Below are 144179 nucleotides of genomic sequence, written 5' to 3' on the forward strand. Positions count from 1 at the left end.
TCATAGAATTGGTGCTGTGTTGCCTTGACAAGGAGCACCAGTTTTAACTGTAAGACCGGAACTATTTCCATGTGGTTATACACAGGCAGATTCATTTGAAAAATGTCTCTGCAAAAACAAACAATAATACAGCAGTCTTTTCAGAACTGGGAAACTCAATGCACATGTAGCTTTCACACCTCCCTGTAATCTCTGTCTACAGACAGAAGCACCGTTTTCTGCCCTTGAAAGGGGAGTGAAGTCCTTGTAGATACAGATGTTTTCCTGTGAGTGGGATTAAAACCTTTGCTTTTGGCTCCTTTGTGTAAGAGAGACTGTTGGGCTGGAGTGCATTAGCAAAATCCCTGATTGATTAATGGACTTCCTTGGACTTTATCTGGGGATAGTCTGTGTTGTCAAACTGGTCAGGATTTAGAATTGCATTGGGTACTGGCTATAACGTTGTATTGCAATAGAGTTTAGAGTCCAGGTATTTAATCTCACTGCTGAAACACTCTGTCTTTGGGGGTGCAACAGAAGTGGATACATGTAGCATTCCCTCATCTGTTTTTACCAAGTGCTTTCTTTTTTTGAATAGGGCTTAAATCATCTTAGTGCATTTGTAAAATGTTGCTTCCTTCAGTAGTTTTGTACATTTTTATAAGTATATTCTTCTTTAAAGTAAACCAAAACAAAAACCCCAAAGCAAACAAACAAAAAAAAATCTGTCAGAAAACCAAGCCACCTGTCACCTTTTTATAAACTAATCTGAGATGTTTTTTAGAAATGCTGAACAGGAGGCTAATCAAAGGCTGCTCTGTCAACTTAATGTTTTGAAGCCACTGAACTACCCCTGACCTTTCCTGTAGCTTAACACACATATTCATAGTTTAGTGTTTTTCATGAATGCTTAGTTGGCAGTGAACAGGGCATAGCTTCTAGCAGACACTAGAAAGAGCTAGGAGAGAATAATGTTTCAATTGCTGTAGGCAGCAATGTAGTGCATGCCTGTTCTTGCCTAAAAATATAGAAATGTACCTTTAGAATCAACAAGGCCTGTAAAAACCAGTGAGCTCTGCAATTTTGGAGTTAAGTAGTACGGAAGGCTAAAAGCTGTACCATGCTGCTTCAGTGCAGAAATTTTGCTGTAGAAGACTGTTGATACTTGATTCTCCATCTGGCCTGTGAGTGGTCTCATGCATTAAAGTATGTCTGAAGACATGTCTCGTCTCTTTATCTGGGCATTTGAGGCACGTCACGCAGAACTGAAGTTGTCTTTTGTGGTAACAACATGGTGAAAATGACTTAAAAACACTGGTAACAATTCTTCCACGTATTCCTGTGTGAGATGTACAAAACTGCCAATAAGGTGTATCCATGTGTAGGGAAGACTTTGACTTCAGCTGTCCTTGCACAGTGCTTAAAATGAAAGCTTAGGTCCGTGTGGATTTTTCATTTTACCTGATAGTTGAAATTATATATCTCGATTAAACAACATAACTTGTCACATTTCAATGTAGAGAACTTACATTATAAAAATAATGGTAGTAAATTGCAACTCAGACAACCAAGTTCGTGCTTCTCTTTTCATGTGTGGGAAGTAAGAATCTCCTTGAAATTCTAATTTTGTCACTAGAGGGTGCTAAAAGCCATGAAGTATTTAGGATAGCACTTGTTTTATTTTCCTTTCTTAACTGGTATTGTGTTTTACCATCATGGACATTCTCCTTCCCCCAGAAGCAGAGTTTGTAATGTCCAGTGCTATGTGCATACTCAGTATTTGCATGTTAACATTAAATGAACATTTGTTTCTTCCTAAAAATTAGTATGTTATTTATTTGCAATAGTACCCACTATTGCACACGCACTGTCTAGACCTACACTATTCATCCTTTCACTGGTTGGTGGCAGGTAGGCTCTCTTTAAAACTGGCATCTTCAGTAAATAAAGGGTGCTCTACAGATTCTTAGAATTTTATTTTATTGGGGTTTTTTGAGAGTAGGAAACTCTATGTTGATGAAAAAAGTAAAAACCAGGGTGGGGCTCAGTCTTGGAAAGAGTCTTTTAAAGGTAAGTAAGGGTCTCCTTCAGAAAGATTGCTTATGTGTGTTGGCTTTAAGTGGTACAGTCTCTTTAGATTATGCCTTGTTTTCCATGGCATTGAAATAAGGTGGTACTGGCAAAGGATTTTATAGTAAAAATATATATATATATATAAAGATATATATTTATGCAAATATATATTTGTATATATTTATATATTTTTTTATATATTTATATATAAATATATATATAAATTCCTTTTTCGTTCAGATATGGGGGATTTCATACAGCTATGTATTGCAAACCATAATTTAAACATAATTTTGTAAGTAACCTTGTATTAATCAGTCAGCTGACGTCAGGATAACATCTCATGTGAAGTCTTAATTGTGTACTTGCTGTTAATCCTAATCCATGTACAGGAATGCTTTATCTGCTGAAATGCTGCTGTCCATAGCAGGCAGTGTGGGTAAACCGGTGTCCAAGCAGAGGGAAACTGCAGAGTGAATGCCTGTTCTCTCTTCATTCTGCAGGTCATTCTTGAATCTCGTTATATGGACAGATTAATGTATCTTTTCTTCTCATCTTCTTGGACCATTCCAGGGTCTTAATAAGATTAAGTGGGTAAAATAAGTAATATATCCCGAACCTGTGCGATATGTAGTTTTCCCCAGATACTTCAGTTATTTTGATTTATTAAAATGCTAGTCCAATTATTTCTGAGACTTCAGTTAAGAGTAAACTGTATTTTTGTTGACTCTCTTCACTCGTCACTTTGGTGTCCATTACTTACATTGCCGTGAAAGGAGGACTGCTCCTTTCAAAATGCATATCTGGTGAGACAGCAGTTAAAAAGAAAATATGAGAATCTGCTTTTTTCAGGTCATTGTGTTCTCTGTTAACTGCCCTTATGTGGTAATACCAATTTCCGTAGAAATCCTCTAAATCTAATTTTGACAATGTTAGTTGTAAGAGGTTGTAATAGTTTGCCAGCCAAATAACCAATTCTTCTCAAAGCTTGTTAACTTCTCAAAATGCTTAAATTCTCTTGAATTACGTAGAATCATTAAACAAATACCATGAATGTTTTTTAAAAACTGAGCATGGGAGTCCTGACTTTTTTCATGCCATCCACAATTGTAATCTAAGGTTGTTTCTAGTAGACACTAAACTAACCAGGAAATTCTAGTTTTGAAAGCCTTTTCTGTGGAATAATTCTAGGTCTTTATAAAACTGTACAAATGCTGGGTCTGTGTCTGTGTTAACCATCCATGGATAGGCTTCATGTAAGCATTTCAGTGTTCTAAATTCAGCTTTACAACGCTCTTGATTTTCAATTTGCAAGTGCTTCCTTAAAAGGTAAATTGAAATAATTAAAAACAAACTTCAAATCAGCGAGCAGCTGAATGTACAAGTGCAGTTCCAGCAAAGCTGTTTGAACATCCAGTCATTTTTTGCCTAGTTGAAGACAGACTTAAAGTTTTTGATATGTTTTCTTAACAGTTTTATTTCACCAAATGTTTCTCTGTAACTAAATATATTACTTTACCAGTGGTCACAGTAGATCTTAGCTCTGCCCTGTGTCTTAGCCGTGTCACAGGCATTCAAATAAAACATCAGAAAATGAGTCTTGATAAATATTAACCTTTTCCCTTAAATCTTAAGGGTCTGACTAAAACTAGAATATCAAATTGGTGATATAAGACAGAATTTCAGTAAAGAGGCAAAAGCAGTTTCATTCAGTTATTTGAATCACTGTGTTGCACAGAGATAGTAATTTGCACAGGATCAAATAACTGGGGTGAATCTCTGCATTACTGAGTTTCATTCCCTGCTGCTAAGGGCAGGGCTGTCACAGTGTGTAATTCAAAAATTAGCATTCAAATCAGGTTATGTGAATTTATTTTTTTTTTCCAGCCTTCAGTGAAATGTGGGTATTTCAGGTTTCCTTTCAGCTACTCAACATCTATGAAAACAAAGTAGGGTAACTGACTTTATTACAATGGAGTAGTTTCAGGAATTTTAGCACTTTCTGTAAAAGTAATCTCGCTCTGTGCTAAGGGTAGGGACTATACTAAAAAAAATAACCATAGTAACAATACTGCTTGTCTTTCCTTTGCTGTCAGAAACAAACATGCCCAGGGACTGTTAAATCTTAAAGCAAGATAAGGAATAATTGTTTAGTTAAGGTTAATATAGTTCTGTCCACTTTTTTTCCCCCCAGCTGTGCTGCTGCATGGTGAGTGCAGTTGTGCAGCAAAGGCTTGCTGTGAGATCTAATTTACATAGCAGCATGCCTGTCTGCTTGCTCGGGGTATGGGGCTCCCTCTGCCAGTCCAGTTGTATTCCCCACCCCACACGGTGGTTACAACGTGGCTGATGTCTGATGGATCTCTGCAGAGAGTTGGTGCAGCACGCTGCCTCTGAACAGCACAGCGTTGCTGGCTGTAGTGAGGGAATAATCCATAGCATGTTTTTTGCTGAAATGGCTTAGGAAAAGCGTTATAAACCACCTCGTGTTGCGGAACAGAAAGGCAAGCAAAGAGGCATTATTTTAGAAAGGTGGAGTGAATACAGATGTATTGTTTTCCCCCTTAGGCTTTTCTTCTGTTGTGGGTTTGTTGTATTCGTAGTGCTGTAGCTTAATAAGCCTTTGTTCCACCACACACAAGAACAACGGAGGCACTAGGAGCTGCTTATTTTGTGAACAGCTGTGCTAGATTGTGCCTCAGAGGTGTGAAGCTCAGACAGCTATGAAGGTTACGTCTGGTCTGTTTGATTTAATACAACCCATGCTCCAGCGCCTGCAGTGTCCCAGCTTTCAGTGGAGGAGTGGGCAGTGGAAGATTTATGTGGAAAATTATGAAACATAATGAAAACCTCTTTTGGCTGGAAATGAGGGATTTTGTATCTCTGGCCAAAATATATCACTTAGCTTAAGTGTAAATGTCAACTTTACAATGCTGTGAATTACACCTAGTATTTTCTCCACGTCATGTCTCTAAGATACAAAACTTAGTAAATTATCTTTTTTTTTTGTCTTGAATACCTTCTTTGGGAAATTTTAGTGAAGCTAAATAATGCAAACAAGATCTTTGAGACCAGTCTTTAGAATTAGCCTGTTTCCTGAAAATCGTAGCAAATATATTGATATGTCATCCAACCTAGAACAGCTTTGAACAACTGAATTCCATAAATAAATTACCATATGTGCCGAGTCTTCTTTGTAAAGTGACTAAAACTGGCGATGCCTTAGTCAACAGATCTGCTTCCTTCTGTTCTGAAAAATATATCTGTTTCTGCTATTATGAGCCTCAAAAATATCCCAGAGACAGAGGAGCTAACTAAAACTTTTATTTGAATAAAAGGGAGAGTTCACTAGACAATCCCCAGTGAGGTCTCTCCACTTGATAGAGGTCACAGCATCTTTTATCCCCTTGCCCGAAACCCAGGTCCCTCCGTTTCCCCAGTGGCTGAAGTACTCCAGGGTTACAGGCTTTCTGACACCCCTGCAATGTGTCCCCCATTCCATGGTCATTAGGGAAGAGGTCCCTAGCATTTTCAAAATGGAGGTTTACTGATCCTTTGCTGTTGATAGATCCCCTTGTTTCTGGGCAGACGCACCTTTCTGTGACTGACAACTGAACAACCAGTAACTTGTTGCTTCCCACCACCAAATGCGACCACACTACAGACTTTGCAAGAATACCTATTTATTCCTAAGACTTCTTTGCTTTCACACTCTAAATCTGTTGATTTTTAATGACAAAGATAAGCTTATGCAGTTTGTTAGTACTTAGTTGTTCTGCCTCTGCAGGTCTAAAAGACAGCAGAACTGTGTTTGTTACCAGAGCTGAGAAGCAGTGAAGGGCCACACAAAGTGCCCCTGGGCTCTGCAGCATCTCCTACTGCAAATACAGAAAACTTTTTTTTCTGTATTTTCTGAATTTTTTTTTCTGTAATTGTTGTCACTATAAAATGACATTTGACAGTTTCTGTTAATGTTATGTTCATAATTGTTTTTATTAATTTAATAGGTGCAAAAGTAAAATGTAATCATATGAAATTCCCAAGATTGCCCCTACCACTTCTTTCAATTATAAGGCAGTTTTTGCCACCCTCCAGTCCTCTGCAATTGTAATTCACTTAAGTCAATGCAATATTTTGCTAGCAATAGCCAGCTTTAGACAGAATCCAGTTGAACCTGAAAGGCCAAGTTGTTGGGGCCAATGTGCAGGTTATGTATCCCAGCCTCCACGGTGGTGCCGTGGAGATGCAGTCAGTAGAGCCTGGAGTGTCGCTGGTCTCCTGTGTGAGTAGTTTAGTATGAACAGAAGGCCCATCTTGACTTCCTATTGTATCCTCTTGACCTCTGCCGAGATGTGAGCTCAGGTGCCTATGGGCCCATGTCTAGCTGTAGGTGTCTTAACCCAGACCTCAGTCCCTCTTTTGGTCTTATACAATTGCCTGTAGTGTAATACTTCTTGAAAGTGTTATTTCAGTTTTGGTTGGTTTTTTCTATCATCACATTTTATCACTTCAGTCTGATAATGCTTTTCTTTGTTGTCAGGAAGTAAGCTATGTCAGGCTAATTGAGGCTGAAGGATATTACATGGGTTATGTCAAGCAGATAGAAGTTAGGATGAAGTGTAACATGCCTTTTAAAAATCTTATTATAGGAAATTTGAGTGTACATCTTTATGTAATAAGAACACTGGAGTACTGTATGCATATTTTTTATGATTCTTAATATTGGCTTTATAATTCCCTAGTGATTCTCAATGTTTACAATTCAAATGACTGAGTGCTTTTCACTTCTCTTCATGCAGGGTAGAGAGTGCTGGAAGCATCAGCTTTGTAGGAACTGTTGAGATTAAATCCAAAATGGGGGAAGGGAGGGAAGAAGAACTGTAATTCCCACCAAAAGGTGCTGGCTGACTCCAGTTGACCTTTGATCATTAAAAAACCACTGTGTGTGGAGAGCATTGTAGTTCTGTATTTGTCAGTGGTGTGTGGATGCATTTTCATGCATCATAAAAACCCAGTCTAAGATAGTAATGTCTGCCCCAGATAAAGTAATGTGTGATGCAGAGGTTTAGTAACTTTGGGTTGCAGCTGAGGTTGTCTTGGAAGTTTGAGGGCAAGACTGTGCTGTGCTCTACGTGCCACCTTCAGAAGAGTTCACCTGGAGTTCAGTTCTGAAATGGAAAACTGCCGTGTCTGTTTGCATGTATAGGACTTGGGAGAAGTTCTTTCCACAGAAGCATTTTTCAACAGAGGACTATTATTTTCTTACAGTGGTCTTATTAGTACTACCTTCTCTTGAGTATGAATTTTTGGTATGCAGCTTTCTTATTTGCTTTCAAGGTTTGTCCCAGGCTGCTTGTGTTTTCAGAGTCTCACTTTTAATGGAGCATTGAAGATTAAAGTTAATGATGCAGAGCCCACCTCACTTTGGACAACACAGAGAACACTTCACATGCTTGCATCCTGTTGTAAATTTGCTTAATGGTCTTAAAGAGAATTTGATCACCTCCCAGGAGACACCTGAAGATCAATATTGGGTTTTTCGGTCATACCAGTATCCTAGATTTTGCTTGGTTTCAAATCAGTGCTTTGCATGCATGAGCTGTACAATAGTCTGAGGGCTGCTGGACTTCTGGTGGGAAGACATGACACAGAGGGCAGTAAATTGTATTTCACTGCTGTTGGCTACTCCATGTTACACAGAAAGATGATGGTAAATCAGAGGTTGACATGCTGTGCAGAGAAGCTGCATACATTTCTTGTCTCTTATCCACAGAGAAAAATATAATGTGAGTTTGTATTTCAAATATGGGGAGAAATTGTTGTTCCATATAAAATATTTTTGCTCTCTGTGTTTCCTTATTTACTGTGGTGGTAATAACTGAAGTTGGAATGCAAATGTTGGATTTAGAGCTATGTTTGAAAATTAAAACTTTAGTTGATGTATGTTAATAACTTTTAACTGCTGTAGTTTGTGTTAAAGCTCCATGGATACAGCAGCAAAGGCAAGTTTTGCCTATGCATGTGGTTTAATAAGGGCATTACAGTGCTTGTCCTGAAGCTGTGCCCTGGTTTTAAGCAATATGCCCTTTTGGGGAGCTTTTGTCATCCCACTGGCGATTAATTGCAGCTGGTTCTACATTTTATTTGTGAGAAGCAGTGTATTGGTGGGTGTTTTTTCATAACTAAAACTTGAGTAGATTTTGGAAGGTAAAATCTTTACCAGTGATCCTGCATCATCTGGTATTCGTAAGTATGTGAAATCTGTGGTGTTCTTAGGACAACTGAAGTATTTTAAAAGAAAATTTCATAGCATCATGAAATGGTTTGAGTTGTAAGGGACCTTAAAGATCATCTAGTTCCATCCCCCCTGCCATGGGCAGGGGCACCTTCCACTAGACGAGGTTGCTTACAGCTCCATCCAGCCTGGCCTTGAACACTTCTAGGGATGGGGCATCCATCCAGAATTTCACATACCTGATCAATTTAATTGAAAAATATTGTAAGTTGTAAATAGTAATAAATCACTTAGTATTGATTAAATATTTAAAGCTAGAGAGCTCTGGCTAGCATCAGCATCGAGTTTAGCACTTAAACCCGATAAACACTTGCATCAAGGAAATTGTTTCCTCTTTTGGGATCCCGTAAAAGTCCTCAGGCATGAATTTTCTGCAGTTCAGAAAAAAACCCTCACCAATCTTATGATCTCTTTGCCTTTAATTTATATAATTTTTAAAAACCCTGGTTTGATTCTCCTGCAGTGCTAATGAGACTTCATTTTTTAACTAGAATGTCTTCAGACCTGGTTAGTCATCCAAATTTAAATTTTTCTTTTTCCTTCTGATTCTTTCATCTGAGATCACTCCCGGCAGTATTTGTGAAAGCTTGTGGAAAAATACGGTGACATAAAATGAATATTACACATCAATTCTGAAGTCTGTGAACATTTAAGTCACTAGATATGTTAATAGAGCTTGGAAGCGTGGGCAGTGAAATTACTTTGTGTTGCTTGTAGTGCATTGCTTCACTTAGGCTTAAGTTACAAGCATTTGACAGTACAAGGAGAAGAAAATTTTTCTGCTCCTTAATATTGGAACTCTTAAATAGTCTTATGACATCTTTTGTTCAGTTTCACCGAGGAATTCTCAATATCCTTTTTAATTGGTCCCGAGGGAAGTTTTAGTTGTGAAACCCAAACAGCTGCTGAAAACAGAAGTTTCAACATGCTGTAAGGTTTCTTCTACCTAGTGAATATTGTGTGATGTACTCTCTTTTCTCATGAGGATAAAAAAAGTCTTTTAAGCTGTATACAATTTTTAATAAATATGTAAATGGTAAAGCTAGAATTTAAATGAATATTTGATGGGGCATCACAGCTAAGTAGAGCAGATATGAGTGTTTGACAGTTTATTAGCAAAGTTAGGCTCTTTAGAATATCTCTACTTCTATCCTCATAAGCAAGTGCCAAACACTCTGAAAAGTCTGAGCTAGAAATTAAAGCTCCATCTGTGCAAGTGTTCACAATTAAATAATTATTATCTCTACCAACTAGAGGAGAAAAGCAGCGTAGAAAAGTAATATATCCTCTTCTGGTTCTCAGGAACAAGAGCAAAAGGCTGAAGAAGAAAGAATTAGGATGGAGAACATTCTGAGTGGTAACCCACTGCTGAACCTTACCGGCCCAGCACAGCCTCAGGCAAACTTCAAAGTGAAGAGGAGGTACTGTGCAGTTTGTTTCCTGATACCCGTCCCCTTGCTCCCTCTCTCTATTCAGTCAGAAAATGTTATCACTGCTACTAGTTTTTGTTTCCTTCCTCGGATCTTGTCACAAGCAGTGTAATGTAGGATTGGGATAGTGATGCAGGTAGTGATTGTCTTGCGCCTATTAAAATTAATGAATACCAGCCTTTTTCTCAACACAGTTCTTATTTGCAGGTATTCCAGTTACTGTTGGGTTTATCAAAAATTAGGCCCATCAGATTAAAGGTTTTTTTTCTGCTCTGTTCAAATTGTCATTAATTTCTGTAAAGATAACCTTTAATCTGCTAATACTCACCTTGCTTCTAACTCATGAGTATGTAGGAGATGCCTTAGAATAGAAAAATGTATCTTCTTTTCTGAAAGACTAAAATCTAGTCCTGCTGACTAGTTCTTTAAATAGGAGCATCAAACTCCATTTATGTGTTTTTTGTAAATTGCACCTAATTTTCATACAAACTTACTGAAGTTAAAAACTTTTGTTTTCAGGTGGGATGATGACGTTGTCTTCAAGAATTGTGCCAAGGGGATAGATGAAACAAAAAAGGACAAAAGATTCGTGAATGATACTCTGCGATCAGAATTTCACAAAAAGTTCATGGAAAAATATATCAAGTAGTACAGTTTTATGTGGAGTGGTGCAGAAGGACTTGGAAGGTCATGGTCGTTTCCTCCCTTTCCCTCAGAATTTAAGTCTGAATATTTGGTCATGGATTCCCAAATGATTTTCCAAGATCATCAGCATCTTCACAATTAGTAATTGCTATGTATCTAGAGTTTTTATTTCTGCATTATGTGTTTTCCTTTTCAGTTTTAATTAAACCAGTTTGTGTTTCATGAATGTTTTTATGTTCACGTGTGCTTATTTTTACTGGCCACCTTGTAAATGGTAGAAGAGAGAAGCTGATTTGCAATAAACACTGCTGATCATTTAAATTGCTTTCCAAATTTTGTATTTGTATTTGTAGTGATGGCGTTTCGTAACTTGCACAATGTAGATAAATGTCAGTACTATCAAAGATGGGGACAAGCCGAGTATGGTAAGCAGTGCGAACTGAAAAGAGCTGCACTTGCTTTAGCAAACTAGACTTCCTCTTAATAGCTAGTTAGAAACTTAATCTTCGGGGTTTGTTTCTTCCTACAGTCAAGCGAGTTAAGATTTGGCAGGATAGCTCCAAGTTCTTAGCAGCTTTCCTGCTTTTTGGGCTCTCTTGTCTCAGTACATCTGAAGCAATGCTGTGTAATGCCAAGGGGAGCCTTGAGCAGAGAATGCTCTGTGGAACTATATGTTTTTTTCCCTCCTTAATAAACCACTGCAGTGCTCAATCCCTCAGCCACAACCCCGTGGCCACAAGGTTCAGTCTGTGTGTGTGTCCTTCAGTGGTAATAACAGCGCTGACAGAAACTTGCAAGTGTTCTTATCAAACAAGTGATCTCAAGATACCATAGTACACTTTATTCCTTAAATGTCCATTTTAGCACTTAACTGGACAGTATAAAATATGAATGACTGCAAAAAAAATTTCAACTGTGAAGGGCTTTATTTTTTTCTACTCTTCTGTCATCTTCACTTGCATTTGAAATCTTGGCCAAGTGATGCACTGGATATGAACATAACTTTCAAACCGTAGTAGTTACCTCTCTGCCTAGGGGGTTACAGTGGCAGAACTTGTGTGTTTATGGAAAATTCTAGCCCTTTTCCTTGCCTATGTTATGCTCAGTCAAGTTCATTCTTACAGACACTGTGGTTTAGTATTTTCAAGCTCTTAATTTGAAAACGTATTTGATTTTCTTTTTAAGAGAGTAAATGAGAGAGCACAATGTTTTAGATTTTTGTTGGGCATGGCTCTGGTATCCTGTGAAAGCTTTCCTTAGCTTTAGCTGTATTTGCCACCCTTTCATTAAGCTATGCATAGCGTACTTATGCCAGCAGCTAATACCCATATTTACTTGGAAACGAGATTTTCAGCATGCTTAAGGTCATGTGAGCTTCCACAGCTACCAGAGAAATATGTGTTTGTGTTACTTCTGCTCCCAGCCTCATGATACAAACAATTCTTGGGAGGCAGAAAAATGGGTGTAGTTTGTAATTCTCTTTAAATTAAAGCTACTAAAATCTTGGTGTATAGGCAACATACTTAGAAGGGGGGGTGTTGAAGTTCAGAGCCATACTTATCAGGGTCTGGAGAAGCCAGCTGCTGCCTTAGGTCTGACCTAACAGCATAGTTGTCATGGCAACAGCAAAAAAAATACATCGGTCTTGCAGTATTCCAAGATATAATCACTGTGCTGAAGTGAGCGAGTGAGCGTACAGTTTTATTGGAGGGGGAGTCATAGTTGAAATGCCAGTTCAATACCCTCATGGAAATCATAAGTGCATAATGCCGTCATTTGTGTTCCTGAAGTGACGTAACTTTTCTTGGAGAAAATAATACTTCGGAGAAGTCGGGTGGCTGGGGTTGGATGAGGTCTTCCTCAGGCATGCAGGCAGTTTTCTCCACACCTGCAGGAACATCCCTTTCTTAAACTTCTGTATAACGCATAAGTGTGCTCGATCATTTTTCCCAAAAGCTGGCTCTCCCTCCGTGGTTCTGGTGAAAGAGCCATAGGGACAGTGTAGCTCCGGGCTGCAGCTTCGCTTGCGGTTTTTTGTCGGCATTGTTCTTCAGCTCCACCACAGAATTTGCAGATCCTATCTCTGACCTCCCCCCTCAAAGCTTTTGTATTTTAGCCTCCTGCAGTGTAAGCTGACCCACAATCTGAGAATCAGCAATACACCAACACAATATGATAATAAAGGAGTCTCAAGCCTTATCTCTTGGTGAGTTTTGCATCATTAACTACTGAGTTTTCTTCACCAGTCCTGGAAAATCTAAAGCAGCACTGTGCTTTTTGTTGGGGAACTGCTTTCAGTATGGATACTGTATTGATGCTTAATTTTCTACTGTGTTCCTTCTACTGATCTGAGAAAAAACAAAGCAGATAATTTGTTTTTGTAAAACTGCAGTGTGACTGAGTTCTTAGAAAAAAATTAGACTGATATTCTACACCTCCGCTCCCAGCAGAGGTTTGTTTTTTTTCCAGGAACCCCTGTTCAGTATGACAAATAGCTTTCAACAAGGACAGTGGACCTGGTAAAGGCAGCTTGTTTCAAGAGATGCAGTGAACGAAAGTTAACATTCAGCATGTCAAGGAAGGCAGTATTTTGCAGTTCCTAATGGTCAGGATTGTTTAATCCTGTGTTTTTGTAAGCAACACCTGGACTCACTGTAACTGGCAGCTTGAAACAAAGCCACTTGCTTTATTAACAGTTTTCCCGTTGTTTATGGCTGTCTTTGCAGTAGCAGTGCAACTGAAAACCAGGATCTATTTTCCATAGGGACTAGCAGTTAACTTCTAAGGTTTTTTAAAAAGCTTTGTCTTTGAAAATTGTTCTTGGAATATGTTTTAGAATTCTGAAGGGATTAATAGTATGAGGAATAAAGCTAAATGATAGTCCTGCAGCTGGAAATAATTGTGCTGTGTGTATACAGGGTTCTGAAATGTTTAGCTCTTATTTGTCTTCCTCGAGTAGATGGCTGAATATTACAGGCTTCACATTGCAACCAGCAGAATTATTACCTGCATTTTTCAGGATTCCACATTGTTAAAGGTACCATGTAGGCACACTATGAATGCCTGGAAAGAGTTTTGGAGTTTTTTAATTTAAGAAAAAAAAAAAAAAAGAGCCTTTTTGATGAGTTCCAGTTCCTCTGTTCACTTGTATTTTGTCTGAAGTAAATTCCCAGAGCAGGGGTGATCTCGTGCTGTTTGCCTTTGAGCGCCTCCTGGGCAGCCCAGCTGATGCCTACCTGGTGTCTCCTTTCAGCCGTGCAGGTATCAGTTCCCACTGAGCTGCTGAAATTTCTCTCTACAACTACAAATATCTGAAAGTCTCTTATGCTGGAGGAGAGGTCTGAGCACAAGGTCAAACCATCAAATCGATGTTGCCTTGAAGCGCTTCACTTGAAAGAAGTTCTCTGGGATTCAAGCCTTGAAGGGATGTGCTGATGCTCAGAAGGTGCTTCAGATTCAAGTGTTTATTCATATCTGCAGCTAGGGCTAGTTGGAACTTGGAGCCTGAAGCCTTAATTTTTTTAAGGAAAGTCAGAATCACGTGTAGGGGCTTCTCTGATTTTGTTTCTTTCTCGTTTCTTAGTGCTCTGGGATATGGATTCAGGGAAAGGAAATGCCCACAGAAATGTTTCCATCTGTGCAAATCCTCATTTCATCTCCTGTCAACTTTTGGAATGAAGTTTAGTTAGTTGTTAGTCAAGAACAAAACTTCCCATCTAATTTTGTCATGCTTGTTTGGGTAAAACATTTTGATATGCTTTTTCCAGAGAAATAAAGTCTGTGTTTTGGTGTAAGTTCAGCTACACCTTCCCTGGGAAGGCAGAGTGACACATCATATTTACCAATAAAAGCAAATTCAGCCTTACTACCACACTTTATGTCCCTTAAGATACAGTGCAAGACCATAAATAGGCACACTTGGGAAAGTCATGTTTCCTAAGAAAGGCTTCTTTGAGCTCTCTTTTTGAACTGGGGATAAGCAGAAAGAAAAGTAATGTTTCCAGGGGTGTTCAAGTCACTCATTTGAAATAAATTAAAAAAACCCCACAAAAACCAAACACAGTGAATTCTTATGTTGTTCAATCATAGATACATTTTACCATTGTGCTGCTTCCCTTCTTTGACTGAGGCAATACAGGTTGGCCTTTATGAGTTTCAGGCTGTGTTTTCTTGGCATAAGTGGGCATATCATGGGATGTAATTCAAGAATGACCATGGTATTGTGCCTGCTGGGGAAATAAAATTGAAGATGAAATAGTGACTATGTCTGTTTTTCAAATTGCTTTAGTTCAGAGAGTTGGAATATACCGAAGGGATGTGATAAAAATGTCTGTGCAGTATGTTTTTCTTTCCCCTTTGTAGCATCTGATCAGCAGTTCAGGAGCAGAAGCTTAATATCACCAATCTTCCCAAAATTTGTCATTTCAAGTGGGAAACTGCAGCTTTGGTGATTTAAAAAAAAAAATAAAACACAAAAACCCAAAACTGACTGAGCACAAAATTGCTTGTGTGTGCAAGTGCAGCACTAATGAGAAGAAAGAGTCATCTAGATCTAAACAAATTATGTCTCCTAACCCAAATCCCAGTTTGCCACCAAGCCTGAGAAATACCTTCTGAAGTAGAGGGAAGCAGAACTGTATAGGAGGTGGAAAAATTCAACAGAGAAATCTGATTGCTCTCTGTTAAAATCAGTATCATCTAGATAGGAAAGCTTATTTCTAAACTGTACTAGGGTGTCATTTTAAAGATCACAATGGAAATCTGTTATTTATGGAAACAGATTCAGAGTTCTTGTGAATATTCTTGCTGAATTTGTCCATCTGGTGCAGACCAAAATCACGAAAATGTCGTGGTCCTTCTGAGGACAACTATGATCTTGAACAAAATCAGTTGTCGCCTAATTCACAACCTAGTTTGCAAAGGCTGATAGCCCTGTGTGCTGTTTGCCAGCCCTCAAGCTTAGTGTGTGGTAGTCTTGGTTTCCTCCCTTGCTCTGAAGAGGTACTGCAGCTGGAGGCTGCAGCTGGGGGTTGTCAACATCAGGCAGAGAGTGGAAGAAGTTTGGGTCCTGTTGGGTTTCTGTCTTCTGGTGAAGTGAACTGTCCCTTGCACCTCTGGAAGGATTGTTAAACCAACTTCCCCCATTAAAACCTACTCCTGCTAGCAATACATGGATTCATGACATTTATTACTGCAAGATTGTTTAGGGCAGTGCAGCATTGTGATTTATTTTAGAAGATGAGACTTCACTGGAACTTCTTTCTGGTTTAAAATTTTAGGGCTGAATTCATTTCAGTTGGAGGCACAGATAAGCTGATGGTAATGACAATAAATCATGTTTTCTGAGAGCTTTAGAAATTATTCATAGATGTGGAAATCTATAGCTGTTTTATGCCCACCTCCTCTTTTAATTTATGCTTGCTTTTCAAATACCAGTTTTTTAAAAATGTATGTTCTCTTCTCTCAATGCAGACAGTGAGAGAAGGAATAATTTTAGAAAATTCCAGAGCCAAATAATTAAAAAAGAATAAAAAGCAAATTAAAGTCCTTCTTTATGTAATATCCCTTTCTGCCATTTCTTCCAGTAAAGAATAAAAGCAAGATGGTGCTATGTAGGTGTTAGAATAGGGGATTGTAATCAGGACTCTGGAGTCTATTTCCAGCCACTAACCTAGGATGGTGGCCTGGATTTTATTCCCTCTAGTGGACTTCTGCTGCAGAACTTTTTATATTTGTGGGGTCAGACGTGAAGCTAAGGGGTGAAGCAGTGATTTCAGCCCTGCTCTGAGATGGAATGAAAGCAGGGTTCAGGTTTTTCTCTGCTTCAGTTTGAGTGAATTTACAGGAGTGGCTCAGGCATGTAAACCCTTCTAGTCCCAACCCTGGATCTGAGCAGAGATCAGGGTGCTGGCATCCCAGCTCTTACCAGTTCTGTTCTTGGTGGAAGTGGGTGTACATACCTTTATCCCTGTAGTGCTGGACTATGGGGAACAAGGTAAGGACCCACCTTAGAGCATAAGGTGGTCACAACAGAGATGCAGGAGGTCTGAGGCAGGGGATAGAGAGAGAAGTGCTCAACGTTTGTCCCTTGGGTAAGTTCACATTTTCCAGGTCCGACTCCTGCTGGAGGATGGAGCTTGGGACGTGCCTTTGTCTGCTGAGATGCCTGTTAGCTCAGCTATAGCTGCAGAGGACAAAGATCATGCCTGGATTTAGGCTGAGAATGCCTTTGGCATTAAAATTTTATTAAAATTACACATTGTCTAAGGCAACATTTTTGGTCAATTAGCAGTGATCTGTCTCAGAAACATATTTTTAATTTTACTCTTCCTTTTAATAGACAGCTACTAGCACCTGCTGATTGCAGATGGGAGCATTTATGGATAAAGCCTTTCCTTTCCATAATGCTGGAGCCTGGCTGGCTCCTCTTCAGCATTTGTTGGTTTGGAGTGGATTTGTTATCTAATTTCATCCATTTTTTTCCATGATGTTACTCCTTGCCAAGAATATCAAATCTGAGAACTGGAGCAAGCGTGTTGCAAGGAAATGGAGAAATGCCATGAAGCGCCTTGGTACAAGGGAATGCCAGGAGAAACTTGATAGAAGAGCTGGAGGGTGCTTGGATTGCACTCAGCTGGAGGTGGATGCAGTGCAGAACTAGCAGATGCAGAAAGTTAAAGAAAAAACAATAAAATGATGAAATTAAGTGAAGGAAACAAGGAGATCGGAAGGAGTGTGATGGATGAACAGGAAAGATAAGCAGAGTAACACAAAGAAGCTCTTCCCACTCCTGCAGCGTGGCTTAGCTGCAAAGGTGATAACTCACTAAGTGGGACCAGATGGGCTCCTTTGTCTGCTCTCGACAGCTCAGCAGCACTTATTTCAGCTGCTCCAAAGGATGAGTTTCAGAGTTTCAGATTGTTGCTCTTTTGACAACCAGTTCAGGGGCCTGTCAACAGGTTTTCCAAAGCACTCAGTGTCTTTGAGAAAATGCTGAGCAATGTCCGAGATTGTTGTCAGTTAAGAAGCATCTGAAAGGGAGCTGGAAGCTTTTGAAGCTCTAATTTCTATCCCAGAATGCTCAAAATCCAGTGCTCTGACACATTAATCCTGTGACTGGCATGATTCTGGTTTTATCCCAGTGTTACAGCACTGGCTGTGGTGGAGTTATTCTTGGTCCTTGCTGCAGTAAATGGGAGAGCAAGACCAAGATGTTTCTAAATACTTGGAATTCCTTTTTTTAGTGAAATGTGTTTTCTAAGTGGAAATAACAATAAACCAAAGACTTTTTCTGAGTATCCTGGCCATCCTAAGAGTCAGCCACATCTTGTCCTGCCAAGTGCAGGGAGTCTGGTGAGATGAGCTGCCCCCACCAGCCACAGGGACAGTGAATAACTGTGTCTGAGAGTACCAGCTGCAAATCAGAGGTGACAGGCTGAGCTTAGGAGGGGTGGGTTGCAGCCGAATAGCATCATTATGGACTAACCCAGCAGCTGCTCTTCCTGAGGAAAGAGATTTGTCAGCAACTTGAAAATTCCCTGCGAGTTTTCTTTGCTGATGCAGCAGAAAGAGAGGAGACATGGGGACAGTAGAGTGGGGGCGTGAAGGATGCAGTGGGACCAGCACTGGATCTTCAGCTAAGCCAGCTTCTGCCAGCAGGGGAGTGAGTCCAGGGTTTCTTAAATTCAGCATTCACTAGGACAGAATATAGCTGATTTTTTTAAAGTAATATCCAGGGGAATCAGAAAGTATGAAGATGCTCCCAAGCATTCTCTTCCTTTTTATCGTGATCTGGGAAAGGGGAAAAGGTTGATATCTACAGGTGTTGCCTTGTGGGAGACAATGTGAATTGGTCACCAAGTCTAGAACAATTGCTGTAACAACTAATGCCCATGAACCCAACACAACAAATGCAGCAGGAATGGCTGTTCCAGCTCATACCTATCATCTCCCATATCCTTGACCTCTGGTGTTTCCATGTTGGTATTTTTACAGGCACAGTTGTAGGGGAAAATGAGGAGGAAACATGACACTCTTAATTTTGAGGTTATGAGCTTGTCCATGGAGTCACTGCCAAGCAGAGCACTGGTGTGGCAGGGTAGTGCATCTTGGATGTGACTTGGAGCAATGCTTGCCTTTTTGCATTGGAATTTGGTTGCTGCTATTCCAGGCTGCCAAGTAAACAACAGCCTGATTGTGAGTTGCTTGTTCCTTGATGGAGTTTCTGCCTTTTATAGACCTCTTCAACATTGTAGTTGTCTTTTAAGGCTGTTTTCAGGTTTACAGGGGGGTGGACGAGACTTTCTTGTTTGCCAGGATTATGCTGAAATCTAATCCAGTCCTCTAAAACACTTGTAAGCACTCCCTCACTCATCCCAGTGAATGCAATGTGGAATTTTACAAGTGTGCTCTATTTTCCATCCTGGGGAAGCCCAAGACATGTCCCTCACCAGGACCTCTGTAGTTCCCCAGGAGCGTGACTGCACCACTGGCACGTGAGTGAGTATCAGGTGGAACAAGGCAGCTGCATTACCATGCAAGCTTATGCCTCAGATATAGGAGTGTGGGTCTGGTCCTAGTAGAGTCTCTGGAAACTGCTGGGACACCCATTGTTTTTGGTAGGGCAGCAATGCTGGCTTCACACCTCCTTGGAGATTTACCTTAATGCAGCATTCAAATCCAGTTCCAAGAGCTAACTTTTCCTGAAAGGTAAATGGACTAGAAATAGAAATCCTCTCCTCCCATCTCTGAAAAAAGGTTCAGGCTAATTATAAAACTTCTCGATTGCCCTCAAATGCAAGAACTGTGTGATGGCTGTGTTGTGAAGGAATCAAGGTGTAGAGCAGGAAGCGGAGCTTACAGGCCTGGTGGTTGGTGGTTGTGTTCTCTGCCTGAGGAGCAAATGAAGGTGCCAATGGCAGCTGGCTTACTCGGTGCCAGTAAGGCTGCAAGATGGGTATGGTTTGACTGCAGTGCTGTCGATTGAGTCAGGTCAAACACTTGGACCTCATGATAAGTGGTGTATTGGAGCACTCTGGACAGTGAGCTGCTGTCGGCTCTCGTGGCTCTGCAGTTGGCGCAGGCTGCTTTCACTCTCTCTCCCTGCCTACCAGTACAGCGATAATACAGAGTGATGGAAAGCACTCACAGCTCTGAAAAACTTATTTACACTTGTTCTTGGAGGCAGTAAAAGGGGCAGCAGTTGTGATTTGGATGCAGAATGAGAGTTTCAAATACTGCATCTCTGAGGAAGGAGGACAGCCCCCCCTCAGACATGCCACGTGTGCTCTCCTCTGCTTCTTTTGCGGAGTTTCTTTTGGGGAAGCTAAGCAGCTCTCATGGGGCTGGAGATCTGAAGGCAACACCCAAAAAGGGGGATGTTGAAGGAGAAGAGGAAGTACAGCTGTGCTTCTCACCCCAGAGACCTTCACTTCAGCAAGTGAAGAGCTTTGAGTCATCACTTCAGCATCCAGAGGAGAGACCGATCAAGCCGCTTTCCAGGACACCCTGTACCATAGGGAACACCATTCCCTGGGGATGTACACTGAAGCTCTTCAGCAGCAGTAGAGTGGTGATGGGGAAATCCAGAACACCGCAATCAAGCCTGTAGATCCTGCCTCCTCACCCACTGGGAGAACTCATTCCAACAACTTTAGAGCTGCGGAGTTTGATTTCCCCCAAGTCCATGTGTTTGTTCTTTATTATGCCAACACCTTATTTCTTCTCCAAGTGTTTTCACCCAGGGCTACCCACTGGATGTCCATGAGCCAAAAACTGGTCCCCACAAGGCTTCCACCAATGAGTGGGACTCACCAAGAGGGAGCTGGGGAGAGAAAGCCCATGTGAAAGCCCTTCTCCTCAATATCAGGCACATGGAAGGAGCCCAGTGCTCGTGAAAACACTCTAACATTTTTTTCCTTGCTTTGAAATATTCAGATCCCAAAGCCAAGCCTTGGCCTCACTCGGCTGCATCTTTGCAATCTGTTAATGCTACCCCAGGATGACGTGGAGACCACAGTGAAGACAAAACAACCTCACTTGTCTATCAGTGATATCTCTTGCAAGAGCCTCTTTGTTGTTCCAGACCAGGGAACTCTTCCACATTGCAGGCTGTGAGACACCGCATGACGGGTCAAGGCAAGGCCAGAGATCCCAAGAGAAAGAAATGAAAGCAGTCTCCTTTAATATAAACTACATGTTTCCTTGTCCGTGCTCAATTTACACTCTGCATTTCTGACTCCTCTCTGGCAACCAGTGTTTATTTGGCAGGGGACAGGTCTCATTAGCTACAAAGGGCAACATCAGATTCTTCTGTGCCTTGTTTAAACTGTATTTTTGCTTGTGTTTTCCTTTTAAAATGATTGAGCAAATGACTCAAAAGTGGCAGCACCCTTCCCTCTTTCCACATGCCTCCAACTATTTTAAAAGTTCAAGGAAAAATAAAACATTGAGTCAAGTAAAGCATTTCAACTCACTGATTCAGAAGGGTAAAAGAAAACTCATCTCCAGAAAACAAAAAGAAGTGATCTTTCTGCTTCTGTTGAAACTGCTGGCTGGCATTTATTAAAAAAAAAAATGGTTCATGGTAACACAGACTAATATTTTAATAATATTTATAATAATCTCTGTTTACACAGAAGTCATGTCTTATTTGAAGGTCACTTCTATTAATTCTGTATCTTTTCCAGGAATAGGACCTTCTTTCTTTGGAAAACCAAAAGAAAAGTGCAAAAGCTGTTATTTATATAAGACTGACCTGTTCAAGTACTCAAATGCAGGGCGGCCGAGGGCTGGAGAGGCAGCAACAAGGTAACCATTGCCCCATTGCATTAACCCACGCTCAGTGCTAAACCTTCCTTTTACCTCCACAGGCCAAAGAAATGTTCTTTTTCCAACTAATTTCCTCTCTCTGCTTCTCTTTGATCACACTGTGGAGCCAAGCATCCCGCCTCATACCAGCTAACTGGAAGGAAGATTTACTCTGTTGACTATTGGAAATGATGAGCCATTTTCAGAGCTGGCAGCCCTGGCCTCTCACCCAAGTACCACCACATCTGCCAGAGGCAACTGTCTGCCCCCTCAGACCCCATACCACACCACAGTCCCTCCTTGCCCACAGGAGATGGCTCCATCCCATGGCCTCCTCCCCTGTGCTGGGATGCTCTGGCTCAGCATCCCCATTGGGAAGGCACAGTCTTCCTCCCACACAGCAGTGGCCATACTCCACCTTGGGCTCCAACCTTGAGAACCTTAGTTCAGTCTTTTCAGACTTCAGGAGCCTCCACCACTCCTATTTTTGGCACTGCATTTCCAGAATCACCTTGTGCATTTAGAGCACTGAAAAATGTTCAGTGAAAGTTCATCACAAGTGTCATGTCAGCCAGTGAGCAAGAAATCCCTCTCATGATTATGAGGTGCTTAAATAGTGAGTTGCCCCCATTAACCAAAGGTTCCACAGTGCTGTTCCTCTTCCATCTTCCTCCTCCTGCTCCCATGGTGTCCCCTGTGTGGGCTGGAGTCTTGGCTTCTCCCAAAGCTCCAATCTTCCTTGGCCTCCCACAGCTCCCACAGCCTGTTGCTTTGCACTGGTCCCACTGCAATCCTCACCTCCTCCACTTTGTTGGATCATTTTAATAGCTCAGTCAAATGCCAACATGTGCTGGTGCTCCTGGATTTGGGGAGATGTGTCTTGAGCATATGTCTCCCAGGTCATGTTCAGTACCTGCTTCCCACCATATTTCCTGACCAGGATGGTATGGCTGGACTAGTGCTATGGGATGGATGGATCCTTCCAGCCTAGCTTAGCAGAACCTCATTCATCCCTGGGGGCTGTGTCAGGTGAAGGTGTGTGACTGGGACCACTGGGTAAAGGCCAAGCAGGAGGGAGGCAGGTGCTATGGATGCCCCTGCTCCCAGGCTTGCTCTCTTCTGTAAAGCCATGTCCCCACAACTCAGCACTCAGGCCAGCTCTCCTCTACAGCACTGCTGGGGCTCACAGACATTGTCAGTAGTTTGATGGTGAGAGGTTTTTTATTTTAAGAAGTTTCCACCATAAAGTGAGGGTTGCGCCTTAGCTGGCTGGGTTGGGGTTTTCCTAGCACATAGATGAGGGGGATGGGTGCCTAGGTGGTGGGGTCACAAGCATACGTGGGTGTTTGAGAGTATATTGGGTTTCTGTGGCAAGGTTTTGGTAGTGGGGAGTCTGCAAGGGTGGCTTCTGTGAGAAGCTGCTAGAAGCTTCCAACACATCTGACAGAACCAATGCCAGCCAGCTCCAAGATGGACTTGCTGCTGGCTGAGGCTGAGCCCATCAGCAACAGTGGTAGCAACTCTGGGATAACATATTTAAGAAGGAAAAAAATTTATTGTGCAGAGGCAATTGCAGCCAGAGAAGAGAAGAGGGAGAATAAGTGAGAGAAACAGCCCTGCAGACACCAAGGTCAGTGAAGAAGGAGGGAGACGAGGTAATCCAGGCGCCACAGCAGAGATTCCCCTGCAGAGCTGGCAGGATCTCATGGCTCCATGGAAGGCCAACAGGCAAATAATTTTGTGCTAAAGGTCCAGAGTCTGAGCTTACATCCTCAACCACTTCTTTTTGGGTGTAACATCCATGTAACATCCTAGGTGGGGCTGTTTTAGCTTTTGCACCCAGCTGGTGGTTGGGTAAGTGCCTGCTTCTTTGGTGCAGAGGTACCTACTGCATCCTGGCATGGAGCTATTGGTGGGACAAGATCCCCCAGGCTACACTGGGTATGTGGTAGTGGGGGGACACCAAAGGGTGATGTGGCTGACAGTTAAAAGGAGGGTCTCAACCCTGGAATCTCTCCAGGACCTTCCAGCTCCTCTGCATGGATTATTTTTATGACTTTCTGGATGAAAAATGAAAGGTTTGTGATTTATGCACAGCCTCAGACAAGCTGATGTGCTGATCTCCACTGGTGCTTTGGGCCAGTCTCAAGGACAGCAAGTAAATCCATTGAAGTGGCGGGCTTGTTTCCAGCCTTGCAGGCTGCTCCAATATGTGTAGGTGTGCTAGCAGAAGCCAGGACCAATTTCGTGTCTCCAGGGGGACAGCATGGATTTCAGGGTCTGGCTCTGATCACCTTGCTCCTTGGGGATGACAGGGATCAGCCTCTTCAGGGTGCTGCAGGGCAAAGTCCCTTTGCCGTGGGGAAGTGGAGATTTCTGCTGTGAAAATATTAGATATCATGACACATTTCAGCTCCCTTTTCAATTCTTCTCCAGACAGCATATTGCATTGCCATGTTGCCCATAGCAACTTGATGATCTCAGAGGTCTTTTCCAACCCAGCTGATTTTATGATTCTGTGATCTTCTGGTTGAAAATAAGCAACCTGTGACAAATGCTGGTGGATATGTAAGAATGGTTTATATTATTACCATTACTATTACTATTATTATTACTATTATTATTGCTATTACTATTATTACCACTATTATTTATAACTTTGAGGGCCTTGCAGCAACTGTTTTTGGTTAGGAATGCAGGGATGGGCAATCCAAAACAATATCACCCAGCAGGCACTTCCACAAGCCTCAAGGCACAGCGGCCTGGGGCAAAGGGACCAAGGCCACAGCAAATCTGATTCTCTCTCATTGATTTAACAACTGCTTTTCTTGGCAGGAATGTGGTGGGAAGAAGCCTACGGCATCACTAGGGAGTCCCTTTTCCAAGAAAAAAAATACCTATGTGTCTATGTGTCCAGGGAAGTTGGACAGTGCAGGTTGTCATGCATGCTCAGGCTGTGTGATGTGCTGCCAGTCTCCAGGGATGGTGCTGCTTGAGGAGGTTCCCTCTCACCAGCTCACGACCACTGCTACGTGACACACAAGTCAGAGGTTTTTGGCAGAAGGTGTCTTCAGATGGACTGAGCTGAGCAGAAGTGACTCAAGGCTTTGGATGCCTTGATTCCTGGGTGACCCTGTTACTATACTGTAAGTTTTCATTTCGTGTTTCAGGGATCTTGTCAGAGCCTATGGCTCAATGCTCCAGGTGTGTGGTGGGAGAGGAATCTTCTTGTGAGCTCTGCATCTAGGCCACAGTGAGCTGACAAATAACAATTAAGAACTTGTTTCAGAAGTTGTTTTTGAGGAACAGTGCCTAGTGAGTGGGGCGTGGACTTTGACCTTATAAGCTTTCACTTTTGATCATTTTTCTGTTGTTCTTTAAGCAATTTACTTTGCACTTTGAGGCTGAGGAAGGCTATGACTCATACATGGTTCCCCCTGTCTCCTCCTAGATGTTCAGCAGGCTCAGGCTTCCCAGGGTGGGCTCAGAAGTCATTACATCAATCCGCAGCTTTCTTGGGATTTCTGGTTAGCAGGACGTTTTGCCCCAGTTCCCCCAGAGCCTCCTGGAAGGAGTCTGGGAAAGCACCCTAATGTTCAGGGCACCATCTCCTGCTCTGATGCCCTGGGGCCTGTTGACCCACAGAGGGTGGACACAAGGATCCCAAGGTGTGATTGTTCAAAGCACTTCCATTCCAAAGTAGGAAGGAAAAAGCAATTCCACCTAAACAGCCTTTTGGTGTTTTCATTTTTTTAGGGCTGGTTTCCATCATTTCAGTCCCCCACCCAGGATCCATGCTTGGTTATTTACTGACAGGTCCCCTCCAAACCCCAGGGACATCCTGATCAGGATGGTCCCAGGAGGGAGACCGGGTATTTACAGCTGAAAACACTGGGAGAAAATGTGCTGCCATGGTGTTTTCTCTAAGAGCAGCAAATCCCAGAGGTTTCTCCTGACCCTTCCTACTAGAAACAAGGTGAAGAGATGCTTAAATGAAATGCTGCTGGCTACAGCAGTGGATGCTCCCGACGGTTCTCTGTTGGAGAGCAGTGGCAGGGAAGCAACTCCTGTCACCAGGACCTTCTGGGGCTGCACAGAGCACCACACGGTCCAAGTATGGTGCATTCTCCAGGCCACTGCAGCAGCTTGGGCAGCTCAGCCACACGAGACGCTCAGCAGATACATCGGGATCCAGTACGATGCAGGGTGGTAGCTGGGGGAATGCCTCAAGCCCTTGCAACCTCAAATTTTACTTAGTTCAGCATCTCTGGGCTTTAGTTGCTGCTATGTAACACACATATGACCAAATAAACTGGGGGACACACAGTAGTTCTACACAGGGGGACAGATCCATCCCTGAAGCAGATTACTTCCAACCCTTCTGGAGTGGGCTGGGTTGTGAAATGGGATATCAGAGGAAATGATACCACAGCTGCCAGGCACCCATCCCAAGGGCAGTCTGGTAGTTCAGCATCTCTCCAACGTTCCCTGGTAGAAGGCAAGAGCATCAATCCAGCCCCTGTCCTGCGAGCTGGAAATGCCAAGCTGCCACTTTTAGCGCGCTCTGCATCACTTCACTCAGCCTGCGACCTGTCCAGGTTTAGGCTCATTTTCTGTCAAACATGGATGGGCCATGTTCCCCTCTCTTCATGGCTGTCTCCTGCAAAAGTAGGAGGCTGCTCTTAAACGCTTGATACTCTTGTGAGGGTACTTGGATTTTCCAGGACACCACTGTGTTGGTGGTTCAGCATCATCATCTCCCTTCAGCATTTGAAACAAAGAGATAGATATATAAAAATATATTTTTATATATTATAATATTTATTATAATTATTTTTGTCCTGTTAAACTTCATTGCATTTCTATTATTTTATTCTATAAGTTTGTTCAGTTCCTCCAAAGTGACATATAAATTCTTTTTTTTTGGTGAAAACTTTTATGTGTTTATGTTACCACAAATTCATCAGCACATTATTTTTTGTGCCACTGGCACTGCCAGAAATACTAAATGGTCAAGACTGATCTTTGAGGATCATCAGGAGTTATCTCTGTGCAGCCTGAGTAAACTCTTAGTGAGACAGAGCACTGGTATCTCCCTTGGTTCCTTTGCTACCCATTTCACAGTTTCTTCCCACCAGGTATTTTCTTCTCCATTTTAAGTAAAAATTTCACGAGACACTGTAGAAAAAGGTACTAAAGTCCAGAAAAATGTGACTGAATGCCTTGTCTTTGACTAGAAAAGTCAGTTACTCAGGAAAGCTTGAAGAATTCCCTAGCAAGGATTCCATTTGGCAGGCTTGCTGCAGACAGGCGGAGCTGCAGTTTCCCAGGGCATATTTCTTGCCTTCCTAAAATTACTATTTTCCAGTACCGCTTCTAAACCACTGTAGATTAATTTCAAATATTTGCTGCTGGACTTGCAATTTCATGTTCATTTTGTCTCTGACTCTGGAGTGGAGCTGGTCCAGTTCCTCCAAATTGCACTTTCTTTCCCCCTTAGATGTGGTTGTTTCCATATTCCAGTGTCCATCCATCTTCAGTTTGGCCTGAGATTCAGCATTTTCATTCTTCCCAAAGCCTGACACCAAACAGCCACCTCGTTTGAGGGATGTAGTATTTAGGAGGGATTTAGTATCTTTAGCCACAGCCTGGGCATGCAAAAGCCACGTTTCTTTCTTGGTTTATGATTCAGGAACTTTTTGTTATTTGTTTTAATTTCTTTGGGAAGATCTAGCACAGCTTGACTTTGGCAGTTCTCATGTTACCCCTGCACTGCCTGAACTTTAACATAAACCTCTCTTGGCTGGTTAATCCCTTTTTCTGTCCATTACAGGCTTGTGGTTATTCCTAATATTATTTTTTTTTGTGTGGTAATTTAAGGATTTAGCCTTTCCCCTGAGAGGTCTCTTCTTGCCTGGGATTGCACTCCAGATTAAGTTAGTTGATTTTCCTGATTAATTCCCTTAATTTCTCAAAATTCCCTCTCTGAAAAAGTTAGCAGCAAGCTAACAACTCATTTTTAGTTTAAATTGAAATACCATGGAGGCATTCAATACAAGATATTTTCTATGACAAATTCCTTTGGTTCTTATCAAATGCCCTTAGTTTTTATCAAAGCCAAGCAAAAAAGTCTTCCTTCCTGTTGGATTAATTACACTTCACCAAAGAAACCAGATTGTTGTGTCCAGGAGTAGCCACATCTCATCATTACTAGCAGTGTGATGGGAAATTAAGGTCTTCATTAAACACATCACTCCCACGCTTGACAGTCTCAACTCTATGACAAGACAGAAATCCTTGTCCATACCCACATCTGACCCTAATGATCATAGAATCAAAGAATGGTTTGGGTTGGCAAAGGACCTTAAAGATCATAGGTTTGAAAAGAGCTTTAAGATCGTCAAGCCCACCTGTCAAGCCAGCATCACCACCATGTTCACCATTAAACATGTGTCATGTCTTCAAGTGTCATATCCACATGTCTTTTTAACACTTCTGGGGATGGTGACTCCACCACTTCCCTAGGAAGCCTGTTCCAGTGCTTTACAACTGTTCTTTCTGAACTGAACTTCTTTCTGTAAAGATATTTTCCCTAATATCCAATCTAAACCTCCCTAGGTGCAACTTCAGTCCATTTCCTCTCATCCTGTCACTTGTTACCTGGGAGAAGAGACTGACACCCACCCGGTTTCACCCTTCTTTCAGGTTGTTGTAGAGAGTGATAAGCTTCCTTTTCTCCAGACTAAACACTCCCAGCTCCCTCTGCTGCTCCTCATAAGACTTGTGCTCCAGACCCTTTCCCAGCTCCGCTGCCTTTCTCTGGATATGCTAAAGCACCTCAATATCTTTCTTATAGTAAGAGGCCCAAAACCGAACACAGGATTCGAAGTGCAGCCTCACCAGTGCCGTGTACAGGGGCGGAATCACTGCCCTGGTCCTGCTGGTCACACTATTCCTGAAGGTCAGGATGCCATTGACCTTCTTGACCACCTGGGCACACTGCTGCCTCATGTTCAGCCGCTGTGGACCAGCACTCTCCCAGGTCCTTTTCCATCAGGCAGCTTCCAGCCACTCTTCCCCCAGCCTGTAGCACTGCCTGGGGTTGTTGTGATCCAAGTGCAGGACCCGACACTTAACCTTGTTGAACCTCATACAGCTGGCTTTGGCCCATCGATCCAGCCTGTCCAGATCCTTCTGCTCTGTTGGCTTTCTGGAGATAAGATCAGGTTCATAGACCATCTCTATCCCATGTCTTAAAATCTGTAGGAATGTGCTTTGCCTCCACCACAGCAGGGCTGACTCCCCAGTCCCTTTTCCCAAATATTTGGCTCTCTTTACAGCTAAGGGGCACACTGCTAACTTGAGGCCCAAACAAGTATCAATATGACTGAGAACAATTTGCTTCACAGGTCTGGAAGGAAAGGTTTAGAAAAGACTGGAAGGGTTTGACAGAGATGTTTCACCAGCACGAGGGGGAATGGCTACAGTGCTCACCCCAGGAATGCTGCCCAATAGACAATGCACAGTCATATGTGTTCCTTCCAATTATCCCTCTTTCTATAATGGTCTGCTAAGAGAAACCTTTGACACATACAGCAGCCAGCGGGATAATCCATGCAAATGCCTTTGGTGGTGGGTAGAGACTCCACAGTTCTTCCCTGATGGTCCCCCACAGGGGAGACGTGGAGCTGGTGGGGTGAGGAGGAGATTGCCAAAAGGACTCCCAGCTGCTGGTCAGTGCCCAAGCAGCCCTTGCAATGTCCCACCAACAAATGTCCAGGGCAGCACAACTCTAGAGCTGCTCCTGAGGGAGGCCTCAAAACAGTGTTCCCCTCTCCAGTGAGCGGGGTGTGAGTTCCTGCATTTAAAAAAGTCTCTTTTACTTAGGACTTCAAGCACATTTTTCACATGGGAAAAATTTTGCCACTGGTGAAAGATCCAAGGAGAAAGCCGACATGTACTGGGTGAAGGCTGTCAAGTGCTGAGAAATATTTGCTCTTGAGAGGTGTATGAAATTCCTCTCTAGAACTGAAATGAACCTGGCCTGTTATAGCTGTTTTGGGTCTGAAGAGTTCAACTGGATGATGCAAGGAGGATTTAAAACCCAGAGGCTATGTAATAAAGAGTTTTCAAGTGCAGCCCAGTTCCCAGGAGCACACAATTCCATTTTCTCCACAAAAACTCAAAGACCTGTGCTTAGAGCTTTTTACCTGGAGGGGCCTATATTTGAACTGGCCTGGCCACTGTCAACAGACAATTTTCCTCTAGCATGAATGTGTAGTTCACTGTACAGTCAAATTCTTCACACTCAAACCTTTCTTTTGCCACTTACAAATTTCTTTTTCTCCTTCTTCTTCCTCTTCTTTTTCTCTTCCTAATTTTCTTGTTCCCCACGATTAATTGAATTTTTTATTATGCTTTTTCCTATTACTATTCTTTTTTATTTTCTTATTTTCTTGTTCCAATTCCTATTCTTATTCTTATTTATATTTTTATCATAGGATAAGAGAATGGTTTGGGTTCCAGTGGACCTTTGAAATTCACCTGGTCCAACCCACATGTAATGATGGAGGACATCAACTAGATCAGGTTCCTCCTGGTCTTAATCTTATTTCTCTTGCTCCATCTCTTCCTCTACTATTGCTGTTGCTATAGTTACTATTACTATAAAACTTTTGATATTAGCATCATCATTACAGGCTGGAGTCACCCTTCAGAACAAAATCCATCTGTGATGTATGCTGCACAAACACACGATGTCCGTGACCCCCATCCCAGAGCCTTCCTAGTTTAAGTGGCATGGAAGAGCAGGCAGGACAGGGCAGCAGGGTAAGTGGCTCCCACACTGTTCCAGCACAGAGGCAGAAACCTTGCTGCCATCTTGGTTTTGCCCAGGAGTTGGCACATGGCTGCTGGAGAATGGCACTGGGGACCTGTTGGTGGTAGATGGCGACAGGGACAAAGGATGCTGGTGCAGCCCCAGCAGGGTCAAGTGAGGCTTCAGGGCCCCGCAGGCAGAAGAGCCAGCACACACAGCCATCTGGGTAACACAGTAAGGCACTCATGGCTTATCCATCTAAAAAAAGCCCTGTCATGGGGATAAGGCATTATTTAATGCCTAAGTGAAAGGGCTCTGACTTGTGCACCAGATTTAGGCTTGGGGAACTTGTACAATGATTTCATGTTAAAAGCAAAGGTGCACCAAGCTGGTATGCAGATAATAATAATCATAATAATCAGCAACAAATACAATTATTTACAGCTTGAGACAAGGATTTGGGGCCACCACATATGGCCTCACTGTGCAAGGCACTGTACAAACACCTAGATAAGGGCATTCCCTTCCTACCAGCTGTTCAATCTTAAAACTTAACACTGAAACATGGGGAACTGGTGGCACATGAGAACCTGATTTTCCTGGGCTTTCCCTGCCTGTTTCTGGCAGGGTTGAGTTGGAAAAAGATGTTGGAGGCAGAAGGGTGAGAGGTGGGCAGTAAAAAGTCAGGGGGGGATGCGTGCTGTGAAGATGAAAGCAGGAGCTACAAGAGGGATGCTACAAGAAAGCTTGAGGGACTTTTTAGAAGGGTGTGTAGTGATAGGGCAAAGGGGAGTGGCTTTAACTTAAACTGAAAGACAGTGGGTTTAGGTTGGGTATGAGGAAAATATTCTTTACTATGAGGGTGTTGAGGCACTGGAACAGGTTGCACAATTATGTTGTGGATGCCCCATTCCTGGCAATGTTCAAGGCCAGGTTGGATGGGGCTCTGAGCAACTTGGTCTAGTGGAAAGTGTCCCTGCCATGGCAGGGGAGTTGGAACTAGATGATTTTTAAGGTCTCTTCCAACCCAAACCATTTTATGATTCTATGATGAGCCTGCCAGCTCTGCAGCAGGGCTGATCAGGGCAAGGAGTGGGAATGCATCCCTACAGGGAAACAGGGCATGGATAAGGATGTATCTTTGCAAGAAAACAGGTCGTGGCTGGGGGAGTTTCCCTGCAGAGGAGCAAGGCATGGATGATGATGTGTCCCTGTGGAGGAGCATGGATGGGGACAGGCTGCTCTGCTCACCCATTCTCCCCCGTGGAGGGAGCAGACAGGTTACTGCTGCCCCTGGCATCATGCCCACCCCAGATATGGGTTTGTGCAGGTGGTGCTTCAGTTCTCTAGCTGGCGTCAGTCCCAAACCTGATTAAGGCCAAACCCACACAACATAGGTTCCCTGTGGGGTTGTGGTGAGCATGCCCTATAAATAGACCTCTCTCCAGCCCCTGTGAGAGGTGGCTGGACCCACAGGCTGCCCCATCCCTACATCCTGCTTCACCCAGCAGCAAGGAAGGGAGGGGCTTCCCCATGACAGGGCTCTGTCCGAACCTGGATGATGGGCTGGTTCTGCTCCTTCAACAGTCCTGGGGCAACTCATTTGGGTGCTCCATGGGGTTACCAGGTCCCACCTTTGATGGGCTTGGGATTTAGCATCACAGCAAAGACATGGTGGCCACCAATCCTCCAGTAAGTGCAGGAAGCCACTGGATTTGGGTACTCGGTCTGTCATTTCTGGGTGTGCTATGAATTCAGGTGGAATTCACATAAACTGATTTTTTTTGAGCACCAAATTGCAGTGTGATTTTAAGAGCAAGCCTACCAGAATGGGTTGTCTTAAAAATGCTCTGAATAACCTGCCAAGGGAGAGGACCTCCATCTCCTCACACCTTATGACACCTTTCTCCCTCCTGGGGCTTTCTCCCAGCAGGTTTTCCTACTTGGGTTAACCAAGTCCCAAACCAGGGACTGGCAGACGGATGTCAGATGCCATCACAGTCTCTTGTCCTCATTCTGAGGCCAGCTGTCCTGTAGGAAGCTTCGCATACCTGGAGGGTCACTGGCTGCCCACCCTGCTTCTGCAGGGGCCTGAGGGCACTCCCAGGGCATGCAGGAACGGGGGGAGCTATAAATATGGAGTCAAAGACTCCACCGAGCAGCCAGGAAAGCCACTGGTCAGTTGTGGGTATGATCTCCTGAGAGCTCCATCACTGCCTCATCATGTGGTACCTGGGAAAACAAGACCCCATCCAGCACTGAGTTTTGCCACAGGTCCTCAGCCCCCCACAAGATGGGGGGGCCAACATGGACCTGACTCTCATCTCTTACTACTGCCCTGCTTTGTGTCAAAGTGGAGGTCACTGGAATAGGACCGAGATCTGGGCTACAGCAGGGCCACGCAGGGTTACTCTGGAAAATATGCACACTGATATTTTATTCATCTAAAGCTGAAGTGGTCGGTATGAAAGAAAATAGCTCGTGGTCTTCATACCTTGAGTCAATGAATTCCTGGGCCTTTTATAGCTCAGGAATGCTGGGCACTGGAGGGTGGTTTTACAAGGCTGTGAAACCGCGGCTTAAGGTCTGGATGAACATTAATCACAGCGGGACGACAACAGCTGCTTGTGTTTTACCCGTCTCTCAGGTGGTATCGCACTTTGCACATTGTGCCCTGTTTTACCCATTTGCTTTGGTCAGCAGAGAGGGGGGTTACTACCTTCAGGCTTGTGGGGCCACTGCAATCACCAGTTTTAGTACTGGCATTCAAGGGGTGGGCCCATAACCAGCACGTCGATGCAGTGCCAGCACTGGCTTGGCACCCGCCTCAGGCACTTCCCTGCACTTTGCTTTCCCCCCAGGCTGCTGTTTGAACAATACTCTTGCACTATGGGGAAGAGGGGGAGTGTTTCTCAAATTTCCACAATCTCTGTATAGTAAGAGCTACCAATCTGCAAGAAGAGGGTTTTGGAGTTCATGTGCAGTTGGCCTCCCAAGCCCCCGTCATTGCAGGCTGATGGTTGGGAGGGGCAGCCCAGCACCAACCTCACCAGGTACCACCGATCCACTGCAGCTCTCCCATGCCCATGCTGCCCTCTTTCTGGATGAGCAGCTCGTCTACCACAGGGTATCAAAAAACCTAACTAAGGGTGGTCCAGGAACACAGCACAGTGCTCAGGCCCAGTCCAGATTGTTGGGTTGCATCTAGACCCCAGACTGGGGATTCTGATGACAAGCAGATAGCTGGCAGCATCCTTCCTGCTGGAAACTGATGTCTGCACTTGTACACGTTTCCCTGCAGCATACCCTAAAGTCCTACCCCAAGAGGCATTTAGCAACATGAGGAATCTTTTCCCCAAGAATGCACCTCACTGCTGTTTGTACACTTGCTCCTCTAGGGAGGAGAAAGTTTTGAACATGGTCTTGAAACCAGCACAGAAGAGACATCGCAGCTGCACAGTGCACTGAATCCCAGTGAATACTGGAAAGGTCTCGTCATTTTGGATGGGGCTTGATTTTTGAATGCTTCTAAATGTCAATTTTGTTAATGTTTTTGGCTCTTCTGAGCTCTCTCCCTCTATGTGGCAAGTAAGGAGATCCCTGTCCATTACTTACTTTTGGGATCGTGGATTTTAATTTTAAACAAACTGACTCTGGAATTTGCTTCTTTGCATGTCTATGCCTGAGGTTAATATGCAAAATATACTTAACCTGCAGATTGTGTTACAGTGATATTCTATTTTTGGCTGGAGCATCTGTGGTGAAGACACAACCCAAAAATGGAATAAGCCCCCTCTTTGTCATACCTGAACACAGATGGCCATGAGACTTTTCCCACCCTCTGTTAGTTTCTTTTCTCCCATGACCTTCACAAAAACAAGATAAGCCCCAAATTTTGCTGTCAAATCTCAACAATCACCAAATTTTTGTTCTTGTTGGTAAAGAGCCAGGGCACAACAAATACTTTCAGCTGCCATGTCTTGAAAATGGGGTGATCAGATGGGTCAGGCTGACCTGTGCTCACACGGGGAATATGAGGTGCTGGGATGGGGGTGAAGCAAAACCACTGCTCGAGTTTCTGCAACCCCCCCAGACCTTTGTTGACAACATGTGCAAGGATCTGGGGAGAGGAGGTTGGGACACGCAGAGGAGAACTCATACAAGAGAGATGCCCTTAGTGGCATTCATGCCTTTCATGCCTGCAGCTCCCTGGGATCTGATTCAGGAATTTTCTAATAGATACTTTCAAGTGCATGTGAGAGCCTGCTGAGCAAATCTCCCTTACTCAAAGCTAGACACTTGGGTAACTTTTTCACCCCTCTCCCTATTTATTTCAATTGCATAAACAAACAATATTTCCACCAGGCTGGAGCATTTCCTTTGCCCGCACAACAGCTTCAAATGAGATCTGATCTTTATTCCTTACTGAAGACATTATAGTTATATACTTCAAGAATATCTAGGTCTACAAGGTGTTCAGGTACCTCACTCACACTGACCCAACACCTGTCAAAAAAAGAAGCCCCAGACCCTGAAGAACATACTAAAAAAGTCAGTGGGAGTTCTATGCTTAGCAGGAATGCAGGGCTGAAGCATATTCAGATCTTCACCAAACTGTCTCATTCAGTTTCCAACCTCATTTCCTTCAGGTGAAGATAATCTCACTAAAATCCTACTTTTCTTGCTTGATCAAGATCCCAGTTTGATCTTCTGCTTTGGAGACCCACTGATTTCATGCCCACATACACCCACTGGTGGCACTTGCTGTGGGGCCTTCCATTAACAATGGTGAAAAACAGGAGATGCAACCTTTAAGTCCCCCCGGTATCCTCGCTTTGTCTTAGCACATTGTGTGCAAAGCTTAGAGAATTGTTTTAAAAGGTCTTTCTTCTTGTAGTCTGAATATATTCACACTGGAAAAGTGAGAAAATAAACATGTTTATACATTTATTATATACAATAGTAAGGCACAAGTTTAAACAGCAAAGAATAAGAAATCTTTGGCTGACCAACAATATCAACATTTGCTGGGGGTGACACATAACGTTCTTCATTTCCCCCCCTATGTACAAATAACCCTCCAGCTGTACAACACTGTACACAAACTTCTCTATACAACCAACGACAATAAAAAATGACAGTATTTTACAACTAGTTACCAATGTCACCTGGAATGGCTACAGCACAGTTTCCCAAAACCACAAAATAGTTCAAAGAGCTGGGAAAATCAGCACAAACGGAACTGTACCGCTCTGCTGAGAGGGGCTGACCTATGGCAGTAGTACTCCACACAAGTCCTGCTAGTGCTCAGGCTGGGAGGCAACCTGCTGGGCCTCCAGACCTTCCCTCCAGGAAAACTGACATCTCTTGAGTTCAACACAATTGAGGAGAATGAACCTTTGGGTTATTTAAGCTGTTGCCTACAACAAGAGTTGCCTACACCACAGTATCCAACAGTTTCCTATATGTAACCATGAATCTGGGGCACCATCAATTGTAAACACAGCTTTGGAAACTGGAGGTACTGTGGTCTCCACAAGGAGAAGAAGGAATTCTGTACTCTAGCTGACTTGGAGAATCTGAGCAGAACCACTACCAAACATAACTGAAAGCCTTATCATGCATGCTGATCCAACAGCGTTTCTGCTGGACGCCTCCCTGTCCGCCTGCACACAACTTATTGAACAGTTTCATCAAAAGAAATAATACAACTGGCAATAAAATGCTTAGGGACTTACAAGCACGTGGGTATCCTTATTTCTTGGATAAAAAAATGATGAAATTAAATATTCACCAATACTTTACTTGTATTCCCTTACTTTGTCTTCCTCCCACCCCAGTCCTACCACAGACACTTGAGGAAGGGCCACGGAGGTGGGTCAGCAGTGATTTCACGTGCAGGCCTGGCTTTGATGCAAACAATTACAACGTTTAAATTAACTTTAGGGAAAAAAATAAAATTATCTTACAAGGCATATATTAAGCTGCATAACATCTTCCAAGGGTTTTACACATTTGGTTTCACAATGCAAAGCTGCTAATACTTAAAACACGCAGTTTGCTTGCCCACACAACCTACCTACCTCTACTGCATTTAACAAGTGCAAAAATCAGAAAGAGGGTGACAACAACATGTGTCTAATTCTATGTACACACAAAAATAAGTGCATAGCTTTAACATAGCAGTTTTTTTCTTTAAAAAAGGAAGGTATCAGCCAGGCAGTATTGACCACAAGGCTCTTGCCTGTGCAGGCTTTGAGTTCGCAAGGTCTTCAGTTTTCAGCAAAAGCAGAGTTTAAAATGCCTGGTGTTCTCATGGTCAAGGGCTATGATTTGATACCTACAGGAAGGGGTGATCTTGAGCCAGCCCTGAGCACACGATTACTTCTAGCATCCATCACTCTTCCACTCTAGGCAGCTCCACATTAAATCCCATCACCCTTTTTCCCAAAGCCAAGTTCTTCTTAAAGTCATTATGGTGCACCACAAGGTTCAGGAACTGCAAAGCCAATACAAAAATACCTCACAGAGGAAAATTTCCCTATCAGCATGTGCAATGCACAAAGTGAATGGTATGCCATGATTAACACAGCTGGTGAGTTGACTGCCTTACAGTCAGTCACCACCTCTTACTAAATTCAGAGACAAAGCTGAAAATGAGAAATATTCCATCCTAGGTAAAATAAGGTGAAAAGAAACCTCACCTCAGCCCAGAAAATACATGATGCTCACATACCGCTTTGCAGTTAAAGCCTTCCTGGCCTGATTTCACACCTTTTAATGCCCAGTCCCACATCAGCTTGAACAGCAGGTTTGTATGGTCAAGAAAAGTAGGATTTGGCTGTAGGCATTGAAAATAAGGAAAAATCTTGTTCTTATCACAAGCACACTGATTCCTCTAATACTATGAACCAGTGCACATTAAGAGGCATCTTCTGATCTCATGGACTTAACACCTCTGAAAACACAACCATGCAGCCCCCCTCTGAAGGAACTCTGTAGTGCACAGCCCTTTAGGGAGCTGTTGGAATCCTCCCTTAACTTTCCCTCCTGAAACCTTCCTATGGTTACAACAGGGATTGCTTCAGCACGCTCCCCCCCCCCACACATTTATCCTCCATGAGAATTCCAGCCAACAACTGCTCCTACCAAAAAAAGAAGTCTCAGCAAGCTCTGAGGTTGCAAGACACGAATATTTGCACTGTAAATTCAGCTACAAGAGCAACACTTGTCCAGCCAGGAAAGAGGCACCTGACCTGCCTGCCCAGGAAAACCATACCACGCCACTTCAAACAAATACTTACAAGAACCTGCCGTGTACACCTACAGACCAATTATTCACAAAAACTAGGCAGTGAAATTTTTGAGACTTTGAAACTTATTGAGAAATGCATTGATACTGAGGAAGATGCGAGTTTTTCCTGCGTTACTCAGAAACTCCCTCTGGCCTCAAAGGAGACAGGATTTCACTCCCTGTCCTGGCTGCAGAGAGGTAGGAAAACAGAGCGGCAGTGTGCAACCAGTCTTTAACTTCACTACTTTCTCTTTATGCCAGAAAACCCAGTTTCTTTTTGCCTCAATGATCCTCTTCTCACACCATCTTCCATTTTCAATGCCCCTCTCTGTTTAGAAAATCCCAGACATTCATTTCATCGCTCCTCTTCAGCGCTCTTGACTTCTCGCCTGGTCCAAAGTCTACACATAACAGACTCAAGCTTCATTTTGGGCAAAAACTTTATCTTCCTTCAAACTGTAAGGGTTAGTTTTCAAGGTTGGCACACTGAGGACCATCTTGGACCTGGCTGTACACACACAAAACCCCAGAGACGCTGTCCTCTGCTCAGATGAGGACTTCCATCATGTCCTGATCTGGAAACTCAGGCTTGTGGAGCAAGCTACTCACTCTGCCTTTGCTGTCAGGCAGCTTCGTGTGGCTGGAGCTCTCTGAAATGGAAAGAAGGGAAAGTTGGTCTTCAGCTCAAATTCAACAGCAAGTTGTTCAAAGTAAGTATCAACCCATTTTTGGGGAAGCAAAGGTGGGGCATGTCCTAACTGTACGTCCTACATCCTGAAACCCAATTTGTTCAGGACACTGAGAATATGTAATGTTTAATTCCCTGCACAATGAGAGCAGGTGTGTCAGTGTACACAGACCTCAAGGGCAGGCACAAAGATGGTATTTAAGAGACACAGACCAAAGTACCTCTTTAATTAAAATCATAGAATGGTCTGGGTTGGAAGGAACCTTAAAGATCATCTAGTTCAGTGACAGTCAGCCCTCTAATGATACATGGCATGTTTTTAGATCAAAAGCTTGCTTTTCAGAGGAGATGAATGTGTAGGAAATGGGTATTTTCAAAATAACATGCACAAAAGAAATATCTCCTTCATTAGGGCAGCAAACTAGCAGTTTCCACCTTTCAAAAATAATTAAAATTTTATTTTTTTATCCTCCCTAAAACAAGATCTCCACTTTCTCCATACTATTCCCTCCAGCTTCCCTTTAAAAATTAGGGAGAAAATGGTACTTTCACTAACTATGATTTAGTTGAAAAAAAAGAGAAGAGTCTGAGTATGTGAGCAGGTGTGGAGTGTTTTCAAGGCGTGAAACTCGGCAATTTTATATCTGGCAGCATGAATAATTGCATTTGCTGCAAACTGCCTGCCACAGGTGAGTGGAGCTTTACAGAAGCTGTTGAGCATGAAGCTCTGCAAAGCCAGACTGGGCAGCCTTGGAAAGTTCTCTCTATACAATTTTAGTTTCCCTGGAGAAACCTCCACTCCGCCTAACAAACTGTAATAGCATCACACACATACACACACCATCAATACTAGGGTGTCTCTGGGGATCTGCTGACAGCCTGGGGGGTGCTGACATTTTGCACTGACATGGGGATCTGGCAGAGCTCACCCAGCTTCTCGCAGGTCACTCGTGTCCCCGGGGCCCGTGGAGCTGGGCTGTGTGACGGGGTGGTACCCAGCCGTCCCCGCCCGGGGAAGGAGGCAGTGCCGGGCCAGAAGAGCTCGGCAGCTTTGTCCGTCTGGGTGCTGCTGTCTTTGCTGGCTGTCTTCGCGTGGGAGGCTGCCGGCACTGGGACAGGCATGCACGACAAGGAGGGCAGAGGAGGAGGCAGTGAGGGGCCTGGTGGGTGGTCGTGGTGCTCCTTCCCCAAGAGCAGCCCTGAAAACACATAAAGGTCAGTCACATGCTGGCTCAAATGCCAGTGCTGTCCCTTTGCCCCACCCCTTAGCTACAAGGTGCTGGTCTGGGTATGTCTCCAGGCCCTTAGCTTGGATTAGCTTTTACCCTTGATGCTATCTGTTGCTCTTTTTTCTAACATACATATAGTACTTCCCTACAAATAGCTTTTTGAAAGTAGGTTCCCCTTCCTGTGTTCCCTTCTGCACACTCATCCCAGTGGCACTTACTCCTGGCACATCCTTGCACACCTCCACACACCGATCCTATGCAGCCCCAAACCACAGGCAGTCCTGCACTCATTTTCCCATTTAGCTGCCACATCATGCAGTCCTACACACACGGATGCTCACCCTCTTGATTGACTTTAATCAGACTTTTTTTTAATAGCCCAAACTTGTTATTTACTCCCAAAAAGTTGTAAACATTATGTTTTTGTATTTGGGAGGACTTCTTTCAACTCTGGCTTTCTATTCTCAATGCAGAATTATTTAATATGATTAAAAGTATAATTAAGATACAATGCAAGGTTTAAAACTGACTAATTTTTTACATAAGCACAAGGACACACGTTCTACCATGGAAAGTAATCTGGAAACGAGCTGTCAGGGCAATGCGTGCCAAGGCACTTTTGCTAAGTTCAAGCAGAAGGATCAGGATGAAGAGATGGATGAGCCAAAACTTAAACAAAAGCTGAACTCGCCTATGCTTCCCTTCCAGAGCTTCTCTTCCTTCCTCTCCTCAGCTATCTGGTTGCTGGTGAGCGAGGTCTGGCGTGAATGCACCCCCGTAGCAGCGGCGATGGAGGGGACAGACCGAGCTGGTCGCAGGCTGGCACTGTCAGCTTTCCCTGGATCTTTTCGTGACCGTTGCTGAAGGACCTTGATCATGGCATCCTTCTCAATTATTTTGGCATGGAGATTCTTTATTCTGGCAAAATATGAACGCTCTGCTTACAGGAATGGAAAAGGCATTTATATGAGTAAGGCTCCACACCCTGGGGCAGCAGGGAGGTCCCAAGGTACATGCCCTGCTGCTCTGTTCCATCTGCTTTTGAGCTACTTGGACAAGGTAGCTCCCAGCAGTTCCTACAAGGATAACTATGCACTTCGAAACAGACAGTATTTCTAACTATTAAGGCAAAACTTTTCTGCAAGGTTAACTGAACCCATCTATGCTGTTGCTTTATCAATGCTCCAGCAGGAGCAATGAGGGCAGTATCCTAAATGGGCTGCAGGTTGCTACCACAGTTGTCAGCTGGAGTAAAGGCCTGCTGAAGTGAGGGGAAAGGTTCCCTTTGATTTATCTAACAGCTGGGCTGGGCTCTTGCTTCTCCCTCACTGCTGCAGAAACAATCAGCACGTGGTGTGCAGAGCCGAGCAAAGCTCACTACTTCTCTCATACAGACCCTGAAGACTCAAATCACTCAAAAACGGGATTATTTGAGACTTTTCTCCAGGAATGATTAGCACCAAATCATACTGAAAGACTACAAAACTATATTTAAAAAAACTGCCGTAAGCTATGATAGTCAGATGACTATAGCTTGACCGTGCTGTACAATATATAGTACAATGCATCTGCATAGCTTTTGTGCAGCAGTGGAAGCTAAAATGCCACTTTGGAACACCTGTATATACAAAGGAGACAGATAGTAACTTCATGTTGGCATTAGTTTTCATAATCAGATGTCTAATTTGCAATGAAAACACAAGATGCTAATCTATCTTTAATTAAGTCAATGGCAAAACTCCACTACTTCCCTGGAAGCAGGATTATCTTACATCTGTGAGTGGAAAACAAAAACCAAACTCAGTAAAAACAATCACTGACATTTTCCACAAGCAACAAATACACCTTTTTTATTAAAGTGTCTGCAGACTTGTGTTTTTGTGGGGAAGCCAACACTGAAGAAACAACCTGAATGTGGAAAACTGAGTGTATCTAGAAAGAGCAATAAGCAGGCAAGGAGCGAAGAGCAAGGCAAAGGAATGCCCTCATGTTGCTGATTACATACAAGTGGGATTACAACTTCAGCTTTTATGGCCAGATGTTCCTGCTTCCAGAGGGGGATTTTCACAGAGATTAAACAAGCACTCAGTTGCCTTATATGCCAACCTACTTTTAATTGTAGAACAGCCTCTGTTTGGTAAGAATGTCAGTTTTGTCACAGGAAGTTAGGAAGGAAGTTATCTAACGACAACAATCCTTTAATCCCTGCTTTAACGCTGAAGAGCAAAACTAAGTCAACGTAAAGCTAAGCCCATCCTTTCCAGGCATGCAAGAAGAAACATAAGGGCATCCTGGTTTATCCGAACCCAGCCCAAACACCACAACAAGCAGGTATGGCACAAGGTCCCCTTACGTGTACTCCATGTCCTGGCAGCGCCGGTTGGCTTGCACGATCTCCTCCTCCTCCTGCCAGCCCCGCATCTCCAACGCCATCTCGCCGTAGCTGCCACTGCGTGAGTGGCTTGGGGCCGAGGCATCCCTGGCAAAGAGGGTCACCACAGTGAGTCAGGCTCCTGAGACTGTGAGGGTGGCTTTTGCAAGTGAGATTGGCACTTGCAAAGAAAACCCCAAACCCACGTTCAAAGAGCAAGCTAGCGATGGTTGCCTGTCAAGTGGAGAGCTATCTGGCATTGGGTCATCCTGCTGCAGGCTACTCTTGGCTTGGGTTTGGTCATTAATGCCATTAACTTAACTGGGTTGAAGGAAGAGAGAGCATGCTGAAATCATGGGTGACCCATGCAGGGCTAACAACCATCCTGAGGGACACGGTCAGACATCAGAGAGACTCACTCACTGGGTCCCAAGTCAGCAAGACTACGCTGCAAACTAGCAACAAAGCTCTACACTTTGCCAGTTGAAAAAAAGCATGGGAATTGCTATCTAAACTGAAGTGCAAAAGGAAAGGACCATCCTGAGTCATGCATTTAAAACTTATTTCAAAGGAAAAACTCTTTTTAGGATAATTTCTGAGGATTTGGTTTCTAAGAAACTGGGGGTAGAAGTTAATTATTCCATCCTCCTGATCATTGGAAAGTCTCACTGCCTTTTGTGCTTTTGGGCACCATGCTTTGACACAGACAAACTGGAGACAGGTAGTCCAGACAAATGCAATGTGAATGGGAAAGGGTTTACACTAGGACATGTCAGGAACGGCTGAAGGAAGTAAGTTCAGACCAGGGAAGATACAAGAAGGAATATCTGTTTTCTACTATTTACAGGGCTGTTTGAACATCAACAGTGATCTGTTTGTCATCGTGTACACCTGGGAAGGACAAGAATCAATGGAGGTTATTTGCAGTATAGAAGTTTAGCTTAGTTATCAGGAAAACCATTTTAGTTTGAAGATTAATGAAGCAGTGAAAGAGGGGATTTAGGCCACAAAATTTCCCTCATAACAGGTTAAACAACTGCATTGCAGGCCGTGGAACGGATGCAGCCATATAACCAACAGTCCCTTCTCACTCCATTGATGTGTTGGGAGGAGCTGGCTTACCTGTCCTGTGTAATTTGGCACCCTGAGACTTTGCCATTGAGGCTATTGCTTGAATCAGGTGCTTAGACCTGATAAACTTTTGGACCTAGTCAGAAGAATAAATCCTGCCTTAACCAAATATTGTATCTCACTGGCATGATACCACAGAGAGGTGCATTAACCCTGGTGGCGCAATTCAGCAGGGAAAGGCAAGCAACATCCAGCCTTAAGAAAATATCCATGTATTGTTTCCCCATGCTTTCCATGGTGAAGAGAGCTGCCTGCTTACAGCAAAGTCATCTTACCTCTCCGTTGCAGCTGTGGCTGCAGCATTCATGGCAAAGTGCCGGATTGTACTCTCCTCCAGGTACTTCTGCTCCCACTTGGTCATGTCAGCTTCCAGGGCCAGGATCCTCTCCTCCTTCTCCCGCACCAGCTCCATCAGGGCTGGGGCATTGTGCTCCGGGAGGCTGCTTGCCTGGTAGCTGCCCTGCCTCTGCCATTGGAAAGAGCAACAGACATTCATCCCCTGCCAAGCATGGAAGTTGCTAACCTGTTTTTCCCCAGTTCCATGGAGCATGCAAAGACATCCCCATGTCTTTTGACTGGGGCAGGTGGAAACCCCAGGCTAAACCCCTTAGCCCGCAGGAGAACAGGAAAGTTGACCATATGTGCAACCCCAGCACATGGCTCCCCAGACCATGCTGACAGGCTGCTCCCTGGATCTGCAGGGATTTATGGAATACCCCACACCAAGAAAAAAACAGGAAAAGAAGCTGGTTGGAAAAAGAAGCAATGAAGCTTTGAAAGATATTTTTCTTGCTGCGACTTCATCCCATGGCTGAGCAGCGCTCACTATGGACAGTCAGTTACTACTTATATATAAAAGCTGAAAGAAAGCAACATGTAACCCATTTACAACAGCAGCTGGGAAAATACCCCAGACATGCATTTACACCAGCCTCTTCTGGCACGTTAGTTCGCATGTGCCCTCAAGAGATGCTTTCTGCGGTGTAGCAGCTAAGTTTCTGATCACAGGCACTGTGGAGTGGCTCCTATGGGATGCTGACAAGTAGCAGTGGCTGAGTAACTCTTTGCACCTACGCTGAAAGGAAAGCGCTTACCCAGGTAGGATTTATCCCACCCAGTTACAGCACTTAATTAAGTCACCTAAGCAGCGTGGGTGGCTGCCCTGAGCTCCTCTCACTGCAGAGAGAGAGTGGAGGAAGATGGAGATTAGGTCCTCAGCTCAGCAGAGGGATGAGCACATGCCAAGGGGAAAGGTGTGAAGCTCTGGGAGAACTCAGCAGAAATAAATGAACTTTTAAATAAAAAATACAAGAGATTTGTTACACTGCATGGTGCACAGTATTGTGCTAAAATGGAAATGGTGTCTCAGGAGCGCTGGTTTCTCATCCATGCTACATCATGAATGTGCACCGGTGGAGCTGTACCATCACACTGCACTGAGGGCTGCAGCAACCATTTCCGTTTTCCAGCCTACATTTCCTTCTTCTAGACACTTATCTCCTGCTTACAAGAAACTAGAGATACTAGGGAAAGGCTGCAGCCTTTGCCTCTGGTGCAGTAACAATCTGTTTGGAAGGTGCTTTCTGGAAATGCAATATGGAATGGCCCTTGGGAGCAACGGCTGTGACTCTGCTCCTGCAAAAATATTGTCAAATCTCTAGCAGAAAGGTAATATTTTAGAAGCATGGTCCTGGTCTACAAATGGCAACTTGGGACATCATGGATGCCTGTTGTCTTCTGAGTCAAAAGCTCTGCCAGCCCTGCGTGCTCAGCCTCAAAGGGATTGTTTTTTGGGTCCAACTCTTTCATCAGTGATAATGAAGATTTGCCATTTGGACTCAGCTACCAGCAAGCCAGGGATAGAATATATTCTGCCTCAGTGTCTCCTTGTATCTCTTCTGCTGTCTCCACTAAAAGTGAGGAAAAAAATCACCTTTTTTTCTCTGCAATGAGAACATGTCTCAGTGGCTATAATTTTAATAGCTCAGAGAAGATAGCTCTGAAGCAAAAAGCTGGGGTATTTTTATGCCACATGATTCATTGCAGCATTGTGGCTCATAAACGAAAAGTATAAATAACAATAGTAAAAAAAACCCCAAAGTCCCCTCAAAGCTGACAGGTGAGATAAGAAGTTAGAGTATCTTTCCTCTTAAAACTTACTAGACAGAATGGGTACAGGCATTTGAGAGCTGTGTCAACCCAAAATCCAAATGCTAGTTACAATGCCAAAAAAAATTAAAAATTAAGGAATCTGTAAGTTACAGAGGAATTTTCTGCCAAAATGAACAGATGTAGCCTGAACTCCCAAGACAAGGACTTCAGCAACAGTCCATCCCAAGTTACTTTATGTATCAACTTGTCTCCATATTCCAGCCTTTCTTAGTTCTGGTATTATCTTTACTTGAATTTTAATTGTATGTTTCTCAAGTGTTCTTTCATCTACACCAGCATTAGCATGTCATACCCCAAGTAATTCCTTTGTTAAATTGGAGGAAAGCTGGCTAAGGGGGAACTGAGAAGTCCCATTGGAACAAGACTTGAACAGCAAGCCCATGGTGGACAGGGCAAGAAAGACTTAAGACACTTAGATGGCAGCATGGAAGAGTCGAGATGAATGAGAAGGGTCTCCAGGGACCCGCAGTGAGAGCAGAAGGGTTCTGGAGGGATCTGCCCTGCCCTGGGGCTGCTAGCAAGAAGGGGATGCTCTCAGGTCTGGCCATCTGATGACTCTGCAAACCACTGACACTCACTGTAGAGCTATTTCCCAACCCCATCCTGTCGGCAGGATCAGCCCCTCTGTTTTCTGGCAGCATAAGGTCTGTGTAACAGCTGCTTTGGTTTCCACTAATGCCTTATAAATAAGGAAAGGTTATAGCAGCAGATGCCTGCGATGACAGATATGAGTGAGCCCTTCAGAATTGCAAGAGCATCATGCTTTGCTTATGTTGCTGGTTCTTCCCCAAGTTGTAGTTTGATACATTTAGCACATCTGCTCGCTCTCCTCCTGAGCCAGTGCCCATGTATTTGGTACTCAGTGTGGGCTGCAGCCTGACAATTCTTCCTGCAACCTCCTTATGCTTTTTTTATTTTCCTTTTCACAGGTGACTGGAATTTGGGACTTAGGGATGGAGGAGTTATAACAAAGGAATGATTGTGCATAAAATACAAGCATAACACTACCCCTCTAAGGACACAGGGCTGCCAAAAACCAATGGGGCATACAGAGAGATGCAAATCTACACTTATAGCCCATTCTGGACTGGACTGATAAATAAATTTATTGTCTGAAGATTATACCATTTGCCTCCAGATCTGTCATGGACTGAGGTTTCTGTGAACCACATACATCAAGCTTTGCACAGAACAAACATGGCCCAAGGTCCTGCTCCTACCAAATCCCACATCACCCCACCTTGCTTTTTCAATGAAAGACCAGCCAAAATCTGTGGGCTAACTCTCACACCCACGTGTACTGCACCTTTCCTCTCCTTCTTCTGTGGGGAGCTGATTTTGCACAATATGTCATTGCTGGAGAGAAACCTGGAAGGATGTTTTCCCTATGCAAGGGTAGAGCCCTGCCTGCCCTTGGGCAGGGGAACCAGGACCTCTCAGCCCTGCAGCAGGCAGGGCTCGGCCGTGTCCAGGAGCCCCACAGCAGAGCTGCCCCATCCTCTGCTGAAGATCAGGAGTAAGAATCATAGAGTGGTTGGGGTTGGAAGATCAAAGATCTTCTAAATCCGGTCCCTTCATCATGGGCAGGCAAAACTTCACGAGATCAAGTGTCTCAAAGCCCCATGCAACATGATCTTGAACACTTTGATCCACAACTCCATCCAAAGGAATGGTTTGGGAGGAAAGCCCAACAACCTGAACCCAAAAGCAAGGTGGCAGCTAGCAGGCCTGCAAGTGACCATCCCTCTTTAAAACCAACATCGAAGGCCCTGTGCTGGGGTACTGCACAGACCACCCCGTCCTCACCTGCTGCATCCTCAGTGAGTCCAGCTCCCGCTCCAGGCGTGTGCGCAGCCGCCGCTCCATCTGCTCCCTCTTCTCGCAGGCTGCCTGCAGCTGTGTCAGCGCCTGCTGCAGCTTTTCCACCTTCTCCACATAGGCCTGTTTCCTGCGCAGCTGTGGGGTACAGGGGGTCAGCAGTGCTGGAGGGCCCTGCACCCCCACCCTGGGCTGCTGGGACCCCTGTGCACTTGCAGGCACGCACTGGGCTCAAGCCATTTGCTTCTGAGAATTTCCCTAGGGGAAGCATGGTGCCTTTTTGACGAATGGGGAATATGCACAGCAGGCATTGCTGGGGCAGTGCTACCCCTTTAGGAGGGAATGCTGCCCAGACCTTTCAACCACTGGGAATCTGTTAACCATGAACCCCCCTGGCCATTTGTAAGCAAGAGATATCACATTGGTGGATACTCTTTGGGCAAACACAGAGGTTGGACCCAGTTAAGAGAAATCCTGGTGGGTTTAACTGACTGGTGACACTTGGCACATTGCCTGCGTCTGAACAGAGAGGGGTTTCTTTTCAGTTCTGCATATTTGTTCAACACATGTGGAACAAACAGAGTGCCAGCAGTCAGAAGTGCTCCATCTCCTCTACCCTGCTCACAGTCTTGTCCATACTGATCTGTAGATGTCCTGGCAGCTGAAGCTGGGCCCTTGTTACATATATAATGCAATTACTGAAGGAGTAAACATGACACAAGGATTTTCCAATATAGGGTTTTACAGCCAGAGATTGCTCAAGAAGCATACCCCAAAAGAGGTATGAATTTCTCTTCTGCCACCCTAAATCCATCCATGTCACAGGTGAAGTGAAATACAGGCTTGTTCGCAGCAAAAGCAAAGCTTGGCCTAAACAAACCTCACCAGGCAGAGCCAACAACTGGCAGTGTGACCTCTCTAGCTCTGTTGCAATCCAGGCTAATGCTTACAGCTCCCTGGGCGTTCCATGAAAATTAATGAGATTATAATCCCCCCTAGTCTCTGGCAGCAGCATGAAGACTGAATTCCTCAGGAGCTCACGACTTGGCAAGACAGACACAGCAGTGGCTTCTTGCTGAATGTGCAATTTTGGCAGTAGGAAGGTGTTTGTGTCGCCTCCCAGCTGCACCAGCAGGGATTGGAGGGGGGTAGGGAGCTCCTCAGTGTCCCTCATCTGCTCTCCCATGTCCTGCCAGAAGCTGCAGGGTCCATCTGTATCACAGCAGCCACAATTTGGCTTTGGAGCAGCCCTCTGAGCCCCAGGGTTCACACAGTCGCACATGAGTGCACCTCTGCCCATGTGGGTGAAGTGATGCTCATGTGTCCTCTGCTTTCGAAAACAATTTTGTAGGAGATAGGCAACAAGACAGTTCTCACATTCATAAATTTACAGGGAGATTTTTGAGCCAATTCTTGACTTTTCTATCCTGCATGTAGATTTATAAACAAAACAATCACCCATGCATTAAAAAAATTAAGTACAAAATGTTGCTATTTGAATTAATGGGTTGTCAGTGAAGTGTGTATCCATAAGGAAGGAGGGACTACAATCAGAGATATGTGATACTAAGCTCTAACACCTCACAGACAGACAGACTCCAACAAAAAAAAGTTGGATGGCACCTGGAGAGGTACCAGTCCATCTTCCTGCTGCAAGGCAGGATCAACTGTACCTAAAACCTGGCACATGTCTATACAATCAGTTTACAAAACCCCCCAGGGGTAGGGACTCCACAACCTATCCCGCCAGAAAACTTTTACCCTAATGCCTAATCTGGATTTCTCTTATGCAATTTAAGCAAATTACTTCTTGTTCTGTTTCCAAACTGTGATCTGCTAGAGCGAGAAGCATTTAATTAAACAATTCTCTTATTCACAAGGTCAGCAAACTTGCCTGAACAGTGCCCTTGTCCCAGGGATTAGAAAAATCAAGATGAAGAGTTAAGGCTAAAAAGGGATGATCCAAGCAAATAAATCTGAGTAAACATGAGTAGGTCTTGGAAAAATATCTACACTAGAAATGTGACTCCAGTTTGAGCAATAGAATTCTATAGTACGAGATTTGAGTGAAAGACTCTTACAGAGATGGAGAACCCACTATCACCTAAATAGGTTGTTTCACTGTTCATTACTCTAACTCTTTATTTCAAGCCTGATTTGCTCAGCTGCAGCCCCCAAACACTGCATCTCATTATTTCTTTTTATGTAGTTATATAGCAAAGTTTAATCTCTCTGGGCCGGCCCCGGAACGCACGTGCGACGGCGCGGCCCGGCCCCGGGCGCTGCCCCGGGCGCTGGGCCTGGCCCTGGGCGCAGAAAAGAGCAAGAAAATGGGAGCTTCGCCTGTGCAGACAGTGCCATCGTGGGAGATGAGAGGGGAGCCCCGGAACACACAGAAGAGAAGGACAACTCTAAACCCGGGCAGATGGAGCTCGTCAGCCCTGTAAGGCCATCCATCTAAGAGAAGGTCACTCTAAACAAACCTATGTCCTGAGGACCTCGCTGCCACCGTCCAAGCTCGCTCGGCCCTGGCAGATGAACCTCAGGATTAAAGGGTGGGCTCAGTTCAGCGCACACTGTGTCTCACCTAAAAATCCATTGCGCAGGCTCGAAGGCCTTACCCGCATTTGCAAAGCCCTGTATCACCAGCGCGCTTGTAACGAATGTGGGTGGAGACCTTTCCTGGATCTTCGTTCATGAAGACTGGCCATGATGATTAATCTGTCTGACAGCAACCCCTTCTTCATCCATCCCTGGATGGATGAAGAGAGAGCAGTGGATATTGTCTACCTCGATTCCAGCAAGGCCTTTGACGCTGTCTCTCACAATATCCTCAGAGGTAAACTCGGGAAGTGTGGACTGGATGAGTGGACAGTGATGTGGATTGAGAACTGGCTGAAAGGCAGATCCCAGAGGGTCATAATTAGTGGCACAAAGTCTGTTTGGAGACCTGTCAGTAGTGCTGTCCTCCAGGGTTCAATATTGGGCCCAGTATTGTTTAACTTATTCATCAGTGACTTGGATGAAGGGGCTGATGCCTCCTCAGCAAGTTCACTGACAACACAAAGCTGGGAGGAGTGGCCAATACCCCAGAGGTCTCTGTAGCCCTTCAGAAGGACCTCGACAGGTTGGAGAGATGGTCGAAGAATGGTCTGAAATACGACAAAGGCAAATACAGGGTCCTGCATCTGGGGAAGAATAACTCCATGCACCAGCAGTCTGGGGACTGAGCTGCTGGAAAGCAGCTCTGTGGAGAAGCACCTGGGGGTCCTGGTGGACAACTAGTTGTCCATGAGCCAGCTGTGTGTCCTTGTGCCAAGACAGTCAATGGAATCCGGGGATGCATTAAGAAGAGCATTGCCTGCAGGTAGAGGGAGGTGATCCTGCCCCTCTACTCAGCCCTGGTGAGGCACATCTGGAGCACTATGTCCAGTTCTGGGCTCCTCAGTACAAGAGAGACATGGAGCTCTTGGAGCAGGTCCAGTGGAAGGCTACAAAGATGATTAAGGGACTGGAGCATCTCTCTTACAAGAAATAGCTGAGGGAGCTGGAGCTGTTCAGCCTCAAGAAGAGACAACTGCGAGTGGACCTCATCAATGTGGGGGTTATGAGGATGGAGCCAGGCTCTTCTTGGTGCCAAGCCATAGGAGAAGAGGCAGTAGGCAGAAACTGATGCACAGGAAGTTCCAGCTGAATATGAGAAGAACGTCTTTACTGTGAGGGTCACTGTGCTTTGGAGCAGATTGCCCAGAGAGGTTGTGGAGTCTCCTCACTGGAGATACTTAAGAACCTTCTGGAGGAAATCCTGTGCCATGCGTTCTATGATGACCCTGCTTGTGCAGGGAAGTTGGACCAGATGACCTTCCGTGGTCCCTTTTAACCTTATCCATTCTGTGATTCATGCTCATGTGCATGGACTGGAGCTCAACCACCTCTTCACTTTAATTGTTCACAGCAAAGAACAGTTTCTGGGCCCCAAATAAATTCTACAGCTGTTTTCTGAACCCTCTCCAATTATCCAGTCTTCTATCCAAAGCATGGACCAGAAAACACAATTCCACCAGCAGTCTCCTAAATGACATGTGGCATTAATGCCACCTACATATTTTTTAATTAAATCCTTCTACTAGCAGGCACTCAGGATAATGCAGATGTACACAGTACACTGTCTTATCTTAATTCAACTTAGCAGCTACTGCTTATTTCTCAAGGCTTGATCTATAAAGCTGTTAAACTTAATTACATTCTGGTGATAGAAGAAATCTGTGTGGATTTACCAAGCAGTGCATGAGCTAGAGCTCTGTTAACAATAAGTCATTGGATTTGAGTGATTTTGTGTTTCCTTCAATATATTCCCAATTATAGTAAAAATCCCTGGTTTAACTTGAAGGTTTAACACTACAGCTATATCTGCTGCATGTGTCAAATTATGACCCAGAAACACTGGAGACTGTTGAAAAGTTGCTCTGATTTAGCTATGAAACAGGGCAAAAACAAGGGAAAGGGAGCACAGGCACCTGGGCACATGCCAGCAGCCTCAGATTAACTGCACTTCACCCAAGCTGCCTGATACTGCCTTGAACAATTAAAACACGGCAGCTGGGCTAAAATTCATTTGGACTCCCCTTAGAATGAAAAAAGCAATTAAAAACTATCAGGTCATAGAATCATAGAATCATAGAATCATAGAATCGATTGGGTTGGAAAAGACCTCCGAGATCATCGAGTCCCACCCTTGGTCCAAATCCAGTCCATTTACTAGATCATGGCACTCAGTGCCACGTCCAATCTGCGTTTAAAAATCTCCAGGGATGGTGAATCCACCACCTCTCTGGGCAGCCCATTCCAATGCCTGATTACTCTCTCTGTAAAGAATTTTCTCCGGATATCCAACTTAAATTTCCCTGGCGGAGCTTAAGCCCGTGCCCCCTTGTCCTATTGCTGAGTGCCTGAGAGAAGAGACCAACCCCCACCTGGCTAGAACTTCCCTTCAGGTAGTTATAGACGGTGATGAGGTCACCTCTGAGCCGCCTCTTCTCCAGGCTAAACAACCCCAGCTCCCTCAGCCTCTCCCCATAGGACTTATGCTCCAGTCCCTTCACCAGCCTTGTTGCTCTTCTCTGGACCCGCTCCAGCACCTCAATATCCTTCCTGAACTGAGGGGCCCAGAACTGAACACAATAGTCAAGGTGTGGCCTCACCAACGCAGAGTACAGGGGAAGGATCACTCCCCTGCTCCTGCTGGCCACGCTATTTTTGATACAGGACAAGATCCCATTGGCCTTCTTGGCCACCTGGGCACACTGTTGGCTCATGTTGAGCTTCCTGTCAATTAGTACCCCCAGGTCCCTTTCTGCCTGGCTGCTTTCCAGCCACTCTGTGCCCAACACAGACCCCTGGGGAACACCACTGGTGACCGGCCGCCAGCTGGATGCAGCTCCATTCACCAGCACTCTCTGGGCCCGACCCTCCAGCCAGCTCCTAATCCAGGAGAGGGTATACTTGTCCAAGCCATGGGCTACCAGCTTTTCCAGGAGTATATTATGGGAGACAGTGTCAAAGGCCTTGCTGAAGTCTAGATAGACCACATCCACAGCCTTCCCCTCATCCACCAGGTGGGGCACCTGATCGTAAAAAGAGATCAGGTTGGTCAGACAGGACCTGCCCCTCCTAAACCCGTGCTGGCTGGGTCTAATCCCTTGTCCATCCTGAAGGTGCTGTGTGATTGCACTCAGGATGAGGTCAACATGGGTTTGTCCAGGCTGAGGGCTCTGTCAGACAAACTCTGGCAAATACTGTTGCGTCACTTTCATATATGTCACCTCTAAGATCTATCATGTCCCGGGCAGGAGGTTACCCCCTCTGTAACACCTACAGTGCCCCAGGGAGGAAGTTACCACCTCCATAACATCTGCCACGCCCTGGCAGGAGGTTAGGAGCTCTCTAGAGGGGAAGCTTTAATCTCTCTTCAGCTCTTCCAGTCCACAATCCAGGATCCAGCAGAGGCACATTTATGTTGGATGACTAGATTAAAACCCGGCTACTGCCAAGCTCTCAGAGACAGAGCCCTAAGGCTGCAAACATATTTACTACAACCCAGCAGGCACGAGGTAGATTCTTGCACCACCTGCATGGGAATCGGCATTTATGCTTCTGCCTTCACTAGTGTGTACTCAGCAAGTCAATGTTACCTGCCAACACAACACTGACAGTCTATGGAGCAGACAGGAGCTAAATGTATTTCTTCCCATCCTCTGCATGATGTCATGGCTGTAGGAGCATGTGTTGCCACCTAAAACATTCCCTTATTCAGCCACTTTGTAATGAAATGCAAATAGAAAACCTCAAGTTGCCTTTAAGCCAAACAGTGTCAAGTGAATCATGTACAGATTAAAGGTATGCTGCCTCCTGCAGCTGCCCCAAAGGGACTGCCCCAAATACACCAGGGCAGTGAGCAGACTTTAATCTAACTAACAAAGGAGCAGTTAAACTTAATGTGATCCTCTTCTTGCTGCTGAATGTATCCACTGGAGGAAAAGGAGTTTTTAAAGTGTTTCTAAATAGGAAGTCAGAATGGTCTAATGATCAGGTACAAAAAGACAATGCCTTCAGCACTTACATATAGTACCATAAACCTTCCAGACTCAAATTAACCATTAGTTAGCCTAACAGGAGGTCTGTCTGCTGGATACCCTGATAGGAAACATTCAAATATCACTGAGGTCAATTCACCCCTTATCTTTCCAAGACAAACAACAGCACCTAAGTTACTTGCACGAGTTTGAGAAAAGCTTTCCCTTCTCCTCACAAGACCTCTTGCATCCATGCACTCAGCAGGGTCCTGTGGATTCCCCTTCTGGCCAACCCTGGGGAAGGTGCAGGTGGAAAATGAGGCTCTAAAGCAGAACAGACCTGCCCAAGATTGTGCCAACAGTTTGTGCCAAAGCCTGAACCTCTATCAAATCTGCAAGGGTAGAGGTTCACCACTGGCCTTTCCCTCACCAGTGACCTGCCCACTCAGATGGTAAAGATTATGTTTCTTTTACTTCCCATAAAACAGTCTCCCTCTTTGTTGGTCCCAGTGACAGACATTTTAGAGCCAAAAAGGCCTGCTTTGACAGTCTTGCCTGGTCTGCTAGAATGCATAGACTTTGAACTAGGTACTAAATCCATACTTCCTGACTGAAGGTCCTTAAGGAATACAATAAATTGAGATATGGTATGATAGGTTCTCTTCAGTTCTCAAATAAAACCTCTAGCTCTCTGTACCTCTAAATCCTGGTCAGTCTGCCCTCAGCCAGATCTTTTAAGATGTAAAGCTACCAAGCCCCGCACTGCTGTGTTGCTGTGCGCATCTCAAAAGCCTCCTGGTATTCTTTGGAGAGAAATGGGATGCACCAACATCACATGTCTGTATCACAGTTCCAGGTCAGTTTTTTAATTAGCTTTTTCTGTTAAGTTGTACCATTACCTCAGCTATCAATTAACTAAATGAGTTTGGTCTTGCTCCTGGTTACATGTTGAAGGCTCTGCTCTGGAAACATCTATGGTTGTGGTCTCCTTTGCTTGCTTGTTTGTCTCAGTATTGTGTAACTATGCATTTTCTCTATAAGAGCGCCAATTCAAGCGAAACAGGAAGACCTACCACACTGTGGCTAGAAGAGAATCAAGACTTGGATGGAGAAAAGCCTAACTGCAAGCCACATCTATCCTCAGAGCACAGAAATGTTGTCCATGCCTCACCTCCTCTTCCAGTTTGATGACCTTGGCTTGAGCATTGTTTAGGGCCTGGTCAAGGATTTCAATGTGCCTCCGCTGGTCCTCATTGGCAGAACGCACAGCTGCCAGCTCCATCTCCAACTTTTCCTTCTCCTTCAAGTGCTCTTTGTCTGAAAGAAAGACAAGAACAAGAGCCACTCCATAAGGACAGCTCACAGGCCCAAGATCACATACCAGAGGTAAGCTGCCACCTTCCTAGAAAAGCAAAAATTACGTGAAGCAGCAGCGAGTAGGGCCATTACAACACAAAGCTGAGACACAGCGGGCAAGGAGCTTCTACTGCCAGGGCTCGGCCCCTCAGTGCCCAGCCCTACATGACAACCAGCAGCAGAGACGAGTGGCAGCTTGGGCTGCATCTGCACTAGCAGAGCTTGTGGACGTGAGCACCGCCTCACAGCTTTCCATTCTGCTGAACTGCTAGCACGTTGCCCAGCAAATTTTGGCTTGCACCAACTACTCCTTTCCCATACAACACCCAAGCCCTGCCTGAGAATAGCCTACGTCACGGGCTGCTTGCAGCTGTCAGCTTGGATGCTGCTGCCCTTCTGCAATGGGCAAGAAACCTCAGACCCATGGACGTGGGTTGTGCTGTGCCTGGTCCTTTTTATTTGCAAAGACAGAGATCACGACATACAGAAAATGTGGAAAAGCCAAATAATAAACAGCAATCTGTGCTGGACAGCCTGAAAATGTAAAGAGGGGAAAGCAATAAGGAAGAGTAAGATAGAAGGCATCTGTAAAGGCTTTCTCTAGGCATGCAGAGAAACGGAGGCTGTGGGAGACATTTCAGCTCCACAGGGGCCTGGGGTAACTTTCCAGACCAGCATGACCTAAGGATCCAGTGATCAGTGCTCCTGTCCTACTAAACACCTTAACACATCACAAGCAAGACTTGTGCCGAAAAATCATCCCTTTTTTGGGTAAGATTTAAAACTGTGTTAAAAAAACACAACTGGCTAAATTCAGTCAGCTTTGCTCACATCATTTTCTTCAGCAACAAACTGCAGGCCCACCATTGACTTCGCTGGCAAGTTGCCTGGGGAAATGTTTGGCTCCATCTGCTTCTGCCCTGACAGTGCTGAGAAGCCATTTCAGGGAACATGAGTGTCACAGGCCAATCACTGGATCCCCCATGTCAGAACGTAAACAGTTAATAACTGGAGCAAGCAGGGGATCAAGGTTTCATTCAGGGAAATATGAGATTTCAAAATCTGGCCTTCATTCTTAATGACAACAAAAATAGAGCACTTGGAAAGCTTCCAGGAACGAAAATTTCCTCCAAAAATTAATTTGGCATCAATTAAACATTGTTTTGATTTTTGACTTTTAAAACACAGCATTACAGAATTTATTATTTTTTAACTGAAATGAAAAGTTTCTCCTAAAACACTGAAATGTGGAAAATCTGCCCTAAACATCTAGCCTATCCCATCCAAATGTGAGCACTCAAGCTGGAAGCCCCAAGCAGGGTCAGAAAATGTCACATGGCCAAAACCAGTCAATTTCAGACCTGAACTACCCTCAGCAAGGCCACATTCTTCCTTAATGTCAGGTGGGATGAGAAGAGATTTAATTTCCACACCATCAGAAGGTGTCTGTAGCAAGGGCAGATATATATGAGCTGAGCCATGTGGAACAAGGCAAAAGCCACCCAGCCATCTTCCCATTTATCCTTAAAGGAGGAATTCAGCACCTCATAACAAGAAACCCTGACAGCAACACCGGCATGCTGGTCACTGCAGAGCCCACAAGCAAAGCCCGGTGTGCTGCACACACCACATCACTGACTGCCACCATGGGCTGTCTTGGTAAGACGTGGCCTTAATCTTCCCTTGTTGGCAAGGAATTTTATATTGGACATGCAGACCTCTTCCTTCAATGCAAATACATTTACTTCAATTGGATTGACCAGAAGAAACATTATTATCTATTGTGCAAAAGTGTACATGTGGGCAAATTAACCAGGAGCTAATGTGAGGGTGAGGAAGCTGGAAGATGAATGCTATTTCAGCCCTATGGCACTTCACCATCTCGTGCTGGGATCACACGTGCTCTGCTCCAGATCTGAAACCCATATTTCATATTACAAATGGGGATAACACATAGCAAAACAGGACTTGGGATCTTCACTTTCAACTTCCTTTCAGGGAACTTGAAGCACTCAGCCTGCCCTGCTGCATTATGCTTTCTATCCCCCCAAAGGAGGAAAATAATGCTGTACACAAAATAACCACCACTAGAAAGTTGGCAAGAAAAATTTCCTGAACAGTTCCCAACACTTCTCCATGTCAGCTTCAGCCTGCAAAATGCTAGGGGTACATTTTATAAATGCGTTACTTGCATTAATTTTTAGTGAAGAAGGAACTTGGCTGAACATACCTTAGGTTCTCTTCAAGTGCATACAAGGTATCCTTAAAGTCTAAAAATACTGGTTTACTGCACTACCCTTGCATACACGATTTTAACTAAAGGACTCCAGTTAATAACTGTTTCTATATTCTAGTAGGTCACTGCCACATCCCATTACAGAACAGTTCCCAAATGGCTTCTCTGCTGCAGTTCACAGTTGTAATCTTGCAGTTTTCCACCCACTGCCTCTGCCTGTTGTACCTCCACACACTGTGGACATCTATGTTCTGGCTGCATAGAAGAAAGGAGATTAAGCAAGAAGCCTGCTTCAGTGCTTCTCAAGTAGGCTTTCTGAGTTGTCTAGCTGGGTAGGTACACCAAAAGTAGATAAGTCTTGACCCTGCTTTGTAGCAGAAACATTAGATAAAAAGATGCACTCAGTCTGTGTCATCTCTTCCCTATACTCAGATGTGAACTCCAGCTTATTACACATTATATCCGAATATCAACTTATTTGACCAATTTAATGACCATCTCAATACATCCAAAGCTGCCTTTCTCCTTGCTGTGATGTTGCAGAGAGGTAACATGGACATACTTTAAAGACAGTCCTTGTTCATACAAAATGACCACTGTTGGCAGCAGAAAATATATCAAGTTATGGTAGCCAGAGAGTAATTGGGCTGCAGGAGATTTGCTGAAAACAAGACTGGCTCCCATACCACATCCCTTGTGGCACTTCCAATAATTTCTCTTATGCAGGTTTGCATTTTCCAATGGTGGCTCTTCACTTAAGAGCTGCTAATTCCACAGATGCTTTCTGGTGACCGTGCCATTCCTCAGTGAAACCTGAGGGATTTATTTAGCCTTTTGTCAGCCTTGCAACTCCTGACTAGCGCCAGGTCACCAGGTCCAGACATTGAGGTTTCCCTCCAGAGGAGCACCAAAGCCACTGTCTGCCAATCTGTCCACCTGTCCCTCTGCCCAAGCCTCACTCAGCTCTCTGCAGCTGTGGTTTGAAGCTGACTATGCCGGGACAAGGGAGGCCTGGAGTAGAAACACAGATTATTTCCTGATTATTTCCTGTCTTAATACCAAATGGCACTTAGTCTGTCCAAAACCCCACTTTAAAAAACATCTGTTGTGGGCATTTTCTTTGGCTGGATACATTCAATGGGAATATTTATTTGCCTAGGATATTTGAGATAGAGATAGATACACAAGTTCATAGCACATGAACTGAACATTCCCATGGAGCATGAGGCTCTATCAACACACTGCCAAAACTATCCATGCACCCCCACTAACGGGTGAAGAGCCATGTGGATGGGCATAGACCTCAATCTGTCTCAGACACCCGAAAAAAACAGACCCTCCAAGGATCCCTGCTCCCAGAGTCCAGAAATCCCACAAAACCACACAAAATTCTCAGATTTCACCAAAACATATTTTCCCATGATATGCTATATCATAAGCTTTCTCTCTGCCCTATACCCTTGAAACCATCTTCAATCTTCCTGTCCCTCCCTTCCCACAGAATCTCTCAGGCTCCTCCTTCCAGTCTCTTCTCTTGCCTGTATTGGCATATATGCCTTCATCAGTTGTTGCTTCATGTCTTTCCTTAAAATAAACTTTTTCCCTGACAAAACATCACATAATTATCAGGAAACTAATATGGTGTGAGTTCTCTCCTACCCAGATACAACAGTAGCATTTTTCTTAGGCACAAATGCCTAGCACTGAATACTTCCAGGCACATGGCCTGGCTTCGCCTATTACTATTATAAAGAATAAGATTTTTTGTGTCACCTCCAGTCTCCATCTCAGAGCTCACAACTTCTCTGCACTGTTGCATTGCTAATCGAGAGCTCTGCGAGGAACTGAGAAATGATCCTTGCACATCCTGCTTTGCCAGACTTGTTTTTCAGGGATTTTTTCCTATTGCTGGAGTTTTACCACATAAAACTTCGTTTTCAGCATTACCAACCTCAAGAATTTTATCTTTCCTTCTTCAATTCATCATGAGAGTGGCTTAAAAATTATAACTCTTAGAAACCTGTCAATGTTGGAGTTTTCTTGTATAACTTAGGTTATACATAGGGACTACAAATATGCTTTTGCTTCCTAATGAAAATTAAGATTTGCATTTACGTACCTGTCTTAATAAGGTGTGACCCTTAGGAAAAAACCAAAAAAATCAGTTTCATGACAATTTTTTTTCTCTTCTTCTAAAAATGGCTATTTTAATCTCAGTAGACAAGTGTACACATGGCAGATAAAACTCAGTTTTCCAACTCTCCGTTTTCTGCCTGTGTATCCCATTAAAAGATATGAGGAGAGTACAAACTGTGCTTGTGAAAACTCCCATCTTGGCAGTGAGGTGCAACCCAACCTCAGTCATGGTCTGCTCCTGGGGAAGACTCACAATCACTCACAATCATCAGCATATAAATGTAGTCAGCAACAGAGGACTTCAAGAAAAACTTTTTAGGGACTCTCAGAAGGGTGTTTTAGGCAGACACCCTGGTATCAAGGTCATTTCTGTGAGAGTCCCAGCAGCCCACAGAACACAACTGAAGAGAACTTGCTTTACACATGCCCATTTTTCTATTCTCGGAAGCACTCTGCATTGCATTGCTAACATTTAGCTCTCTGGCCTAGCCAGGAGACACTCCAAGCATCCAGACTGTCTTATGTGATAGGATCTGGAGAGCTATATTTGTTTGTAAGCTGTGAATTGACTGCAGTAATACACTGAGTGCACAGCGCAAAGTTTCACTGCTATTTATTTACCAGCAGAAGCACAGAGCATGTTTATGTACTGGAAAGTAACTCGAATTGAGTCCATCTTGGAGATTTAACTCCCCCCTGTAGCCAACAGTATATAGGAACACTACCAGGCTGTCTCTATAAGAAGAGAGAAGATCCCAGTTTCCAATTTCCACTGTGTAGCTTATCCCATTTGAACTCTTCCCAAGGATGACAAGACTTACACAGCAATGCTACTTCCTTAACAGATCATCCCCTTGGATTCACAGCAGTATCTACACATCCTTATGCCATCTGCTAATATGGCAAAGCTAACATGTCATGGAAAAGATCACCAGATTCTCTTCTGGTTTGTGCACACATGAACCAAATGATCAGCTGTGCTGGCATCATTGCTGCCGATGGGAGCCAGGAGAAGGCTCTCCAACACTTGAAAGGCTGGTGGTGAAGCATTTTGACTAGTATCAAACACTGTACTGCTAATGGAGATGGATGTTCTGCGCTACAGTAGCGGCTTATCTTCCAAGGAAGCTCTTGGTGTGATAAATAAAACAGGTTTAGTTGTATGCAGCATTGAGCTTCAACAGGATTTTAGCTTACAAGATACTGCACAGCTCTCAGGCGATCAAGCACTTCTGGATGTGTGCTAAAGATGGTCAGGATACAAAAGAAGTCACACACTGCCACACAGCATCCAGCTGCTTGGGTTTTGGGTTGGATGATCTCACACACATCAGTGCGTGGCACGGAAATCTGCAGCACTGTGCCCAGTCATTATGGAAGCCTAAAATTTGTTGGGAACAGATGCTTTCATAGCAGTAGAAGTTGTAAGGTCTTTGTCTCTTCAGTCCTTTGTGAAAGGTATGGTCCAGCTCTGCTCCTTCTCCTGCTGGTTAAACCATGGCACTGATAACTAGTCAGTAGAGGCTGCTCTGGGCTTTTCCCAGCCAAGAGAAGAATTTCGCTTCTCCTAGAAGCAAGCATCTCTAGAGATGACCCTGCAAGCAACACTTCACAATTTCAGATAAATATTTCTCAAAAATAAGCTAAGTTGTGTTACCATTAACTCACACTGCTTCGTTCTGATGCTCAGAGAGAAAAAAACCCCTACCTACATAATCCAGTCTGCAGCTGAAATAAGAGTATGTGATGAATTAGCTGAGTAAAACCAAGCCACAAGCACAATAACAATTAATAGCTAAGTATTTACCTCCACTTCACCATGTGTATGCTTATAAATACACACATATACATATATGCACCTTCCAAACAGATAGGCACAGTACTCACTCTGAGTGGCATAAAGGCCCTCTGTTGCCTTATCCTCCTGCCCATCAAAGTCTCTGCTGGCTAGCTGCCTATTGGCTGTCTCCAGTCGTTCTGCAAAAAAACAGGAAATACTTTAAGTATAAATATATGTATATAAAATTGTAGGCCAACCAAGAAAATAAGACGCGTGCCAGCAGAGCAGTATAAATAGACTCTCTGAAGGAGGACATTAAAATGGAGGCTGACACATACATAAAAGATGAAGCCTTTGACCTCTTCCATGAAGCTGTGTCGTTCAGATTTACAGAAACTGGGGGAAAAGCCTCTGCCATTCACAGCTGACATGTCCAGGCAGTTCATCTCTCACACTGTCCAAAATGCAACAAGGCATCTGCAATCTGAATTAACCAGCTTTGCAAGGGGATGGGTGCTTTCCTGCAGTGAAGAGCTGCCCCTGGTGCCTCCTGAGGGAATGCAGCCCCCACCCCATTAATGCCAATCCTTGGGGATGCCCACAGGAAAGGAGGAGTTTTTTGCAGCCAGGGATAGTTTCCTGGGAAGTTTCCAGGGAAGATCCTGCCTTCAGATTCTTCCCTTCTCCAAAAAGACCATCTTGCACCATTGCAAAAAGGTAAGTCAGTTTGCAGAAGGCATCTCACTGCATGAGCAGGTACCAAAGTACCCCATCAGGAACCTGGATTGGCAATAACCATCCAACATACACTCCACCTCCTTCCTCAAAAAGATACACCCTCAATATTATGTTTTTAACACAAAAAAGAGATGGCCTTTGATACTCGCTACTGGTCTGGGAAGGCACTGAACTTGGAGATTTATGGGTAGCACACCACTGTTCTACATTGCAATTTGCTCTTCAGCTCATTAGATCTGGACAGGACATTGTGACTGGTGGCCTTGCTCTTAAACCCATATTTGCAAATGCTGAACACAAAGGCACAATCAGGAACTGACTCTCATATTTTGCCAGGCTTTTTTGCCACTAGGGGGGTGACAGCAGTTTTGTCTTATGCCAAGGGGCAGGGCCTTATTTCTCATTACATTTATCTAAATAGTGTGTGAAGTCACTGTTTTAAAGCCTGCTGCTCTGGAGCTAGTAAGTGAAACACCACGTCAACCAGAGGAAAAAAACCACACAAGCAACTGTAACGTACCACGGAGATCCCTGTTGAAGTCATGAAGTCTCCTAATTTCTCCTTCAAGTTTGTTTCTCATTGCTTTGTCCAGAGACTCCCTTTTAGTGGTGGTCTTGACCAAGCCCTCGTAAGCTTCTGAAATCCTCTGAATCTCTATTTCAAACTGAAAAGAGAGAGAGGTCCTGTTAAAGCCCTGCAGGAATGTGTTCTGCCCCAAGGTTTGTCCAGCGTGTTTCGATGAGACGTGGGGGTACAGGCCAAGTGTCACACCAGGCACCAACTCTTCAAATGACCCATTTCCCTGGCAGAGGATGGTGTGAAGCCCCAATGACGCTGGAGGCTCCTGCAGTAGGGACCCCTGCAAATGGCCTGAGGGGCAGCTCACCATGCCACAACACCCCATTGGACTTGATGGAACTGTTTGGTTGTTTTTCCTCTATGACCGAGGTGGTTGCTTTAATGGCATCCAAGAGGAAAAACAAAGGAAATGGTGTATTTGTGTGGGCTGTATGCTCTCTGAGAAAGGGTTGTAGGCAGCAACATTTATTATTCTGCCAGGTCCCTGATACAAAACTTATCTCTAAGCTGTGTATGCCACCAGAAGATGTCAAGCTCAGCTGTGACCTCACATCAGTTTTAAACTATTGTGGTCCATTTCTTTCCATCCTTGACTGAAGACTGTGTCATACAAGAAGAAACTCTCTATAACAGACTGAACCAATTGTTTTGGTTTTTCAGTCTTCTTAACTTCATCTCCTCTAAATCTGGCAAACTGCAGGCAGGGTATGCAGAGGAAGCCCTTAGCAGTGAAGTTGCATCTTAAGACCTGAGCCAAAAAGGCTGACAGGAGATTAGTCCTGGGCAGAGTTTTGCTGTCCAGCTTAATCCATTCAACTAATTTTTTTAATAAGATAATGTCATGTTAAGTGATACAGTTTTGGTAAAATCTTTGCTGCAGGAATGATCAACATTGATGTGGGAATCTGCTCCTGCATGCCTGGCCCTTGTGTTTGTGGAGAAAAGCTTGATAATGTGCACAGGCTGGAAACCACAAGATATATATAGCCTCCCACATACCTTTCTAAATCTGGCACTTTTTTGGCCTCTTGAATCACGGCTGGGACAGATTCATGATTTTTGAAGCCAGGGTGCGAGCTCATCTCCACTTGCTGTGGTGTTAGGTCCCTCTCATTAAGCTTTAGGTGTGATTTGCCAGGGATGCTGCAGCTGTCACCCCACTGTCTGCGTTGGAACCTGCAGCCAGACTCCAGAAGCTTGGACTTGCACTTTGCATGATGCTGGGGCCACTCTGCCTGGATACGGCCCATGGGCAGGCAGCACCTCCAAACCACACACCAAGGAGAGCCTGGCAGAGCCACGATGGTGAAACCAGGTTATCTTCCCCAATTTCTACTTTCAGCTCACTCACGAGCACAAAAGCTGAAGCAAGTGGGAAGGTTCAAACTGGACATGAGAAAGCATTTCTTTACTGAGAGGGTGGTCAAACCCTGGAACAAGCTTCATAGAGAGATAGGTGATGCCCCAAGCCTGTCAGAGTTTACAAGGCATTTGAACAGTGCCCTTAACAACATGCTTTAACTTGGCTTGCCCTGATTTGGTCAGGCAGTTGGACTAGATGACTACTGTAGGTTTCTTCCAACTGAAACAGTCTATTCTGGCCTATGAGTATGATCTACAATTAAAAGCCTATCTCATGTGAATTTTCCATAATCAAAGCACTTTCCCAAATTGTTAACTACATGATCCCAATAAGACATCATGCTCAGCTGGGTGCCCTGACACTCGTCAGTTCCCATGCCTCCACTCTCCAAGGTGAGCCACTATATGCAGGAAAAGATGCCTGCTCCCGAGAGCTCCTACCACAGCAAAGCAGACTTGCCAGCACAGCAGTGGGTTTCCGCAGCCCAGCAGTCTGGCCCAACACTGCTGGTTACCACAAGGGCTCTGCTACGCCCTCTATATGCTGTTATTTCCCAAAACACATCACCATGCAAGTCTCCTGCAGCCCCAAAGGCAAAAACTTACTGTACGAAAAGAAAGAACCTCCGTCAGCACTGAATAAAATTAAAGGAGAGCAGAACAACAGCCACAAATTGTGTCGGTGTTTCTCAACAGTCTGGGATTTCCTTCTCCTTCTTTTATGGAGAAAAAAACAGTTCAGCCTCTTCTCTGCCTGGTAGCTCCTGGAGCGGACCCACTCAAACAACCCACACACATGGCATGGGGAAGAGCCAGCCCAGCCTGGCAATTAAACTTCAGCAAGATAACACCTCTCAGAAAAGGGAAAATAATACTTTGCTTTTGAAGAAAAAAAAAGCTCAAAATAAAATGTGCACAACTCCTCTTCCAACTCCTTTTACGTAAGAAAACCAGGCAACTTGTCAAACAGCACAAGGATCAATCACCACCTTGTACCTCTCTGCAAAAAAGTCTGTTCACACACAACTGAGAATATAACAAACCTCAGGGCTGATCTGCTCGTCCAAATGCCCAGGGAGCCCTACAAGTCAAGTTGATTTTCTCTAATTTCTTCTATTCTGTTATGAATAAAAGTGATAGGAAGGTGGTCCTACCAAGAATAAAACTGTTATGCACAGACAAACAAGAATTACTTCTCCTGACCCTTCACCTTCCAACAAGAGGGAAGAGTTTTCACACCCAAGGTATGTAATTTAACTCAATCACATTTTCAGAGGTGATGTTCAGCTGAAACTGTGGGAACAGAGGAGCGCCTGCCCTGTCCTTGTGTTCAAACACAGAAAAAACAGCATAGGAGGGATACCATGCGTTAAGGATTTGGTTTCCTGAAGAAAGAATGCACTTGAGTATGTGTTTCACTTTAATACTTCGCTTACATTCCCCCAGAGTCAATGGGACTCAAGTCCATGCTCTGTTGACTGAAGTGAGACTTCAGCCTGTGCTTGAATACCTTTCTGTTGGTGTCTGATGCAATCGCCTTGCAGTGCATCCAAGATAAAGAGAGAGTTATTTCCAAGAGTGAAAAAGAAAATTGGAATATTTATAGGGCATTGCACTCAAATACCTTTTACTGAACAACGCAGCTTTTGTAAAATTAATAGCTGGAATATTTCTTTTTGCCCGCAAAGGCCACAGGGAAGTTAGCATTAAAGTCTTTGCAGATGTCTTCACAAATAGTTAATGCTGCTGCAAAAAATTTTCAGCTAAGTTTAGGAAAGTCTGTGAATAAACCCAACTCATCTTGTTGCAGAGGAGAAGGCAGAAAAGACAGTAGCTACAAAACAAATGGTCTTTTTTCTAACCCGTTTGACCAGATTGTCACAGATTTTTTCCCCAAGTTGAGGGTGGGACATGGTCTCTCAGAGATGCCTCTTCTCCTGTGAAGGGTGTCTCCAAGAACACCCTGATCTGCACACCATAGAAAAAAATTGAGCTCCTATTTAGATTCCTAAATTCAGTGAGAAAAGACCTGCAGTCTAAGCTCCTTGGTGTATAAGTGGTGGGAAAATAGAAATAAAGTAGCAGTGTAGGATCCTAAATAAATTATTTGGTCTGAACCCTTGGGACCCAAAGCCAGCAGACCTGGGGAGCATCTCTGCTTTGCCTTTAGTGAGTCTCAGTTTTAAGCAACTTCTACTTTTTTGATTTGACTCTTCATCTTCTCACCCCAGGCAGTGCTCAAGATATTGCCCTTTTCCACTGAAAAAACCTGCATGCATACAGAAAAGAGGGTGCAGGATCTCTTAAAAAAGGGGTTTTGAGCAAAATCTTTACCAAATGGTCTTTCAGGTAAGGGGGCAGTGCTTTTAAAACCAGCATGTTCAAAGATGGACGTCTAACATCAGTTCTTAAAGACCCACCCAAAGAGCAGTAAGTGAAAGCCTCTAAGACAACGCAGTTAATGCATTTCCAAATAACGAGCAAGCCCATCGATGGCTGCTACACTTCCAAAGGGCATAGAGGACCACACAAGCTTATTGTGGTGGACAAGACTGCTTGGGACAGATGTGCATGTGCTCTTGAAATGGTCCTCTCTTTCAGCTCTAACACCTGTGCAGACGGTGCAGGACCCAGCTGCAACAGAAGCAGATTCTGCCTGTGGGAGACCTCCAGGAAAAGCTTCAGTGAGACCAGCACGGAAGGATGGAAGGGAAAATACCCAGTTGAGAGATATCTGATGAGTTGCCCTGTTTTGCAAGTCAGGGGAGCCCATAAGCCACAGGATTACAGTTCTGGGAGACCACCATGGAGAGGCAACAGTTATAGATGGCCACTGGTGCATCCCCATTGCAGTGACACAACTATGAAGAACACCTTGGGGAACCCAAAGACATCAAGATGGTTGTTCTGCCCAGGCCCCATCCCCACCTCTCCACGTACCTTCTGCAGCTTGTCTGCCTTCTCATAGTAGCCCTCCAGCTCCTGACGCAGCACGTGGTTCTCCTCGGAGAGCATCTCTACCATCTGCTGTGCCCGCTCCACTATGGCAAAGGCGTCAGGTGTCAGCTGCTGGCCCGGCAGTGTCGGAGTCTGGGCAGCAGCAGGGGCCGGAAGCGGGGGCAAGGAGCCTGGGAGCAGAGGGCCTGCAGTGGCCTGCGAGGACATGGGGCTGTGCTGCTGGGCTGGTGGCGGCGGAAAGGGTGGCTGGCATTGTCGGCTGCGGGAAAGCACACACGGACGAGGTGTTAGAGCCGCACGCCCTCGAAATGCGTGCAGCAGCTTTCACCTAATGATTGCACAGTTTATTAATAGTGTTGTAACTGTGTGGTCATGATTATGGTCTTCAGTCATTCCTAAATACCAACAATCACAGCAGGGACTGGGTAAATTGTCTCCTCGCCTGCCCTTGACAGTGACGTACACATCTGGCATGAACAGACAAAGGAAGCACTGACTCTAAAACAGCATTTTTGCCTAGGTGCACAGCTAATACTTCAGCAGCAGCCAGCCTCTTCCTGCCTCCCCTTGCCACAAACGACACTGCTGAGAAGCATAAGCCGGCAGGCTTGAAGGAAACACATGGGATGCATTACTCACCCTTCAAACACCACTCCCTGCCTGGAGCAAGCCCAGCTGATTGGCCAAGCTTCGAGGCAAAAGGAAGTGATGTGAGTGACACAGCGTCCCTGAGTGGCTCTAGTAAGCGGCAAAGGGAAGGGCTGGTGGGGAGCTGCTGGAGCCACAACTCTGGTCAATCACGGTGAGCCACAAAACCAGTCTTCCAGTGGAAGACCTCATTGTGTCACTCCCTAAGAGCATCCATCACTCACCAGGCTCATATCAGAGAAGAATAAGAAGTGAGCTGGTGGCAGATCTGCTTGTGACCAAGGATTGTTGATGGGGGAGGGCTCTTTAATCCACCAGAGTCACAATTTGCAATGTCTGGGGCATAACTTAGGAGGATCTCTTAGCAGTGAGGGTAACCCCGCAGCTGGTGGCCAGGTGGAATGGGAGTCACTCCCTTCTGTCCCACATGCCAGCTGTGTAAGCTCAAGAAGGGAGACGACCCCTATTTCAAAAGAAGAAAATTTAGGCAGGGCACAGCTCAAAGCTTGTCTGCTCGAGCAGACATCTCCATCCATTGCACAGGCAGTCTCAGAGCCTCGGCCAGGGTAAGCAGTCCCATGCAGAATCTCACTGTGCACAGGCTGAGCCACTCCTCAGCCCAGAGGCCAAAGCTGTGAAATTTCTACACTGCACTGGTTTAAGAGACTCAGCCCAGACCATGTGGACCATCGGTGTCAGAGTCCAGTTTGGCTAGAAAATATGCTGCTGGACCCCACCTGAAGTCTGCAATCAAACACATTCTGTAACCTGTATTTTAGCTTAACCACAAGCTATTAGGCTGTAGATATCATTACCTTTATTTCTGTACCCTACACAAAGTACAAGACATACTGAACAGATGTATTTACCCCACCTGGCCTCAAAGATCCATGAATGCTATTTCTTTGACAGACAATTTTGTGCTATATTCATACATAGTAATTATGGTTACTTGTCTTCAGCACCTACACAGCTTCTTGAAACAGGGCTTTCAAAACCTCTCAGTAACCCACCACTACCTTCAACTGCAGTAGAACAAGCTAAAAAGTGAAGGCAATTTTAAAGTCCTTCCCTAAAAGTGAATAGCGCTGCTTGTCTCCACCAAGCCACACAATGGCAAAGAAAGCCAGCAATTTAGTCTTATCTTCTGTCCAAACTAGAGTGAAAGCAAATGAGGCTCTGCAGGCTCCCAGACACAACACACACACAGCCCCATGCTCCCATCCCAGCTTTGCCCAATGCATCACCTGTGGCACTGAAAGGTATTGAAATGGAGTAAAGAGCGTACATATGCACACTGCTAACCTGCCCAGAAGCACAGAGCAGTGCCCTCAGGAAGAAGATTCCATCCAAGCTTCCTGCAGCCAGCATTGAGGAAGCCTGTGCTAAGCTCACTCTGGCCTTGGGATGGCTTTTACTTGCACACCACAGACATTCCCTAAGGCTGTGTCTCTCCTGGTAAATTAAATATCCATGGAGGCAGCTCAAGAGCACAGGAGACGCCATTCCCCCTGGGCACCTCCCAGGGCCAGAAGGGTTTGCTCTCAGCCCCAGGAATACCAGTTCTCCAGCAGAGGTGCAGGCTAATAACTAAGGAGCTACATGTCTACTAAAAGTGGATAAAACTTTCACAAAGACAGGAAGTCAAGGAGGTGCTGTATGACACTTCACAACAAAACACACAGAAATTCATGGAATCACAAAATGGTCTGGGTTGGAAGGCATCTTTAAAAATCGTCTAGTCCAACACCCCTGCCATAGGCTGGGGCACCTTCCACTACAACAGGTTGTTCTAAGCCCTATCCAACCTGGCACTGGACACTTCCCATGCTGGGGCATCCACAATTTCTCTGGGCAAACTGTTCCTGTGCTTCATTACCCTCAGCATAAAAAATTTCTTCCTTTTATCTAATGCAAATCTACCCTCTTTCAGTTTAGAACCATTGCCCTTTACCCTGTCACTACAGGCCTTGGTAGAAAGTCTCTCTCCAGCTTTCTTATAAGCCCCCTCTAAGTATTGGAAAGCTGTAGTAAGATCTCCCTGGAGCCTTCTCTTCTCCAGGCTGAACAAACCAACTCTCAGTCTGTCTTCATAGGAGAGGTGCTCCAGCCCTCTGATCATCTCTCTGGCCTCCTCTGGACCTGCTCCCATGGGTCTATCTTATACTGGGGACTCCAGAGCTGGACGCAGTACTCCAGGTGTGGTCCCACGAGAGCAGAGTAGAGGGGGAGAGTGGTCTCCTTCCAGTTACTAGCCATACCATGACACAACTGGCTTTCTGGGCTGCAAGTGCACATTCCTGGCTCCTGTCTAATTTTTCATCCCCAAGTCCTCTGCAGGGCTGCTCTTTATCCCCTTGTTTCCTAGTCTACTGATGATGCGTTTTCCCTGCCCCAGATGGAGTTCCTTGCACTTGGCCTTGCTGAACTTCACGAGGTTCGCACAGGCCCACTTCTGAAGCCTCTCCTGGTCCCTCTGGATGGCATCTCTTCCCTCTAGCAGTTCAACCGGCTGCAAAAGGCCTTCCCCTTCAAGGCCCTAGTCTCAAGGTACCCCCAGAGCCTCCAGCTTAATCCACCAGCAATGGATTAAGATACCTCTCCCTGCTCATCTCCTTTTGAAGTTTACTGCCTCTCCAGCCTCATCACTTCTGCCTGCTGCTGAGACCTTGCAGCAGGATGCCCTGGGGGTCACACAGACCTGGAAGGCCTGTTTTACCTTCCTTAGACCAAAATCATGTCTCCTGGCAGTGCTTGGAGACCTGAGGCCATGCAAGCCAGTAAGCCCATGCAGCCTTGTGCCAACCCTCTCTGCAAATCACTAGGACAGCCCACCATAGCTCTCACACCAACCCCACAGTACCCCTTTCCTTCTGATGCTCCAGCATGTGAAACATGGCAAGGGACATCATGCCTGTCGTGGGACTTCCATATTTTTTTGCTCAAAAATCTGAACAGTAAATGACATCACGAGTGAGGGATGTCACTCACAACACGAAAGATGCTCCACAAGCAAATGTGAATACAACCAAGCACGCAGCACCTCCTCAACACTGCTGACAGCCAGTCTGCACTCACGCGTTTTACCATAGCAATTAATCCAGATCAGCGTGAGTTTGTTTGTCTTTACCAAAAGATTTCAAGCAAGAAAAAGCTTGGCTGTTGCACCCTACTAAGACACAGATTTGCTGCAGGTAAATATTTGCTCACTTCTTTATGGGAATAGCGGAGACCAATAGAATTGAATTGAACTCTGAATCTAAAATAGTAGAGATATCAATTTTTCTTTTTCATTATGAAGCAGAGCAATCTTTGTTCATCGATACACCCTTTAGACCCTTGCAGGAGCTCTTCACATGGCACTCTTGGGAAATCTCAACCTTTCATCAATTTAACATTTTTTCATCACTTTAGTCTGTCTAGCTTTACACTACAGAGGAAGGAAAGATCCCAGGGATCTCCATTTTCTTGAACTGCAAATGACTTCTTGAGCTACTAAAGATTTACACCCTGTAGTAGCAGCCAGCCACCAAAGTCTCAGCAGTCACAGCCGGGATTCTCCAAAGTGTTTTCCAACTTGGAAACTGAACAGGTACAATCAGCTTTATGCCTTTTGAAGCATGACTGTTCAACATAATTAACATGTTTCTTACTTTCCTTTTACTTGTTTAATCTGTCTCAATTTAGTTCTGACTTAACCAACTGCAAAATCTCTGAGTATATATGCAATAAAATCAACACAGCAATTCACATTAACAAATCAACATTTGTAAAAATAGGAGTGTTGTAACATCAGCTTAGTTCCCATCCAACTTCTCATGTAAAGCTCCAAAGAAACGCAGCAATGAGGATTATCCTGAGCTCCTTCGGGCTTAGTAAAGAATGACATTCTCAAAATGCTTCCACTGTATTTTAAATGTTGATCTTATTCGGCATTACAGCACGTTAGAATCTTTCAGCCAAACACATTCTCATCAAAACTCATCCTTCTTAAAAGCATGAAACTGTGGAACATTATGAGTTTTGGATATCTCTGCAACACCTCAGCTACATTTCTATTAAAAACATTTTTTTTGGTTGACATTATTATAGTAGGGTCCCTGAATGCTTCTGCAATGCAATGTAAAGAAGAAAAAAAATAAGGAAACCAGCTTTTTGAAAAGGGAGCACAAGCAGGCAGTGAGGCTTTCAAGGGCTACTGTGCTGAGGTCACCAGGCTCTCTCTCCTTTCAGGAATGTATAGCTTGCAACATATATATAACTATGCTACCTATAGCTTGCAATACAGCATCTTCAGCAAAATACTTCACCATGGACCTCACCTTCATAAGAAATTCCTCAGATTTTGACGCCACCCAAGACCCCAAATTTAGGTATGGTCTTAATACACCTCTTATACTGGAAAACCCGGGAGCAAGAATGACCAACATAGAAGAATTTGGGGGGAATGTGTAGCTGTATGTAGGAATAAGAAACCCCAAAATGAAAAGTAATTATAAAGTCCACTTGTTGCTGATGGTCAGGAAGTCATAAATACAGAAGAGCTGCTGTTCAATAAAGCCAGGCAGTATAAGGAATAAAATGAAAATGCCTGTGAATATTCTGGAAAGGAAATCCACCTCTGCCCTGCTACAGGTACAGTGAAGCTCTCCTCTACGCAGGGAGGGAGAGGGGTCAGTGGAGAAAGGACTTTGTTTCCAACATACCATGGTATTTACATTCATAATTAAAATGCCCTCCTCTAACCTATTTAGCTCATCTTTCTCTGGATGCTCTGCCTTCCTTTGCCTCTAGGGCAGACTGGTCTATTTCATCTCTCAAAGACTCTCCCAAGGAACTTTATCTCCTAACATGCATCTACTGGGGATGCTCTGGCTGAGTCAGCGAAAAGAAAGAGGCGTTTCTGGGGTGCAGTTTTCAGAAACTGCCTTAGGCTTTTACCCTACAACGCAAGTAAAAAAGTGTGTGAAAGGTGCTTATTCCTGCCCATTGACTGGAAGCATTCAGTCTGTATACTAACCTCAGACTCAGGTGTCTGCCTGACTTCACTATGACTTTTGCAGTCATGAAGCAGACTTCAAATGCTATTCTTTCTCACTGAGAATAACATAGAGGAAGCTGTTATCACCATGCAGGAAAAAGACAGGATCCTGGGAAAGTCACTAAGCCCAGTCTGATGGTCATAGCGCAAGGAAACACAATTACAGACCCATCATTAAATGCTGCTACAACTCAAAATGGGATAACATTTGCCATAGCTCAGACATGGCCCTCATGGTATATTCTCTGGCTTATGGAACCAGCAATAGTTGCAGCACCTTGTAAATGCAAAGGTTTATTTCAGAAACCATTTTGCAGACATGGATTCACATCTTCTGAATTAACTGTTTTGTTAGTGACATTTGTTAGTGCTGGAAAGATTTGGCCCAGCTTCTTTGGGGCAATTACATAAAGATTTGCAGGGCAAAATGATCGTCTGAAAAGACATGCTGTATTAAACACATCCTCCATAGTTAAGAGAGGAACAGGATACTGTATTTCCTCACAGAGATTCAAATCCAGAACAGATTCTCTTTCTAAACCCAGCTGATTTTCAGCAAAAGAAAAGCCCTGCACAACTAGAGGAAACAAATGGGATAATAACAGAGAAGGATAAGGAGGAATGACATGGACATCACCCAGGCTGTGGGAATAGCTCCATTTCTTTTTCCTTTATTTTAATGTAAGGCATATTAGAACAGGAGAGGACACAAAACAAAGCTCTTCTGCAGGGCTGCCAGCATCCATGTCAGCTGGAAGTGCAGCCTCCAACCCACGCTCATGCTTGGGCTATCCTCGCAGAGAAACGCCAGCACAAGTCAGCTTGGGTGTGACATCCCTCGGCTCGGCCACGCTGCCAGCTCGCCCGCCTGCCTGGGGTGTCTCAGGGTAAGAAAGGGAGCTCCTTGTAGTCCTGTCAGCAGCCACAGACATGTGGTTGAATTAGTAAATATCAACAGGTTGTCTGAAAACAGCAGGAGTATGTGTGGGGGGGCTAAACACAAATAACCAGAGAAGCCGCAGACTATTCCAGCAGTTAAATATAGGCTTCTACATCCTGGCAGGGTGGAATTTTATGAGGCACATAAAGAAATGGGATGTATTTAAAAACAGCACAGATTTATTCTTTTCATTGATTCTGCATGGTGTCTTTTAAAATGCATGGATTAAATCAGAATTAAAAGCTGCCTGCATGATTGTCTTCTGCATGTAGCCACAAATGAAGCCCCCTCAGTAAGCAGTGGTATTTCCAGTTCAAGGCTTCATTTGCATTATACACGCTTTTTATTAATTAGTGAAGAGAAAGAAATCATTCAGGATAAAAGACATCAGGGCCACTGGGATCAGTGAAGAGGATTCATTGCACCAAGTGATCTGGATCACTGCTTAAGCAGGACACAGAGAAACAATATGGACTTAAGCAGGTCTAAGTTCATCCACCCAGGAAAAAATACAGCAAGCTACAGTAAAAGGGTGGGAAATACTATCCTGGGCTGTGACAACCCTCACATGCCTGACCGGATAACAAGCTATATGGGAAGATCCTGGGGTGCCAACAGCAAGTGTTAATGAGCTACACAAACAAGGAACATTGAGTCGCATCGCAGAGGTGTTATTACATCTGATTAGCCTCTGGTCCAGCTGGTACTGAAACAGTGTTCAGGTTGGCTTTCCACAATGAAAAAAGGGGTTTTGACAACGGTGAAATAAGTACAGGACTCCAGGCTCCATCTGTTAAATGTATTAAAGGACTGATAACACAGGGTTCCTTGCTGTATCTGACAAAGATATTGCAAAATCCCTGGTAACTAGAAAATACAGACTGAAAATAAGATGCAGATCTATGCCAGAGATGGCAATTAGTTAGTGGAACAAGTCTATAAAGGCCGTGATGAATTCTCCAGACAGAGAGTGTTATAATCACCAGGACTGAATGTTTCACAAACTGGAATTAATTCACGGCATTGTGCAAAAGACTAACTTAGATTAGTTCCAAGCCCATTTACCTAACAAGCTGTAACTTTCTGAACATGCACCTAAGGAAAGATTGCAAAGACACTATTAAGGAATAGCTGCACATCTAGGAAAGGAAAGGTTTTGTAAAGATTATTACACTTGGCCAACTTAAAGCATTCAGAAATTGTGAGTCAAGGCCCCAGTCATCAAGTAACTGGCCTAAAAATATTGGTATTTTAAAAGGAAAAATATTGGTTCATTTTTATTTGCCTTCTGGCTATTTTGTCTTTTGAGCTTCAAGGTTAAAGCTCTGCTCTGCAATTGTGATGTCCATAAAGTAGAAGTCACTAAATCTAATTTATATAAATGCTGAGATTACTGCAGCATCATATGACTTTGGAAGTTCTTCAGGAAAACACCCTTTAGAATAAATTTCAAGATTTCATCCTGATGATTATAAAGGCAATGTTTCCTTTAAAACCAGTCACAGCAAAAAAACCAATGCCAAGCCAAAAAAGGAAATTAAGCAGCACCTACGGTTATCCCATCTCCTTCGACAGTTCCCTGTCAGTGTTTGCCCATTTCCAGCCACATTTCCTTTGTCAAAGAAGGACTTGGGGGGACCCTATAGGTCTTTTCCATCCCTGGTATCTGTGAGTGCTTCTTCTGGATCAATGCAGCTCTATGCTTCTCTCCTCTCTTTCCTGGAAGGCAGAAGCCTTTCGCATGGTCCCTGTCCAGAAGATGTCAGAAAGGATGGGCTGAGGAACTGATACGATCAAGACAGAGGAATGGAGATACTGGGATACATGAGATTCCCACCTGACCATGGGCAAAGCTGTTTCCATTAGCTTCTTTCCCAGGCCCCCTTGATGAGCTGAAAACTGGAATTTCACACCTCACTTGCCCTATAAGGAAAAAACAACCCCCACCCCTTCAGTTAACCTTATGAAACCACGTAGTCCCCTACCTCGACATTTTCTATCAAGGTTTTCCATCCCAGCCAGGTGGCTGACAGGGAGTCTCCCCAGAGCACAGGTAATGGAGGAAGCAGTGAGCAAGGGCAGAGCCACAGGAAGGTCTGCGTTAGGGAGCAACCCAGCAGTACAACACAACCCCCATCCCTTCTCCAGCAAGCGCTCAGGGGCTGCCACCCAGCAAGTCCTCTAGTAGAGACTGATTTCCCTGGATGTCCCAAGGTTAACCTGTCTTTATCCTCTCCAAAGAGGAATATTTGGAGCAGAGATCACTTTGTGAAATTGCATTTTAACCATCCCAGACCTGGGCAAGCCCATCCTGTGATGGAGCCTGACATGCGCACAGGGATGAACTGGAGCACAGCTGCTGCAGATGGAGAAATGACAAGTGATGAATGGCAAACAGGGATTACAATTGCTTCCTAAAAGCTTATGTCAGCCAAATCTTCCTGGGTAACAGGACCACAGCGGGAATCCTGCAGACCATCGGGCCAATTATGAGCTGGGATAAGCACAGAAGAAACCAAACCAGTTCATACTGATTGCAAACAAGTCCAGGTAATGTCAGCAACGAATATTTCAGCGCACCCAAGCAACAGGGAAGGTTGACATCCCTGTGTCAAAAAATATAGAAAGAAGCCTAAGATGAGGATGAAGACCACCACTCTGCTGAGAACCAGAGGCTTGCTGTCTGATATCTGCACAGCCAGATTTCCCCCCAGTCACTAACACTGTGCAAAGCAAGGCCTCAAGATACAGTCTGCAAATGAGCAACTGTCCTGCTCGTGCCTCACGGGCAGCCAGCAGGAACACATATGCAGGAAACATCCCCCAAAAATCCAGGCACCATGTGAAAGGAGCCAAGACGGACCCGAAAATACCCACCTGCACATTAGGACCCGAACTGCCTTAAAGAAAGCATGTAAGAGACCATACACCTTAGAACAAACCTAACTTTGATGAAACAACCCCCACCATGCCAACCTCCTAACCTACATCTGTAAAAGCATGCTGGAGTAGCCAGTAGGAATAAATGCAGAACGAGAGGTATTAAGGCCTTTGCTGAGTTGCAAAAAAGATACCACTAAATATTGTTTTAATAAGTCTGCAAAACTCAGCAGCTCCCCTCTGCCACGCTGCCAGTCCTCTGCTGCACAGCATATCCTTGCTGCATAGCATATCCCCACTGGTGCCTCTGCACCTGACTGAAGGGATATTTCTCCACCATCATGCAAAGAAAACAGCACACAGGGGTAGCAGGCATCCTCTCTGCAGTGTGATTTGGGAGTTAAACTGTGCTGGCTTATCAAGAATGAGCAGTGACAACCATCATGAGCTAGTGAATTACTCCCCATAGCTGCTGGGGTGATCCTGCAGCACCTTGGCAAAGGCTGAGGACTGGCATGGAAGACAGCACTGAAATCAAAGGTTTTCTCAGCATTAACGTTGCTGATCAGGCACCGGGGAAAGGCTCTGGAAGTGGCCACAAAGGGTTTCCCACTTGACATCACAGCTGTTCCAAGTTAGCTGAAGCAGTGTATGTAGCACCTGGGTCTGCTCACTTATATGGACTCAGCAGAACAGACTCTGTGACTATTGAATCAGCATTTTCCAAGAGTGATAAAAATACCCAAATAAGTTCATTTTCAGCGGGGATGAATCTGCACAGTGGTGGAGATGTTTGTTGGTACCGCAAACGGCTGCAGGAAAGTATGGCCCCTGTTGCCCTCACATTTGTATAGCTCTTTCTTTGCATAAACAGACATTTTTGCTGAGGTCTTAAAAGTACTGTCTTGCTCTTAAAAAATTGCATAAACTCTGCACATGTTTGATTTGGGAATCAAAACACATGTGTAGCTGAAGGAAGACCAGTGATGCTCAGTGCAGGCACTCCACTTGTTACAGCCACCCTGCAACAGTCACCAAAGCCATGCTCTGAGTTCCTCTCTGTCTTGACACAAAGCCTGTCACTTCTGCAAACATGGAAAGGCAGAGCATTCCCTCCTGCATTTCATGCCTTACACATTTTGGAAAGGAAGAGCCAAGTCAGCTGCACCACTTTTTCTATGCGCCTGTGCTGTGGTAAATTTACTGCGTGCAACTTAAGGTGATGCCAACAAAATCTTTGGAGATTCTGGGGTCAGAAAGACCCAATGAGGCAGCTTGCAACATGAAAACTACTCACATTCACACCAAACAACTCCAGCTTTCCAAATCCAGCAAAGTAACTGTCCAGGAGGTCAAAGACACAGCGATGAGACAGAGAAACACTTGCATTCAGGTACTGCAAGGCAAAGGAGCCCTTAATGCACGGGCTCGCCTCTGAAGGCAGGACCTGCATTGCTTGCAGGGATCAGCACACAGCCAGCAAACGCTCTGGATTATTTTTAATGCGCTTGGAATAAACCCATGCTCACGGGGAGGCCTGGCATGAGGGGCCCAGTACTGTGAAAGCCCCACGTGAGCTCTGTGGGAAGATTTAAGTAGGGTGTAAGTGGCATATAAGCTTTATAGAGCCATCTGGGAGATGTAGGTGCCTCCACCAGCCAGCCCTGCCAGCCCGGCCATGGGATGTTATGTCCCCACCACAGGGTGTGATGTCCACACCACACGGTCTCCACCATGGCTTTGTTTACACAAAGCCCAAGACCCACACATGCTGGCTCCCCCAGCAAGGGCAGGACCAGTTGCCCCTGCAGACCCCCCCACGATGGGCATTACCTGCTGACCCCGTACTCTGGGGGAGGCTGGTAGCGGACCAGGGCCAGCTCTGCCCGGGCAGGCTGGGGGTTGGCATAGGCGGCCTTGAGGACGTCCTGTGTCGGCTGCTCGCCATAGAAGAGCCCGTGCTCCTGTGCCTTGCTGCCCGGAGCTGCTGCCTTGGCTTTGTAGGGGTACTCGGGCGGTGGGCCACGTGGGTCTGTGCCCTTGCCAGGTGGTGGGGCTGCCTTGAAGCCCTTCCCGCCTCCCGGGGCTGGAGGGTGCTGCTTAGCCCCATTCCTCTCCAGTGAGAGCTGCATGATCCTTTCGCTCAGCGAGCGGACGTGGCCCTGCTTCAGCTCCTTCAGTGCCTCATCCTTATGAGCCTGCCCGCTGTTGGCCCGGTTCACTGTCGGCCTCCCCTCTGTCCTGGACTTCTGGCTGGAGGAGCCATAAAAACCTGGGGTGGCAGTGGTGGCCGGCTGCGGGGGCTGGCCACGGAAAAATTGAGACTGAGCCTTGGCTTCCTCATAAGTGGGGAGCTCCTCGGTGCCGTGCGGGGGCTGCGGGGCCCGGGGCTGCTTCTCCATCGCAGCACCGTCCCCCTGGTGCTCCTGCCCCTGTGGTTCCTGCCGCCCTGATGGCTGGACCATTGGCAGGTCTTCGGGAGCAAGGTTTTCTGCGGAGGAGAGAGTGCTGGCAGTGCTGTTGGAGGGGCCAGTGCTGCCCGTCGCCTGGTGCTGTATGGCCAGCAGGTTCATGTTCTCGCTGGGGTTGCCATACCTCAGCCGCTCCTGGATCAGGCGCTGCAGGACGGTGCCGGCTGCCACCTCCTCTGCCCCTCGCATCTCCGTCTCTGGGACCCGGCGGAAGCTGGGTGGACGCAGGGTGCAGAGGGTCTCCTCGGCTGGGCAGGGAGAGAGAGGTTGCCATTAGCTCTGCTGCCCAGGAGTCCAATACCCCCACTCTTTCTTACCTGCTGCCTCCCATGGCTGTGACTCCGTCCCAGATGCACTTCAAGGCCAGTGCCCTGACAGCAGAGGGGGCATGGTTGGAAGCCACCAAAGGAGGCAGGGCCCTCCTCCCTGCTCATCCCCCCAGTCCTAGACCCTAATTCTGTTTGCAGTGAACCCTAAAAATATATTCCAGTCCCCTCCTTGCCCTCCCTTCCATAATATTCCATGCATCCCATATCCAGAGCTCTGAACTCCCTTCCAAGTCAACAAGGGACAGGCCATGTCATAGGGAAATTTGGTATTTTCTAAAATACACATGATAGGATAGGACAGGACAGCATAGGATAAGATAGTTCAATTGGAAGTGACCTACAATGATCATCTCATCCCACTGCCTGACAATTCAAGACTGACCAAAAGTTAAAGCATTTTATTAATGGCATTTTCCAAATCTCTCTTTAAACTCTGACAGGCTTGGGGCATCGACTGCCTCTCTTGGAAGCCTGTTCCAGTGGAACAGGAGATACCCAGAGATGCCTTGCATAGCTTAGAGAGGCAGCCTGTACGCCAATACTAAACAAGATGCTGTATTTTTGATGACCAAAGGCATACATGTACTGCATGCCATAATAAAATAAACCGTAAAATGTGTCACAGAAAAACTGTGAAATGGCACGGAAAATAAAAGGGTCCTAGCAGTCTAAATAAAGAATAATCTGTGCTTTGGCATCTTCCTCTAAAACTGCCATTTCCCTTCTGGCTGATAATGCTGTTTCTAAGGGAGTCAATACTAACTGTTGTAATTTTGCTGGGTCAGCACAAGGAAGACGTTATGATCGTAGATGTAACACCAGCATTTTCAAAAGAGCAGCTGCAAAACCCTAACACAAGCTACTGAAGTAATTCAGAGCCAATGGCACCATCTTTGCACTACATACACAGTGGAGCTTGCCTAGAGCTAAGCATCTAGAACCATTTGGACAACACTCTCAGGCACATGGTGTGATTCTTGCGTAGGGCCAGGAGTTGGACTCAATGATCCTGACGGGTCTTTTCCAACTCAGCATATCCTATGATTCTATGACATAGCCATGGCTGAGAGGTTTGAAATCCCTGCCTCCTGGAGCCCTCCTTCCACTCCCATCTCAAAAGTGCCATAAGGTATCTGCCCGAGCAATGTCTGAGCCCAGAGGGATGTTCCTGAAAGACTCCAGTTCAGACAAAAGTGAGAATAAACTCAGCTCCAGACAGAGTCCTCCAATGGCCCTAGGCATGAGGAGGTGCTGTTTCCAGTTCAGTTTTTTGAGATCATTCTTGGTAACTTTCTCTCTCCTGCTGTTTCCAATCCTCAGAGGAGTTCATCAGAAGGACTTACATTTGGGTTTTGGCATTTGAAAGTAGTTAAAAAACAAATTTTCTCTTGAGGTCAGGTATATTTCCCTGAGGTTTCACCAGTTACTGCACATGCTGTGGGATAAACGACATGCAACCCAGAGGCCAGAGGGAAAGAAAAGCCTTTGACTTGTAACAACGAGAATAGGTCATTGCCACTAACAATTCTGTGGCAAAGCCTTAAAGATGATTGTGGGGCTGAAGAAGGAGAGAAGATTCCCAGACTGCTTCATTCCATGCCTGTCCTACAAGATACACCTCTCCTGCTTTCCCTGAAACAACATTATCTGCCTGCCAGCCTGACTCACTGGGGTTGCAGCCCAGTCACCAGCTTTCAGAGGGTCTGTCAGCTCCTTGGAATGGTGTTTGAGCCAGGAAGATACACACATCTCCATCTACCTCTGTGCTCAACAGCCAAGTATCCATTTGCTTTATGTATCCCTGCAGTTACAGCAAACTCTTACTGCTTTATTCATGTTATGACAGCACACAGCAGCCTCACCACACTGGACATTTTTGCAGAAAGGCAATAATGTCTCCCTAACATACCAGAAAGCTTACAGTCTAGGTTGTTAGGCAATGCCTGAGACAAGCCTGAGGAAAGTGGATAAAGCCAACATCACGCGGTCAAGGCAGCTCTTTATAATACATCAGGATTTCCCCTCCTGTGTTAGTCATGTCAGCATCCTGGGAGATGGACTTTAATTGCCTCTGAGGTCCAAAGGGATCGACCACAGTGAGCTTTCAACAGGGTGCCTGCGGTCCTGCTCCATCAGCAAAAGAGCCGTGGACATTGGTCCAGCTGTGCAGTGAAGAGCAGCCATGCCCTGAAGGACCAGCGGAAATGCTGCACCTCCACAAGCACAGGTGACAAGTTATGATGGGTCATAACACTCTAGTCAAAGGTAACTCCTCTTTGACTCTACCAAGGATTAGAAGCTGGCCTTCAACTCCATAAATGTTATTTGTAAATGGTCTAAACTGCTCAATTTATGCTTTGGGAAGTAAATGCAGTGGGTTCATACAGAAGTGTGGCCACGCACTTACCAGCTTTTTCTTTGGCACTGATCACTTCAGCTGCTAGCGGAGAAACGTCATGCCTGCCAGCAAACAACTGGTGATCCTGGTAAAGAAAGCCAGCGTCTTCCAGTACCTGGACGGGGCTGGTAGGCTTGTAACAAACAGATGTGGAGCCTGTAAGAAAAACAAATGGGATGTCAGTAAAGAAACCACTTGAATGATAAAATATGAAGCCACGACTTATGACAGAAATCCAAAAAAATTTTCTTGAGCATGGCTAGGGGTGGCGAAACCCTTCTGAGGCCATTGAGCAAATCAAGTTTTCTGTCCTCACCTCCCAGATAACACATTAGCTCTGAGGAACAAGAGGCAAACACCAAGTCATCGGTGCTGTTTCATGCACCAAACCAGCCTAGTCTTCAAGGTACAAAGCAGGGCTTATATGAGCTAACAGTGATAAGTCACAAGCTCACAAATCAAGGCATGTCCCCAGAACATGAGGCCAAGAGAGCCAGCGTAAAACTGAAAGAGGGAGTGGGTAAAAAGAAGGAAAGGTGAGGACACAGTCACACATTCAATAGGGCTAAAGTCTGCGAAAGGCTTTACCACAAAATCTGCTCATGAGTAATAGTTCAGCAATACAGAAAATTGCTGAGACATAAAATACAACCAGTGCTATCAAGGGAGAGAGTTTATAAATCACTTTGTCCAGATGTTCTTAATAAGGTAAGCAGCGGATGTAGCTGGAGGGTCATGGGAATTCGTCTGGCAGACCAACTGCACAGGAGCTGCATGCCCCAGCTCCAGCATCCCACAGACATTGATGGCTGGACTGTGCTGGTTTTGGTTGGGATAGAGTTAACCTTCTTCTCAGTAGCTAGTGTGGGGCTGTGTTTTGGATTTGTGCTGGAAACAGTGTTGATAACAGAGGGATGTTTTAGTTACTGCTGAGCACTGCTTACATAGAGTCAAGGCCTTTTCTGCTCCTCACTCCACCCCACCAGCAAGGAGTCTGGGGGTGTACAAGGAGTTGGGAGGGGACGCAGCTGGGACAGCTGACCCCAGTTGATCACAGGGATATTCCAGACCATATGGCATCACAGTCAGCAATAAAAAGCTGTGGAAGAAGAAGGAAGGGGGGCACTTTCAGAGTGATGGTGTTTGTCTTTCCAAGTCAGTGTTATGCATCATGGAGCATTCCTGTCCCGGGGATGGCTTAACACCTGCCTGCCCAAGGAAAGACATGAATTAATTCCTTGTTTTGCTCTGCTTGTGCATGTGGCTTTTGCTTTACTTATTAAACTGCCTTTATCTCAACCCACAAGTTTTCTCACTTATACCCTTCCAATTCTCTCCCCCATCCCACCAGGGAGGAGCGAGCAAGTGGCTGCATGGGGCTTGGTTGCTACTGAGTCACTACAGTGCCCCAGCCCCTTCACAATCAGTGAGCAAGAACAAGCCCTCCTGGCAAGGAACAAGGCTCATCCTAAATCTGTTCTCAGGGCTACTCTCCAGTGTGCTTGTTTTAACAAGTTGATACAAAATGCATCACAGCAGTGTTAAGCCAGGAATGACATTGGCTTGACCTCATAATTTATGCCACAAATGACATTGGCACAACCCTACAATTCAAGAAAGACACAGACAGACCGGACAGGGTCCAAAGGAGAGCCACAAAGAGGGCTGTTGAACCTGTCTTATGAGGAGAGGCTGAAGGAGTTAGGTCCTTCCTCCCTAGAGGAGAAGCCTAGAGGGAAGCCCTCATCACAGTGTTCCCGTATTTAAAGGGGACTACAGATAGGACAGAGGCTCTCTCTTCACAAAAAGCCACATGGAGAAGACAAGGGGCAACAGGTACAAGTTGCACTATGAGATGTTTTATCTTGCCATAAGAATGAAATTCTTTACAGTGAAAATAATCATTCACTGAACAACCTCCCCAGGGATGTGGCAGACTCTCCATCACTGGAGGTTTTCCAGATGCGACTGGACATTGTCCTGGACAATCTCATCTAAGCTGTTCCCTTTCCTCAAAAGGTTAGACCAGATGATCTGCTGAGGTCCCTTTCAATCTGGGCCGTTTTATGATTCTATGATTTTTCACTTTCTACTTATTTTTTCTGAGCATTCCCTCGTTTTTGTAAAGAGAAAGTTCTTTGAGGTTCAAATCTCGCAGATGAGCATCTCCTGACCCCAAGAACCTGGCACAGCAGGGATACAGCAAAATCACTTTCCATTTACCCACTGATTGTCATAGGTTTAGATGAAGGGAATGGCCACTGATCTCTGGCATGGCCACTGCCACTGCCAAGGGACTTGCCTGAGCAGGAGGTGGAGTGCTCAAAGTGGCACCAGCAAAGCATCCATCTGTCCCAATGGGGCATCTGTCCACCCCTGTGGGGCAGGAAGCCCACAGACACGGAGACCTGCAGCACCCTACTCTTTAGGAAAAGCAATTGGTCATGAATGACCTGGATTTATTAATCCTGACTGCTTGCTTTGCGCTCAGCTAACTGCATGCTCACTGGCATATATGACGCAGGGAAGCTGCTTTGCTCCCCTCCTTACATACAGGTCATCGCTAACTCCATGCAACTGCATGGAGCAAGGCAGCAGGAGGGTCATGAGGGGGTAGGATCCAGCCTGTCTTTTCTACAAGCATGAAGACATTATTTTCTTCTGTGCCTAGAGGAGAGGAAATAGGCATTTCTGCGAAATGTTAATGAATTCATCACTTTACCATTCATATTATGCATGAATGTTTATGGCAGTTATCTATATTTAGAGAGCAAGAGGGAAAGACTGCTTGCTTGAATAGATCTAAGCCGAATATGTTTGTGAAAACAAGCATGGTAGACTGGTCTGGAAATTGCGCTGATGCTGACACAGACTCAAGAAAAATCTCAAGAACCCTAATTTCCAAAATTATTGGCCTATTCTGGTAGAGAATAGGATTAAAGACATCCTTCATTGCTTCTCCACATACAGTCCTGCACTGGAACTTGAAATCCTGGATGAAACAAGCGAGTTTTGAACCTGAGCCTGTTTTATGAATAAAAAATAGACTGAGGTGAAACAAAGAAAATCTGCACACCCAAGGAAGATGAGCAGCTTCAAGCATTACAGGCAACCTGAACAGCCTGCAGATACTGGCTTGGCCTCACCACTCACCGAACAGAATTCAAAAGAAATAAACTGTTAGTAAAACTGTATGCTCGCCTTCTGCATTTCAAGTCCGCAGGCACCCTTGAGTCATGGCTTCAAATTTTCCGAGATGGAGAACAAAGACATGCTTTTTCTATAATAAGAGCAGAAATTCTCACCTAAACTGGTCTAAACTGTCTTTGGCTGTCGTGGCAAAGCAATATTCTACCAAAATCAGGACAGGTAAATTCCAGCATTTGCCAAACTGATCAGTTTCTGATCTCTGTTATATCAGAATCAAAATCAAGTAGCTTGAACCCAGCCAAAAACTATCGCACTTTGCTGTACCCATGTTGTTTTATCATCATAAAATGATGTCATGATGTTTTATGATGTTAAAAATGATGTAACAATATTTTATGTTCATTCACAGTAGGTTTTAATAAAATGTCAGATGTAACTGGCAAAGAAATGCAGATTTTGTGTAACACAGAAAATAGTCGCCAAAAGATCAGTCCTTGGCACACAGCCACAATCCAGATCATGAGCAATAAGGTACCACTTGCAAGTTTAGTGAAGCCTCGTGAGCCATTTGGAGCACGGAAAAAACCTTTTTTCTTTCCCCCCTTGGTGTCACTGAAGCCTCCCAAATCCCAGCTCCCCTCTCTGAAGGGAAAGGCTTTGCTACACCCAGCTCTATACAGGATGCAAGGTGCCCGTCCCATGCTCAGGCACTTGTTCCTTCCCCAAACGTCCTCATTCCTTTACAATGCTCCCCAAAAGAGCAATTTTCATCCCTATAACTGATTCCTGGTGCCAGACCAGTGGTGTCCAGCAGTCATGAGTAAGCAGCCGGTTGAGGGCAACCTAGAATGAAGACCATCATCACTCCAAGGACATGTCCCTGGGGAATGGCTTTCTACCCATATCTAGTCCAAATATCCTAAGACACAAATCACAGCTGCTGCCCCGTGTTTTGTGACTGCCACTACCAAAAAGAACTGGCCTCATCATGTCTGTAGGTGCCTGCAGGCAGCTGCCAGCTGTGCTGTGCCCTCTTCCTCTCCCCTCCCAAAGCCAGCCCAGTGCCCCACAGCCCCAGCATGCCAGGACGCAATCCAGTCCATAGACATCACGTCTTCAACTGCCATATATCCAGTGTTCCTTATAGCTAGCTCTGTAAGACATGACCACATCTCTGGCCTAGTTCAGTCCTTTCTAAATTGGGTAGCTGCTCCAGGCCTTCACTTCTGCATCTCTACCAACTCTCCTACATCTAAGTGACTGCCTGACACCAATTCATTTGTTTTCTTTTCCTTTTTCTTTTAGATAAGCATGCATTACACTGTACAGAAGCAGACATATTATCCTGGAGGTTACTGCATAGCAGTAGAATTCATCTGAAGATTCAGAACTATTTAAATGAATCAGTCGCTCAGATTAACACCAGACAGTCAGCCAGGACCCAGAGACAGAGGAGCAACACTTAACCATTTCCCGTTTCTGATGTGGTTTCAGTCTGGTTTTGAAAAGGATCTAAAGCAAAACCTCATAGGAAGTTCACTGCTGTGACATTAGAGGAAAGCCATGTTTTTAAAGCAATAACAGCATCTCAAGAAACAGATTTATAAAACAGTCAGATAAGATGGTTTTCTTACAGCCAAACTGTACTACTACTCTCGTCTTCAGTAAAACACCAAAAGATGCCCATCGTGCAAAGACAGTTTGCTGCTATTTAGAGGCAACACCTCAAGGCAGAGCCCAGGTAATGAGTTTCTGCATTTTACCCCACTGCCCACCCAGGTACCATACTGTGGCTGCCTGTAGCACAGCCCATGCTGCCAGCACGTATGGCTCCTTCTCTGCCACATAAAGCCACCCAGCCAAACAAAACCAGAGTTGTGCTCCAAAAAATCCTCTTTCAAGCGGTTCAAAAAAGACTGAGGTATTTCAAACACCATCCAAAGCAATCATCTGAAATTAAAAAGTAAGGCAGCTTTGCACTTTCCTATAAACCCTGCCACAGTTTGTAAGGGAAGTCCAAAAATGACAGAACAAAAATTACATCGTTTCCAAGCCCACATCTGTCCTTCTGTCTCATAGCCAAGCCAAAAAAAGTATAACTACTTTATTCCACATTTAAAATATTTTCTATTCCCTGTTGCCACATAAAAATCTCAGGTCAACAAAGGAAGATAATTATTTCAGGAAAACAACAAAAGGACAGTCAAAGCATTGCAGGGTTCCAGAGGCTGCATGAAGGCTGTGCCATGAATTGCCAAGGATGGACCCATCAGTCCCTCCAGTGGGTCACAGGGACCTTGTCGAAGTTGGACACCCCATCCTGGCCCAGGAACCTTACTCCCAAGCATTGGCCCAGTCTTAAGAGCAGGGATTGCCATACCTCAGCCACACAGCCATGCCACTCTCCCAAGGCTAGGAGGAAGATCTGAGTTTCCTTTAGCATGGAAAAAAATTACTCATGTGTCCCACTTCTTGGTTTAGGTAAAAAAATTGGACTTCTAACAACATCACAAGGGATGTTCTTGGTACTTTCAGCAGCTCTCCTTCAGTAGTGCTGCGACTCCTTTGCATCCCCAGCTCCGATGAAGTGCAGAGACTCAGGCAGCCACTGGTGATTGTTTTGCATCAGCAGGTCCCCAGTCAATGCACAAGTTTTCTAGGTCAGTTCTGGGGCCGACGGTCGTTTCTGGGGTGGCTAATTCATTCTCACACCCCAAAATTCTTCTTGTGAACCTCACATCTGCTGCAGGGCTCCCAAGCCCTGAGAGGACTAAAAAGCATCACTAATATTATTTTCACAGGAGCAGAGCAACATCTTGCAGGATGGAACTCCAACACATATAATGTACACCAGATGTGAGTGAACAGCACCTCTCATTTCCCACATGAAAGCCGGGAGAAGCTGTAACCCTGTGCCTGGCAGGATTCACCAGACCAAGCTCCCCCTCCGCAGCTCACCAACCCGGGGAAAGAAATCTTCATCCCAGTATTGGCTCCAGGATCCACATTGTGCTATTCCCTTGCTCAAGAAGAGTTCCTGGAGTCTACCATCCTGGGTACTGTCATTTCACTCTCCAGAAAGTACATCATCCAAGAAAGCACTAGAAAGACTAATAAGAACAGGCAATGGAGGCAGCCAAGCCCCACCTCTCCCAAGGAATCGTGCTAACGCATCCAAATTTAACTGCCTACAAGGATGAACACTTTTCATGAAGCTTCAGCCTCACGTGCTTATTTTCATATGTGCTTCCCCTCAGCAAAAACCAAAGCAGACAAGAAAAAAGGCTACGAGAGAAGCAAAGCAACCTTGCAAGCAGCTCCCAAACCTGGCATGAGATCAGATAGATAAAGGAAAGCATGGAGCCAAGTCTGCCTGCCCGGGAGATCCTCTTGGATGCCCGCACTTCTCCGCCCTCCCAATGGAAAGCAGGTGCGTGGGCGTGTGGGGGCAAACAGTGCCTATCATTGCTCTTTCATCTCAGACGGTTACAGATTTTATAACGTCAGAACAACCCGCTGGATTTTCCCCCATCTCAGGCTCATCCCAGAGAGGCAGGATGCAGGCAGAGTATTAACATCACACTTCCAGGCACCAAACAGTTATCTGGGCATTAACCCGAAAGAGGAAGGGATGCATATTCCTTAGGCAGCCACGCTAGGCTTTGCACAAATATGTGCATTTTTAAGGTCTCTATGTATTATAAGCTACAAATTTGCCTTTGCAGCTGTAACATTGAGTCTACTATATGCAGCCAGCCTAAATTTATTCAAAGAATTGAATCAATAATTGAAACTTCTGCTTTGATCAAAGTTGCCAGTGGCACAATGACGACTCATGTCAGTGTTGCTGCTCTGAGATAAAAGGGTAAGTACTACAGAGAGTTGAAAGCAAGGGAAGAAACTGTCAGTAAAAGAGTGAAATACAAAGGCTGAAATGGAGCTCACAAGTGAGACAACGCTTCTGCTACAGCCGCACCACTTGTCAGCACAACGACTGTCTGCAGACATTTTCACTACACCATAAATTCTGATTTCCAAGCAATAAAAAAACCTCCAAGATAAAAATTCATCATGTAAATTCTTAGAGAAGAAATTTTTTCTTCCACTGGGGGGAAAAAAATCATCAATCAGCTAAAACATACAGAGAAGACACTTGCAGAGCAGGAGTTTAAGCTATGATTAACTTTGCTGTACTTACTGCCTTGAAAACCGATCATGCTACAGAAAAGCATTGGCATGATCCGTGTCACTTGGACATTTAAGCCCTTCCATTAATTAACCAGAAGTGAAATAGGACCTAGGACTGGGGATCATTCAGTCTAGTTCCTTGTTACTTCGAGCAACTACATTATAAAACTCCTTATTTGAATTGAATAAACAGCATCTCAAAGAAGAGGAATTTTTTTCAGCCCATTTAGAGGAGGTTTCAGGATCTCTCTTCCTCAGACACACACAAATATTCCTCTTGCTTCCCACTTGCAGTCACTGACATTGCTCTTTATCCATCTATTTTTTTTGCCAGTGGTGTCCTTTAGGTTAAATAGCTTTCTCCCTGAGTCATTCCCACAAACTTGCAGTGTACAAAGGAGCCTGGGATAAGGACAGAACAAAAATAGTACAAAGACTGTACAGTACTCTCTAACTGAAAAGGCAGACATTGAACTCTATAGTATGGATCTTCAGATTTCTAGAGTTTTTCCATTTTTTTTAACACAAGCAACAAACCATCAGCTAAGGATCCACATTCATCTGATCCGTGTGAAGAATTGCTTGTGATAACCCTACACTGAGTGGAGTCTCTACACTATCCTTAAGTGTCAAAACTTAAGGCAAAAAGAAATTATACCTTCTTCCCACCCAATACACATTACGAGTCTTCCCTTAATAAATCATTACATGCAATGTGTACACAGCAACTTTTAAAATGCAGAAATTTAATAAAGGTGTTATACGTAGAAATACTAACAAGATAATTGCCTTTAGTTCTTGCTCCCAGGTGGCTCAGCTCAGATTTAGAATAGGGAAAATCACAGTAACAGCCAATGACGTGAAGTCATCATCTCAAAAATGGCCCCAAAACAGTGGACATTGCAGGCAGGGGGGACACATCCCAGGTGACAGGACATGTCACTGGCAGGGACTCTCTGTCCATCCCAGGTAGCCATCACGGGGAGGAATATCCCCTGAGAAGTGCCTCCCTGCTTCTGAGGGACGCAGCAGTCCAGACCAGGTTCTAGGGGAAACCTGGATGCCTCCTGCCCTCCATGCAGTTTGGGGGACCCACATGTCATACCCTAGCCCAGCAGAGACTTAATTGAAATATCTGCTCACAACATACCAAATAAAGTGGGAGAACAGAGGCATAACAGTTTTTTAATTACTTCAGTTACTTCAGGTCTTAAATAGAGACTGAATTGCAGTAAAAGCATTTTAATTCATTAAATCATTCATTAAATGAAATTAACAACGGCATTATTTTCCAGCCTGAGACTTGATCACTGGAGTTACCATTGTGCTAGCCAAATTGGTCAGAGCAGATGAATCCCAAGTATTGCTCAATTATTTAATCCCACGCTGCGTTTTCCTGAGATGTGGCATCCCCCTGTAGAACACCACCCTCCTCAGCAGGTGCTGCCTTGACCCATGCTGGCCATTCCTGCCTGGCTCGCACAAGAATGACACACTACAACTCCAAGATGTGGCACAGACACTCGTCCAGAAAGGCACAGTCACACACCGTGGTGGGACGTATCCAAGCTAGACAAGGCCACCGAGAGCCAGAAAATGCTGCAGGACCTTCTGCCACTCACGGGATACACCTTACTGTGTGGCAAAATTCTGTTCTCACATGTGCTGATCCAAATCCGGAGGACCTTCACCAGCTTCTACAGATTTACTCCAAATTTACACTTGCAGAAGCATCTTGCCTACTGAAAAAGTCACTAGAAGGACAAAAAAAGAAAATATGTAACATTTTAATAGAAAAATTGCCCTAAGATTTTTTTTTTTAATAGAGGTTATGTTGTTCTTGTTACTATTACTTTTGTTTTCTATCTACTTCCATCTATTTCTACTTCTGCCCTGAGTGAAAGGCAGGCTGCTCCATTTAAAAATTCAGGACACAAATGGGAACCAGATTACATCTATCTCAAAGCTGCCAAAAAGCAATTGCTGTATGAAACCGAAAATCCTCCTGGGATTTTTCTCAAATCCGCAAAATATTCCTGAGCACTAAAGTTTCCACTGGGACTATTACATTAGCAGATATTCTGTGTGTGAAAACCCAAGTATGCAGCCGTTCTTCTAATGGTTTCCAGGACAAGGAAGCTGTGCAAGGCACACACTTTCACCTTAGTACGAAATATCATTTATACCAGATCTAGCCTTTAAAGTGAGTTATACACCTATCAGTGAGAAAAGAAGGTACTATGGACTCAGGCTTTCGTTTCCTGAGGAAAGCTGCAATGGTCAGTAGTAACATCCCTGCATAATCCTGAAATTCTGCATGCATACAAAGTGCAGTTTTGCCTGAATCCCCTGGGGTTGCTGCTGGGACCCCTACAAACCCTCTTCAGTGTCTCCTCACTGGAAAAACGCAAAGCTTTAGCTCTCTGCTGGTGTTTCCTCACAAAGCAGCTCTTGCACGGAGCACCAGAGCTGTATCTGTGCACCCAACCCTCAATCCAGGATGCAAATGTGCAGAGGGTTTGGTCCAGATCGCTGGGGGGGCGGGGGCAGGACTCAGGAACTGCCCCCATGCTTGTCCACAAGGTCACAGGTGGAAATAAAAAGTAAATGAGAGCAACCACCAATCCTGCAGATATTCGGGCTTTGGAGAAACAACACTTGCCACTTTGGGTTGAAGCTGCCCTCCTCCAGCAGCTGATCGCTTTCCAAAAGAAGTAGGAAAACAAAGTTCCCCATGCCAAATGCTGGCAGACATCAGGACTGAGGAGGATGGACATGCAGGTGATGGGGGGGAGGGTCCCACTGGCCCCACACAGCCTTGGGAAACTGGGAGGCCTAGCCCCAGCAACGCTGTGGGGCACATATCTCCCTATTTAACAACCTAAAACCAGCTTCCCCGAATTCACCCCCTCACACCGCTGTTCCAGTCAGGGCTGAAGATGAGGAAGGCTGGGCAGGACATGGGGTGGCAGGGCCACAGCTCTTGCCCACCCAATATTCCCTGCCCTCACCACTCCAACATTTCTCAATAAGGTATTTACAGGACCCTTTAAAGAGCTTTTCTAGCCATTAGCAATATATATGCAAAAATCTATATTATATATAAACATGTATAAAAATAGAAATAAACATAAATATATATAGTGGTCTATTTTTTATTTATATATATGTAGCCATATATGACTACATATATAAATATATAAAATACATAAATATATATCCACATATATTTTATATATTTTTAATATATATATAACTTTGTATCTCCATGTACACCTGTGAGCAGGAATGGTGCTGCCAGCTAGCTGTACCCTGGAAAAATCATGGGACTCATGTTTACAGCCACCCTTCTCTCAGGAAGCTTTTAGGCTTATTTTTATACATAAAAAGACAAAACCTGAGCTCGGTGGATGCTTGAGAAGGGTCTTGCAGACCCCCAGCCACTAGGTCCCGGTCTCAGGCAGCAGCTGCCCACGGCTCTTGGGATGCTCACACAGCACCAGGAAAGAGAAAAATAACCCCTCTTTCCATCCAAAGAGGAAAAAGCCCAAGCAGTGACCTTCCTGTACTTAAAACTATGAATCACAAAACTTGGCAGAAAGATTCGGGCTAAATTCACGTGGGTTTTTTTTCTTTCAATGCTGCTTTTTTTTTTTAGCCGAAGTTTAGCTTTGCTCGCTGCATGGGTAGGAAGGTTAAGTATAAAAAAGTTCCCTCGCACCATCCCCCTACAACAACGTGAGAAAACGCTCCTCCGGCGTGGAAGGCCCCTCCTGCGTGTCTCCTGTGGCCGGCGCTGCCGCCCCACGCTCCCGCGGACCCAGCAGGACGGGACGGTGCCGGTCTCCTCGGTGGGTGCTCCCGGCTGGGACAGGCGGTGACAGCCCGGCGCTGGGGACCCACGGAGACGGCGCGATCGCTCCTGCAGGAACGGCAGCAGCCGCTCCGGGTGCCGCTGGAAACATTCCCCGCGGTCCCGGCCGGCGCTTCGCTCTTCCCGGGAGCGCCGGGCCGGCGGAGCCTCGGCGCGTTCAGGATATCCTGCGGACACCCCACTCTGACGAGGGCTGCTCGCCCCGCGCCGCTCTGCCTTCTCGGAGCGGGGAAAATTCACGGGAGTGCCCAGGGAGGACTCCGGGAGCGGAGGAGCAGGAGCGGCTGCGGCCGCCGGGCTGGAGGCTCGGCCCTAACAGTGCGGCGGGGCGGGGAACGACGGGCTCGGCCCCGCTCCCGCACCGCCTGGGGTTTCCACGCATCCCGGGGGCAGCGAGGTGCGCTGGGTCCAGAAGCCGACTGAGGGCTGCCCAGGCCTTCCCGCATCCTCCCGGGGAGCGGCGGGGCAGGGCACCGCGCACGGGCGGGTATGAGAAGGGACATCTCGCACTGGCACTCCCGCACCGCCGGCGTGCTCCCCGGCACACACGTGGACGCGGGCACACGCACCCCCCACGCACCCAAGTCCGCACGGACACCCATGTGTGCGAGCATGCACGCGCGGACACGTACTTGTGCGCTGACACACGGACACGTACATGGACAGACACACGGACACCACCGCCCTTCCCCGGCGTTACCTCCGGCTCCGCGCCCCGCCGCCCCCGGCAGCACCGCGGCCATCCGCGCCGCTCCCCGCCGCCCCCGGGCGCGCTCCGCCGGCCGCCGCGGGCCGGGCCGGGGCGGGGACAGGCGGGGGCGGGCACAGCCGAAGGGGCGGGCTCGGGGGCGGCCTCGGGGGCGGCCTGGGCACTCCCGGGGCGGGGCGGGGCGGCTGCTCACACTCGTCCGGGCAGTGACCACTCTTGCCGGCTCTCCGGGACGGGCAGTGGGGCAGGCGCGCTTGCAGAGAGCTCCGGTCCTCAGGCTGGGCCAAGAGCTCTCTGCTGGAGCCTCGCAGCCCCAGACGAGCCACTGAAGACACCTGAGTGCGCCCGGGGTGAGCTTGTGTGGCAGCACGGCCGCCCCGCCTTATGCCTGGTGATGCTCGAGACCTAAATCCCGTCCTCGGTACCACCACAGGCTCCCTGGTCCCTCGCGGGGCAGTTGATGGGGGTTACCCCAGGCAAGTGAATCAACCCTGGGCATCCTCCTCGTCTCCCAGGACTTCAGTTGCTCCCTGTGCCTGGAGGAGTGACTGGGCTGTATATCACTGGGGCAGTACCCCCTTCCTAAACCAACCCTGCATTCCTGGGCACAGTCCTTTCCCCTGCTGCCCACTTGCTCCATCACACATGTTCACATGAGCGGCGGGTGCACATCTCCTTCAGTGTCAAAGGATTTACAGCTGATGCCAAACACAAGCACTCCGATAATGGGGACACAGGACATTTGACAGCTCAAGGTGTCTTTGTGGTTTGGCATACCAGCTCCACAGGATAAGTGTTCATTAGGGCTGGAGCAAGCCACTGCTCTGCCTCCTCAGACCACTCCAGCCTTACTGCCAAGGGTCTGATGCGGGGAACATGGAGGGAGAGCTCTTTGGGTGTTGGCACTACACTTTGTTCCCACCCCTGCAGCCGTGTGGGCACAGACTGGGTTGGGCACTCCCGCCACACCCTTTTCCCAGCACTGTCTCACAGGGTAGGCATCTTTTTGGACAGGACGCTCCTTGCGTTTCCCCATCTCAGTGCGTCAACTTCCTTCAGCCCAGCAAGATGCCCAGTGATCCCAGAATTATCCATTCAATTTGTACTTCTTTCTCCCAAGGACTGATGGTGGCTTCTGCCCCCTAAATATTGTGCCAAAGGGATAAAAGCAGGTAGAAAGAAATGCAGCAACAGGCTGAAGAAGAACACATGAAGTACCGCTACAGCCCTGCAAATAGGCACAGCAGGACAGGAGCTGGCCCAACGCCGTAACCACAGGGCTGGATAGATGCAGAGAGGACTCCCAGCAGCTCCAGGCACTGGGAGAGTGCTATGAATCACAACAATCTGAGGCATTGCTTTTTTGAATCGCAAAACCCAGCTTTGCTCAGAGTTTGCCTTTTGCTTAGGTGCAAGACGTGGGAAAGCTACAGTATATGGGAAACAGGTAACGGAGGAAAAAACATTGATGATGAAATCAGGTTCCTCAGTACCCACATCAGTGCATCTCCATGGAAGCAGTTCCCCCAGAACAATGTTTCAGGTGTGAGCTGAGCACCCTAAGATGTGCCCCTCCCTCCATGCTGGCACGCCAAAGTGAGGTGCTGATCTGGTGCTGTCCCTGTGGGTGTCTCTGAAACTGAGGCATCTATTATCTGTCTCCCTGAGGTCACCTACTACAGGCTGGGGTTACACTTAAGCAGGGGACCAGTGAATTGCAAATATGCTGCTGTTTGCAGGGAGGGGGTAAGGGGAACCATTGCATCCTTGACCTATTCAGGGGAAAAACTACAGACTAGTAGTGCTTAGGGTACCAGACTTGGATGAGAGAGGGATGTTCTGTTTCCCTTGTCACCTGCAGATGCCCTGCATATTTGAGAGTAAGTTAAGCCCAAATTCAGGTTTTTGAATGCCTAAATTCTCTGCAAAAACCTAATGATAATTAGACATCTCCTCTGTCTCCTGGAGGAATTTGCCTTGGATTTTTTAGATTGTATAGCTGACCTCTCCTAAATTCCCAAGAGATACATGTTGCTTAGAGACACAGGTGAACCATGAACCAGCTCAGCTTTTACTGAAAGTGAAATTTTGCCCTTGGCTTGTCAGGTGCCTGTTCACAGCGGTGGATGAAATGGGATGACACAGCTGCTGTCTGAGCCCCGTTCAAAGTAGCAATTCAAGCACTACTTTTTGTCATGTTCCAACTTTATCATTAGACTGGGCAAAATGGGACACATTATTTTGGTTATTCTGCTTCCCAGTCTCTGTCATGGGGGACTGGGGACAATCTGGCTGTACTGCCTTTGGCCAAGTAGATCCAGCCTGTTCAAGGGCTTATTTTGTTTCTCATACTGGCCTCAGAGTCTGTACTCCCCTTTCACCTGCTACTGCATGGTGATCAGAGGTGATTTCAATGCTAGAGAAACAAAAATATCAAGAAGAAGGATTATCTGCTGTCTTGTCTTTCAGTAGCATTGCAAGGTCCTGGTGAGCCATGCTGTTACATTTCCAAGGAAAAGATCATTTTTTTTCCTGCTGAAGAACAAGCGTAATTTCAATTTTCTCCCACATTATTCATTTCCTGGTGTGTATTTCCACATGATTTTCAAAATCCTTTTTCCTGCTCAACTCCATTTTGATTTGATAAACTCGTAAGTGGCCACAAAGGACAACAGGCTGGAGAGGGAGTTCTCTAATCTCTTGTGATTTGATACATCTGATAACATCTGGAGAGCTGTGTCAGCCTAGGAGGCCAAGGCAACCACCACTCATGCTTCTCTCCTTTGCAGCTCCATTATTTTAATATATTTTTGTATTAATTTATTAATTTGCTTATTTATTTATATATTAAAATATATTGTTTCCCCAATTTGGGAATAGCTCCACTATTTTGATATTTCCTCATCTGTTTGTTTGTTTGATGTGGTTCTTCTAATAAATTTGGGAAAGGAAAGAAATTAAATCTTCCACCCTTTTTGATTCTAACCTGCTCAGCCAGTGCCAGGTGCCACCACAAATCCAGTTGTCAGGTCAGCAGAGTGGAGCTGACAGTACCATCTCTTTTCACTGCCTCCTCCCTGCTTCTCCCTAGTAGCTATGGATCCGGGAGACACACATCATCCATGCATCCCATGTCTGTTATATTCTGCCTTGGAAAATAAACTCCTCTCATGGATTTCCCAAGCATTTCAGTGAGCTGAATGGGAAGGGAGAAGCATTTCCAGGTGCCACTATAGCTCTGCCATTAGCAGCCCCCTGGATCACTCAGCATCCCTACACCAACCCAAACACCTGCTGACTGGGGATCTCTCAGTAGTTGCTACTGACAGACTCGGGGCCGGATCCCTGAGGCCCTGCAGAAGGGATGTGCCCATCCCAAACCACGAGTGCATTCGGGTATTGATGCTTGTTACATTTGCAGCCAACCATGCATGTAATCCCACAGATTCCTAATGCTGCAAGCAAACAAATAATTGTCCTGCTCTGCCTGACACTGCGGCAACCCCAAATGCCTGCACACAATTCCACTTCTTGCTGTCACTGCTGCTTTTAACGATGGCTGATGGCCCCGTTAACACCGCTGCTGGGAGGGCACAAATAACTGCCCTGTGATGTTGAGACCACAGCAAGAGCTGAATCAAGAAATACACTGCACAGAAACTTTTACCCAGGTAAATTTAGTAAATAAAAGGCACAAAGCTTTGACAAGAAAGATGCCCTTACCCTTATCTCACGTGGAAAATACCCTATCTCTTCTTAGTAGTCATAGGCTTCACCTGCCCCTCAGAGACGCATCTCCCACCCTCACCATCCCTGAAGCATCTCTAACTACTGAGCAGAGGCAGATCTTCTTGCAGCACTGGAGCAGCATTTTCTAAACCACATCTGCAGAAGGTTTTTAAGTAATTTGAAACCTGGAAGCCAGTGAACTTGGTTTGGGGAGCCCCAAAGAAACACATCCTAGTAAATTATTAGCCACTGTTAAGATTTCTACAATAACAACAACTATGTATATTTATCAGATCTCCTCTGATACACGTTTCACAGGTAGCATTGTATTTGAAGGCAGCAGAAATATATTCACATCTGTTTTTCCAGTTCTGCCAAAGAGCTTTCATTTTTCTCTAATAACTTGACCTCTTTGGTTTCCTGGCAGAAGACAGCTAAGCAGAGCACTCGCTCTCTGGATTCTCTCCAATATGGGATGAGGTCAGGACAACAAAGAAAAAGAAACAGCTGGATGGCTACAAAGCAGTGGGAACAAACAGGGCGGGACCAGGGCTTTCTCTTTCCTTCCCTTTTTATTTATCCAATGGGATTTCATTTCTGGGTGTATTTATTCCCCAGGCACACAGTATCACCAAAGCAGTGTTTCCTGCAAGCTGCTATTGTGGGGAGCCTCCTCCAGCAGGCTCACCGTGCTGAGGGTGAACATATAAGTAGCACAGCCAGCTAATCCCTCCTCTGGTCGGCTGCCGGGAAATGTGAGGCGCAGGTCCTAGGGGTTCCCACTGAGATATTGCATCTCCTACACAAGCATTTTCATCTCGATTTTGGCAGGGTGAGGTTCATGCCCTCCCCTCCCACTTTATTATTTCAATTAATCACATTCTCATTACTCTACCCAAGGCTTTCTGGGCTGGGGGCCTTCACCTTGCATTTTTCAATCATTCTTTCTTTTTTCTGATATTCGGTCAAATCATCTTAAAACAGCAAGCAGAAAAATTGCCAGCGGTGTGGGAAGGAGGTGAAAAAGAGGGGAGGGATGAGGGAATGGAAGATGGGGAGAAGACATGCCAAGCACGGGAGAGAGACAGAAAAGCAGTCTGCACATGTTCCCCTCTTGGGAGAGTTTTTCTCTCCCTGACATCACTTTATCCACAGTCAGAAATTCCACCTCAGGATTTGCCAAGGAGACAACACAGCATTTCTCTGCTGGGCCACAGAGCAAGTGTGAAATGTTCTGTTTTAATGATTCACAGAAAAAAAGGAACACAACAGTCACCATCTGATTCATATCTTCTGAAATCCAGCAGCCAAAGCTGTGGGAAAGGAGAGACAAATGAAAAAAGGAAAGGAAGAGAAGGTGTGGGTTTGTACGTTTTTTTCTTCTTGTTGGACACTGTGGACCCAAGGAAATACAAGAAGGACCACGTTGGACTATTGCAAAGTTTAAGAGCTCCTAGTGTCCTCTGTCTGATGTGGCCTCCAGTAGATGACTGCAGAGAAAATACAAGGAACATTGCAAGTGCTATTTCCTCTAGTACATGATCCCGTTTCCTTTCCTGAGCCAGACATTTTAGCCACATCATCAAATCTGAGAGCCCTTCATAGACCTTTCTTCTGAAATGTTTTCTAATCACTTTTTGAGCCCATTCATACTTTTGGCATCCTAGACATTCTGTGGTGGCGAGCTGCACAATGGAATTTTGCACTGTATGAAAATGTACTTCCTTTGGGTTGTTTCAAGCCTTTCCTTATTCCACAGAATCTTGGACTGGTTCAGGTCAGAAGGGGCCTCTGGAGGTCCTCTGGTCTAACCCCCTTGCTCAAGCAAGGCCACCTGGAGCCTGCTTCCCAGGACTATGTCCAGGCGGCTTTGGAATATCTCCAAGAATGGAGAGTCCACAACCTCCCTGGGCAACCCCTGCCAGTGCTTGGTCACCCTTACAGTAAAAAAGTGTTTCCTGATGTTCAAAGGGAACATGCTGTGTTTCTGTTTGTGCTCTTTGCCTCTGGTCCTAGCACTGGACACCATGGAAAAGAGTCTGATCCTGACCTCTTTACAACCTCCCTAAAAGTTATTTATAGACATTGATGAGACCCCTCAGAGCCATCCCTTCTCTATGCTGATGAGACCCTGATCTTTCAGCCTTTTCCAAGAGGAGGGGTGTCCCAGTCCCCTCACCATCCTTGTGGCTCTTTGCTAAACTATCTCCACTATGCCCATATCTCTCCTGCACTTATTTACTTCTATGCTATTCATATATCTTGTACTTCTACTGTATCTTCCTTCAAGTACCTCTTTTCTGCAACATCCAGTTGTAGTTTATTCAGTGTCTGTTTTGGAGAAGCTGCTCTCTCCCTCAGTCCCCTTTGCCTCCCTACCTGGTACTTCTCCAGGTAACCTCAGAAATGTGCTCACTGCTCAAGGTACAGGTGAACCATGCACTGACTTACACAGCAGCAGCAGACCACAGAGAAGTTTCCAAAGGTTGGGCAGGGCAAGCCAATCTTTAAGACAAGGACAGAAAGAAGAGTTAAGAAGTGATTTCTCAGTCATTGTTAATTCTGTCGTTGGAAGTTTCAGAATTACCAAAATTTTTTGCAAACATGTAGAAAAGGAGAGTATGAATAACATCCTGCACAGATTCAGCAAGAACAGAGCTAGACAGACTCATCTGATCATCTGCAATGAGGTGATAAACCTTGCAGATGAGCAAGAAGGTGCAGATGCTGTACATGTTGATGTGTAAGTAAGGCTTGTGATACTGTGTCATATGGTATCACTATAAGCAAGAGAGGAACACCTGGACTACAACAAAATATGAAAAGATGGGTGCATGACTGGTCAAAACTTTTCTGAGAGGTTAGTTACCCACGTTAGGATGTGACACAAAAGCCCTGTCATGAATCTGGTCCCGATCAGCATTTCCATAAAGGACACAAAATCCAAGCACATCGTTTTACATTTGCAGGGTGTAGCAAGCTGGGAGAAGCTACCAGAAAGCTGGACGCAGGACTAGAGGTCAAGGAAGACATGAGCAGGAAAAAGGGATACAATTCACTGATCCTCCATTGGATTCCCTTTCAGTCCCTCCAAAATAGGCAAGAAACCCTCAGTATGACCCGTGGAAGGCCTTTTCTCTGCTTACTCCTGCCTTTGGCTTAAATTACAGAAATCTATTTGGACACTGAGGAAACGCTTTCAGTGCAGTGAAACACTGGGGTGGCTTGCCTGGGAAGGCTGCTAAGACAGGGACACATTGGTCTTCCACACAAGGTGATGAATGAACAAGAGGCACTAGCCCTGCCTTCAGGCATGAGGGGAGTGTAGCTGTCTTCCTGAAGTCTTGCTCAGACCTGCCTTTCTGTGATTTTTATCCCGATGATCCTTTCTTACAATATTGATGTTTTGTCTCCAGATGTTGTTATTATAATACTCCTTTATTCTCTGCTCCTTTGCTCCTGTTGCTCAGATGGCTGGTTTGACCAAGGGTGAGTATTTTTGACCTGGTATTCTCTGACTACACAATCATTTCAACACAGCATAAATCCAAGCTGCTACTAGGGTGGTATTGTCCTCTTCCCCTCCAAAATGTGCTTGCTCTTACTGCCTGGCTTGCCTGGCACCACAGACCAGTCAGCTGTGCCTGACTTGGGTCAGGGAGACTGATCCAGCTGAAAACTCACCAGCTGGGAGGGAGGCAAGTGGAGAGATCAGTTTTCCATTACTTGTTCTGCTATCTCACATCCTTTATCTGTCTTGTCTACCTTGGATGGAGCAATTACATCTTGTGCTATGTTTGGAAAGCAGAGTGGAAATGTAAGGTGATACAAACACTGGTTTGAATAATCTTTTCCAGATTGAGGGATATCTAAATTGCTGAGCAGAGGAAAAGTGGTGTCCAAGGAGATCCTCCTGCCCCTCAGATGGGAGCAGGGCTGTGCAGAAGCCCTGGGAGATGCCAATCACCACCTCAGAAGGCAATAGATCATACTGCATGGCACAGACTATTTCGCTGTTAACACAAGGAGGATGCCAGCAACCAGTTGTCCCATGTGTCAGCCCTGATCCCCACCCCTCCAGGGTCCTGCCCCTTGACCAGGGATCATCTCATTTTGTACATCTAAATCATCTGTCTAGCTGCTACTGCATTTATTTGCTACTCAACTAAAATCAACCAAATCTTGATATTTGGGAGAGGGAACTTTTTCTTTGTCACTAAATATGTTTGCTAAGACCTGGAGGGTTTGTTAAGGTTAGGAGAAATGAACACATGTCACTGAGGAAAGGGACTGTTCAAGGGGTAAGACAAGGAAGATCGAGAGAAAAAAAGGAGCTGGTGTAAGTTCTGTCACAGAAAATGCATTTTAAAGTTACTTGACTTGTTTTAACCACAGTCGGGTAATGAATGAGGTGCCCAAGGGAAGGCTCTTGGCTTTATTCCCATTCCCTGTAAAGACACTCCTCTGGGTGAATGCATGTCAGAGCAGTCTCTATCCTGACACCAAGTGGAGAGAGTTCACACAGACTCCTTTAAAATACCATCAAGTGTATGGAACTGCCAGTTAGGACAACACAGGATGTGCCACCATTCTAGCACCAGCGAGGCATCATGTGGTTTTTGTATTTATAGGATTTTCTTTCAAGAATCTGTCTCCTAGCAGCAGAAATAGACATTGGAGATAGTTATACATGACAAAAATCACTCTCTGGGCTCTTGCAGTTTTACCCTCCTATCCCAAGTTTCCACCAGCATCATATGTGGTGAGCATCCCAGTGGGTGCATGTGGATCATCTTTACTGGGGACAAAGTGGGTTTCAAGAGTGGTAGGGAAGTCACAGTATCACAGATGGGTTGAGGTTAGCAGGGACCTCTGGAGTTCATCTGATCCAACCCCCTGATCAAGCAGGGCCGCCTAGACCCCGTTTCCCAGGTCCATGTCCAGGCAGCTTTGGAATATCTCCAAGTATGGAGAATTCACTGCCCTGAAAGTGAAGCAGAAGGTGTCTTTTCTTTGGGAGGAAGTGCTAGTGCTTGGTCACGTTATGATGATGGACATTGTGGTGTGCCACAGTGGTCCCACCAGGCTGCTCCATCTCTAGCCTTACCAATTTTCTCAGGAGGGCCTGGGGGCTTGTCTGGTTATGGACTACTCAGTACAAGAGAGACATGGAGCTCCTGGAGCAGGTCCATTTGAGGGCTATGAAGAGGACTAAGAATCTGGGATATCTCTCTTACAAGGACTGGCTGAAGGAGCTGGACCTGTTCAGCCTCAAGAAGAATGATGGGGGAACCTCACTGATGTCTAGAATTATCTGAAGGGAGAGTATCAAGAGGATGGAACCAGGCTCTTTTCAGTGGTGCCAAGCAATAGGACTAGAGACAATGGGTGGAAACTATGTACAGAAAGTTCCACCTGAATATGAGGAAGATCCTCTTTACTGTGCTGGTGACTGAGCATGGAACAGACTGCCCAGAGAGGTTGTGGAGTCTCCCTCCCTGAAGATATTCCATTCCATCTATATGCAATCCTGTGCAATTGACTGTTCTTGAGCAGGAAGGTTGGACTAGATGACCCCACTCTGATCCTTTCCAACCTTACACATTCTGTGGTTCTGTGACTTTGCCCTTTCCTTGCACATCAGAATTCCAGGGCTGAGTGGCCAGAAGCCATCCTTCAGAAGCTTCCCATCCTGCAGTTCAAGTCCTCACCCCCACCTTACCTCAAACACCTGTAACATATCCTGAAAAATCTCTTGACTTTGGCCCTGGAATTAGATGGAGATCACTGCCAGGTGGGGTTCCACCATGGATTCAGCTCTGAAGCCTTCAGCTTCCCTTGCCCATCTGAGGTTGTTTTCTCCCTGAATGTCTTACTCTTCACTCTTGCTTTGCACACCTCTACTTCTGCCTCCTGGGGTTAAAAAAATCCCTCATCATTTTGCAAGGTGCCAGAAAGTCACAGAAGCTCCAGTGCCAGCTATGGGCTAAGCTCAAACCCCCAGGAAAGAAGCAACACCATCCTATAGTGCTCTGCATCAGAAAGGTGAGAGCTTTTTTCCTAGGGGAAGAAACCCTGCATCAATTTAATGCAGAAAGGTATTAAACATATCTAGCATTGAGCTGTTCCATCCCTCTGACGGATGGCATTCAAAAGCAACACAGAAAGGAGGCACCAGTGCTGATAAATTTATGCAGCAAAAAGTATTCAGCAGCTACCCTGTTTAAGTCATCTTTTAATTACTCAACATAGAAAAAAACAGGGAGAGGAAAATGTATCATGTATGGACTTACCCAGCTGATCCAGAGCAAAGAGGGCTGGAGCACCTTCGGAGAGCTCATTGTCTGAGGGAAGAAGAACAAATGCTCAGAAAGGTCAGCTGAGAGATAGATGGGGAGAGCTGGGGTGAAAACACTGTTTTAATCACACTGCAGATAAGCTCAGCCTGCTTCCAGTTACCCTGACAGCTTCCATGTATGTGTTGCGGGTTTTCTTTTAAATCTGTTATTGAAAAACCGCAGAATCAGGTCAAGACAGAGGCTTGTCAGGATGAACCCTTATGCCCTTTCTAGCATCACTGAAGAGCAAGAGCTCTTCACTCCCCCCTCTACCCTCACTGGGATCCCCAGCAGTGCTCCTCTTTTTGCCATGCCGCAGCTCTCTGCTCCCTTTCTCTAGTTCATCTGGCACTCAGAGCATGGCCAGGAGCATCCTGCCCACAGCAAAGCTTTCCTGCGTGCTACGGTCTACTCCAACAACAGCAGCTGGAGCAGGTTTAACCAGCAGGTGCAGGAAAATGCCCTGGCCAGAATTTTTCAGAGGCTGAGCAAACCCTTGAGTCATCTGATAATAGCACTGCTGTAACTCAGTGCCTGTGGCAGGTTAGACCACAGGCTCTGAAAAGCCTTGAGCTGGTGACATTTCTCACCAAAAGCTTGTACAAGATTATTTTGGATCCCAAGACCAATCCCATAATGAGCCTACTCATTCTTGTCTGCTCTCAGCTGCAGAGAACAGCACACACTGATCTCTCACTGCCAGAAAGATCTGTAGCCACAGAGGAATATGTGGCCAAGTATAGAATGCCATTTGTGCCTTGGAGTTGGTGGGAAATTTGTTATTTTCAAACATTTCTTTCCATGTGAAAAATTATGCTAAATTGCAAAAACTCAATGCAAATTAAAAAAAAATAAAAATTGCAGAGGGTGGGGTCTTTTGATTTTTGAGGGGGTTGATGTTTCGGGGTTTTTTTCTACTTTATGGCTCATGACATTTTTTCAATGTATGGACCAGATTTAAAAACCTTTTGGTCTGGAATCTGTGGACCCCTATGTTCCTAGGGGTTCCAGGAGAATGTTTAAGAAGGAAAGGTGCATATACCATACAGCAATGCATACTTAAGAGTTCTTGCCCCATGCTATAAAATGCTCATAGGCCCACCAGTTAGAAAAAGCTGTAAGCCACTAGTTTAGGAAAGCAATGGGCTGCATACACCAACAGCCAATGTATATCCAACAGGTAATGTATATCTATCTGTTTTGGATTTTTATAAACTCCTGGTGACAGTGACTCTGCCATCGTCTGCCTTTACACACACAAGGACAGTGTAATTCTGCATTCAACAGGTATTTAACCACTACATCTATAAACAGTAACACAGACCACGCACATAGCAAAGATTTATAAGAAATAACAGAAGCAGAGATTGTTCTAATGGGGAAAAAGGGTGGACTGCAGTGGACTGTGCTGGTCCCTTGCGAGCACCCTGCATAGGGTACCTGCAGAAGCAGAAGATGTGCTATCATAAGGTTGCTGCCCAGTGGTGCTTGTCTGGGGGAAATTGAACCCAGGACTCAACCGCATAAATCTACTTTATGGGTTCAAATGCATAAAGCTACTTTTCTAATTCAGTTCTCGTGGAAAAGGAGACGATGCCACATCTTGGATGATCCCTTTCCCCTTCCCCCAGCATCTGGGCTATCAGCAGGAAGCCAAAGGAAACAGATGGAGATAAGCAAGCATTTTGCCAAAGCAAAATGTTTCCGTTCCCAAGGTGCTGCCATCTGGAAGTCTGTGGTTATTTTGGTTTTAGTCCGGGGCACAACACATTCCAGACAAAAAAAAGGAGCTTTGCCCATGGAGGGGCAGTTTGTGCTGGCCCAAGGGACGGGGACCTCTGGTGATAAAAATGAACTGGGGCTAAGCAGGGAGCATTTCTGGCTGCTCCTGCCAAATGTTCAAACAGGGATTAAAAAGCAAATAAAAGCAGCTGGCTGGAAATTAGGTAGAAAGTAATCAGTAGAGGAAATAGGTCTGCTGGCTACTTCCCATTGTATCTGCCCCGAAGAGCTTTCCTAAGACTGGCAGTTTCTGGAGAGCAATAAACCCTAACCTTGAGCTTGGAGGTCTTGTGCCATGCTGAGGTGAGCTGAAATCTTGAATGGTCCTGCAGAGGAAGCACCAGTTAGGACAGCCCTCAGTCCCCTTGTCACTGCTGGGACAGCGTGTATCCCCGCAGCCATCCTAAATTGTCCCACACAAATATGACTAAAGAGAGAAGAGAGCATTTTATCAGCTCTCCTGTCACTCTTCCCCAACCACAGTCGTCTACAGTCCTGCTTGTGGAGAGTGAGGGTGGTCACATCCAGCACAAGAGGCATATTAACTTGCCAAAAGATGGATGATGGGACCTTTTTTTTTTTTTTTTTTCTGGTAAATGGCCACTCCAGAAAAGGAAAACAAGCCACAGATCAAGTGCCTGTGTCAATGTGACTGGACCAGAGGTTTCCCACTTTCATACCTAGTACTGCCTTGCTCTGGACATAGCCCAGCAAAACCTCTGGGACCATTGGAAGCACAGTGCATGGTAGCAGCACATTGAGAAGGCTCTCAGCACTGTCACCGGGTGGATTAAAAATCAGCAATTATATCCTACCTCCTTTCACACTGGAAAAGGGGTGGATCCCACCATGAGACAACCAGTTTGTTTCATCCAGCTTCCAGTTTTCACCAAGGTCCATCTCTGATCCACAGCACCACAGATCTGCTTGCAAGGCCTCCTGCTGCTCTCTCTGGGGAATAACCAGAAAATACTCTGAGTGTCTGTCATGCTGCTAGACCATGGTCAGCTGTGAGAACCTTACCTCAACAGAGGAAAATGTCAATATTACAGGAAAAAAAGAAAATTAATAAAAAAATTTGAGAAAAAATCCACGTGCCTCACAGGGAACTCTTGAATCAAGGAGTAGCTGACTGCCAACCCTCAACTTATCACCTTGACAAGTCTCCCTGCTGTGTCAGAAGGCCAACAATGATTGGACCTCTTGAATTTTCTCTTATTGGTCTGACCAACACTTAGAAATTCCTAATCCATTATGATACTTGCAGGGATGGGGGTTTATTTCTGAGCAGGGTGATGTTTCATGAGGGCATCCATCGGGGATATGGGTCTTGGCTTTACATGCCCAGCCGTCAGGTCCTGACCAGCAAAGGGAGTGAGCAGGAGTGGTGGTCCTTGCTCCCACATCCCAGCCCCTCCGTGGACAGGAGTTGCAGGCTGGGAGTTATGATCAGTTACGCATTACAAGCCAGTGCTACTGCTGGCCATTGGCTCTCACAGCTGCCCCAACCCTGGAGTGGTGCTGTGAGCTATTAGGGAGCAATGGAGATTATTGAGCAGTTTAAGCTGGAGCTCCCTACCCTAAAACATTCCTTTCTGGTGTAGATACTGAATTATTTTCCCAACTATCAGTCATTCAGTGCAACCTACAGGTTTGCTGCACTTGGGAATCCACATGGAGACATTTTTCCTCCCTTAACTCTTTGGACCTGTGCATCTGGGAAATCCCAGATGTGAGAAGAGACTGGGAAAATAACTCATTGAGAACAGCCCTGCAGAAAAGGACTTGGGGGTTCTCCTGGATTAAAATCTGGACATGAGCCAACAGTGTGTGCTTGTAGCCCAGCAAGAAAACTGCATCCTGGGCTGCAACAGAAGCAGTGTGACCAGCAGGTTGAGGGAGGTGATTCTGCCCCTCTATGCTGCCCTCATGAGACCCCAACCAGAGTGTGTGCTCTGTTCTGCTGTGTTCTGCTCTGGGGTCCTTGGCAGAAGAAAGATGTGGATCTGTTGGAGAGCGCCCATGCTAGAGCATCTCATTTATGAAGACAGACTGAAAGACCTGGGGTTGTTCAGCCTGGAGAACAAAAGGCTCTGGAGACACCTCATTGCAGCCTTCCTGTACCAAAAAGAGGCTTATAAAAAAAAGAGTGACTTTTTACCTGGGCAGATGGTGATAGGCCAACAGAGAATGGTTTTAAACTAAAAGAGGAGAGATTTGGATTGGATGTTAGGGAGAAACTCTTTACTCACAGAGTAGTGAGGCACTAGCAGAGGTTGCCCACAGAAGCTTTGGCTGCCCATCCCTGGAAGTGTTCAAGGCCTGGATGGGGTCCTGAGCAACCTGATCTAGTGAGTGGCATCCCTGCTCATGGCAGTGGGGTTGGAACTGGATGATCTTTAAGATACTTTCCAACCCAAGCCTTTCTATGTTTCTATGGTTCTATGATCCCTGCTGGGGTAAGCACACAGGGGCATTTAATGCATCCCTGGATCTTCAGGATTACATGGATCTGGGAGGCAAGAGCGTCCTTTCAGCATCAGGAAGAACACAATGGTGTTGGGATGCAACAACAGGTTACTATAAAACACTTCTGCCTCTGTGATAAGATATGAAAAGGAGGTTGCAACAAGGACTTTCCCTGGCACTATCTGAAGCAAACCAAGACCCCAAATGGCACCAATAGAGCTGCTTTCATGGTGAGGTGAGTCCACCACACTAGCAGCCAGTCATCTCAGCCTCTGATCTTCTTCATCACCTGTTCTAGGAATTATTTTGTAATTTAATGCTGTCACCCTAATTCAAGGCACTCCTGGGAGGGACGGGCAGATATTGATGAAGGGACACCATCACACGAGCACCATCTCCTTGGCAAATGAGGCAAAGAAAGAGATGCACTGGGGCCCTATCTCCACAAGGAAGCAAAGCATGGCTGAGCCATGCCACTGCATTTCCCAAGCACTGATACCTCCTAGCTACAACCCTGTTGGGGGGAGATGCTGCACCTGGTGGGGTGGGGGGAAGAGCCTGCAGGAAGGGACAGCAGCCCCACATGGACAGATTGCCCCAATGGCTCCCGGTACGGCACAGCCCAAGCCCTGCCTCAGCCCATTGCCAACTCCCACCAGCGTGAACCATGACTGTGCCAGTGCTTCCCTGGTTGGCCAGACCTACAACAGGTCATTTCATACAGTCTCTTGCTCAACACCTTAATTAAGCAGAATTAAATACTTGTCTGTATGTGTTTGCTGAGCAGCAAGCAGGACAGGTCACTACGTGTGCAGACAGAGCTGGACTGGAGTTTTTTTGATGTAGTAAATTCACCTGAAGTGCAATTAAGAGGTACTGAGACTCCAGGCAAATTCGAGGTGGATATATAATTAGTTTTAGCTGAAAGAGAATAAAAAGAATTCTGAGAAGAGCAGCAAGGCTCCATTTTGACATTTAAAAAATAAAACTTTTTTTTGTAGTTCTTTCAAATGCCATTTTTGGTTTGAAAGTGACCTAGTTTGCTTTTTTTTTCTTTTTCTTCTATTTTTTTAAGTTATGAAAAGCAGTAAATAATCTCAAACCAGAATGTCTCATGCAATGCTTTTGAAAAGAAATCGAAGAAGAAAAGAAACATTCTCCTTCAGGGGGTGACCCAAACCAAAAAGTATTTTCAATTTTTCCCTTCAGCCATTGAAATGAAAAACCTATTATTTGTACAGTTACACTACTGAAAAGCATCTCATCAATGTGTACTGCTGGCAATTTCTTCTTTTTACCTGCCAAGGGAGGGATTTTCTGAGAATTCAATATAAGAGAGAAAGAAGTAAAGGGCAATTTAACAACGTAGCATAGAAGAAAAAATGGCTTTTCCATATCTACTCCTTTCTCTGAAAGAATGAAAAAGCAGACCTACAGACCTCAGCTCTCTGCCTGCTGTCCCACTCTGCTCAGAACCATATAGACATGAAACTCTGTAGACACAAGTCCTGAGCTCCCGTCACACAGAAAATTATTTGCAAATGTAAAACCTTCCGACTTCACTGACACATAAGGTCCAACCAATATTAGAGAAAGCAAAGGTCAAAATTTTTGGGGGGCAGTAACACCGGCAATGAGAAACACCTAAAAGACCATAAACCTCGGTTGTTGTTGTTGTTTTGGGGCATCCATCACTTCATTTCACAGCAGAGCCTGGTGCCAGCAGAGCCTGGTGGTGTCAGGTCTTCATAGCCAGCATCACAGGATCAGGGATGGGTTTGTGGTCCCTGTCTCACCACAGAGCATCCATCGTGCCCACCCTCTGCTGTGGCTGCCCAACAGGATGGGATGGGAGGCAAAGGGATGGGTATAAACACGGAACAGGGCCCACTAGCTGCATTGACGTTCATGCAATAGACCTCTCAGTAAAATGCAGAACTGAAGAAGGATGCATCACCACTCAATGTGGTGTCTCACAAGGGGCTGGGACATGAGCAGCTCCAGCTGCTTGAAGGGCTTGGCCTTGCTGCATTCGATAATCAACACCTGTTATCTCCGTCTTTCAAAAAGAAGAAAAGTCAAATGTGAGATTTTGACAAAAGGTTCTCAGTCTCCTCCTAAGGCAAGGGGAGCTCATTTTACACACCTACAGCTTCCATCGGTCCTCTGAGGAAAAACAAGGTGAGAAAAAACTCACATTCCTGCTCTATGTCATATCATGATACAATATAGAAAGAAAAAAAGGGGGCTGAATGAGTTAAGACCCCTTTCACTCCACAGTTTTTACTATACCTAAATAACACCCATGCAGATAACAAAGCACTGTCCATTTTCAATCTAACCTGCAAATCTCTTCCAAACCACAGAAAAAAATTGCATAATATTGTAATGACCATTTCAGCAAAGTTTTACAAGCCCTCTAATCTGACAGAAGTGGCTGTCGGAGCACAAACCCCAGTTAAGCTCCTTTGCTGCAGCATTTCCATTTCAAGACAGTCTGCCATGCAGCTCCTCTGGACACTCACCAGCTGCACAGGGAAATTTTTTTTTAATACCATAAACTGCAGAATTCACATGGCCAGAACAGCAGGAAAATAAAAGGTAATCACCTGAGACTAACACAGACAGACAAGACATTAAAGTGTCAAACCCTCAATGCTACAGCACGCAGGGGCTTGATCTGGAGGACAAGTAAAGGCTGGCAGTGTTTGCACAAGCACTGCCCTCAAAATTGGCTTCATCCACGTGGCTCACCAAAATCAGGTGAGTTGAGTGGTGCTGAGTGGTGTTGCAGATGCTGTACGAAGGATATCCCATTTCTTCGAGTTATCGTTTCTCCTTGCATATGGCTCAACTGCAGAGATTTAATGGCATCCACCTGCTTGACTGGGGGTAAAATTCAGTGGCATCTTCCAGAAGACACAGACTCAGCTACTTCTCCTCTTCTCCATGAGGAACAAAGTAGGGCACAGTTTCACAAGATGCTCAGTCCAGTCTGATCCAGACATTGCTAGAGCTGGTGACCAGCTGGAGGTGGTGATCACTTAGGGCTGGTGATACTTACACACCACCTCGCTGGTCTGAGCCCTCTGAGTAGTACACTGGAGCCCTTTGCACTCAGTGATTTATTTGTTTAGATGAACAACCTTTCCAACCCCTTGTAGCACCTAGGAAGAGATCATATATAAACCCTTCTGAGCAGAATCTGTCCTGAGCGAGCCTGGCATTGTGGGGTGTACACAGCTGGCTCCTGGGACCATGGCAGCCCCAAGCAACACCACCACATTGCTTGGTGGCCAGGCCAGGGCAAGTGACTGCAGAGCCACCATCAGCCTGTTCCAGTCTGGTGTAAGATTGAGCATTGGCAGGGACTGTGACAAGAAAAAAGGCTACACAACAGCTGAGGTGGTCACAAGCCACAGAAGGTCTGGCAGATGGGCAGCAGGGAGGACACTGAGGAGAGTGGGTTTGGGTATCAGTTTGGTGAGGAGGCTGGGACAGGAGAAAAAAATCTGTTTCTGTTCATGTTGCAAACCCTATGGTGGGGACTGGCATTGCTAGTGTGTTCTCCAGCAAGAGAGGGCACTGACCCTAACCTGTGCCTCTGAGCAATTTGTGAGGTTTGGAATGGATACTAACCACACCAAAGGGACAAGGTGGGCAGCCAAGGCAGGACTGAGGCTGAGAGAGGAAGCAGGGACTGAAGAAAAGAGCTTTGTCCAGCTAGAGGAGAGGGAGAGAGCTTGGCCAGACTGCCGGAGAAGGACTGGGGCAACAGCCTTTCAATAGCCATATGTGGGATGAAATGCTACCAGAGAGATCACTTTCCCTGGGATGTTCCCAGTACCCTGCAATAATACAGGGACAGCAACACAGCCTTCTTCTCATCAGGCACGAGCTGGGAATGTCCATCCCCGCAGTCACCAAAGTGATATAGATGTTCTTATGGCACCTACACAATGATCCACATTCTTCCTACTCACAATGAGTCCAGAGAAGTCAAAGTATCCCCTGACCCACAGTTTTGCTCAGTGTAAAACCTTTGTGTCAAAAAGGCTGTGCATGCCAAACATGGGAGCAGTGTTGAGAGGAAGTCACATCACCTGGGCAAGCAGCAGCTGCTCTTGAGCAGGTACGGCTGCCCTGGGAAGGCATTGCCTTCCTGCAGCTGCTCATCTGCCCGAGGGCAACAAGAGCGGGAATGAGAAGGTCTGACAAGCTTTACAGAGCTCAGCAGGGCAGGATCAGGCCTTTGAGGGGACATTACAAATTCATTTAATCTGGAGCACAATGATCACAGCAAAAGGCACAGTGATAAACTGCTTCCCTCATACCCCAGACCTCAGCCTGATGGCTGCCTTTAATCACTCACAGCTGTTCTTTATGCCTTGGTTGTGCTCCCCTTTAATTAGCCCAAAAGGTGACTAATGAACTATTTGTTAAAGTCATCAATCAAAAAGCTCTATTTGTAGTTAGTCTGAAAGACCGGGTTTTTTTAAAGCATCAAGTTTCAACCAACTGGCACAGAGCATGATCACAAGCTAATTACATGATCTCATGGCAGTTATCTCGAACTAATACATCATTAATCTGATTTTACAACAGCTAAAGGAGAAGCCCAGAGTCAAGAAGCACTTGAAGGCTCCACAGTCCCCAGGACCGGAGCCCTTTTTATAAAATCTGTGGGTTTACACACAGCGGGCACATGTCAGGGCAAACTGTAAGTTGTATTGCTCCCCTTGCCCTGACAAACAAAAACATTTAGGATCTGGGAAATACATAATCTCCTCCAAAGGTAGATTTCCCCAAAGCATAGTCACTGTCCCCCTGCCTTGGTTCAGGCCTATAAGGATGACCAGAGCAGGAAGGGGCTCGGAGTCAGAATCCCAGCATTGCTCAGGAACCCCAAGGCATTTTTTATAAGCTTTCTGTTTGACAAAGCCCTTTCGAAGGACTTGTCCCAGTCTGGTCTCAAGGGGTAAGTGGGTAGTTTCAGATCACCTGCAGTGCTGGGGATGGGTGCTAGAAGCTCCTCTCTATTCTCTATATCTTTTTGGATATAAAGGTAGGAGGCAAATCAATAAATACATTCCTATTTACATGTCATGATTTACTTTTACTAGCTCATCGCTAGCTAGGAACAACCATCTACACACATAACCAGGAACCAGACAAAATCTTGAAAACCTTGGAAAATAATATCTTTCATTTCAGCCAAGCCCTTTCTCTCACCCCTGAGCAAGTGTACCCCCTGAAATGGTCCCAAAGGAGTTCACAAAACTTGTCCCAGCCATCCCACAGGTATGGCAGGATCCCAGGGTCTACCTTGCAGTGCTCCAGGACCACTGCTCTGATTACAAAGCACAGGAGGTGCTGGGTGTGCATATCTACACAGATTTGGGGTGGGTTTAAGATGCTCCAAGTCACCACATGGAATAAAATTTCTCCTTCTTATTTCTCTGGTTTTCTTCCAAAATCAGTGAATTGAATTGCAACTCAACAATTCAAACATTAAAGTGCTTGAAGCGAAGCCTGTGTCTCCCTTTGTGTCTATTGCAGAGCTGGCTGTACTAAACTAATAGCTCCAAACACCACCACACCTCAGCTGTGCCAGTTATCTTCACAAGCAATTAGCTGCCAGATTATTTTAGCCATAACAATCACTTATCTACTTAAGAGAGAATAATTTCTCTGTGCTGTTCCCATGACCTCTCAGAAAATACACAACTGCCTTTTTTTTGCAGTCCTAAGAGAAAATGTTCCTCTTCCAGCCTCAGTTCAGACAAGATCTTTAAAGAAATAGTAAAGTAGAAATGGTAAATCTTACCTGACAAAACACCCGTGATTTCTCTGGTGACAAAAAGTGTCTGTGCCTCGGTGCTGCAAGACCAAAGCTTTCCTGGGAAATATTTGTCCTCTGTTGGGTAAGAGCTCCACAAAAACTATGCAGCCATTGCCTGGACTTGCTTTGGTTTGGGCAGGTAAGTTACGGGAATTCAGCTGCTCCTGTGTGTTCAAAGAGCTTCAAAATGCTGTACACCACCTATCGCATTATGGTTCCCACAAGTATGCAAGGTATGCATCTGTCTTCCTGAGTCACGTAATTATCTTTGGGAAAGTAGCCTGCAGAAGAACGGCAGAGGGAAAAACCCCCAAGCAGCCATATAAATCCCTCAATGGTCATCAGTAGCCCTGCAAGAAGATGTCCTCTAACAGAGGCATTGCTAATCCCTATGTCCCCAATGCCAAGCTAGCAGAGATGCTAGGCTGTCCACTTCCTGCCTTCCTCGGCAGTTTGCAGCACCACATGCAAGAAGTATCAAGGAGAAGGAGCAGCACAGTCTCAAAAGCAACCACAGCACTGGAAGAGTCAATCCAAAGTTCATTGTGCTGCACAGGTTATGGGGTGGCCTCTAGCCAGGAGGAAATGTAGGGTGAAATAGTCCCTGATGACTGCTGTTAATGAAGACTGAGTCATCGGTGACACAGAATGAAAAAATGATGTGATGCAGCAGTGTCTGGGCTAGTTACATCTTGATAAGGATGATGGGTGTCTTCCTGGGTTTTCTGTTGAGTCAGAAGCACCTGGGGAAAGTGATACCAGGAAAGGAATATCTGCCATGATCAAATGCCACCTCAGGCAGTCTCAGAAGGGGAATAAATAACATGAGAGAATGGAATACCACGTAGGTGAGTTTTCCAAAGAAGGCCCTTGTACTAAGCATAAGGAAGGAAATAAGGCCAAAAATGAAGAGCAAACAGTGAAGGAAGCCTTGATTACACCACCTCACAAGGAAAAGCATGGTCTTAGCATGGTGAGAATGGCTCCAGCAGATGTTCATCTTCTGCAATGTTTTTTCAGAGTTGCCAGTTTTCCCAGATGACTCACAACAAGGACATCTCAGAAGTAAAGTTCTAAATCCTACATGACAGCAGCAAGCCCACTTGAGCGTAGGCAGCCACGCAGTTCTGGCAGATGTGAACAGATCTTGGTTTTTGCTCTATCTCCTGAAAGACCAGCTCCATTTATCATCTCTCCTGGTGACTTATGGTACTCAGGAAATTATTTCAAAATTTTGAGCTCAGCTGTTAAGTACTTCCAGCTACCTGGTTAGACAGAAAACCTCACACCTGGGAGTCAAACAGCTCCCATTCCCAGGGCCAAGAGGGCTTCAAGCACCGATGTGCACTGAATGACAAAGAGAAATGTGCTGTGCAGCATTTGAGCCAACTCTGGGGCTTGGTTTTATCACCCTACTCCAGCTTTGGCCAGCACTACTTAATGCCTCCGTCAGTATCTGGTGAGGGAAGGTTGGGATGCTGCCAGGCATGAGGTGGATTGCAGTCTGCCTGTGTATTCAGGAAGCCAGCAGGTCCAGGAGCAGCAGATATCAGCTGGGTTAACAAAGACCATCAGATGTCCTGCATTCCTATACCTCCTCTAAAAGCATATCTCAGCTCTGGCCACGAAGGAAAAAGCATTCAAACTCTTACCAAGAGGCATTTTGGGTACTGCCAGCATGCTGTGGCAGCAGACAATTTGTGGAGCAGTGAAAGATTCTGGCTGTGCTGCCACCTGTGCACAGGTGAGGAGCTGAGAGGAGCCCTGGCTGTGCTGGTATGTCCCAAGGCCATCCTCACATCCAGGCTCACTCACTGCAGCTGCAAAGCAGCAAGAGCAGCCCTGGCAGTGTCAAAGCTCTCCCACCAAGCCTCTGAGGTGCTGGTGCACTAAGCTGCATCCTGAGGATGGGGATGCCACAAGGCTTCAACTCCATAGTGAGAGAAACTTGGAGAAACCACTCTGCTTGGGCAGAAGTCAACTGATGGACATCTGTGTAGTGGAGACTTTGGGTTAGGCTTGTTTTTTCAAAAAAATTCCTACATAGTCGGCTTGCAATTACAGTAACACCAAGTCCTGATGGCTTTTGCAGGCCTGCTGACTCGGGGCATGCACTTACCCTCCTTCCAGCATGTCTGTGCAGGGCTGTGGTCACCCCACCATGGCACAGGCTCATCTGCTCCTGCACAAACATCCCAGGGAGCCAAAACTTCCTTCAGAAAGGTAAGCAGCTGACGCCACATAATTCACGGTGCTCCATGGCTCTTATGCTGTGAGTCACGAGCTTCCCAGCAGATTTACAGCCAGTGGCACCGATCTGCCTCAAAGACAAATGGAGTGGATATTTTCAGCCCAAGCAAAGCTCCCAGGTGAGTCAAGGCGAGGCAAAGATGAGCAGTCATTCTCCAGTGTTGTATCTGCTGCAGAAGGGTTTACCCACAAAAGGGGTGCCTTTTCTCTCTTCCTGTCCTGTTCTGTGGACAGGGGATGGTGCTGGATATCAGCAGTCTCCTGCTCTTTCTCCAGCCACATCACCTGAACTTGGCACCTGGTGCCCATGTAAAAACTCCCATCCCTCACACCTCGTCCTGCTCACCAGTGCTTCTGAACTGATGGGGGAAAGGTCTTCAGAACAGGGTCTGTCTTCTGCTACACATCTGCCCAGATGCAAACACAGAACCCCCCCCAAAAGAGTGGAACAAATGGAAACAGATGAGAGAGGCCATCCCACTGTTGCTGGCAAATTCTATCTGAAAACAGATACTTTTTCCTAGGAAAACCTTTCTGGGCTTCACCTCACAGGGCAGCTCACAGATGAGGCTGGGAGATTGCCCATATCCTGAACACTGGTGGGCTCCTGCACTGCTGCTTCTTGAATAGCAGCAGAGTCTCTTGGCTGAGGGCTGGTTTGTCTCCTGTCCCCATGCCCAGACCATGCCATGCATATAATGCTATTTCATTCAGAAATACTGCTGGGTTATCTTTGCCAAGACAGGAAGAGAAGGATGACTGGTGGTAGGAAGGAGATAAGTTCCAGGCCAACCTCAGGTAGCAGAGAGTCTGAGGTTACTTGTGGGGCAGGCAGAGATGGGCAGCACTTGTGTTACTCAGTGGTGGGAGTCAGAGAGGAGTTCTGTCTCACTGATACCCTGATGGACAACACAGCCATAATCAGTGTCATTTTCTCCCTGGTGAAGGACAGGGCAGGCTGAGGAAATTTCTTTGCTCCAAAACACAAGTACGTCCTTCAATGCAATGGAGGCTCATGCAGGATCTCTGCTGGCAGGTGTGAAACACTTAAACTTCTCGTTTAAGCTGCAGTATTTTTCAGAAGACTGAATTAGACATAAAATATTTACAGCTCTCTCTTCAGAGAAAGCTGCTTTTGGGGCTGTCATTCTGTGGTAAACAAAATCAGAGCTCTGAAAGGAAAAATATAGAGGGAATCCAACAGCATCTCAATGAATCGCTTTCCCAGGATCAGACAAGAGCAGAAAAGGGGTCGGTAAGGTGGTGGTGATACTGGTGACTGTGGGAAGAATTAATGACCAAATCACACCTCAGTGGCCTGTGTAAATGATGCCTTATCCTTCCTTCCTTATCTGACTTCTTGTAGGGGTTATGGCATCCCACACTTGGTCTGGCTCCTAATTTTTCCTCTTTCAGTTCAGGGCTGCTTTGGAACCTTTGCTTCCTGCAGCTTCCTGTGTCTCACCCATGTGCAGCCCTGATCTCCCCCAGCCCCATATTTTTCCATTCAAGGGCAAACCCATGCTCAATTCCAGCTCATCCAGCACCTGCATGCCTCTCCTGGCTGCAGGAGCCCAACACTGGACACCCCAATCCCAGCTCTGTCAGTGAAAGATGCTGGCTTTCGGGAGGTGCTGGTGTGGAGGCCCTGGGTCCTGGCTGATTGTCTAGCTGGCCTCATGGTACACTTTTTGGGACAGACACACAGATGGATGTTCACTGATGGTTTCACATAGGTGAAAGAGGAAAAATCAAGTCTCGCTTTGGTGGGCTGGAATATTTAAAAAGCAGACCAAATGGGACCCCAATATAACAGTAAGTTGCAAGCTTGCTCACTTCTACCACATTAAATAAAATGTGAAAGTCTTTCTGTGGTGGTGGGGAGAAGAGAAAAAAATCTCTTTTGTCTCCTTACACCCAAGAGTCTGGTGCTGATTTATGAGGGTGCGATCTCTGCCTTTGGAGTCAATCATGGCACAGGCACCTAACATCTTCCAGTGGGATCAAAGAAATGCGGCCACCAACTGTTTTCTCCTGATTTTCTCCTGGCTGCCTGCCCTTCTCCCCAGACTGTGCAGTGGGATGCTGTGGTCACCTTCCACCCCACATCCTCTTCAGGTCTCTCCTCTAGTTGCAGAAGGACCTGGATGCATCCAGGGCTCAGCCCCACCTGATTCAGGGTCCCCTCTGCCCACTGGCACAGGTGAGCCAGGACTGCTCACTGGGCATGAGGATGGCGCAATTATAACCCCCACCACTAATCACACTGAGCAAGGGTTTGGCCAACAGTCTTAGGTACAGCATGGTGGTGGCTCAGTCCCTATCACCAAGCCCCTGCCTCATTCTATTTAGTTCTTGTGAAAAACTGGAGAAGATCTTGGTTTTGTTCCACATCACAACAAACTCAAAAGCTGAAACTTCTAAATAGCTCACAAAAGGGAAATGCCATTTTCCAGCCAGGTCTACTTGCTGCTTAGGAAAAAAATCCTGTTGCCACTGGAAAAATATCAACATTGCAGTAGCATTTGTTCCAGCTGTCATCTCCTTTCCTTTCACATTACTACTTGAGTATTTGTTAGACTTGCATTTTGCAGCAGTAATGAGGTTCTGGGTTGTGCATGTTACTTAAACTCTCATTAAGGAAGCAAAGTAACAACTATCCACCCCATGGCCTGATGATTCACAAGAGACTCTGATGAACACACTGATACTGTGTAACCAATATGAACTATTGGTGAGGAACAACCATAAACATTGTCTGCTCAGGTCAATTATGGAAGAACAGTGCCTAATAGGATGTGTCCAGCTGCATCCTGGAGACTAAGACACCAAGTGACTTAATCATCCCCTGAGGTAGTGTTACTTTCACATGCATATTACTGAAAAATTCATTAGCAATCCAACAGTGGTGGTAGAAATTCTCAAATGGAAACAGCTTCAGGTTTGGGGCAAAGAGAGACCTTGTCAAGTCAATGATGTTCTCCCTGTTGACTTTAAGAGATGATGGACCAAAGTAAGTGGATGGGAATAGCTCTTTCTTTTTACTATATGGTACACAGCAATTGCCCTACACTTCTTAATAACCAAGAAGACACCTCCATTAGCACTGACATGTTTGTGATGTTGCCAATAAACTAAAAAAGCTTCCTGTGGCTTTACCAGGCACTTCACTCTAACAGTCAGTCCTACCCACGTTGGTCACTATAATTCTCTAATCAGAAATATTGTAGACATGAACTCTTTTCAGAGAGCTGTTTAGGGTTTTCTTTTGCTACCACTCTTAAATGAAGAATAAACTTTAAATTCTATTAAATATATTAATTTTTGCCTGACTCCCTCTCCCTCAAAGAAAGAAATTGCTCTCATGCCTTTTTCTGTTCTTTCTGCAACCCATATGCTGGAAGCATTCTTGGTAGGTCTGAGCAAATTGGAGGTATTTTCTTCTAGGGTATGGATCAATTCCATGGCTCTTCTCCAAAAGATGGTGTGACAGAGGCTGCCCTTTCCCTTTTCCTTCCTTCCAGTAGCCACTTAACTCAAGCTCCCCCCAAGAAATTACGGCAGTCCTTGTTTCCCTCCATATCTCAGCCTTGTCTCTCTCCAACAAGCAGACAGGGCCCCTTGCAAGCCCACCTTCTCCTCCCCTTCAGTGGGGACACTGAACCACATTGAATGTACAGCTTGAGTTATCTGCAACACCAAGATTTAGGCTTTTTCTTCAAGATTTTTTCATGAAGGATGAAACTTTACATACATGCTGTGTATGGAGACTGAAGGAAACCAAATCTACCTCTTTTCCCCCATGGGCAAGCTGTAACATCTTATTCTTGGCTGTCTGTGGCTTGGGCCATGCCAGTGGGGTTTCCACTGCTATTTTTTTCCCAGGCACTGTAGCCTGCACATGTCTCTGAAGTTTTCCAAAGGGCTGTCATTTGTGTCCACAGTGGCCAGGACCCACAGAGGCCGCAGGGATGCTCCCTGCCCATGGAAGAGGCTTGTTGACCCAACACTTGCACACATGGGGGTCAGCAGCAGCTCCTGCAGCCTCTATGCCCACCCCACGGCCTTCCAATTGCCAGAGGAATCAATATTTCCCTGGAAAATATCAACTGATCTCTTTTTTTTAACTTGTTCCTCATTTCAGGAATGTACTATTTTCAACAAAACTTTTGCCAGGAAAAGTTTCTTAGGCTGGAATTTTTAGTTCATGTGTGGAAAAGCCACCTGGGAGGCAGCAGCAATCAGCACCTTAACCCTTTGGTTATGATCTTAAATTCTAAGTCTTTTTCTAGCAAAATCAATAAATTAAAAAATACAAAGATGAGATTTGGTCCTCCTGTGAAGTTGAGGGGAACAAAAGCTACATAAAGCTAGAAGTGTTTTTTCCTAGCCATAGCATGGACTGTTTTACTCCTGGGGGAAGTTCTCCACGCATTTTCCATGATTTGCATGTCCAAGGCCAGGATTGCACCATCCAGCCTCTCTGCCGCTCAGCTCTGGGAGACGAGAAGGGCTCCAGGCTCCAGCGGATGTTTAACAGCTTGCGGTCAAACTGAAATGCAGAGGTGATGGATGTTCTATGCTAACTTGTCTCAGCCCTTCTGTCCATCCACATTCTGCCTAGGCAGCAAAACACCACACATGGCTATGACTGCTTTTCCCTACCGGCGCCGAGTGAGTCCATCCTCACAAATGAAAATGCACCACTGAAACACCTTCAGGACAAAACTCCTGTTCCTCACAGCTTGTCCTTACCAGTTCTTCTGAACTGGTGGGGGAAAGGTCTTCTGTTAAACATCTGCCCAGCTGCAAGCACTGCACTCCCCCCAAAAAGCAGACAAATGGAGAAAGAGGGTCGCATTAGGCAATGGGATGAAAAAGGCCAGCCCACTGTGGTTGGCATATTCTGTCTGAAAACAGACACTTTTTCCTAGCAAAGCCTTTCTGGACTTCACTTCATGGGGCAGCTCAAGGAGGAGATGGATGGGAGCTAGTCCTTACCCTGAGCACTGGTGGGGTGCTGCACTGCTGCCTCTTGGGCATAGGAAGAGAAGGAGAGGGACAGATGAGAAGCTGCAGGGGGTGGGGAGGGGGGGAAGGGTTGCCACCTTTCCAGTGCTTTTGTGAAATGAGCTCTTTATTTCCCTTGTTTTCCTTTACCTGGCACCCAAAATGAAACTGTTACCTCCAGCCCCATCCAACATTTTGTTTTGAACAGAACTTTCTATTCTTTACTTTGTCATTTTACTGACAAAACCACCACTACCAAAAAGTAACATCGATTTAGATACCTATCAGAGTGTGTTTCCTTTCCTCCCTCAATTTGTTGGTTCAGCAGCAAAACCAAACACAGCCATCCCCATGCCTGCTCTCTGGCCACCACTGAATCAATAAATAACAGCACTCCATTTCCAGCTTACCTTGAGAGGTCTCTTCTTGCACTGGCAGTTGTATCCAGCTCTCCTGCTGTGAGTCTTCCCATCCCCAGCATCTCCTTACCCCCAACTATGGGGCTGATCCACCTGCACAGGAAAGGCTCAGGAGACCCTGTTACAAAACTGGACATTGGGACCCATCACTTGGGACAGGATTAAAATCTATGTGGTGGTGGAGTTATTCCTGGCTCACGATGGCATGTGTGGGCACAGGACTTGGTGCAGGGAGCTAACATGAGCCTTTGACATCACTGGTTAAATTTAGGGAATTAGCACAGATCTAAAATGCTCTGGAGGGAAGCTAGTGCTAAGCTGACAGGAGAGAGACAACATCCTGCAACCACCTCTCACCCAAGCACAGGGTACGGGATGGAGCCAGGAGTTTCTGCACCAGTTCCACTGCTATGTTGCATCGCCCCTTCAAAAATAACCCCCCATCAAGGTACACTGTGCTTTGCTGCAGAACAGAAGCAGACACCCTACCTGGGCATGCCCATGACGTGGCCAAAGGGACCCATCCTGAAATCCCACAGCCCCATGGAGCTGCTTGTCCTTGCTCTCCTAGCCCAGGTGGAAGGCTGTGGGGTGACAGAGAAGCCCCCTACATGGTGATAATGTGGGAGGGGAAGTAACTCGAAACAGGTCCCAGTTCATGAACTCCCCAACAGCCTTGTGCAGCTGTCACGTTCCCCCCCTGGGGGTGCTGCAGCTCCCCCTGGCCAGACCAGCCCTGACAGGAAAGCACCTCCAAAGAAAAGGAAGGTAGAAAAGTCACAAAAGAGGCAGCTCCCTCCAACAGATGAAGAGAAAATTCTAAAATCCAAGAGGAGTCTCTGAATCCCAAGTCTGTCTGAAGTTTGTAGAGATGGGTGGAAGATGTAGCTGTGTAATTGCAATGCCAGTTGGTTTTGGCAGCCTCGGTCCTTACAGAGGATGGCTTCTGCAGTTTATGGTGTACTTCATGGACACTACTTTTCTCTTGATTCTTTGCTGATTCTTGCAAAGCCCTCTCTAATCTCTGTTTGAAGAACATCCCAGGAAGCTGTTGCAATAATACCTTTGAATTTTCACGACTTTTGTATGGAGACCATGAGACACCCAAGTGTGACATGATGAGAAGCAGCTCTCTGTTTCTGAGTGTACCATCTTGCACGAGCAACTGCCTTGTTTTGCTGCAGTCCTGTGGCACCTAAATAATGGACACTGGGGTATTTTGGGTGCGAGGAAAGAACCATCTGTTTGCTTTCCTGAAGCAGTAGCTCTGCAGCCACCAAACAGCTAGTGAAATAGCAGTCACAGGAAGCACCTAATTCCAAGCCAGACTATGAGAAAGAAGAGAACCCTTGATTGCTTTCTCAGTACTTGTCCCTAGCCCGTGGTAAGAGCAAAAGGCAGTGGAGCTGAGCAGGCTGATGGCCCTCAAGTCCAGCCTCTTGTTTCTGACATTAATGATGCCTAAGAGTACGCTAATATAATCTGTAGAGTTTACTGTAGTATAATGAAATTTTCTTCAGCTTTTAATGAAATTTATTGGATATGTGGAAGGACTGCTGACAGCATTTCCAAATTTCTCTGTCTTGAGGAAAATCTTCACCATAGCTTCAGCCTGTGAAGCTGCTCCATGCCTTTGGGATGTGGGAGGTTCAAGTCCAGGGTGTTCCCTCCACAGCAAATCCCACATGGGCCCTTATTAGCACTGCACAGGAGAATAGTATGCTCATTGCATCAGGAGGGTGATGTGTTTCTCATAATTCTGGAATAATTTTCATTGCAAAATTCAAATATTTTTCAATTTAAATTTAAATATTTACTCTTGGGGTATAAACACCCGACATCTTCAAGAATCAGGTACCATCACTTTCATTTTCTTTCCAGCATTGCCACTTGTGCATCTAGACATTAATTTACCTGTTTCACAACCACTTTTCACTTTATGTCATCTCCCACACTTTCAAAGTCTGTGATCGCTGAGGACATTTGGTGTAATTTGACTTTCCAGCTAACAAGAAAGACGCAGTATGTTTCTCAGATCAGTCATTCTTCTGCCCTCTTTTGTTCTCCCTTTGATTAATGTGTCTTCTTTGATGCTGCTCAGGGACACGTTACAAGCACTTTCATCTTCCCACATCCCAGAGAAGTCACTGCAGGTCATCAACGATTTCCACCAACCCAATTATCTCTGCTGAAGGGTACCTGGTTCTAGCTCACAGCTTTCATGTCCAAATGCTTGAACATAATGAGCTCAGTGGTGATTACTGTGGATCCAAGCATGCCTTGTGAAGAACTATGGTGGTTATTTACATAAAGAGTACTTATTATGTTATTCTAGAACCAGAAGATGCTGGAGCAGAATTCCTGGGTCATCATACTCAATTGCTGTCTGCCACAAGGAATCACATCATAAGATTGTGCTAAACCAACCGAGGTACATTTCACAGCTAGTTACATCCTCTGTATCTCTTTTTACTCTTAGAAGGATGTTTTCACCTTCTGATGGTCAAGAACATTCTTCTAATTTCCAGTCTAGATACATTCATCGGTGATTTATGTCCATTTGTTCTCAAGCCTATGTTCTCTTTTAGTTTAAATAGTTCAGTTCTCTCCCCTTTTCTAACCCAGGAATCTATTTTTAAAAGAGAAATTGTAACCAGCATATACAGCACTGAGTTGTTTTATACATTTTGACTGGTATATATAGGCCCCTTAAGGCTCCAACATGCAAACATTCATCTGCTTAATTTTATTCTAGCATGTAGGCCTATTAAAATTAAAGAGACTACTCAGAAATAAACGAAACATAACTTTGCAAGAAAGTTGTATAATTAGCTGCATCTATGTGTGTTCTGCATCCAAAAATATGTTCTTCTTTTCAAAAGTATCATGTTATGTATTTGCTGTCAGTAGACATGAATATTCTTTAATTTGTCTTCTTTCCTTATGAAATTACAGAGCGCTATGACAACTTAATACAATTACTTAGGTTTAAAAGATGTCATACGCATATCTGAAGCTGTAGTGCTGTCTCACTAATATTTTGTTAAGAGTAATACAAAAGCAAACCCAGAACACTTCCAATCCAGCAAAACTCTTCATCCAGCAAGATGTTGAGTGTGAAGCACTCTTTCATTTCTTGTTGCTATTTATGGATTTTGCACACAATTTAATAATGAAAAGCTAGGAAAACTTTGGCCAAGTTAACACCACATTACCCATGAAAGTAGAGCATACACCATTTTTACCTACACATGGGTTAGCATGTAGCTAACAAAAATGTATTTATTGAGTGATAAGGCAACCAGCACTCCCCACCAGCTACACCTACACAGTACCTGGGCACAAAACTGAATTATTGTGCCACATTCCAATGAAACTTCTGGTAGAGAAATATCTGTTTCAGATAAAACTGCTTTACTGTTTTACCAACATAAATTCCAAAATCTGGAGTGCACAAGTACAGACAGCCTGTAGTAACTGTAAATATGAATTATTCATGGTGCAGCATGTCAGCTTCTCCTCCCATCCACCAGCCCAGTGGTTTCAGTGAGAAAATTAGTTTGTCTCGTGCAATCATACTGATTTCTTTGCTCTTCTAACTTGTATGCTGGAGCAAAAAGTGCTGAGCTTCAGCAGGTCCTTCCATGCTAGTCCATTTGAATTCTCTCTATGTATATGTATATAAAGAAATCTCTATCATTGTCTCTGTCTCTCCACCCTCCAAGAGCTAGACAGCCAGCTCCTAGGTAGACACCTTAGCTCAGGTGTCAGTCCTGTGAAGTTGTATCAAATGTCCACTGCTGCACAAATACCCTGATTGGACAGTGTTTGAAGTCCCATCCGCAGGGACTACTCTGGGAGTCACACTCATTATTTTTTCCAAGATCAAAGAACTTGTGGGATTTTATTTGCTTGGCACATATATAAGTCAGCTTTGAGCTCACCTCCTTTGGGCTCACCAGCTTTGGGCACTTCTGTCCAGCGCTTTTAGCAGTGCAAATGCAACTACTGAATCAACCCTAGGCTCTCCACCTGCTAGCAAACCCTTGCATTTCTAGCTCATAAAATAGTCTCTGTACATGAGCATTTCCAAAGGATGATTCAGCCAAGTAGCCTACCAGCTCTCCTAAAATGTCTCCCACCAGAGGTGCCCATCCTCCTCCACTGATGACAAAGAAACCCTGAAGCAACTACTTCAGGCTTGGATATCTGATTTCTGAGTGTCCTAAAGACAGGAGATGATTGCCACCCAAAATACATTTACAATTGCAGGCTGCTTTCAAAGCTTTCTAATCGGGAAGAGTTACAAAGATGAGGTTAGGTTCACCTGTTTTAAGCTCTAAAACTCATCCCACGAGAATGGAGGAGCCTGTTTTCAGGCTTAATGACACTAATCAATGTCAGATTAATGACACTAAATTCCTGACTTAGGATGATTTGATTCACCTCAAAAGCTGCATCCCTCTCTCATGTCACTGACACCAGTAGAGACGAGCCATAGCTGGGAGAAGGCAGCCACCCCCTGCAGTTCCTGTGTTCCAAGGGGGCTGGAGCTGGGGCACCTACAGTCAGTTTTGGTTTGTATTTCTTATGTTTAAAGGTTGTGATCTTCAAAATTCTTTCAATGTCTTAAACTTTAGGTGAGTTTCCATTCCAATGCCCAGTGACATACTTGCAAAACTAAATTAGACATGATCCTCCCGTGCCTGCTAGTTGAGGCGTGCTGATGAGCTATGAAGGTTTACCCAGGAAGAGATGGTGTTCTGCAAACTGTGATTTCTCCTGGGATTTTTAGATGCTCTATGGTTTCCCTTTGGGTGTTTCCTCAGTCTGTTTCTGCTGCTGGTGTCTTCAGGTAGACTGATGTGTCAGCGAGCATGTCACAGAGATGCTCCATGTGGTAGCTGCATCTACACAAGGAAGCAGCCAGCTCCAGAGAAATGCTTCCCTCTAGAGTGGCATAATAGAAAAACAATGTTCCTTTGCCTACCATTAAACCAAAAATATCATATTTCGATTGAGTCACCCACAAACCTCTAGGAAAACAAGTAGGAGACTATGGCTATTCTCTGGACTGCAATTAGCAGGTGATTTTAATAAACCTGAAGTCATCGAATCATGGAATCACAGAATGGTTTGAATTCAAAGGGACCTTAAAGATAATCTAGTGCCAACCCCACTGCCATGGGAAGGGACACCTTTCTCTACACCAGATTTCTCAGGGTCCCATCCAACCTGGCCTTGAACACTTCCAGGGATGGAGCATCCTCAACTTCTCTGGGCAACCTGTGCCAGAACCTTAACACACTCAGCATAAAAAATGTCTTCCTTACATTCAATCTAAACCTACTCTCTGTCAGTTAAAATCCATTCCCCTTTGTTCTATCACTATCTATCTACCCATGTAAAAAGTGGTCTGCTAATGATGGATCAGGTGGAAGACAGAATTTCTTTCCATAGCATAGTCATGTTTCTGTCTCTCTCTTACACACACACACACACATACACATACGCACACACTTGCACATGCATTTTGTTGTCTTTTTGCATTCTCCAATTCTTTCTCTTTAGCACTTTACAGTGGTTTCAGTTCCAGTTCAACGACAAGTCACACTTTCTCTGCTTCAGAGTTGATTTTTGCTTTACAGCTCCACGACTGCAGGGACCGTACTGTTTTTTCCCAAGACGTTACTTTGGAGCTTCAAACAAGACCTGCAGTTTTGTAGCTCATCTGCAAAAGATAACTTCCTCCAGAGAAACTGCGTGGCTGAGTGCCCTGCTTTGAGCACATCTTCCTGCATCTTCAACCAGGACCTGCAGGCAGATGTTCTCAGCTACTTGAACCAAAACAGGTCAAATTGGCAAAGCTTTACTATTTGACCCCCAAGTTACATGGTAGCCATTTTTGTCAGAGGTATGCACACCCAGGGTTGTGCTACTTTAATTAAACCAGTGTCATCTCACTCATCTCATGGCTGGGCTTCACGAACGAAGATTTGGGAAGGCTCTATCCACATTTGCTACAGGCACGCTGGTGGCTTATGAGGCCAATACGTGACAGACATATCCAATTGCAAAAGGCACAGCAGAAAGATTCCTTAGATGGTGTATTCTGCAATACACGGTTCTTTCTGCGTTACCTTTTTTCCTCGAGGGTGATCCTGCGTGTGTTCTCGAAGGAGGCAGCTGCGTTATAGATGGTGTGTCTCCAGGCCTCCCGATTTGAGGCCAGAGTAGACCAGTTATGGTGATCAATATGGCCAAGGCTGAGATGTTGTTTCAGGGAGTCCTTGTATCTTTTCTTCGGGGCTCCTCTCATGCGGCAGCCAGTGGCAAGTTCACCATAAAGCAGGATCTTAGGGAGGTGGTGGTCCTTCATCCTGGAGACGTGCCCTGCCCAGCGCAGCTGTGTTCTCATCAACATGGCCTCAATACTTGTGATAGCTGCTTGCTCTAGAACAGATGTGTTGGTCACATAATCTGACCAGTGGATGTTTAGGATTGAACGGAGACAGCGTTGATGGAAGCGTTCTAAGAGACGCAGGTGGTGGCGGTAGATGACCCATGATTCAGATCCATATAAGAGAGTCGACAACACAATGGCTCTGTAAACACTGATCTTGGTGCTTTTCTTCAAGTGTTTATTACGCCATACTCTTTTGTGGAGTTTTTAATTAAACCAGTGTAATGTTGCATATTTAAGCAGATGCATCTTTAAGTTTAGTGCTGAACATTTGACATGTCATAGCTGGGTCCATACTCAGTTTAACAGAGTCAAAACCAGACCACTCTCATAAAATTTAGTGTAAATATCATGGGCCTTCTTCTCTTCTGTTTTACTCTGGTAGTTATATCACAGTAGTGACTCCACTGACTTCAGTCACACTTCTCAACCTTAAGGGGAAGGGAGGAGGACTCACATAAGCTTTGTTTTTTTGTCTGGCTGAAGTTACAGTTGCTAAAGAAAAATTGGTTCGTGTTTTGATTTCCCAGAACTCATAAAAACAAAGTGACCAGCTGAGATTGGCATGATAAGTTAGAGAGGCAAATCATTCAGAAATGGTGCAGAACATAAAGAGTAATTTTGTATTATTATGATATCCATTGCTTTCTGGAGAATCTGAGATGAAAACCTGAAGAAATCAGCCTGAATTCTTTTACCTTGCTGCTTGACACAGGAAAAATTCCTACTGACTAGAAATGGGCATGAAGAAATTATCTTTTTATTAAGAGTCTATACACTTGCTGCTTTTGGAAATCGAAAGCATTTTACCTTAACCATTCATATGTGCAAAAAAACAACAAGCAGAAAGCCAACACACCATGTTCTAATGCAAAATGAAATATGACCTTTTAAAGAACCTTAACTTCTGAAGAGTAAATGTTAAATCTATATATAATTCAAAATTTATTGGCTAAATTCAATTGCTGAATTCAAACCTGTCCTGAATAAAACCATTCTCACATTTGTTTTTTGGCTTCATTTATTCTCTATGGTTAACAGAAAGGGTTTTGGAATTTTACTGTTATTAACGAATTTACTGAGGAAACCTGCTTTCAGAAGCAGAGTGGCTGCCACGCCCATGCCCACATGCAGCTCCAATATCTGAAGCGCTCAAGGGCTTGACCCAGGAAGGAATGAGGGTTCCCAGAAGTCAGAAGCTGCTGGACTCAGCCCTTGTCCTGGAATTGCCAGGCCAGACTCTGGATCAGGTCACCAATAAAATGGAAAATGAGATATTGCAAATTGATGTTCATTTCCTAGTCCTCACCACCTCTGCGAGTGAGCTGTTTGCTGCAAAGGTAAGTTATTTCAATAAAAATATAAAGTATTGGATACTGATGCATGAAGATCCCATAGCTTTCCTTGACCCACAAATTATTCTGCTGCACTGTTATCAGGGAATGAAAACATTGAGCCAAACCCAATTTTATGCTGTTGAAACTCACACTCTCATTTTTAAATTAAATTACTTATTTGAAAAGAATTTGAAAAGTGCAAGTGCAAGTATTGCCTTTGCAGGAAGTGTATGCATTTAATAGCCCCATCACACTAATTTAAAGAAAGTCTGATCCAACTGGGTATGGCAAGATAGTAAGAACTGAACTAAATTTGGATATTGAGAGCTCTCTTATTGATATATGAATAACGACAGGTACTCCTTGGCCTTGACAATTCACCCTGCCCTCAAATAAACTCATTAGATCACTTCCCCTTCGCTCCTTTTTGAAAATATTTTCCAGAAAGTTTGCCTACCATTTAAAAGCATGTTAGCTGTTCATGTGCCAGTAGTTAAACTCACAGTCACATATGGCTCAGTTTTCCTATAACCACCTTGTGGATAATAACTGAGGAAAGATCCTGGACCAGCACGTGGACAAAACACAGAGATTGACAAATACAGGAAACAGTAGAGGTAGACAAATACTGGATGCCAATATCAGCCAAACCATCTGTAAATGAAATTACCAACTTCTTAGCTTCCTAATACTTGAAATATAAACAGGAAATGCACAAAATATTGCCATCTGAAATGTGTGACATGATCTTTTTATCTCCTTAAATTCATCAGCTGAATAGCAATGCTTATAGTACAGAAAATCCAAACCACACTAGTGTTATTCGGAGCCGCATTTGCACAGCCAAAGGCTGTGCTTTAGATGGGGAAACCTTTTGGATGGGCACACACTGGTGTCCGTCAAGGCTAGACTGGAAATTTATAAACTCCTTGCAGAAAAGGCTCAGTCCTAATTTATAACTACAATTTATGTGTTTTGGGAGCCAAATCTGTACAGCAGGCACTGTCTGAGCACAGCCCTCCTTCGGGTCACCATGGCAGGGAAACAGCAAGAATATAATGACTCTTGAGTTGCACAGACTGAGACCAGAGCAAGACTTTCCTGTGTTTCCAGCCCATATGTCAGTGGGTGTTACTGTGTTCATCTATTCCTACACTGTACTGCATCAATATCAGTGTTCATTTTCCAAAACATCTTGCCAGTGTCTATTTCCTTACCTAGGTTACCTCAGTATGCAAATTAACAACAGGATGAGTTTAGAAAAAGTTTCAACATAATATATTTTAGTAATTCAATGTTCATATTATGTATCAAAAATATTCCTGTGATGCAATGAAACTTTATTTCTTAAGAACTGTTTGAAATCTCTTGTAAAGAGACAGTAAATAAATTCTGTAAATAGAGAAGTGACCTTGAAAAGGAACCCAGAAGCCAAATGTATGTGTCTGCGAAGCAAGACATGGTCTATTTATGCCCCAAATCTCAAGGCATTAGTGATGGGTTTGCCCCTGAACACCAGAATTTGTACTTAAATATCGTAATTCCTGATGCTGTGCTAATCTGGGCATACAAAGTCCTCAGCTGTCCTAATTCAGATAACAGATTATTTCTCACTTTAAATATAAAACCAGATGCTTTCCTCTCATTAATGTGAGAGAGATTTGGAGCAAAAGTGTACTGGCAGCCTTGAAATTCCAATGAGATTTCTGAAAATAATTGTTTCAATATGAGGTTATCCCCTTCACTAGACAGAGAAGCCGATCAAGCAGCTCCAGGCTTGGCTCCCCAGGGTTGCTCTGTCTCCCCGTTCATGGTTATGGGGTACTCACAGGCCAACCAGACCCTGCAAAAGAAACATCTGAGAAAAGTAAGTGGACATTTCTTATCTGCACCACTGCTACTTCTTTTTCTTTTTTTCTGTATACAGTGCTGTCATAGAACTATTCTCCCCATCGCTGGTGGGCATAGGCCTCCCAAGGTCGCGTTCTAGATGTTCAGCCAGAGGCTCAATTTCACAATGAAAACTATATTTTTTCATATTTAATATATATAGTTGGTGAAAGCCATTTTTTACCATTTTTGGACTAAACATGCAGAAAGCTCCTTGAAAATCAGCTGAGGAGCAGGCATGATGCCTTCAGACTCCTCTTTCCACTAACACAATTGGATGCTCTTGGAGGCTGCTGCTTCTCCCTTCCTGAGGCCTTGCTCATCACACCCAGGCTAACCTGTGCTGCCTGCCTAAGAAACGGCCCTGCCTTCCTCATCCATCTGCCCCCACTACCTCAAAGAGCAGGGCTGGCAGCAAAGTGCCACCCTGTTGTGATTCCAGCTGTGATGGCCTGGTAAGATGATGTGGAGTGATGCCTGGTGAGATGCCAGCTCCCTTGCCTGCTGACATGAACTGGTGGGTTGCCTGTAGTGATACTTGCTGTGCTACTAGGATTGATGCCTGGTCGGATGTCTGCTGTGATGCACAATGGTGCACCACGGTGGGATGGCTGTTGTTCCACGTTTAGTCATCTTTCAAGACAAGTGAGACTAAGCATTTAAATATTTGGAATTTTTTTTTCTTTCACCAGACTACCTGAGTATGTGTGCTGTGTGCATATATGCAAATACATTTAAATTTTTGTTTTTACAGGCTCTCTTGTTCTGGAAGGAATGTTCCAAATGACCCAGGCTCCAAAGGTGTGCTTCCAGCCTAACCCTCACCATAGCTTTCAGTCTCCCCTAAACACTAGCAGAGAAAGAGAAGCAGTTAGCTTAGGTCCTCTCTTGGAAATACCAGTGATGCTGTTCACACCCAGCAGCCCTTCACAGGCACACTAACAGGTTCAGACCACAGGCACATTCCACAGTTTTTCAGGAGGGAAGACTTTGCAGCGCTTGCTAATGCCTCCCTTCCCTGTGTCCACTGCCATCCTGGGCAGATCATCCTGACCCATATACCCCAAATGAACCCTTTGATTCACCAGGAACCACATGAAGAAAGTTGTGTCTTGCTCAGCTCCCCCAAGGCTCCCTTGGACCCTATGGACTTCAGCAAGGAGCTTCTGGGCAGGCAGCACTGTTCGTGCCCACCAAACCTGCACTGCAGGAGGTGGAGGACCATTTGTGCACATGAACACGAAGTCGCTCAGATGCAGAGACTGCACCCACAGTGAAGGGTCACAATTGCACACTCACAGAGTGCCTCTGCTGTTGGCTCCACATTCACGTCCTCTGTCTCCTGGCTTGGAGCTCAGACACCTATATGAGGTGTGCGGCAACTCTCTTGTGTATATTCTAGGTTAGTCTTTCTTCTCCGGGATACCTTCATTTCTGATTTTAAATGTTATGAAATGTCTAAATGCACACTTCTTCCATGCATGATTTCACAACCTATTACCTGTTGCAACACCTATTTAATACAGTTTCTTGGCCATCAATGTTGTTATTACACTTCACTCTAAAATTGTACTGGCAGCAGGGCAGAACTGCTGTGAGAAATTGTGGAATCAGATTTATGTGAATTACTTTAAGAGAAATTCTGCAGTTATAATTTTATCTTCCAGGAGGAACATGTATTAGAAATTGCCTTTAAAATCTAAGACTGTATGTGCGAAATTGTTCTATACACGTCTTCTATTTTTAATGAACTGTGATCATCCTAAAGCAATAAAAAAGTTAATATGGAATGCTATGCACTCTTTGCAATGCAATTAATGACTCTGTCAGCAAATTCCATATTAGAATTTTAATTTATATTTATAGATTTAAAAATATGACAATTTCTGTAAAATAATTAAGGCAAGATGAGTTTTATGAGATGAAGAAATGCTAAAAATAGTCACACACTGCTTCATTTGGTCCAGGTATATGGTCTGGTTTTGAATTTAATATTTTCTCAAAACGCTGAGTGATGGCAGATACCGTCTGAACCACGTTACTCCCCTTTAGTTTGACTGTCTGCACTGGGCTCTATACAGATGCCAAACATTTGCTCATTGTGGTGTAAATCTCTCCTTACCATTCAGGGTGCATGCAAGGAACCAAGGGAAGCATTTCTCCAAGACCACACCTGTGACACCTTGGGTTAGAAATCTCAGGTGGCCTGAAACATCTGATTCCCAGGTAGGGCTCTATTCCTGGATCCCGTAACTTCTAGATGAGTCATTTCTTGTGACTTTGCTTATCCACCTGTGCTTCCCAATACCCATTCACACCTCATCTGGCAGTGCCTGACAATTGAAAGCTGACAGTTATTGTATCAATAGCCAGTGAGTGGTTTAGGTCGCTTAGGGAATCACTGTCAAAGGTATTAGCAAAAGAAGTTTAATATGAATTTATAAAAGTGGGACAAAGTTCAATGGCAAGTTTCACTCCACTAGTTACTATATAGACGAAGCACACCAAGGATAATCAGTTTAGAATCAATCTAGAATGATTTACGCAGGGACACCAAAGGGTAAGGGTGCAAAAGGGTAAGAGAGGCTCCTCCATAGACTCACAAGGTTCAGAGAGGACCCCCATGCTTTTTAAACACCTGATGGAGCCTACATGTGGTTTAGTCCAGACTTAGCACCAGACGTGGTCAATGGTTTGTGTCTTAAAAGATTTAATAGCAGCTAATAATTGACTAATTTAACATTTACAAAATGATTCAGTAGAATTTACTGTAAACACAGCAGTAACATAACTATAAATCCAATATGACAACATTCATACTTGCTGCACGTTTAAATCTATTCTCACGCACATGCACACAGAACAAAGAAGTATGTACAAAGAGATACACCTTTGACTTGAGAAAGCCTCCTCCAGTTCAGGAAGATACTCATGTCAGATGCCTTGGCATTTTTTAACGGGTGAGATGTGAGCCTCTAGGAGTGGGGGTGTCAGCCCAGGCCCCATTGTCAGCTTCAGTCCTCCAGACATCACAAACTTGAGAGCTGTCAAGCTCTGAGAGATGTCTCACTCAGAGGGAGATGCTGGCACAGACATTGTGGTCCAGGAGCGCTCAAAGGGTCCCACTTGGGACCCGTCTGACACATCTGTCAATTTTCACCTTGGCCATAGTCAGAGACAGTAGTTGCCAGAATTTTCTTCATAAGTCCAGTAAAAAAATATTGTTCCACTTGGGTTATGATTCAGCTAAATAATATTCCAAGGCTATCCATTAGAAAACAGGAGTTTGATAGGCAAGAGAAGTTCCTGGGAGCAGACAGTGTTCCTGATAAGTTCAAAAGGAGCTTTCCAGCACAGGAAGTCATCATCCAAAGCCGAGGCTTAATGAGCATTCTTGAGAATATAAACTGTCCTGGAAGAGTGGGGGAGGATGTACCACTGCAATCCACCCCATTACTAATATCAGTTTGTTGTGTTCCACAGAGTGGCAGTGTAGTTGTCTGTAGCCTCTGTGCCTACAAAAAAAGTAATACTATGTTCTGGTTGTGAATGGAGGTAAATTTCTGATCAAGTTACCTAATTACTAATATTTTGTTAAACATGATTGAGCAATATTACATATGTGAGGAAGACTTTGCAACAATGTCACATGTAGAATAATATTCAATAACAAGCATAATGCAACAGAAATTATAAAAATTATAGCGGAATTCAGCATTGCATTTAGAGTTCCTGTTGCTGTCAGAGACCATCTCAATCATATGTCCCACGGTGATGTTCTCCATCTTTCATCACTCATTCCAAGACACTGTGTTTCTCTTCTGTATCATTATAAATAGTGATTAGAGTTCCATGTCCATGGTTTCGGATCATAGAATCATAGAAAGGCTTGGGTTGGAAGGAACTTTAAAGTTTAGTTCCATCCCTGCCCGGCCACAGGCAAGGATGCCACCTGCTAGACCAGGTTGCTCAAAGCCTCATCCAACCTGGCCTTGAACATTTCCAGGGATGAAGCATCCACAACTTTCTCTGGGCAACCTGTTATTAGGCATTCTAGTAGTTGATGCAGGGTCATGGTGTTGCAGTAATTTCTTCGCCAATGTAAGATTCATTGGGGGTAGGCAATAAATCTTGATAGGATGTGTAGTTAAATTGTAAGAATTGGTGGATTGTGAGAGGACCATCACACTAGGTAGATTAAAATGTAAATTCATTTTTTAAAATCCTAAACCTCTTGAAAAATGGTGCCCAGGGCTGCAAAGACCAGTGTTACCATGAGGAATCATGCTCCATGTACTGCTGGTCCTCAGCACATGCTCTTAAAATCAAACCATTACCTTCCCTTGCTCATCCTTCTGTCTCATAAAAATGCTGGGCAGTCCATTAATTAACATTTAAATGCATTTAAACCTCTTGATGAAAACTGCTCTGTGAAGTGGAGTATATCTTGAGTGCCAGCTAAACATACCAAGAACAAATTATGTTTGTTTTCTACTGTGGCCTCACATTAAGTTTACATTATTTGATATATAGGTTAAGCCTGTGACTGTCAATTAATTGCAGCACAGTAATGCTCATATGTGGCTTTCATCAAAAGTGCTTCACATTTTGTGAATTACAGAGAGATGAGTAATGAAATGCTGCATTTTAGTGAATCATTATCTGTATCTGACAGTTGCAAAAAGTGAAGCATGAAAAGCTAGACTGTCTGTGTGACCAAGACATGGGAACTAAATGTAATTTAAGCTGCTTCTTGATGATGGAGGCATTTACATTTTCACAATAAGACTAAGTATTTTGCTGAATCTCTGTCCAAGAAACTAATAGATTACCGGAGACAAACCTATGGTTTTGTGCCAGGCTCTCGATTGCAGCTCTGTGTGCCTTCCCTGGGTTGCACTAGACCAGGGGACAAGGTCAGCACCAGCTGCTCAGGTTCACCCATTCAACCACCACAGCTTGCATCAGGTGGGGCAAGGGACTCACCTGAATGTGCCCTCCTTTAAGGTAGATAATATCTGCCAAATAAGCATATTTGATTTAAAGATGAATCATAGCAGAGGACTGATGATAACCAAACCATAGCAATTTTTTCCAAAAATCAAATATTGTATTAAAATGATTTATTAGTGATTATTAATGACTGCTCTTCTGAATCTATCTAACTTTGACTTCAGCCACTGGATTTTGTTGCAGTTTTATCTGATACACTGGAAACTCCACAATCCAATTTGTTCCTCAAATAAATAGGGACAGGGATCAAAGCTGACTCTCAATCCTCACTTCATTAAGCTAAGTACCTGACCTCGTTAAGAGTCTCACAACAAAGGCACTTTTCCCAATACTTCATTAAATCTGTGACTCACCCCCAAACTGTCCCAGTGTTAGATGGTTGCCGAAACCATCACACTCAAGAACTACCACAACACTGCCAAATGAGGAGGTGCACTAGCTCATCTAGTCCTACTTGATATTTTCCCGTGTGCCTGCATTACCCCTGGTAAAGTTAGGCTTTCCTGCAGTATGAGAGGAAAATTCAGGCTGAAAGGGACCTCTGGAGGTCATCTCCAAGATCAGCCCCAGGTGCTCAGAGCTTCATTCACTTGGGTCTTGAAAGCCTCCAAGGAGGGGGGCTGCAGAGCCTCTCTGGGAGGAGGGGTGGGTTTCCTCACAGGGAAAAGGTTTCTCCTTATGTCCATCCAAACCTCTTATATTTTAGCTTTTGCCCATTGCCTCTCATACTCCTGCCTTACACTGTGTATTGGGTCTGGCTGAGCTGGAGTTCATTTCCCCACAGAAGGCCTCACAGTGCTGTGCTTTGCACTAACAGCTAGAAGGGTGTTGATAACACACCAGTGTTTTGGTTACTGCTGAGCACAGCACCAACACTGTAACATTCCTTCCTTAGTCGAGGGCAAGATCCTGGGAGGGGACTCAAGTAGGCCAGCTGACCCAAACTGACCAAAGGAATATTCCATACCATATGACATCAGCTCAGATATAAAAGCTAAGGCACAGAGCAGGAGGGTGGGCATTCCTTGTCTAATGGCTGCTTGCTGAGAAACCGTCACACGTGCCGCAGCCCTGCTTCGCGGGAGCGGCCAACCATTGCTGCTCATGGGAAGTAGAGAATAAAACCTGCTATCCTTCCCTTCTGAGAGTGCAAGCTTCACTTTGCTTTTTTGCTTTAAATAAACTATCTTAACTCACGAGTTGTCTTTTTTTTTTTCCCTTTTCCACCTTGCTCTCTCCCCTGTCCCTCTGGGAAAGGGAGTGATAGAGCGGCTGGGTGGGCACCTGGCATCCAGCCAAGGTCAACCCACCACACATTGCCACACAGAACCTGGCTTGTGCTCCTCTGTGCCCTCTCTGTAGGCTCTGGGGCTGCCCTTGGCTCCTTCTCAAAGTCACACACTTTCGGGAAGGATCAAAGCCCCAAGCTGTATAACCAGGCTGACAGGATGAGTCACCACCTCCTCCTCTTCAGCAAGAATTTGGCCGTGGCTGGAGGTAGCCTGGGCATCCACAGGTTCTGCTCCCTCTTCTTCTACCCATTTCCTGAAGTTTGGGTCAGCTGGGAGTGTTACAGTAAGGATTTTGCCATCTTCCACTTCAGTGATGATCCGATTTGTCTGAGGCAGACTGCCCTAATAAGGAAGGCAGACATGGCAATAATAGCAGCAGTGTTAGAAAAGCCTTACCTCATGACGCTAGATTTGGGGTGGGCCATCAAGCCCATTACCCAGCATTCTGCACTGGTGGGGTCTTTACCAGCATTAATCACTAGGAGAGATGTGAAATGTGAAATAAAATCTTTAAATTTGGAGTGATTTAGTGATAAGTGGTTTTTATTGGCTGCTAACGCATATTAGATTTTCTACATTATGATCTTTATAGTGCCTGATGCCACTTCCTGCACCTTGCACAACCTTTGAGTGCTGATGGAGGCTCTGAAGGAAATAATTTGGCTTATGGCTATAACTGAAGAATCTTGCCAATACTGGAGTTGGCCCCTGACATCCCCATGCACAGAAGTGCGAATAGGCAGATTTCAATAATGAAGCCAACACTGAGTGATGAGTCACTTCAAATCAAAGGTGTGACCCAATAATACTGCTCTTTGGACTTCTACAGCACTGACAAACTTTTTTGAAATAGTTAATATGGGGGAGAAAAAACAGCAGAGAAAGACTGATTTCCTGTTGATATGTCAGTAACATAGGGACAAACTTTTCCTATTATTAGCACACTGATAAAATGTACAATATCACAATACAAATAATTGTCTAATTGTCTAACTAAACCATCTGTTTATTTTTGAAGATCAAGAAACATTTTAATGTAGGCTTAATCCACCCTCAAATGACTGCTTAGGAAAGGAGATAGAATTAACTTCTAATCTATTGGTGAATGAAAAAAGCTAATTAGTTTTACAGTATCCTCTCTCAGCTACTTCACATGACCTGACTGAAACACCCCACACATGACCGCTTCTGACTTCAAGGTCTGCAGTGCCAGCAGAACAAGAAGTGACCCCACAGGACACTCTCTCACTGGTTTTAGTACCACACCAGGGGCAAGTCTGCCTGTTAAAACCTCCTACATCACTTGGCAGACCTCCATGCTTCTGGAACCTAACTGAAGAAAAGGCTAAAATATTTCTAGCATCCAGTTTGCAGAGGGAGAGGTTGTCTCTGACTTGGTCTTCCTACATCCACAGGAGGACAACGTCCCTGGCCAGGCAGTCCCGGGGATGACACTGCCTGCTCTCTGCTCTTGCCCCTGCCATGTGCCCCTTCCTACCCATTACATAGATAGTCTCAGATGCCTCTGTATTTATTATTTAAGCCATATTATAATTAAATCTGGCTATAACAAAACCCTTGTCCCTCCCCAAGAGACATGGAGGTGGTGGTGTAGTGCTCCACTTCCACACATCTCCTTATGAGGAGGTTTTTCCACTACTTTAAACACATACACAGTATTTCTCATTAAATGGGAAGGATTTATGAATTCTGACTGATCTGGTTATCCTGTAAATTTCTTTTTCATACAAGATGACAGCTGGAAAATAAGATCCATATAGCAGAGCTGAAGATATCTGCCCAAATTGACCATGCTGAATAAACGGGTGACTCAGCTCCAGACCAAATCCTGTCAGCATCAAACAAGCTGCAGCACTGGAGGAGAGACCTCTGTGATGGCAGTGCTTCCAGGACAGGGAGAGAAGGCAGCATGCTCACTTTAATCCTGTTTGGGGGGGAAAATAAAGCAAATACACTTCATTAGAAGTGCAGCAGGACATAGTGTCCCTGTAGCTGCTGCCCCTGCACCTACTGCACTTCCATCCCACTCCCTCCTCGGCCTCTTCATATCTACACTAAAAAATAAATGACTGTACCGTGCACAAATATGATGTATATAACTTTCAATCAGCTACTCCAAAACCAGTCACAGCCCAGCCATGGGAGCAAACCTCCAGTGCAGGTAGCTGGGCAGAACAGTAGCCTCGCTCCCTTGCAGTCATGCCGGTACCAGCATCCAAAATAACTGCTCTAAGGTTTCTGATCTCTGCACTGTCAACACTCACTTCCCTCTCCATCTCTCCTCCCTGAGGGCCAGGAGTCAGGCTGCATTTTCTTCAAATGCAAAAATCCGGTTGCCTTAGTAAACAAAGGCAGTAACCCCAGCTACTCATCAAATTCAAGTGCTGCTGCCTTGCCCACAGGAATGCCACCCTACACTCAGGCACTTGTAACAAAATCATGTGCAATAAACACATGAGCCGTGCACTGATGCAAATGTCAGTTTGCTGCTCATCCTCCAAGATGAGGACCAGTCACCCGTGTGATACCACATCTACCAAGTATAATTCTCAGAAATGTCCCAGTTTTGTGGTTGTTTGGGCGGGGTTCTTGTAAAATCTGAATTTTTGGGGTAATTAGTTCAATTGCTTCCAAAATGAGTCTATAAAGGATGCTGCAGTAATACCCGCATGCTGTAGCGTACACAACAGCAGCTTCTTGAGGTGTCAGCAGTCACTTTGGCCATTGTGACCCTGTAAAATGAGGCTCTGCAGACATACATGCCTCACTCAAACATATATCTGTGGAAGTGAGGTCAGAGGAGGGAACACCTCTGCTATGAGAACAGACTGAAAGAGTTGGGGTTGTTCAGTCTGGAGAAGAGAAGGTTCTGGGGATACCTTACAGTATCTTCCAGTACCTGAAGGGGGTTTACAAGAGAGCTGGAGAGGGACTTTTCACACAGATATGCAGTGATATAATATGGGGGGATGGTTTTAAACTGACAGAGGGTAGGTCTAGATTAGATATTAGGAAGAAATTCTTTACCGTAAGGGAAGTGAGGCACTAGCACAGGCTGTCCAGAGAAGTTGTGGATGCCCGATTCCTGAAAGTTCAGGGCCAGGTTGAATGGGGCTTTGGGTAACCTGATCTAGGGAATGTATCTCTGCCCATGGTGGGGGGTTAGACCTAGATGATCTTTAAGGTTCCTTTGAATCCAAACCATTCCGTGATTCTTTGGTCAAAAGCAGTTACCCCAAACAAGCCCAGCTCTAGCACGAGCTGAATTTAGGAAATGTGGTCGGTAACAAGCACTGGCAAAGCAGAGAGATGCCAGAGCAACAGCTGTGGGTGCAGGACCTGTGCAAGCCTCCATCCAGCTCCCTGCAACTGGGACGGTAACAAGCTCTGCACCCAGCCCTGCCATCTCAGCTCTCCTCTAGGCGTGATTGTAACTTTTCAAGGAAACTGAGGTGTCATAGAGCTGTGTAAAATCCGTGGAGCAGTTCACAGAGCCACTCATGGTCATCTTGAAGAAGGTGGCCATGCAGTCAGCACCAAACTGTCTGTCAGTATCACTGCCAAGGGACACCCATCTCTGCACCCACCTCCTGCCCAGCAGGAGCTAATGGCATGTTTAGAGAGGAGTAGGCAAGTGAATCACGGAGCAAAGACTCACATTCCAGTTTCAGCTCAAAAGACCAAGAAGCTAAACATGGCAATCAATAAAAGCATGTTTCAAGAGAACTCCTGTGATGTTCTTGCTGGGGCATGCATGCAGATGTCCAGAACAGTGATCCCTGAGGACAGGGAGCTCATAGCTGGAACAAAACCAGCTCTCCAGACTGCATGTTTTCATTCTGATGGAGGCACAAAGGCAATGCCAGCTGCTGGCAGAGGCTGGCTTAGAGATACCACCAGCTCCACCACACTCCAGCAACTGCAGCAGAGCATTTCATTGGAGACCATCTCCAGTGCACATAAAGCCATGAACACTGGATTGGGAAACCCAAAAACAGTGTCAGATCTTCTTTTTTTTCTAGTTTAATTTCTTTTCCCCTTTTATTTGTTTTCCTATTTCCAAACACATGGCAGGAGATCAGGTGCTGAAAAAAAGACGTCCGGGATCAGTCACATTTTGCTCCTTCTCAAGTCAGCTCCAGATGAGCTCTGAGCACCAGGGTATTGGGACATAAAGACACTTCACCTGCAGCTGCTGTCACCCTTGCTTTGTCATTTAAAGCATGCACACAAGCCAGAGACCTCTCTGAGAGGCAGCAGATCACCTGCTTTGGGGCAAGGAAAGCATTTAACCATGCGTAATAGGGATGTGCTGTGCAGCTTGCCCTCAGAGGCAGGGAGAACCCTGGCCCATTTTTACCTATTAGCCCTTGAGGAGCTTCACTGGCATTCTGAGAGCCCAGGAGAATTTTTTTCACAAAAATTAGCTTTCCCTATTTCATTATCAAAAGATAGAACAGATTGAGGAAGTTGTCTCTGCCTTACTGCCTACTGATGCTACTCATTCACCTCTCCACACTTCCACAATTAGCACAGTTTCTCTTCAGACATAGCCAAGTCATCGTGTTGCAAAACACATGCTACACCATAGCCCACGGTGATCAGTTCCTTGTCTACTCACAGGTGAGACGTTCTGCACCTTAAAAGCTGTACTTTAATTTGTCTTAGAGTTTGTAATTCACTGCTGTTATTGCATAGAGAGCTTGGAATGCAGCAGACAATGCAGGACTGATCTGCAAGTCAGGCTACCATAACTGACCCCGCTTTTGCCAGCCATTTGACATCACTGCTTGCCCACATGAGTGTCATCCAGCCAGACACCTGGAGCTGCAGGGAACACTGCTGTGAGTGACGGTGTTTGACAGCTCACAGCTCAGACCTGTGAAGGGCACACACAGACACTGCACTGCTTTGGTGGGCAAGCAGGCAATCATTAAGCTGCATCATCTGTTATGAAAATGCAGTTTAATAGCCATGGTAGGGAGGAAGCACCTTCCGAGATAAAGTCTAAATGAAGAGAAGACTGGTCCATGTGGGCTGGGACTGTTGCTTACTCAGTGGGGAGCACACCCAAAAGCAAACACAGCACTGGAGAGAGAGGAGCAGGATGAGAGGAGAAGCTGTCTTCACTTGTTAAAATTTTGTGGCCATCTTTTTTAATTTAAAAGCATGTGAAAGGTCTTTACATGCTGATGGATTAAATAGGCACATAAATGCAAAAACTATACTTTGTGATAAAGTGCCAACACTCGCCAACCCTGCTAAGCAAAGTGAGACCCCTCTGAGAAACCCCACAAGTTGGGGGATTTCATATGAAAAATCTCACTGCTCTCTTGGCTCCATTCAGACTGTTTCAGACAGGTCTGCAAGCTCTGCTCTTCTGCAGAAACGCAACAGCAGCCTGCTGCCCCAAAGCTGTACTTCAATGCCCTTTAACAGGTCACTAGCAATAACTTAGCAAAGGTTAAGAAAAAACACAAAAACTGCTAAGTCTTTAAAGACAAAAAAATAATCTCATCACAAAGAGATCTTCATAAACAACCTCCTCCAGCAGAAAACATGAACTGTTATTCCTGAGGGCTTCTGCGCCTTGATCAAGAGGCAATCTGGCATCACTCCCTACAGATCAGCAGCTCAAGCAGCTCCTGCATCCAAGGAACTTCTGTTCATGGGAACATATGCTGCAGATACAAGCTGTGTAACATTAAATAGCAATCCCCTATGTCTGTTCAGAGACCATCTTCCTTTTTCTTTATGACTGAGACAAGGAGGTAGCTGGCCTGTCTCCGGTAGCAGGCTTTGCTCCCCAGGGTTTGAAAATTCAGATGTGTTACAATCAAAAACACTTGATGGGCTGTCATAGACTGTGATACAGAGAAATAGACAATTTATGGGGAAAATTTGGTTCGTGAACTTACTTTCTGCTCTTCTATTAAGATTTGTCATCTGCAAGAGCTTGTTCACTCACAGAAATTTAGCTCACAAGCTTCGAGGGCAGATATAAACAACCTCTGTTTCTGCAGAAGCATTTTATTTGATATAAAAGACAAGAATTTAAGGGCACGTTAACATAATTGAGAAATAGCTACCAAAAAGGCAAGAATCTGGTTGTATTTCACACTATTACTTGAGAAAAGCAGCCCAATACTGGCTAGTAAGATTGGGTAGCATCTGCCAAAATGAGGTGACCAAAGACCCTCTTAGGATATTGCCAGTTTTATCAGCTGGTCCCTTCAAAGCGCAGATCAGGCAACAGGAGGTAGCCGAGAATTACAGTGCTATAACACCACCTGGAGGACTGAGCCGTGGCTCAACTCATGGAGAGGCATGTGCAGCTGGCAGCCCAGTGTTAGCTGAGAAAGGGCGCTGCTTTTAAATAAGAAAGGACTTGTCGAGCCCCAAACCCCCACTTTCTCTGCCTTTTCCATATTTCTCATTTGTCACACAGCTCTTAAACCTTATTTTACCTTCACTACACGTGTCACGCTCTTTTTTTTTTTTTTAGTTTACATCTAATTTTACCACTTGTGCTACTCCAGTCTTCGCTTCCCTGCTTGTTGCCCCCAATAAGTACCGATTATATATAAACCTAAGTATGTGCTTTACAAATTCAAATACTTCATGAGGGATTAGACTGGTTAAACATGATTGAAACAAACATTATTTTAAAAAACACCAGTAAACCCATGAATGTGGAACAATTTGCTACAAGAAAAAAAAGCAAAATCAAACCTGACTTTGAAAAGAAACATTCAGCTTCTGTTCAAGATTAGCACTGAGGAGCACAGTGCATCTCCCTCTTCTCTCTGTTTATCCTAGACTTTACTGAGTGCTGTTGCAGACAAAGTCCTCAGTTTTAGATGCATGGGCACTGTGGGTCCCACAGTTTCTGAAAAAGGTAGAATTATGGAATGGTTTGTGTTAGAAGGGGCACTCAGGCCCAGAAAGTGTAATATTTAAGGTGCTGACAAAGCAAATAAACAACTTTTTTTTCTTGCCAAACACACATGCAAAACTGCATGCCTATTTGTCTACCTCTGCAGGGTTAAAAGCTTCTAGGTTTTGTGACAGTAAAAGGGCAGCACCACCAGGTGCTCCAGCTTTCCAATTAAATTCTTCAATACTGTAAAGCCAAGAAAGTAGCAGGCACTTCAAATCAAATTTTGAGTCTATCCTTACATGGTATTGATAGAATAGCAGCCTCCTTAGCAAACCTTTACTATAGA

At 45.1% G+C, this 144179-nt stretch overlaps 2 protein-coding genes across 6 annotated transcripts in view; one reads left to right on the top strand and one right to left on the bottom strand.

Annotated features, from left to right (window-relative positions):
- The window catches only part of CWC15 (CWC15 spliceosome associated protein homolog), a 17877-nt gene extending 7134 nt beyond the window's left edge, over window positions 1-10743 (top strand). For 2 of the 3 annotated variants that reach the window (XM_027735601.2, XM_027735602.2), the window contains exons 6-7: window positions 9650-9768; window positions 10297-10743. In XM_027735601.2, the coding sequence (XP_027591402.1) occupies window positions 9650-9768; window positions 10297-10426 (249 nt within the window). In that variant the 3' untranslated portion in view covers window positions 10427-10743. The remainder of the gene's footprint in view (window positions 1-9649; window positions 9769-10296) is intronic. The other variant, XM_039380050.1, reaches the window with a different exon arrangement.
- A 24231-nt stretch (window positions 10744-34974) lies between these two features.
- AMOTL1 (angiomotin like 1) lies at window positions 34975-103173 on the bottom strand. 3 transcript variants are annotated; one of them, XM_027735606.2, is made up of 13 exons: window positions 103121-103173; window positions 81187-81333; window positions 77813-78698; window positions 66453-66729; window positions 62091-62235; window positions 60940-61029; window positions 54496-54641; window positions 46741-46890; window positions 43038-43228; window positions 41614-41739; window positions 39952-40178; window positions 38961-39230; window positions 34975-37993 (listed from the first exon to the last, which is right to left on the bottom strand). In XM_027735606.2, the coding sequence occupies exons 3-13, from the start codon at window positions 78637-78639 to the stop codon at window positions 37890-37892; spliced, it is 2553 nt and encodes an 850-aa protein (XP_027591407.1). In that variant the 5' UTR covers window positions 78640-78698; window positions 81187-81333; window positions 103121-103173; the 3' UTR covers window positions 34975-37889. The 3 variants fall into 3 exon arrangements, with proteins under 3 accessions (XP_027591407.1, XP_039235986.1, XP_039235985.1); XM_039380052.1 differs by lacking the exon at window positions 103121-103173 and adding an exon at window positions 93090-93124; XM_039380051.1 differs by lacking the exon at window positions 103121-103173 and adding an exon at window positions 93048-93065.
- Window positions 103174-144179: the final 41006 nt, after the last annotated feature.

The sequence above is a fragment of the Pipra filicauda genome, unplaced genomic scaffold (genome assembly GCF_003945595.2).
Source record: "Pipra filicauda isolate LSUMZ 115617 unplaced genomic scaffold, ASM394559v2 scaffold184_size3518187_pilon, whole genome shotgun sequence".
Taxonomy (NCBI): domain Eukaryota; kingdom Metazoa; phylum Chordata; class Aves; order Passeriformes; family Pipridae; genus Pipra; species Pipra filicauda.

Bases quoted from the DNA above. Each gene is read 5' to 3' on its own strand.
- AMOTL1 (XM_027735606.2), bottom strand. From the start codon at position 78,639: ATGCGAGGGGCAGAGGAGGTGGCAGCCGGCACCGTCCTGCAGCGCCTG. The intron at 54,642-60,939 runs GTGAGTACTGTG...TCTTTCTTTCAG, and splicing joins GGGCCTTTATGCCACTCAGA to ACAAAGAGCACTTGAAGGAG. The intron at 39,231-39,951 runs GCGAGTTCAGCT...ATGTGTTTTCAG, and splicing joins GCTCTGGAAGGGAAGCATAG to GGCTGCTCTTGGGGAAGGAG.